This window comes from Pelodiscus sinensis, chromosome 28, assembly GCF_052426305.1.
Source record: "Pelodiscus sinensis isolate ZL-2025 chromosome 28, ASM5242630v1, whole genome shotgun sequence".
NCBI lineage: Eukaryota > Metazoa > Chordata > Testudines > Trionychidae > Pelodiscus > Pelodiscus sinensis.
The window spans coordinates 13,388,830-13,510,397 of NC_143079.1; the positions used below are offsets into that span (position 1 = coordinate 13,388,830).

The window sequence follows — 121,568 nt, forward strand, 5'->3', positions numbered from 1 at the left end:
AAAACACCCCTATACCTCCAACACCCCCTGCCCTCCCACAGACACCCCCTACAACACCCCCACGCCACAGATACCCCCTATTCTCCTACAGACACCCCTACAACACCCCCACAGAGAGCCCCTGACACTCCTATAACATCCCTTGCAGACACCACTCAACACTCCCTATAGCCCAAGCCAGTCAAAGCTGCTCCTGGAAGCAGGCAGTTTGCTCCCTCCAGGGCAGTACCGCACCCTCTGAACAGTGGGTCTGGCTGCTTTGCACTCCTGTCCGTGCAAGGCCAGGTGTGTGTGACAGCGTGTTGGGGGTCCCCCGTCTCCTGCACCCCGAAATGGCACAAACAGACTGCACCAGCCAGTGGAATTGAGGGTGGTTTATTGCTCCTCCAGGATACAGCACAGCACAGATGTAATCTGGTTACAGGAACTGGGGGCTAAGAGGCCTCAGTGCTCCCCTTGAGATGGGGGAATCCCAGCCCCCTCCCCAGTTCCTTCTCCCCTGCTTTCCAGCCAGGCACTAACTCCCTTCTTCCAGCCCTGCCCCCCAGCCAGGGCCGCATTCCCCCTTCCTTTGTTCCTCTCCATGGGGGGTGGCTGGCCATACTCGTTTGCATAGTGACTCATCCTGTTTTGCTGGGTCGTGGTACCCACGGCAGCCAGTGGGGGTTACCCCAGAGCCAGCAGCATAGAAACCAGCCAGGTACCCCCACTACGTCACAGTGTGCTCCCTGGAACTGGCCCCCCCTTCCTGGGAGGGGGAAAGGCGTGTGCAAAAAACTTCCTTGGGAATGAGGAGAAAATGAAGTGACCGCTGCTTCGGCAGCCCAATTGTATAGGGACAGCCCTAGTGTTTGGAGCTCGCTCTCTCTCTTACCCACCCCACCGCCCCCTAGAATCATAGAATCATAGGACTGGAAGGGACCTCGAGAGGTCATCGAGTCCAGCCCCCCGCCCTCAAGGCAGGACCAAGCTCCGTCTACACCATCCCTGACAGATGTCTATCTAACCTGCTCTTAAATATCTCCAGAGAGGGAGATTCCACCACCTCCCTTGGCAATTTATTCCAATATTTGACCACCCTGACAGTTAGGAATTTTTTCCTAATGTCCAATCTAAACCTCCCCTGATTTTTCACACTTGCTATTTGGTCACTGGGGGAAAGGACCATGCTGCAGTCACCCCGGTCCCTCTTCCTGGCGTGAAGAACCCCAAAAGCTGCAGAGGTGAGGCTGAGAGAGACTCGTAACTGATGTGGATGGCGAGGGATGAGTTGGCAGGTTGGGGGAGAAGCTGGAAGCTCTTTGCTGTCTGTACTGAATGTTTGGGAGAGTTGGCAAAATTCCTTGTCTCCCATGCCAGGGAAGAGTTAAAAATCAAAAGACCAAAAAAGAATCCCCCCCCCGCCTTTCGGGGTTTGACTCCTGTCCTGGGGCTGGCAGTTCTGCTCCGTGGAGCCCACACGGTCCCCGAGATAATTTGGATTCCCCATCATAGAGTATGTCACACAGCTCCTCAGTGCACATTTTCCTGCCGTGTAGGCAGGGACTCTGGGTGCTTGGTTGGGGGGGAGAGGGAAGCAAACTTAGCTCCTCTGCAGCTCTCTGGCTCCCACATGCCATCGGGCTGGCCTTGCAGCACTTCCCCTGACTGCGCTGTAGGCGTTAATGGCTTTTCCGGATGGGAGATGAGAGCAGTGAACAAGGAACCTCGGACCTACAAAGCAGGGCATTGACACCAGCCCAGGCTAGGTAACAACGTCCCAGCCCAACCGTGGCTGCTGGACTCATTACAGTCTTTGCTTGGTTTCTTTTAGTATCACCTGAACTGCCTGGCCCACAGGAGGGCAGCAGGCACGGGGCTATACACTTGCATCTCTAGTCTGCATGGGGGCTAATGAAAAAGAACCCAGCCAACTTCTCTGAATCTCACGCAGGGAGGAGCAGCTGCCAGACGGGGGTGGCAGGAGCACCCACACCTTCTCCAGGTAAGGGGTGCAGTCCTAGCACCAGTCTCCTCTCAGGCAACGCCTCTGTGACCCACCGCACACCCGCTTAGCTTCCTTTCAGGCTCCCCCACCCACCAGGCTAACACCAGACAGCCCCAGTTCCCTGCCACCTCAGCACACGACTCCAGCTGTCTTCAGACCCACGTGCTGCCCTAGGGACACTGGGGTGTTGTCCCAGACAGTCCTGGGCAGCTCCGAACCCTGGCGAATCTGGTTTTCGTCATTTTTGTTATGTAGACTTCTGAAATCAGTATTTAGAACAAGGTGTGGGGTCAGTGTTGGCTGCGGGTGGCCTCCGGGGGTATGTCTACCCGGGTCTGCAGGCTCCGTGTTTCCAGGCTCACGCTTGAGTGTCCACGCTGCATTGTAAACCTGGGCCCAGGTCTCACGGCGATGTTAACGCTCTCATAGTGCACAATGCTGGGGCGATGCTGGGGGCACCAGGGGCCATGTGCGCCTCCAAACGCCATTGGCAGGAGGGGCTAGAGCCTTTGGGTGGCCTGGGGCGGGGGACTAGCAGAGTGAGGGGTCAGGCCCACCCACTCTCACTGGCAGCGGTGGGAGGAAGCGGAGTGACATGGCGGGAGGAGCGGAGTGGGCTGGGGTTGTGTTGCTCCGTTTCCCCATGCTGCTGCAGATGGGGGTGGGGGCGGGGGCGGCAGCCCAACCCCTGCTAGTCTGCTGCCTTGCTTGGGGGGAAAAGGCAGGGCGGGGACAGAGCAAGGGCAGGAAAGGAGCAGAGACATTGGTGGGGGTACGCGGCAAGGGGAAGCAATGCCTCCCTGGGTCTTAGTGCTCAACCGCTCCCCTCATCTTGGACTCCAGAGCAGGATTAAAGCTCTGACCTGTCCACTAGCAGCATCTCAGGGGGGTCCTGAGGGCTTGCTGACCTGGGTCAGACTGATTTGTGTGTGGATGGAAGGAGGACTTGGACTTCAGCCAGACTCAGAGTTTGGCGTAGCCTGCAGTGTAGACGTACCCCGGGAATCTTATTGGAGCACTGGAAGACCTGCAGTGGGCAGGAGAAATAAGCTGGGAGGAGCTAGACAGAGCTCTGTGATGATGTGGGGGGGCACCGTGCTGGCAGAAAATGAAGACGCTTTCTTGTCCAACATTTCCCTTCCCCCAGCCTGTTTTCTCTCTATCGATGTATTCTGTTCTGGCAATTCCCCTTTGGCCTCTTCATAGATTTTGGCTCTAAGCATTAGTCCCAAGGGACTGTCTCTTTGTTCTGGGTTTGTAACCACCCAGCACAAGGGGGTTTAAATAATCATTTTATTATATTTGAATTTACGTTATTGGTTTTACATTCCTGTTGCCGCCGCAGTGTTCTGTAGGGGTAGCATCCCTGAACTGAGACTTGGGAATGGTTCCTGGCCCTGCTACTGGGTAACTTTGGACAAGGCACTTTGTGCCCCATAAAATGGGGATAATGATACTGACCTCCCAGAGTACTTTGACGTGTGTACGCAACGCACTGTATAATGGCTATGTATTAATTAGGATTCGATGTTGTGATGTTGAGAATAGCCACTAGGTGGCAACACTATCACAGTCATGTCAGGGGGAATTGGGAAAATGAATTAAGCCTGACATGGCGAAGGGTCTATCAATTATTCTAACAGTCTGTGTGTGAGTCTCTTTACAGACCTGTGGAGAGCTGGCAGCAGCCCCTATATTTAAGCAAATACTTTTTGTTATCCAAGATTCCCTTTTTTAAAAAGGTTGCACAGTTCTGCTGGTGGCAGCAGGCCTCTGCCCTTCAGCGGGGATAGCCTAGGGGCCAGAGGATACATTTTGCTGGCTTCATGAAACTTCCTTCAAAGTTCCCAACTACTGAAAAAGGCGAGCACAGTGTAGCTGGCACCAGCCCCCTTCTAGGGATGTGAAAGGTTGAGGGGAGGGCAGGGTTTTTGGAAGTATCATCCTGCACCTGCCCCCAAACTTCCCATTCCTCCCTGACCAGTCCACACCTCCTTGCTCAGCAAAGAGCCCCCTGTGGGTGCCTGGGATGGGGCGAGTGGTGCCAAAGCAGGCTAAGTAGCCCCCTCTCTATAGGGGAGAGACTAGTAACAACGCTAAGGCCTCTAAACTAGGGCAGGGCAGTTTGGGGAACCTTCTGGGCCAGACAAGGCAGCCCTGACAGCTGCAGAGAAAGACCAGTTCTTTCTGCTGGCAACGTAGGAAATGGGGCAGAGGTTCACAACGCACCATCTCCTCCTCCCACGGGGGCAGGGTGGCTTTGGAACAATCTGAGACCATGGCTGCAGGGTGGGGTTTATTCAGACATTAACAACAAGGAGCCGGAACAGCTGTTTTTAGGGGGCATTGAAGTGGCAGGGTACCATCTGGGGTATGTCCCCTACTCCATGTGGCCAGCCTTCTCAGCTCTGCTGCGGGGCCAGAGGAGGAGTCCTGCCTGGCAGAAAATCCCACCTTGCTGGTGTCCTCTTGTGGGGAGATGGGGACGCCCCACTGGGAGAAGCCCTACAGCTGGGAGAACCCCTACAGCTGCATTCAGACGGCCTGGAGCCTGAGCTCTTGGACCAGGAGCTGGGTCTGGACTGGGCAGCTTGGGATACATTATGCAAGTCCGTGGCCTGTGCAGATCCCACCTGCCCGCAAGGCACAGGGTTCCCCATTGGCCCAGAAGGGGAGCCACCGAGCCATGTAGGAAGCTCCCTCAGGTCTCCCACTTGACCCCGAGAGGGAGGCGCAAGAGCTTTTGTACCTCCACTTGCTGGGCCTCAGCTTATCCTTAGCGGCTGTGTCCATTGAGGGAGGCTTCCCGGAGTCAGAGTGCCTCCTTCAAGGGGCAGGCGATGGAGGAAGGGGATTTCCTTGCATACTCTCCCCTGCATCTTTCTCCTCTCCAGAGCAGGTTCTTCCTTGCCTGGAGGTACCTGCTTGTGTTTGAAGGGGCTCGAAAAGTGTCACTGGTGCTGTCTGGAGGCTCATAGCGATTTCTCCCCCACAGCTGCCCCCGACTTGGACTGAGACACCATTTGCCTGGGAGGATTTGCACTGATGTATGTCGCTACCCCAATCCGGACCCCGAATATAGATGCGCTAGACTGGGATAAAACAGGACCTGCGGTAGGGTGCTCTGCCCTAGTGTAAAGCCAGGAAGAACTGCTTCGGAGTGGCTGCGTATGGGGCTGAGTCCCAGTAGCTGCACGTTCCAGGCTGAGTCACCGGCATCTACTCATAGCTCCCCTCTGTGCTTCAGTTCCCAAATCTGTCTGAGGGCACTAAAGATGCTGACCCCCTCCGCACAGTGCCGTGAGAGCTGCAGATACAAGCATGGCATTGCGTTTGCCATTACAACAGCGCAGCAGCGGATCTGCCTTAGGGATTTGCACTCGTTGGTTCAGCAATCCCAGTCCAGACAAAGCTTTCTCCCCTTCCTAGTTATTCACCTGACTAGATGGGGAGCGACACCAGCATTTGGCTTTCCACACTCTCCGCCCCAGAAGTTTTGTGGACACTGCTTGGGCAGTGCTCCGGGGGCAGGGTGCCCGGGAATGCATTTGCAATAGCTGAGGAGGCTAGGGATATGGTAGGCAAAGCATGCGCATGGCTGCAGGGCCATGAACCCCCTGTCACAATGAATGTGCTAATGAACCATTTACATATGGTAATTTCTGCTGCACACTGTAAACTGACCCTTGCCCAATATGCCCAAGAAGAGGCACAAGGAGGCAGTGGACTGGCTGATTCCAGCAGGGTTTGTGCTGTGTCCCTTCCTACCTCCGTCCAAGCAGACTGAGCAATGCTGCCTCCTCCTCGCTCTCCCCTTCCACACCCTGCTTATTACTCCCCCAGGATCCCCTTCGACCGAAACCCTCCCCCAGTTGTCACAGGCCATCTACCCCCCTTCGCCCCAAATCTGCCTCTGACTCGTGTCCTAATCCAGGCGACTTGTGGATGTGTCAGAGGGTGGGCATTTGTGTGTGTACCTCGGTCGATGCGTGTGTGTCTGTGTGTGCATGCAGGTGTTTGTGCCTTTGTGTGTGTACCTCGGTCAATGCGTGTGTGTCTGTGTGTGCATGCAGGTGTTTGTGCCTTTGTGTGTGTACCTAGGTCAATGCGTGTGTGTCTGTGTGTGCATGCAGGTGTTTGTGCCTTTGTGTGTGTACCTCGGTCAATGCGTGTGTGTCTGTGTGTGCATGCAGGTGTTTGTGCCTTTGTGTGTGTACCTAGGTCAATGCGTGTGTGTCTGTGTGTGCATGCAGGTGTTTGTGCATTTGTGTGTGTACGTAGGTCGATGCGTGTGTGTCTGTGTGTGCATGCAGGTGTTTGTGCCTTTGTGTGTGTACCTCGGTCGATGCGTGTGTGTCTGTGTGTGCATGCAGGTGTTTGTGCCTTTGTGTGTGTACCTCGGTCGATGCGTGTGTGTCTGTGTGTGCATGCAGGTGTTTGTGCCTTTGTGTGTGTACCTAGGTCGATGCGTGTGTGTCTGTGTGTGCATGCAGGTGTTTGTGCCTTTGTGTGTGTACCTCGGTCGATGCGTGTGTGTCTGTGTGTGCATGCAGGTGTTTGTGCCTTTGTGTGTGTACCTAGGTCGGTGCGTGTGTGTCTGTGTGTGCATGCAGGTGTTTGTGCCTTTGTGTGTGTACCTAGGTCGATGCGTGTGTGTCTGTGTGTGCATGCAGGTGTTTGAGCCTTTGTGTGTGTACCTAGGTCGATGCGTGTGTGTCTGTGTGTGCATGCAGGTGTTTGTGCCTTTGTGTGTGTACCTAGGTCGATGCGTGTGTGTCTGTGTGTGCATGCAGGTGTTTGTGCCTTTGTGTGTGTACCTAGGTCGATGCGTGTGTGTCTGTGTGTGCATGCAGGTGTTTGTGCCTTTGTGTGTGTACCTCGGTCAATGCGTGTGTGTCTGTGTGTGCATGCAGGTGTTTGTGCCTTTGTGTGTGTACCTAGGTCAATGCGTGTGTGTCTGTGTGTGCATGCAGGTGTTTGTGCATTTGTGTGTGTACGTAGGTCGATGCGTGTGTGTCTGTGTGTGCATGCAGGTGTTTGTGCCTTTGTGTGTGTACCTCGGTCGATGCGTGTGTGTCTGTGTGTGCATGCAGGTGTTTGTGCCTTTGTGTGTGTACCTCGGTCGGTGCGTGTGTGTCTGTGTGTGCATGCAGGTGTTTGTGCCTTTGTGTGTGTACCTCGGTCGATGCGTGTGTGTCTGTGTGTGCATGCAGGTGTTTGTGCCTTTGTGTGTGTACCTCGGTCGATGCGTGTGTGTCTGTGTGTGCATGCAGGTGTTTGTGCCTTTGTGTGTGTACCTCGGTCGATGCGTGTGTGTCTGTGTGTGCATGCAGGTGTTTGTGCCTTTGTGTGTGTACCTAGGTCGGTGCGTGTGTGTCTGTGTGTGCATGCAGGTGTTTGTGCCTTTGTGTGTGTACCTAGGTCGATGCGTGTGTGTCTGTGTGTGCATGCAGGTGTTTGAGCCTTTGTGTGTGTACCTAGGTCGATGCGTGTGTGTCTGTGTGTGCATGCAGGTGTTTGTGCCTTTGTGTGTGTACCTCGGTCGATGCGTGTGTGTCTGTGTGTGCATGCAGGTGTTTGTGCCTTTGTGTGTGTACCTAGGTCGGTGCGTGTGTGTCTGTGTGTGCATGCAGGTGTTTGTGCCTTTGTGTGTGTACCTAGGTCGGTGTGTGTGTGTCTGTGTGTGCATGCAGGTGTTTGTGCCTTTGTGTGTGTACCTAGGTCGATGCGTGTGTGTCTGTGTGTGCATGCAGGTGTTTGAGCCTTTGTGTGTGTACCTAGGTCGATGCGTGTGTGTCTGTGTGTGCATGCAGGTGTTTGTGCCTTTGTGTGTGTACCTAGGTCGATGCGTGTGTGTCTGTGTGTGCATGCAGGTGTTTGTGCCTTTGTGTGTGTACCTAGGTCGATGCGTGTGTGTCTGTGTGTGCATGCAGGTGTTTGTGCCTTTGTGTGTGTACCTCGGTCGATGCGTGTGTGTCTGTGTGTGCATGCAGGTGTTTGTGCCTTTGTGTGTGTACCTATGTCGGTGCGTGTGTGTCTGTGTGTGCATGCAGGTGTTTGTGCCTTTGTGTGTGTACCTAGGTCGGTGCGTGTGTGTCTGTGTGTGCATGCAGGTGTTTGTGCCTTTGTGTGTGTACCTAGGTCGATGCGTGTGTGTCTGTGTGTGCATGCAGGTGTTTGTGCCTTTGTGTGTGTACCTATGTCGGTGCGTGTGTGTCTGTGTGTGCATGCAGGTGTTTGAGCCTTTGTGTGTGTACCTAGGTCGATGCGTGTGTGTCTGTGTGTGCATGCAGGTGTTTGTGCCTTTGTGTGTGTACCTAGGTCGATGCGTGTGTGTCTGTGTGTGCATGCAGGTGTTTGAGCCTTTGTGTGTGTACCTAGGTCGATGCGTGTGTGTCTGTGTGTGCATGCAGGTGTTTGAGCCTTTGTGTGTGTACCTAGGTCGATGCGTGTGTGTCTGTGTGTGCATGCAGGTGTTTGAGCCTTTGTGTGTGTACCTAGGTCGGTGCGTGTGTGTCTGTGTGTGCATGCAGGTGTTTGTGCCTTTGTGTGTGTACCTAGGTCAATGCGTGTGTGCATGCAGGTGTTTGTGCCTTTGTGTGTGCGCTACTTTGCATTGCAGGTGTGTGCACGGGTGCGGTGGAGGTTCTCAGGCTGCCCGTGTGCACACCTTGTCTGCCTGCACTTCCGGTGGCTGCCCTTCCTTCTGGAAATGTGCAACTGGCTCCTCTATGCCACAGCCTCTTCTCTGCTTAGCCCCATCTTTAGGCATGTGCCTGGATCTTTCCTCCTGTTGTTTGGCTCCTGCCCCACCATTACTCCCTCTCCTGCCAGCCCCCACAGCAGGCACTGGGCTGGATGGGGACTCGATCCCTCTCTCAGGCACGGCATGGGCTGAACAAAACAAGTTTTTCACTTTGTGCAGCGACCGTTTCTACCAGGACTGCCCAAGTGAGCCAGGGAAAAGGACAGGAACTGGGGATGGGAGCGGAGAGGTGGCAGGCGGGAAGGCCTTCATGAATAATCCCGCTCTCAGATGCCTGGGGGGTCCTCCAGCGCCCACTGACCCTGTGCCAAGGTTTGTCATTAGCAGGAAAAGCATCTGTGCCTCCGAAAGGCATTAACGCTGCAGAAAACCCGGCACAGTCACCGCATCAGCAGAGGAGCCAGCCTGTGTAACGGGGTCTAAACTCAAGCTGATCAGTCTTGTGTTGAGGCCTCCTGGGAGAGGGGCTGAGGTCGAGTTTAATGAGCTCCATGGGGACCCCCCGTGTGTCAATCAAAAGCAGCTCCTGACACCAGCACTAGCGCCAAATGCTTTCTCCATGGCTTCTGCCTTCAGGTTTGGATGCAGCTGAGACAAACAGCTGAATATATGATCCCCCCCACCCTGGGAAAAAACCAGACAAGGCCAGGAGAGGGATGAAGCCAGGCCTGTCAAGGGACGAGTCACCGTCATGAGCTGGGGATTGGCTTGGCCAAGGCGTGAATTCCCCTGACTGCTCTCCTGGGCCATTGTGGGCGAAGGAGAGCAGGGCACTGCGGAGGAAACGTAACTCCCCGGGCATCGTGCTCATTGCCTTGCAGGGCGTAGTCAGGGCTTGGGGCATCTCCGGCTGCAGCATCCCCCTTTCCCCAGAATCAGGCTCCCCCAGAGGCCCACCAGCACCTGCACATGTGGAGGCAGAAGGGCAAGAGTGGGCAGTGGCCTGGGCTAAATGACAGTGAAAAGGGTGGGGATGCTGGTGCGTGGGCTGTAGGCTAAGGCATGGGGTTGGAATGTAGGAGGGGGTACAAGCTCTGGGAGGGAATTTGGGTGTGTGCTCTAGGGTGGGGGAGGGAGTTGGGATGCAGGAGGGGGAGTGAGCTCTGGGCTGGGGGAAGGGGTTGGGGTGCAGGAGGGGGAGTAGGCTCTGGGCTGGGGGAAGGGGTTGGGGTGGAGGATGGGGTGTGGGTTCTGGGAGAGAATTTGGATGTAGTTGGGGTGCAGGCTCTAGGCTGGGGCAGAAGATTGGGATGCAGCAGGGCACCTGGGGCACAGCCTTACCTTAGGTGACTCCCAGATGTGACTGGCACATCTGTCTGGCGGCGGCTCCTGGGTGGGGAGGGCAGGGCATTTCCACCTGCTACAACTGGCACATGCTGCTCCCATCTCCATGGCTCCACTGGCCAGAGTTCCCGACCAGTAGGCGCTGCAGAGTTGCTGTTCAGGGTAGTGAGTGAAGAGCCTCCCTTCCGGGGCTGCAGGCAGATGCTGGCCACTCTGGGAGTGGTATGGAGCAAGGACAGGCAGAAAGCCTCTCTTAGAGCAACGTGAGCTGCCAGCCGTGGTTGTGGGTCCCCGGGTCTATTAAATTGCCTGGGCCCCATGCCAATTGCCCCGTTTGCTACCCCTCCCCCCATCAATAGGCCTGCACCTAGGACTTGGAGTCCCTTTGACTTTCCCATGGTAGCGCAGGATGGACGTCTAGGCCTCTCAGTGACAAAACTGCTAGCCCCAAAAGCTCAAAAATCAGACACCTCCCCTCAAAACAAATTACAAAACTTGCCCGAAAAATCAAGGAATCAGAAAAACACGTCTTTTTTTTTTTTTCCTGATTTCCTCCAAACTCATTCCAATCTAGATCGTTTCTGGGAAAGCAGATCTTGGGAAACACACCTTAGTGCACAAGACTACACGTTGGGATGGTGCTGCCTGCCGGCATTACTAGTGCCGTGGAATGGGCCCCGGCTTTCCACCCCCAGCTGGTCGGAGGCCAGCGTTCCTGTTCCCCGGAAAACTCTGACGTTGTCGATTTTGGTTTGACACAAATAGATGCAAAACTCAGATCTTTCTAGCTGGCGGCTGGAATGCTGGTTGGGCAGCAGGGAACGAGGCAGACCAGCTGCTCAGGGAGTTGCGCACCCCCCTTGCCCATGCCCCAAGTGAGTGGCCAGACAGCTTGCGAGGCAGCCAGGTGCGGCCGTGGGCAGTCTGCCTGCCTGTTGCCATCAGACGTTTGAGCAGAACTGGCATGACCCTGCAGCATGTTTAGAGTCCCTGGAATCAGCATTTTCCAATGGGACATTGTTTCAACTGGCTCTATTGTTAGCACCAGTGTCATCTGTAGCCACCAAGGCTGCATTCTCCTGGCACAGGCTCTCTCTAGCAGCTTCCCATGGACGGGGTCAAGGTCTTGAATGACTCTCCAAGGCCTTCAGTGCAATCAGCCCGAGATATTGACGGAGCCTCCGTCTTTCCACAGTTGAGCCAAGTTCCTCGAAACCACGGAACTGCCTCTTTGGAGGGAGATTGATACCCGACCGGCTGGACACCCCTCCCCCAGGAGGGGCAAGGGGGACAACGAAACTCAGTGTCAGAACAAAATGTAAAATTATTGCTTAGCTTCCACAGCCACAATTGAGGCAGCAGCCACAGAGCAGAAATGTGACGCTACAGAGACCACTGCTGAGTACGGTGACCAAACTTGCCTCGTTGTTTCCTTGGGACTCCCCCATCTGTCTCCGTCCCTCTGTGGTGTCTTTCCTCTTACGTGGGCGTTGCCAGCTCTTCGGGAGAGGGCCTGTGTAGCCCAGAGAGGCCTGGTGTATTCCCGGCAGCAGGGGCCACGAACTGTGGGAAGAGGAGTGACCCAGCCCCAGCCTGCTCTGCTCCCCAGAGCAATGTGGCTGGGAGCCAGGCCTGGGGGAGCACAGCAGGGTCACTGCACCACAGTGAGTGTGGGGGTGAGTGTGGGGGGCCAAGCTCTGCTGCGGGTGCCATGTCCCCCGGTAATCCCCCGGGTCACGTTGCTTTGGGGAAGGGGTGCAATGGGAGCATGGGGGTGGAGGAGGAGCGGGACTTAGGGTGTGCAGGGAGGTGGGGTGAGAAGAGGCGGGGGGGGGGCTGGGCCGGAGAGTGGGGATTGTCCCAGGCCCCACATCCTCCGAGGGACGGCCCTGATCTGTTTCCTCTGTTTACACACCTTCTGCATGGGCTCCTGACATGCGACTGGGGCTCACAACCATGCCCCCTCCCCCTGCCCCCTACTTTTAACAAAAAAGAAATTGTGCAGATCTGTGGAATGATACGTTCTGTTGTGGAGGTGCTGCACTTACGTGTTTCACCCACCAGGGGCTGCTGTGGTGCTAGAAGAGAGGGCCACCAACTCACGGCTGGAGCAGCCAGGTCAGGCATGGGATGGGGGTCACTTTGGCATGCCCCCCCCCCATGGTTCTGGCACCCTTGGCTCCAGGAGAATGGGGCCGCTGGTTTATTCTGATTATGACAAGAACCAGTTGCAATTATTTCCCTTGGGTTTCACTGAGGTGTCAGTGATGTTTTGTGGGAAAAAATTCATTTCCATCCTTTTATATTTTGACAAGATTTTCAGTCAAAAAGAATCTGAAACTCTTTTGCTTCATGATTGCGAGAGAAAACCCCCGTTTTCTTTCACGCTGCTTTTTCTTTTTTCCACAGGCGAGGGGAGAAAAACCAAACTCCGAAACCAGAATTAAAGTTACTGAAAAATTTAGTGTCACTTTTTTTCTCAAGAAGCAAACCATTAAAAAAAACCCTTTCAATGTATTTACCTTTTACTGACCAATTTGAGTTCTGGCCTCTGTGTAAAGCACTCAGACGGCAGAGTGTGTGAAATAAATCTAATTAATAATAATGCCTTGGTCTTACATAGACAGACAACACGGGTCGCGTAATATCTTATATTGGACCAACTTCTGATGGTAAAAGTATTCTCACCTTGTCTCCCTGTATGCTAGGGCTGCCGTGGCTACCCCACCACATCATGCATTTCACTGGTGGCTCTTTAAGCACTTTACAATTTGTTGGGTGTTCATCCTCACCCTGCAACAGGGAGGAGTTATTACCCCTTCCTTACAGAGGGGGGAGCTAAAGCAGAGAGCTGGCCGCAATTTGTGTAGGCCAGTGGGACTATGGAATACCCATGCAGAAAGCATGATTAACTTCAGTGGCATTACGCTGGAGCAGTGGCGGGGGGAGGCGGCGCACGCCTCCCAGCCTTTCATCCTGCGGCATGTGACATCAGTTACTGTAATGGAACCAATACATGCGGAACACCTGGGTTTTGTTGTCATTGGACTGCAACAGACTTGTAATTATAAAACCCGTTGTAAATTGTATCTTCTCACCGTGGCTATTAGAAACCCTCCTCCTTAAAAAAACTGGGAAAACAACTTCTGTCCTAACCAGCTATGAGATCTCCCTTGCAGGGGTCACCTCAGGCTTTGAGCTGAGTTTCCAATCCCAGGTACAGGGCCCTAATGCTTCATTCATGAGTAATTGTCATGTGTAGCCACTAGAGGTTTACCAGATGAATATCAAATTGCTAGACTGCAATATACCATTAGAGATCAGGATTCCAAGAATTGGGTTTTCAGGCAGCAATGGGATCCCTGCAGGCTGAGGGCCACATGCAGCCCATTGGGTTCTGTGCGCCGCCTGTGAGATATTGTTTACTGTTGTCCATGCACAGGGTCGCCAGTTCTGCTGTCCGTGTAGGTTTCTTTCCTACGGGTATTGCTAGCGACACGCACGTAGAGCAAGGGCCCGTGAAGGGAGGTGCGTGCAGATCGCACACAACACTGACTGTGAGAGCCAGGCACTCCCTCTGCAGCCAATCACAGCGCTGCTACTGGTCAATTGGCATCCCCCACACATTCCAGGTACACAAGCGCAGTGAGCAAACCAGTATCTGATAAACCCATTACAATTATAATTAAAAATAGAATAAAAGATTTGGCAGATTGTGATCTGACAGGCTCTACCAGCATGGTTTCTGCAAATCTTAATTGTCAGCCCTTGGGAGCAGGGACTGCTTTTTTGTTCTTTGCTTGTCCAGCACCTGGCAATGCAGTCCTTGACTGAGGTGTCTAGTTGCTGAGGGGATAGAAATAATAATCTCTTAGAAGTCACGTAAAGGCAAACCATGGACACTATTTATTTAAGAAGCCGTTTTGACAGAGTACTTCCATCATGGGGCAAGAAGGAAACTTGTGCCATGGATCAAAAGTCAAGAGAGGATACAGAGTAGGAACAAATGGCCAATTTTCATCATGGCAAAAGGTTAATGGTGGGGAACACGAGTTACCGTACAGGTTGAATCTCTAGTCCAGCAACATCCGTAGTCGGGCATGATTGTGGTTAGCCCGATGTCCACTTATCATGGGGTGGGCCAAGTTTTCCCACAGTTCTGTAAAGTTTGCTTACAGCTACCACTCCTGGTTCCCAGTGTTCTGTGCTGGTGTTTAGCTTTAATTTACCCCACAATGTCTTCTAACAGCCCAGTAAGCAGAGGCAGCGTTGGTAATGCTGCTAAACAACATTGACCTCCCAGGATTCGGCAAATTCTCTGCTTCGGCACCAGTCAGGTCCTGAGGGTGCCAGATTAGAGAGGTTCAAATCTGCATTAGGTCCAGTTTTGTTTAATACATTTATTATTTAGCACAACATGGGGTGCTATGTAACCAAATCAGGTTTAAAGCGGATACATTTTGGCACCATGCTATTACAGACCTGGATTCTAACCCTAACTTTGCCTGAAGTTATCTTCTGCGACCTCTTTCCTATTTCAGAGTTGAACTACCTTTCTAGTTAGAGATTTTCCTCCTATCTAACCTAAACTTTCCTTGCTACTGATTAAGCCCATTACTTTTTTCCTACCATGGCCATATGGTTCAATTGGCCTCCGTCCTCTTTGTAACTGCCCTTAGCATACTTGAAGACTGTTATCGGTCTTCTTCCCTCAAGACTAAACATGCCCAGTGTTTTTAACCTTTCCTCATAGGTCAGATTTTTTAAACATTAGATCATTTTTTGTTGCTCTCCTCTGGACTCTTTCCAATGTGTCCATATTTTTACGAAGAGGGGTGCCCAGAATTGGACACTGTATATTAGTTAAGCCCTCCCCAGAGCTAAGAAGAACAGGTCAGTTACCTCCTGTGTCTTAGGGTACATTTACACTGCACATGAATTTCACAATAAGCTATTCTGGAATAGTTATTCCAAAATAGCTTGTTTCAAATACCACGTCTACACTGCAAGGAAGCCTCAAAATTAGTTCAAGGCAGGCTTCCCTAATGTGGACACACTATCTTGATTTAGAGCCCTAGGAGGCACTGAGGAGGAGAACTTAGAATAGCCCGGAGGAGGGGCTATTCCGAAACAGCAGCAGTGGAGTGTCTACACACACCTTATTTTGAAATAGCAATTTTGGAATAGGCGTTATTCCTCATAGAATGAGGTTTACAGATTTCAGAATAAGCCGCCCGTTATTTCGAAATTATTTCAGAATAACGGAATGGCTGTGTAGATGCTCACATTGTTATTTTGGAATAACGGCCGTTAGTCCGAAATAACTTTGCTGTATACACACAGGGCTCGTCTACATTGGCCCCTTTTCTGGAAGGGGCATGCTAATTTTTCAGATCGTAATAGGGAAATCCGTGGGGGATTTAAATATCCCCCGCGGCATTTAAATAAAAATGTCCACCGCTTTTTTCCGGCTTTTAGAAAAGCCGGAAAAGAGCGTCTACACTGGCCCCGATCCGGCCCGATCCTCCGGAAAAAAGCCCTTTTCCGGAGGATCTCTTTTTTCCGGAGGATCAAAGTAGGATATTTAAATCCCCCGCGGATTTCCCTATTACGATCTGAAAAATTAGCATGCCCCTTCCGGAAAAGGGGCCAATGTAGACGTAGCCACACACTACATGCAACACTCCTGGTAATATACCCTAGAATGATTTGAGTTTTGCATCTGTTGACTCATATTCCATTTGTGGTCCACTATAACCCCAGATCTTTCCAGCGGTGCTACCCCCTAGCTAGTTGTTCCCCATTTTGCAGAGGTGCATCTGATTTTTTTTCTTCCTTCATTAAGTACTTTTCACTGGTCTTTGTTGAATTTCATCTTGTTGAATCCAGACCAGTTCTCCAATTCATCAAGGTCCTTTTGAGTTCTATCCCTGTCCTCCAAAGTGCTTGCAGCCCCTCCTAGCTTGGTGTCATCTGCATATTTCACAAGCACACTCTGCAAATAGTAAGTAGCACTGGGCCAGGACTGATCCCTGTGGAACCCTGCTAGACATGCCCTCCCCCCCACTTTGACAACAAACCATTGATTTGGGAATGACCATTGAGTATGGTCTTTCAACCAGTTGTGCACCCACCTTACAGTAATTTCATCTAGACCAGGGGTTCTTAAACTTCTCTTTCTTGCAGACCAAAATGGCCGAGGGTCTGAGCGGACCACGAAGTCGTTTGTACTGTAGCTAGCGATTGTAAAGCACTTTGGATAAAAGCACGCTGTGTAAAACCACCGTATTGTTCTACAGATAAAAGCACACAACTCGTATTTTAATATCTGTCGGAGGTCTCACCCTTGCCACACAACTGAGGCGGGGAAGGAGGGCTGTCTCTTCCCAGCAGCCTCAGCCCTGGAAAGTTGCCTATTTCTCTGGCTGCCACAGCCCCACATGTCCTAAATTCCCCGACCTCCTCTTCTCCCCCTACTGCCACCCCACCCATCCCCTACTTCTCCCACCTCGCTCCTCTCACCTACCTCCTGCTCCCCACCTCACCTCATGTGCATCTTTGCCAGGGTCCAGGCACTTAATTAGTGGAGCCATGCCTGCCTCATTCTCTTGCATGCAGCAACCCAGGGGCACATTTTAGAAGGAGCCATCTACAGACCACCTGCGTGGAGCTTGTGGACCAGTGGTGGTGCATGCACTACAGCCTGAGAAGCACTGATCTAGATCATATTCCCCTGCCTTGCTTATGAGAGCCTCATGGGACTGGGTGAAAAGCTATTGCACATCTACAGGCAGTCCCTGAGTTACGCGGATCCGACTTATGTCGGATCCGCAGTTACGAACGGGGCCCATCTCCCTGGTCTCCAGCAGACCAGGGAGAGGAAGCAAAGCGGCGGAGCACCCACGTGCTCCTTGGCTTTGCTCTGCTGTCCACTGCCCGCGTGCTCCTTGGCTTTGCTCTGCTTTGCTCCCCGTCTCCCTGGTCTGCAGACCAGGGGAACGGGGAGCAAAGCAGCGGAACACGCGGGCAGCGGACAGCCCAGACGCGTCTTTGCTCCCCGTCCCCCTGGTCTGCAGACCAGGGAGAGGGGGAGCAAAGCAGAGCAAAGCCGCGGAGCCCGAGGGCAGCAGGACAGCTGCGGCTTTGCTCCGGACGCCTGTGGTACAGCACCTGGGGCGCTGCCGGTTGGTCCCGTAGCATCGCTCTGGGCGCTACTGGACCAACCTGGCAGCACCCCAGCTGCTCTGCCCCAGGCGTCCTGATTCAGCCACTGCTGGTCAGTTTCAGCAGCGGCTGAATCAGGACGCCTGGGGCAGAGCAGCTTGGGTGCTGCTGGGTTGGTCCAGTAGCGCCGAGGAGCGGCCGCGCTACTGGACCAACCCAGCAGCACCCCAGCTGCTCTGCCCCAGGCGTCCCCAAGTCAGCCGCTGCTGAAACTGACCAGTGGCTGACTACAGGAAGCCCCTGCCCCGGGCTTCCTGGAATCAGCCGCTGATCAGTTTCAGCAGCAGCTGACTTGGGGATGCCTGGGGTTCTTAAGTTGAATCTGTATGTAAGTCAGAACTGGCATCAGTTTCAGTAGCGGCTGAATCTGGACACCAGTTCCGACTTACATACAGATTCAACTTAAGAACAAACCTACAGTCCCTATCTTGTACGTAACCCGGGGACTGCCTGTACTGCTTTCCCCAGTGTGAAGAGGAACCCTAAACACCGGTCAGCAGCCGAGAGTTTAGAATCCCCAGATCCCTGGGTTCCAGCTCAGTGCACATTCCTGTAGACTCCAGGGTGTATAGTGGTGCTTGCTTTGTCTGTCTGTCTGGAGCACAGCCTGCCTTCGTGCCAGAGACAGCCTGATCCATCCAAAATGTGGTACCTGCTGCAAAATCCAGTACACTTGAGAGGAGTGCCTGCAGGCACGTACAGCAAGGATGTTAAATTGCGGTTATCTAACTGGTTGTGTACGACTGGTTGATAAGGGGTAGCTCCAGGAGCTGGCTCGAGCCAGGACTGGGCAGTCCCAGCTCGTGCCGGCTCCGGGAGCCATCTCCGCTGCAGCTCTGCATTTTAAATGTACTAAGAGCCATCGGGCTCTTACTACATTTAAAAATGCAGAGGCAGAGCGGCCTGGACCAGCGCGAGTTGGGACTGCTTGGTTTCGGCTCACGCTGAGTCCAGCTGTTCGTTGTGGCCAGAGCTGGCTGAGGCCAGGGGCTGCTCCGGCAGCAGCTCCTGTGCCCGGCCCTCCCAGGCCGCCACGAACAGGGACTGCATGGCGGCAGCAGCCCCTGTCTGCAGGGGGGTGCACAGCTCCCCGCTGGGCCCCCCCATAAACAGGGGCTGCTACCAGAGCAGCCTCTGCCCAAGGCGATCCTCAGCCTGCCGCGGGCAGAGACTGCTTTGCCCCTGCTGCCTCTGATAGAGGGGGCAGGTGGCACCACGGACATGGTGTTGGGGGGAACCAGCTTTTAAGCTGGCTCCCCCCAGCACTGACTCCTCTCCCCCCCTTACTGCCGGTCAGAGGCGGGGGAGGGGGACGTAGCGAGTAGTCGATACTCCAGTCAAATACCCAATAAGTCTTTGCTTATGGGGAAGTCGACTAGTCGCTTACATCTCTAGGGCACAGGGGGGCACAGAGCTGGAAAAGGGGCACAAGCAGGAGGTAGTAGTGTGGTGTGTGGAAGGACACTTGCAGGAGCTGGTGGGGGGGGCGGAAGAGATAGAAGTGCTGGCAAGAAGGTAGCACTGGCCGGGGTTAGGTAAAGGGGTGGATGGGCAGCTAGCAATGCTTCATGATTGTGGGGAGGGCGAGGGAAGGGGCTATGAGCAACTGGGGGTCCAGGCAGGGGGTCTTGGCAGGGGGAGGGGGGAGGCTGTGAGCTGCCAGCGATCCTGGCTGGAGCAGGGCAGGGGGTCCCACCTGAGGGCTGTGAGCAGCTGGGGGTCCTGGCGAGGAAGTGGGGGGGGGGACTGTGAGCAGCCAGGGGTCCCAGCGGGGGGAGGAGGCCTCTGAGCAGCTGGGGGTCCCGGCTGGGGTGGGGGGAGGCTGTGAGCAGCTGGGGGCCCCGGCTGGGGTGGGGGGGGAGGCTGTGAGCAGCTGGGGGTCCCAGGGGGGCAGGACAGGGGTCCTGGCGGGGGGGGGGGGAGGCTCTGAGCAGCTGGGGGTCCCGGCAGGGCAGGACAGGGGTCCCAGCGGGGGGGGGGGATGTGAGTAGCCGGGGGTCCCGGCGTGGGGAGGAGGCCTCTGAGCAGCTGGGGGTCCCGGCGGGGGGTAGGGGGAGAGGCTGTGAGCAGCTGGGGGTCCCAGGGGGGCAGGACAGTGGTCCTAGCGGGGGGGGGGAGGAGGCTCTGAGCAGCATGGGGGTCCCAGGCAGGGCAGGGGGGGGGGGACAGGGGGGGTCCCAGCGGGGGGTGGGGGGGGGGGATGTGAGTAGCCGGGGGTCCCGGCGTGGGGAGGAGGCCTCTGAGCAGCTGGGGGTCCCGGCGGGGGGCAGGTCAGTGGTCCCAGCGGAGGGGGGAGGCTGTGAGCAGCTGGTGGTCCCGGGGGGGGCAGGACAGTGGTCCTAGCGGGGGGGGGGGGAGGCTGTGAGCAGCTGGGGGTCCTGGCGGGGGGGGAGGCTGTGAGCAGCTGGGGGTCCCAGGGGGGGGGCAGGACAGTGGTCCCAGCGGGGGGGGGGAGGCTCTGAGCAGCTGGGGGTCCCAGCTGGAGGTCCCGGGGGGGACGGGGGGCGGGGGGCTCTGAGCAGCTGGAGGTCCGGGGGGGGGGGCAGCAGAGGAGTGGGGGGGAGGCTCCAGCAGCGGGGGGGGGGGGCTCTGAGCAGCTGGAGGGAGGTCCGGGGGGGGGGGGGAGCAGGCTCTGAGCAGCTGGGGGTCCCAGCTGGGGGGGGGCAGGACAGTGGTCCCAGCGGGGGGGGGGGAGGCCGGGGGGGGGGCTCTGAGCAGCTGGAGGTCCCGGGGGGGGGCGGGGGGCTCTGAGCAGCTGGGGGTCCCAGCTGGGGGGGGGGGGGGGGCCCAGCGGGGGGGAGCAGCTGGTCCGGGGGGGGGGGGCAGCTGAGGGGGGGGGAGGGGGGGCTCTGAGCAGCTGGGGGGGGGGGGCTCTGAGCAGGGGGGGGGGGGGGCTCTGAGCAGCTGGGGGTCCCAGCTGGAGGTCCCGGGGGGGGCAGGACAGTGGTCCCAGCGGGGGGGGAGGCTCTGAGCAGCTGGAGGTCCGGGGGGGGGCTCTGAGCAGCTGGGGGTCCCAGCTGGAGGTCCCGGGGGGGGCAGGACAGAGGTCCTAGCGGGGGGGAGGCTCTGTGCAGCTGGGGGTCCCGGCGGAGGCGGTGGTCCCGGCCTGCCCGCGCCGGCCGGTGTCATTTTGCAGCGGGAGCTCCACCCTCCCGGCCGCCCTCCAGCCCGACCCTCCCCGGGCGGCGAGCGAGGGGCCGGCCCCGCCGGCGCAGGGAGCAGCAGCGCCGCGCCCGCCCGCCCGCAGCCCGCACTCGGCCGGCGCCGCGCCTCGAAGTTGGCCGGGCCGGCCGCACCATGCCCCAGCTGCCGCCCGCGGGCGGCGACGACCTGGGCGCCCCGGACGAGCTGATCCCCTTCCAGGACGAGGGCGAGGAGCAGGACAAGGGCGCGGGGCGCGGCTCGGCCCACGGGGACCTGGACGAGCTCAAGTCCTCGCTGGTGCACGAGTCCGAGAACCGCCGCGCCAGCGCCTCGGGCTCCGACTCGGAGGTGAGGGGCCGGGCCGGGCCGGGGCCGGGGCCGGCCGGGCTGGGGGCAGCGCTCACCCCTCTCCCCTTTGTGTCTCCCCGCAGGCGGAGCGCCCGCCGCCGCCGCAGCCCCGAGAAAGTTTCCAGAAGCCGCGGGACTATCTCGCCGAAGGTACCGGCCCCGTCCCCGTCCCCAGCGCGCCCCGAGCGCCCCCGGCCCCATCCCCAGCGCGCCCCGAGCGCCCCCGGCCCCGTCCCCAGCGCGCCCCGAGCGCCCCCGGCCCCGTCCCCAGCGCGCCCCGAGCGCCCCCGTCTCTGTCTCCAGCGCGCCCCGAGCGCCCCCGTCTCCGTCCCCAGCGCGCCCCGAGCGCCCCCGTCCCCAGCGCGCTCCGAGCGCCCCCGGCCCTAGCCCTGTGCTCTACAGTCTGCCCCCTCTGCTCCCCCGGCACCTCCTCGGGCTCCTTTCTGCCCCACTGCTCCCTGTGCCTCCCACCCACTCCCCTGCGCGCTTGTCCCCCTCGCCTCCCGGTGCGCCTTGGCTCACCCCAGCCTGCCCCTGAGCCCCTCTGGCCCCGGCCTCCTGCCCCTGTGCCCTTCGCCTCCCGGTGCGCCTTCGCTCACCCCAGCCCCTCGCCCTCCGGCCCGCCTCCCTTTCCCCGTGTCCCCCTCACCCCCGTGCCACATCGGTGGGGAGTCGCCCCCGGGCCAGGAGCAAGCCTTGGACTGGAAGGGCCCCCTGGGCTCTGCCTAGTCCCCGGCCCACATCGGCCGCGGCTGAGGGAGCCAGGCCCTGGAGGACCCTGCGCCCCCCCGCAGCTCGCCCGCCCTCCCTCTTCGCTGTTTACATCGTTCGGGTACTTGCAGACGCGTCGCCAGACTCGTAACTTCTTTGTTTTCTTTCTCCCTGCCCGGCCCCCCTCTCCTCCCCGCTTGCCCGGCCCAGCGAGGCGGGCTCCGGGCAAGGATCCCCAGTGTCGCTCACTCCACTTCACTTTGGGGCCCCCTTTTCTCCAGCTTTAAAAACTCCAGCGGTTCTGCCATCTTCCCACTGGCGGGCCGCTCGCACCCCTCCGCCCATGCCCCAGCTGAGCCTGTTCTTTTCTCTCCAGTAGTGAGAAGACAGCAAGATGGAGGCTTCTTTAAGGGGCCCCCCTACCCAGGTTACCCCTTCCTGATGATCCCCGAGCTGGGCAGCCCCTATCTGCCCAACGGAGCCCTGTCCCCTGGCGGTGCTCGTACAGTAAGTGCTGCTCACTTTGGTTTGGCCCCTGTGCTGTCACAAGAACTCCCTTCTCCCCACAGCCCAGTGGGGGAGAGACTTGCCCCTCCCTACCTGAGGGGGAGAGCTCTGATGGCCAGGGCCAAATGGGGTCTGGGGTGGCTTTGGCTGTCTCTGACTCTTTGTTTGGGGCAGGTTTTCATCCTGCTGAGAATGGTGGGGAGACTGCCCCCCTGGAGAAGTGAGTTTTGATTTTCATTCCGAAGCCGAGGAGAGGAGGGAGGCGGTTTTTCTACCCTCGTTCCTTTCCTTGGGGTGCACGTGTTCCCCTTGGTACAGCGAGACCTCCACCGCATGGGCCCTCCACCGCATGGGCCGGGATGGGGAAAGCGTCACTTTGCTCTCGGATTCATTCGCCCCTGCCTGGGTTGATCATTCAAGCGGATGCGGACAGACTAAATGGCTGTGCAGAACCCCGCTGAAGCTAGGGTCCCAAACTTGTGCCCCTTGCTCTTTGGGAAGTTACACACTGTCAGCTTAACCATCAGGCCTGCCAGACACACACCCTCGCCCTGGCTTATTGCATGGACCTCGCCTTAGACTGTGGCAGTAGAACTCTGGTGTAGCAAGTCTCAGTGTCATTCTTTGCTGCTGCTGCGTGTTCACTTTTCGTCTTTCTCCTAACTTGGGAGGTGAAACAGGCTCCTTCTGCTTGCTGGCAGGCAGTCGCTAGTCAGTTTTGCTCACAGTTTCATTGAGGGTGAGGCCGTTTTTTCCCTCTGCCGTCCCAGTGCCGCACTTGGCTGGACAAGGGACCTGTCCAGAGACCCAGTGATTTCAGAGGTGGCACAGGGGGGCCCTGTTATGAGGGTTGGGGGCCTCAGCGTGAAGGAGCCCCACTCCTTCTCGGGCCCTTTGGGGGCTATTGTAATGCGAATGGCCAGGTGCCTGTGCTGTGCTCTGTTGCTTGGGTTGCAAACATTGCTCAGGATGGTTTGCTTTAAAGGTGAAGGCTCCCAATGCTGCAATTTGTCACTCTCATGCGGACTTCTGTGCTTGCACAGACCCCCATTAATGGGGATGGCCCATGTGGACACAGCAGTCTGCCTGTGTGTGACAAATTGCAGGGTCAGGGCCGTGGTGCCTGTGTTGTAATTTCATGGCGTTGTCTCTCTTGGATCTGAGTTTTGTAAACACTTTTTTTTAAAACCACAGAGGCACAAAAAATAAGGGGCAGACTTGACTTGATCCTGCCTCTTTAATGAGTGTTTGTGGGAAATATCCAAGATTCTCACTTGGTGGTGTATTTGTTTTACTTAACTAGCTCTTATCTGCTGGGGGAGGAGCTGTCGATTCTGCAATAACTTAAGTTCCATGCAAAAGAAACATGCCTGCTGTTTGATTTCTAACGCCTGCCATTTAAAGCTCAAATGTAAATTCTGGATGGAAAGCTAATAAAGAATCCAGTGGGGAGTCCTGTTACATGTGTAAAACCTGAGAAACCTGACCATGGGTTTCTTCTGTTTGCATTGCTTTTCTCATTTAAAGGGATCTCTTAGACTTTTGAAAGCTGTTAATGGGCTGACATTGTCTGTCTCTCCATCAGCGTTTAGAGAAGTGATTAAGCAAATTGACCAAGCCTTAGACAGAGTGCAAAGGAGAGCAAATTGAATTCCCCAGAACACCCAGCAATGCCCCATCCCCAAATCCTTGCTCTGCAAATGCCACAACCTCAGGGGCTCATTGTCTTCCGGTGGCCTTGAGAGGTTCCCTGCCTGCCTGCTTATCCCCAACTGGAACCTATTGTCATCCTTTCCTTGGGGAGGTGCACACCTTATCAGTGATCGGGGCCCTTCCCGTGGCTGCTGATTTAATTCTGGAACTTTTGTCTCTTGAGGTGAAAGGCCTGAACAAGATAAATGCCATGCTTGAGTGACTCTTAATAATGATTAAGGGAAGCCTGAGAAACTTGCCCAGCAGAACCGGTTAATTCTGCTGTCATCAGAAGCTGCTCTATTCACTTGTGGCATTTAAAACAGGCCGCAATACCTGGGGCATGGATGGCTTGTTTCCTTGTATGCCTGAAAGCAACTGGCACGAGGACTTGTACAAATAATGCTCTAAAGGAATCGGGTTAGTTGGCATTGAATGCTTTTCAATTCTTAATGTTTTATTGTTGGAAACAAAACCCTTTAAGTGATGTCCATCGTTTGGCCAGGTTTTAATGAACCCATTATTCACACTTGCCTTTGCTAAATTATTGATAGGAGGGTTTTACATGCATTCCTATGAAGAGATTTAGACTTTCCTTTAAGTTGTGACTTACATTCATGCTCACTTCTTTACACCTATCTCTGAAAATATGGTATCTAAAACCATCTGGCTCCAACAGTCGTTGAGTGTTAAATGATGTTTGAATTATTAGCCATTTGGTCGTTGGTTCATTAACACGGGTCAATACCGCATTCAGCCATATGACATAACTGTGTTTTAATTATCCATTTACTGATAATTAGGAATTAGAACTTTTGGCTTTTCATTTAGATCTGAACAGCTAGACTGTACTTGCCTTGAGGGCATGATTATACAAATATGCCGGTGTGGCTGAGTAAAGGTTATAGTTGCCGTTTGTCACTGTTATTTGTATTAATAAATTTCACACACGAGACTCGATTGGGAGGAATGACAAATACCAGCAAGGACTAAGAAATAAAAAAAGAGGCAAAGTAAGATTAGAAGCATAGGCAGAAGATAAGTAATATGTTTCATTTAATAAATCTTGGAATGGTGGGGAAATTCAAGAGAACTAGAAGTGAGCTAATGTACCCATACTTTAAAAGAGTAAATAGGATAGCCCAGGTAATTATAGGCCTGTTAGCCGGACATTGATCTAAGAGATGGTTATGTAACGAAACCTGGTAAACAGGGCTACTAGGAAAAGAAGTAGTCTTCAGCTAACTTCAATCAGTTTTTAGTGGGACCACAAGTGGCTGACAAAGGTATGATGGATGGTAAAAGTGTTGATGTTGTACGCTTGGACTTCATTGGAGTACCTGACTTTTTGCTCAATGTTTTGGCGAAAAAACAAGCGTTGTTCAAAAACAGTGCAGCGCATATGTTTAAACACTTTGGATGGGGTCCTGTGAGGACTTCTTTTATAGGGTTGGGTTGAGGTATTTTTATCAAATAGCTGAAAGAAAGTATAAAATCATTTCATTTAAAGTTTGCAAATGTCACACGAGTTGGTGGGGTAGTAAAGGATGAGGCGAGCAGGTCACTAATACAGAATGTTCTAGATGTGTTTTTATAAGCTTGATACAATCAGATACAATTCAGCCAAATGCAGATCATACATCTAGGGACAGAGAAAGTAGCTCGTGCTTGCAGAATGGGAGCTGCACGGTAGGGAGCAGGGATTCTGAAGTGGATTGGGGTGATGGGGAGCCACCAAATGAAGTTGAGCTTTGATGGGATGCTCTAGCTGAGAGGGCTAGTGCTGCCTCAGAATGCATCAGTAGTGGAGCAGTGAAGTGGTGTATCTGTGTATACACCAGACCGTTACAGGTTGGACCAACCTGGTTGGTCCTGAACAAGGAAGTTTGTCGGACATGGGGTGGTCCCCTGCCATCCGCCTCCCAGCCTGTCACTGCTCCCTGCTGCTGGCTCTTTCTGGCCCAGAACCCGGCCTCACTGCTGCCACCGGGCTCCAGCTCTGGCCCCCATGCCACTGGCGGGGCCAGACCTCCCCAGCTTCACCACGGGGCTCCTGGCTGCACTGTCAGTCCTCCCTGCCCCATGGCTCTTTAGAGAGGTGCAACCTACATTGGAATATCGTGCCCAGTTCTGGTAACCACACTTCAAGACGGTGCTGAAAATTTGGAGCGTGTTCAGGGAACAGTTACAAGAGGGTCTAAGGACTGGACAGCCTGCTGCCTTATGTGGAGAGATGTAAGAACTTCCATTGATTTTTTTTTCCTATCAAAAAGAAATTTAAGAAATGCATGAGCTATTTTCAAAAGCATGAAAAAATCCAATGGCAGGAATTAGAAGTTAGACAAATTCAAAGAGGACGTAAGGAGCACATTTTTAGCAGTGATCTTTGCTTAGCTTTCCTAGGGTACTAGTGGACTGTGTATCTTTTGACATCTTTAAACCAAGTTTGGATGTCTTTCTAAAGGATATGTCACAGCTCAGTCAGAACTTGTGAAGCTGGTGCTAGGGTTGCCAGGTGTCCGGTTTTGAACCGGACAGTCCAGTATTTGAGTTTTCTGTTCAGGAAACAAATTGAGAAAATAGAAATGTCCAGTATTCTCTAAATACGATGGAATGTAGATTGTGATGTCATGTCAATGTGCCCGGTATTTTTGTTGAAACTGTCTGGCAACCCTAGCTGGCATAGGAACTACATGGTGAAATTTGGTGGCCATTGTCATGGAAGAAGTCAGACTAGATGATTTTAATGGTCCTTTCTGGCTTTAAAATCTAGAAACTGTTCCGGTACTGCCCAGAGGCCCTAGCCAATGGGCTGGGCAGTAGACAATCACTGTCCGCATCCTCCAAAGTTTAGCTTACAAGATTCAGCAGGTGAACTGAGCAAATGGGGAGGGGTGAGTTGAGGAGAGGGTAATAGGAACAGTAGCCTCGTTTGGCATAAAGTGGGTTTTAGTAACTGAGACAGATAAAGGACAGGCCTAGTCTCAACTGGCCATCAGCTGTCGGTGTTTTGGGGGATCATGGTAGAAATTAGTCTTAAAATGAGACTTGAGGAAGGGCAGGGCTTGATGGGTTTTAGTTTTGAGAGCGCGAGGATGTTCTAGGCTTATGGGACTCCGAAGCGATAGTGGGAGAAATCGGAAGAGAGGTTAGCTGGTAGTGCTGGGTGAAGGACTGATGAAGCAGGAAGGTGGCAATGGAAAGGCAGGGCAGGGCAAAGCTGGGAAGGACCTAAAAGATCAGTACAAGCCGTGTGTACTGGATGCGGTGGAGAAAGGGGTTGTCAGTGGATGGGATTGGAAGGGCTGACGTGATCAGGCCACGTAAGGTTTTAGCAGCTGTGTTTTGAATGGACCCGGGGGGGGGGACCAATTGAAATTAAACTTGGAAATATGTCAGTCCTCTCGCCGAGCTCGGGCGTGGGCGTGGGAGTTTGGAAACAGACACTCGGTGGGAGGGAGGTGCTTGGAAAAAACGGTTCTCAGTGTGATGATGGGCAGCAGCTTGAAAATGAGTTCTCAGAGCCCAGTGCAATTTGGACTGCAGCTGCAGGGGTGTTCTCTCGCCATAGGGAACTTGTTGCTCCGGTATGTGAGTGGCCTGCACCGTTCAGGCACCATGGTCTGGGAAACACATGGACAAATTGTTGGGGTCCAAAGAAGAGCATTCGGGATGATCAGGGTTGGTCTGTCTTGTGTTTTGCATATGGTGTCTATAAAGATGGTATCTAGGTGCTGGAGGGGTTGACCATGGCGAGGTGACAAGAGCCTGAAACATACAGGCTGGCTCTGAGACCATTAAGAAGGAGCGTAAGAGCCAATGAATATTTCCTCTCCAACCTGCTGAAGTAAGGGAATTTAGGACAATACATGGAGAGCGGAACTTGAGACAAAGGCATGAAATGACGGAAAGGAATATTGTCTTGGGGTGACTATTGTGATGCACTTGAAAACTCTGAAAATGACAAGCTGTCATGTTATGTGGGAGGCATTTCCTGGGTCGGGGCTCTGCAGGGAAGCATGAGATCTGGGGTTTGTGTAATCAGTCTGTAAAGAGTCAGCCTTGTGCGAATTGGAGTGAATTGTGGCTGTCTACTTGAGGGAGCAGCAGCCGGCTTTCTCTCTGTTTTGGCTCTCGTGTGTTAAGGTTCTGGATTCCAACAGAGTCTTGTGACACTGCAGTATTCCCGAAATAGCATTATTGGTTTGTACCTAAATTCTCTTTGTATATGCCCTGAATATAACAAATATCAGGATGGCTTTTCTGATAAGAAGTTTTGCACCGAAGAGTCATCTCCTCAGGTAGAGGCTAGAAGACCTATCACTTCTCGCATTTCAAACAAGACTCCCTAAATTCTGTGCCAGCAGGGCCCCATGTCTGGTTGGCCCTGAAGCCCTACAGTAATAAACAGGACTAGTAATACTGTAGGTAAAAGTTGTGGGGTCTTGTGAGGCAGACTGCTTGACTGAGCTCGCTTTCATCTCTGCTGCCTGTAGTATTTACGGAGGGTTGGATGCCTCTTTTGGGCCCTGCACTATGGGACAAACAGGACAGCTGATGATTGCAGCTGTATTTGGAATGCCGATTTCCATGCCTGTTAGCATTTTAGTTCCATTGGGTTCTTTCCCTCCCCACACGGAACCCCCTATTTAAGATGACTTCTCACTTCCAAAATGGGGGTTGACTCCACCTGCTTTTTTTTGGCTGCTTTATTATGTAAAAAGCCTGAAAGATTTTTTTTTCTATTTTAAAGTATCCGAGAGGTCACATCTGTTTTATCTTATTGATAAATCCTGCACATTACAGTGATGTAATAAATAAGACAAAGGAAAGCTGGGTCTGTAGCCTATTCTATTTAACTCCAGGAAACTTGGAGTCAGGGTTCATCCACCACTTTCTCTCTGATGGATTGATGTCTGTTATGTGTTTATTTGTCAGAAGCCCCCCATACTGTTAATTACCTAGCTCCTCTACACTTCCAGTGGCATCTGAACCCTTACCTTGCCTACGTACATAGCATGAGAGTCATCTGAGAGAGTTCAGCATCTTGGGCAGGACTGTCTTGCAGGTACTACTGGAAAATATTTCATGTGCAGTGTGGGCCGTAATTATGTTGGTGCTGCTTCTAGTATTGCTTTCACACCCCTAAGGTAGTTTGGGATTCAGCTTGTATGAAGGACAGATGGCATTTGAGTCTGTTGTGTTGGTGCTCTGCCTTGTGCTTACCAATACAGGCCTCGTTTCTTGGATGAATGTGACGACGGGAGTCGTCTTCTGATACGGGGAGGGCCAATGCGGTGTGGCTCGGAGGATGGATGGTCCCTCTAGTTACCTAGTTTGATATAATTACTCGATGCTAGTGTGAAAAGAAGGGTCACGCATGCAACTTCCCAAGTGCCTAGAGTCATGTCACCAGCAGAGCTGCACAGGGTCAATGCAGGAGTTCCCAGAAACTCCTAGAATGGGCATAAATGTTCGGACCCTGGAAAAGGGCAAGCTTGAGGTTTTCTACTTGCTTTTGCCATGGAAACTATGTAGCTGGTCACTTCCACGGTGATTTATCTCCTTCAGTGCGGCAGAGCTGATTGATTTTAAATGGAGGTGATTGAAATTGTCAGTGGTAATCAGACTTTTCCATTGTACTTTAATTATTTTCCAAGAAAGCGTATTCTCATTGGTTGACATCCCTATTAAGGGACTTCGATTTCCAACTTAATAGGGTCTTCACACTAGATTTGGGACATCTTTTTGCTATCTATGAGCAGGGCTCGACAAACCAGTGAATCTACTTGCCCGTGGTGAGTAGATTTCAGCCGGTCACCCCGTTTACTGGCGGCGCGCGCATGCGCAATGCGGGTCTTGCACATGCGCAGTGCAGGGCTGGCGAGTTGATTTCGCCGCGGTTTGTCAAGCCCTGACTATGAGTGTATACTATAATTATATATTTATTTAAGCGAATATATAACTGTTTCTGGATTATTAATTCAATATTTTTAGTGTGCTAAAAGATGCTGAATGATCTATTGCTTATTTACTCAATAATTAACTTTTTGCTCATGGTTTGTGTCATGCTGGAATTTAATGAAACACACAAAACAGCATATACAATTTAATTGTATTAACCAGAACAATCCCTTAATACAGTGGATGACCTGTTGTGCCATATTTATAAAGCTTGACCTCAAAGGTTAGATATTTTTCCCAATTCTTTCTTTATATAGAGAAGCAGCCTTTAACTCAAAGTTCTTGTCAGAGCTCATGGGTTCTGCAGTTTTTAGTGGGACGCTTTAAGAGATGATGATAACTTTTTAGTCCTTAACACATTTTGTTCTACATTCAGATTTGATTTGTAACAGATTTATTTTTTCAAAGATAGACAGGATTTAAATATAATTAGAAAAGTCCAAACTAAATAAAAAAGTGATTTTTTTAAATTGACCCTGCAGAGTGCATTGTAATTGCTGATCCAGGTTATTGTCACCCTGAGGAAACCTATTGATGGTTAAAGACAGTCATTCATTTTGGTTTCAATGCTTTACACCCGTTTTTGCTCAAACTCAATAGCTTATGTGCTCCGAGGTGGCCTCACTCTGCATTATAAGTGGAGCTGGCAGGGGCGTTGAGAGTTAAAGTTGCCTCATGGTTTTCCATTGTAAAAGCCTGTTTATTAATTATAAAGCCTGTTTATAATAAAAAGCCGAGTACTAATTATTCAGGCTGAAATTTTCCATGCCTCAGGCTGACTTTTTTTTTCTTAATTTCAGTGAAAATGTTTCAGGTGCTTCTGAGACTGTCGTCTGGGAACATCTGTTGTGCAGGGAGTGCTAGAGAAGTTTCTTTCAGAGTTTTCATTGAGAAGCCCTGGTGTGTCTGCTTTGGAGAAGAGCTGAATTTGACAGGCTTGTTCTGGGGTCACAGAAGTGAAGTCCGTCAAAACCTGGAGTTCTCTGCATTGGGCAGGAACTTTTCCTGTGCACTGAGCATGCTCCGTCTCGGGGCAGCAGGAGCTGAGCGGGGCATGCCCTGCAGTGGCTTCTCCTGCCTGCGGAGGGACACTCCCTCCTGCCTTCTCCCCTTTCCCCCGCTGGAACCCCCATGGTGTGGAAGAGGAGGGATGCAGGGGAGTGAGGAGCAAAGAAGGATCAGAACTAGGGATGTAAAATCTCATTTAATTAGTTAACCGGTTAAACATTATGTGTAACCGGTAAATCGATTAAATGGGGGTGGTTGGAGGGCTGCTCCAACCCAGCTGGGCTGGAGTCCTCCCCCCCACCCCACCCCCCAGGCAGGCATTGGTCCTGGTGCGCTTGGGCCAGGCCCACTGCACGAGCAAATGGGGCCTGCTTCAGTTGTGCTGCTGTGCCTCTGCCCAGAGCACACCGCACCAGGTGGGCCAGGCCTGTCATGGGTGGGGGCTGCTCCAAGGTGGTGGGGGGTTGCTTCAGCCCCCGCCAGTTAACCATAATCGATTAAACATTCAGGGTATGTCTACACTGCCACCCTAGTTCAAACTACGGTGGCAGTGTAGACATACCCTCACATGCTTAATCAGAAGCAAAATGCAGGACAATGTAGCACTTTAAAGACTAACAAGATGGTTTATTAGGTGATGAGCTTTCGTGGGCCAGACCCACTTCCTCACATCAAATAGTGGAAGAAAATAGTCACAACCATATATACCAAAGGATACAATTAAAAAAAATGAACACATATGAAAAGGACAAATCACATTTCAGAACAGGAGGGGGATGCGGGGGGGGGGGGGAGGAAGGAAGGTAAGTGTCTGTGAATTGATGATATTAGAGGTGGGGAGAGTGGGATGTCTGTGAGCTAATGGTATTAGAGGTGATAATTGGGGAAGCTATCTTGGTAATGGGTAAGATAGTTTGAGTGTTTGTTCATTCCTTCTCGGAGAGTGTCGAATTTTAACATGAATGACAGTTCAGAGGATTCCCTTTCAAGTGCAGATGTAAAAGGTCTTTGTAGCAGAATGCAGGTGGTTAAGTCATTGAGAGAGTGTCCTTTCTGGTTAAAATGGCAAGAAATCAGAACAGCGGCAGATTGATGGGGGAATAGCGGCAGAGGGGGAGGGGCAGGGGCCGAGGGGTCTGTAATCCCTAGAGAACCCACTGCTCCAGAACCTGGAATAGAAGTAGGGACTCCTGAGGGCCAGCATTCCTCAGCGGTCAGCAAAGAGCTAGGAAGCACATTGGCAAAAGGTGGCTCATCCTGGCTGGTGGCTCATCCGGCATAGAGGGTAACAGCCTACTACTGTTACTGGTTAGCTGTTTAGCTCTAGTGAAGCCAAGCCGTCTGGATTGTGGATCTGAAGTTTGCAGGGCTGCTCATGACTCATCAGTATGGTTCCTCATAACAGGATTTCTTTTTTTTCTCTTTAGTTTAGTTAAAAAAAACAAACAGACCTAGGAAATTACATACAAAAACTACAAGAATATTAAGGTAGCAAAAGTCGGCACTGCAAATGTGGGACATTCCAGATTTAAGGTTGCCTTTGCAAGCTTAATTCAGTTCCCTTGCATGTACGTTTTGTGGTGGTGTCTGAAATTTTAAGTTATGTACTTTCAAAAAAACCTCACGTTTAGGCTAAGTGACTTAGGAACACTAGTCCAATTGACTTCAGTGAGTCTTGGGTCCTAAATCATTTAGGCTTCTAAATTTCATCATTGGGTGCCTAAATCTAGACTTGCAAGCCTAAGTTTTAGCACCCGTCACACCTAGTTTTGAATATTTGGACCAGTCTTCAAATACTATAGCCCATACTGTTTTCCCATAGAATCTTGTCTCATTCAGTGAGCACAGATCTATTTGCTCCCCATGTTGTGGATGAACCTCAAAAGGGACAAGAAGGACCTCCCTTCAGTGCATAAGATGGACCTTTTCTGGGGCTGAGACAAGGCTGTGCAGCGAAGGAGAGTTTTTTCTGTAGGACTCCTGCCTCATTTCATAGAATCGTAGAAGATTAGGGTTGGAAGAGGCCTCACTGAGACCTACCCCCTGCTCCACCCCAACTAAATTGTCCCAGCCAGGGTTTTGTTGCAGAAGCTGGAAGATAGTTGATGAATGAGGCAGGAGATGGCAGGAAGAGAGCGGATGGTTTCATGGTTAAGGCAATTGAACGTTGCCCTGGAGAAATGGATTGTACCTCTGTCTCTGTCCATTTCTGTGTGATTCTGGGCAAGTCCCTGAAACCAAACTTCACACAATTAGTGTCCACTTGTGTGATCCTCGTTTTCTGGGTGCTCATCTTAGACACCTCTGGGTCTGATTGCACAAATTCTGAATGCTCATAACTGCATCCGAATCCATGGGAGTATGTACAACGCGGTGCGTTTTTGGAGTAAATTTAAAAAAAACTCTCAAATTGGGCACCGAGCATTAGCTGAAACTTTTTAAAATTTTGGTCTTTTATCTCCTTGAGCCTCAGGTTCCCATCTATGAAATGAGTGAAAATACCAGGTGTTCTCCCACGAGCATAGTGAACATGGACTGATCAATGCTTGTGGAGCACTGAGATACAGTGTGCCCTTGCAGAGCCCACGAGGAAATGATTTCTCTGTGCAGTGCCAGTTTTGGATGGTGTGCAGTAAATATGGCCTAAGGCCACAAGTTTAACGACGAGGATATAAAGAATATTGAGTAACTACCATTCAGCACTCAGCGAGGCAGGAGTTGTGTGGAAAAAATAACATATGATCATGCAAATAAAGACGGTATCATAATGCATATGTACAAGAAATCTGAATTAGGGATGTAAAAATTCAAAACAAAACGAGCCATGTAACCGATTGAAATTCACACGGTTATATGGTGAAACGCTCCGCAGGCTCCTGGTGGCAGCGGTAGCCGGGAGTTTAACCAACTGGTAAGGTTAACCGATAAGCTAGTGCTTATCGGTTAACCGGTTAAACTCTTACATCCCTAATCTGAATTAACATTGAACAGGCAACCATAAGAGTGCTTGACTTTACAAGCTTAACGCTTGTAATGTAAAGTCATTCCACGAGGAGTAACGGTAGTTCGGAATAGGAAGCCTAGTTCGAACTACCTACTTCGTGCCCCGTGTAGCCGCGCTGCACGGGGTTCGAACCAGCGGGGTTTTAAAAATGGCGGCTCCCCACTTATGCAAATGAAGCCCGGGAAATTCAAATCCCGGGCTTCATTTGCAAGTGCGGTATGCCTACATTACCCCGCTATTTCGAACTAGGAGGGTAGTGTAGACATACCCCCTCTTTTTGGACTTCTTGATTCAGTGGCCAAACTGCAAAATCAACAGTTTGTTCAGTGTAGTCCTGAGTTGTGGTGCCTTTTCCATCCTGATGCTTTTTCTTTCACCTTCTATTGGGGAGGTGTAATTGTTACCGTTAAAATACAGGCAAGGAGTTCCCAGAAGACTCTGCATAGGGTTGCTCTGAGGCAGACTTGGGATGAATAGCAATTAAAAAGAGAAGATAGGGAAAAGTTCATTCCAAGGGTAAGTTGCTTTGCAGAAGTCAAAAAGATTGCCACAAGCAATTCTGCCTAGCTGATCTCAGCTGAGGGACTGACTAGTCCCTGTTTAGGCTCCCTGGGATGTTTGGAGGAGCTGGGTTTGCATGCTTCAACTTTTTTTTGCAACTTCTTTGGAAGTTGTGTGGATGTTGACAAGACCTGAACCTGCCCCTTTGTCTCCAGGGTATCGTCTTCTTTTTTTTTAACTTTGCTTGAAAGTCTGTTTTGTATTTTTGGATTGCTCTTTGGTGAGGTTCTCGTATTTACTGTAGCTGCTTCAGATGAATCCTGAGACATTCTGACTTCAGAACAGCAGTGCAGCTGGGCTGGGTGGGATGAGATGCAGCTGCTTCCCTACCTAATACAGGCACTGAACTCAGATGATAGTTTGAGGCGTGAGTGAACCCTAGGTTGGCTTTTTTCAGTCTTACTAAAGCCTGTAAGAATGTGATTTGGGTGCACGGATGCCTGTGCATGGACAAGGAATGATTGACGTTGTTGGGCTGGAGGTGAAGAAAGCCGCTAGTCTTAAATCAGTGACTCCGTAAAGCAGCCAGTGCCATTGTGGGGGTGTGCTGCTGCTTTCCGGTTGGGTGCATTCCTGCAGCGTAAGGAAAGCACGCCTGGAAGACAGCAGCGGGCTGATGGACGATTGGAAGTGCTGTGGTGGCTGTCGTTGCTGTAGAGACTGTGCACCTTGCAGTCACGCTGGATTTTATCCTCTCAGACACACCTGTGAAGGAGGGACATACCACCCCTATGGTGCTGATGAGAGACTTGCCCCAAGCGAGTCTGTGACTGAGCCAGGAACTGAAGCCAAGTGTCTTACACCAAGTCCAATGTCCCATCCTCTAGCTCGTAAGAACATGAGCGCGGTCAGACTGGGTCAGACTAAAGGTCCATCTAGCTCAGGGGTGGGCAGTAATGTTTGAAGTGGCCCTGGGCTGCCCCAGAAGGGGCAGTGTCTGGATGCTTCTGGGCTAACCCATCCACAGGCCATAATTGGCCTGGGAGCCGGGGAGCGGCAGAGCCTCTGTGGGCCTGATCAACCACTTGGCGGGCTGGATCCAGCCCACGGAAGCCTTTTTCCCCAACCCTGATTTAGCCCAGTGTCCCATCTTCCAACAGTGGTCGATGTCACGCGAGGTGCACCAGAGAAAATGGACAGAACAGGGAATCATCTAGTGATCCACCTTCTGTCGTCCATTCCCAGCTTCAGACAGGCAAAGGATGCCATTCCTGCCCATCTCGGCTAATAGCCATTGATGGACCTTTTCTCCATGAATGTATCCAGCTCTTTTTGAACCTGTTAGAGCCCTGATCCTCACAACCTCCTCTGGCAAGGAGTTCCACAAGTTGACTGTGCTCTGCATGAAGAAATACCTCCTTTGGTTTGTTTTAAACCTGCTACCTATTCATTTCATGTGGTGACTCTTATGTTATGGGAACAAGTAAATAACTCTTCCTTATTAACTTCTCCATACCAGTCATGATTTGATAGACCTCTATCGTATCCCCTTCCCCCAGTCTCCTATTTTCTAAGATGAAAAGTTCCAATCTTATTAATCTTGCCTCATATGGCAACTATTCCATCCCCCTAATCATTTTTGTTGCCCTTTTCTGAACTTTTTCCAATGCCAAGCTATCTTTTTTGAGATAAGGCGACCACATCTGCACACAGCATTCTAGATGTGGGCGTACCATGGTTTTATATAGAAGCAATAAGATATTCTCTGTCTTATTCTCTATCCCAGGGATTCTCAAACTTGTGATACCGCGACCCCCCTCTCAGTTGCTCGTGACCCCCCTGGGGCCCACAGTTTGAGAAACGCTGCTCTATCCTCTTCTCAGTTATTCCTCTCAGACGAGTAGCCGAGTAAGTCTGTAATTAAAAAAAATTAAAACACAACAACGGTCCTGTAGCACCTTGGAGACTAACAAAAATATATAAATAGTATCATGAGTTTTTGTGGGCACAACCCTCTTCTTCCTAGTATCATGAGATTTCGGCTGCTGCACATGGAGTGGCTGTTTTCAGCGAACTATCCACAATGACTCCAAGATCTCTCTCTTGAGTGGTAACAGCTATTTTAGCCCTCATCAGATCGTATGAGTAGTTGGGAGTACGTTTTCCAGTGTGCATTACTTTGCATTTATCAACATTCAAATTCATTTGCCATTTTGTTGCTCAGTTGCCTAGTTTGGTGAGATCCTTTGGGAAGCTCTTCCCAGACTGCTGTGGACTTAACTCTCTCGAGCAGTTTTGTATCCTCTGCGAATTATGCCACCTCCCTGTTTACCCCTTTCTGCGGCTCACAGATGAATCTGTTGAACAGGGTTGGTCCCAGTGCAGCTCCCTGTTCACCAGCCCACTCCTGGGCTCCAAAGGAAGTGCCGGAGGTTTGGGTGCTGTGCTAGCGCTTCCCAGCCCAGGGGGATGAATTTACGTAACCCTGGAGGTCAGGAACGGTGTGTGCGCGTGGACAGGTGGCTTTCTGGGGAGAGCACACGGCTGGGTTCGGTTGCTCGACGGCCTTCCCCTCAATTCTGCTGGTCCCTGTTAGGATGAGGGTGAGCGGCAGGGCCTGGCCTGCTGTCCCCAGCAAACGTTGCTACTTGTATAACTCGTTACAATAGAAAAATTCCCACCGAAACGCAGTAGCCTGATGCAGTCAACACTCCTCCCCATCTCCATCTCCCCTGCCAGGCTCCCTTTCCATTCGGGCCCTCGCTCCTCCCCAAACAGTCCACCTCTGGCCTCCCCCAGCTTCCCCACAGGGTCCTCTTAGTCACTCGGTGGCTGCCTCCCTGAGCTGGGGTCCAGTGTTGGGAGCGGCCCTCTGTGTGTCAGGGTGGGCTGCTTCCCCCAACCCTCCTGATAAATCAGCCACACCCTCCCGGCAGGCAAATCAGTTAAAGTTGGCTGCCCCCTCCGCCCACGGCCCTGAAATAAACCAACTCATGCCATTGCCCCCAGTCAATCAGGGCAGGGCAGACTCCCCCCAGGGAATCGGTCCTTGCTGTTCCTTTTCCCCACCGATTCCTCTGCTGGGACGGCTGGTCCCTCCGGCAGCACCCACTGCTGGGGAAATCAGGCCACGAAAGCTCCTCCTCAGCCTGTCCTCAAGGGCAGCCAGTTACTCAGCATGGCAGCTTGCCCTTGTGGCATCTCAGCCCCTTCATCCTCTGCCCCCCATCCCTTAGCAAGGGGGGGTGGTCCCTGCAGGCTTGCCGGCCATCTCTGTGCTCCAGCCATGACTGGGAGGTTTCTGCACAGCCAGGCAGGCTGGAAACGGAATTTTTTCTTTAAATGTAAGCTGAGATTTTGCAGAAACTGCCGGCCTTGCCTGGGAAGGATTCCTGCTCGCTGCGGGTGAGCTGGGAAGTGGATTTTTCCAGCATGATTGAACCATGATGTTTCCTTGCCGAGAGAGGAAAAATCTGGCCTGATTCTATTGGAGCCTTTTTGGAAGAAGAAGAGCTGTATTGCAGCTTCCTCCCCCTCCCTGCTGGACTCTGCTGGGGAGGCCAGTCCATTTTCCCTGCCAGAGCCCTCCGGCTGGCTGGGTGTGGGAGGAATGGCCAAGAGGGGCTTCCTCCCCATGCAGTCCTAACGGTAACGGGATGGAAAGGATTGGAGAATGCAGAACAGGAGTTCACCCCCCTCCCCCCAAATTTCCATGCAGCTGTAAGCAAATGTGAAGCCAGCTCTGGAAAGTGCCTTCCAAGAAGGCAGTAATCAGACTCCGAAGCGGTGGGAGTGTCAAACGGGTTAACTAGAAGTTCCTGCTGGTGGCTGGAACAGCCGTTTATCCCTGGGCCCTTTTTTGACACCTCGAGAGGCTGCGGTGACAAGAGGAGCCGTGCGAAGGGGCCACTTGTCGGTCGTGGTTCTAAGGCTGGTTTACTTTCCAAGCCGTGGACACTGGAAATGTCCCGCAAAGAGATCCAGGTCGCAGATGCATTTACTGTTTGTTTAGCTTTCAGCGTAAGCTGCTTTTTCATTATGTTGCCAGGATCCTCTAAGCAGGCTGTGGAATTTAGCAAGGGCCAATTACAAGGTGTCTATTTAGTCGTTATTAGATTGGAATGCTCGCTTCTGCCAATCAAGATGTTTTAGGCAAGACACTCCCTCTATTTTGGCAAGAGATCCACGGAGCAGCCCACTCGAAGGAACAACTGTCAAAGAGCAACCCTTCCAAGCCGGCCGAGTGTTTTCTTGCTCCCCGCTCCGTTCAGTGCAGCAGGCCTTCTCTCAACAGGAACTGCGTGTGAAGCGGTCCCTGAGATCAGCCTGCAGAGGAGGTGCAAGCCAGGAGGCGGAGAAGGATCCAGACCCCTGGCCTTTCAAAGAAACCCCCTGGGCCTGAGAGTACTGGAATTGTAGTGCGTGTTTACGCAACCCCAACAGGCAGAACCGAACCTGAGCCTCTGCAGCATGAGCTCCCAGCTAAGGCTGTAGAGCAGACTCATTATTCTCTTGGTAAGTGGTCTCAGTCCCACTAGGTGGGACAGCACGTCTCACCCAGGAAGTGTGTGGGTGACACTTAGCCTTGGGTAGCCCCCGTTAGACTCGAAGGTCCTGCTGTCCTGTGAACGGGTGTTGTGTCCCCAGCTGTGGTTCCTGGAGCAGACACCTCTGTGGGGCATATGCCCATTGCTCAGCTTGCATAGGGAACGGCATGGTAGGAGCTCGGCGTTACAGACAGACTCCTCGACCGCACCCCTCATTTGGAGCCAGACATGTGGAATCCGGCAAGAGTAGGAACAGCCCCCCAAAAGCAAACAGTTCTGTGTGAACTGTAAACTGCCAACCCAAAGGAAAGTTTAAAAATAAAGATGCGGCAGGATAGGGATCCCGTTTCTGTGCTTCTTTCATTTACATTAAGATGGATAAAAGCAACGTTTTTCTTCCGCATCATCAGGTGTCAAACCTGTGTTCAGCCAGTGTTCCGCTGTAGACTTTTGAAAGAGAAGCCAGAACGTCACTTCGAGATATGAACGGCTTCTGCTCCCGTGGTGCTCGGGACTCGAGGCTCTACGCTATTCTGACCCTGGATGGAGGATGTGGGTGTTTTCCCTGGAGATGGCAAAGGCACTTCTGTGTCCTCCCCCCCCCCCCCCCCCGTTTGCTTGTGGGTGGAATGCAATGCCTGGCCACATGGCCCTTGTGGCCCCTCCTACTGGCCACGCACAGCCTCTGCAGCACCTCCGAGATGGAGTCGTAATTTCCGCGGTTCTGGAGAAGGCCTGAGCTGATGGGGGTTCCCCGCTCTCGGTGGGAGTTCAATGTAGACAGCAAGTGTGGAGGGTCTCGTGTCAACAGGAGGGACCGCTGTCCATGTTAATTCCCAGGTGGCTTCTTACACTCAGGGTATGTCTGAGTGGAATGAGGAGTAACGGTAGTTCGAACTAGGAAGCCAAGTTCGAACTACCTAGTTCGTGCCCCGTGTAGCCGCGCTGCACGGAGTTCGAATGAGCGGTGTTTTAAAAATGGCGGCGCCCGGCTTATGCAAATGAAGCCCGGGAAATTCAAATCCCGGGCTTCATTTGCAAGTGCGGTATGCATACATTACCCTCCTAGTTCGAACTAGGAGGGTAGTGTAGACATACCCTCTATGTGATCACCACACACTTGCAGGCCCTAGCCAGGCCTAGAGAGAGCCTGGTGCCTGCCCCAGGGAACTTCCATTGTGTGCAGACCTGGCTCATAACTGGTAGTTCTTGTTCTAGACTCCACTTTTGCCGCTGCGTTGCTTCTTGGGGGTTACCCACAGAATCAGCAGTGGGCTAACGCAGAATCCCACAGTGCCATTTTCTTGGGAGCATTAGAAAAGTGGCAGGCCAGCTGATTTTGTGTCAGGTTGCGTGTTGAAAACAACCGATGGGAATGGCTAGGGATGAGAACGACTAGTCAACTCTCCAACACTAGTCGACTAATCGTTCCACCCCCCCCCCCCCCGCTGCTTTGATCAGAAAAAGGTGGGAGTGTGGAGGGGGTGCTTCAACAGGCAGCACCGTGTGGAATCCGGGGCCAGGCCCTGGGCTCCATGTGGCACTGCTGCTTTGAAACGCTCATGCAGCCCAGGGTGGAGCCTGGCGTCTGCCGCTTTGAAATGCCATGTGCAGCCTGGGTCCCCAGCTGGCCCTGGGCTGCATGCAGCATTTCACAGCAGCAGCACTGTGTGGAGCCCAGGGTCAGCTGGGGACTCCCCTGCTGACCCTGGGCTCCATGTGGTGCTGCCACTTTGAAACGCCGTGGGGAGCACGGGGCCAGTGGGGGACCCCATGCTCCCTGCAGCGTTTTTGCCTTTGAAGTGTAGCAACAGCCCCTCAAAGCTGAGGCTCCTTATCGCTTAATCGAATAGTCGATACAAATTGCATTGACTATTCGATTAGCCCATTAATCTAAATTTAACATCCCTAGGATTGACCCTGTTAACTATAGGCTGATACTGATCCCAGGCAGAATGCTAGAGATGCTCATATGGGATGCAGTTACTAAAGCGTCAAGTGTTGGAAGCACAGTTAATGTCAGCCTGTGTGTTTTTATGGGACCCAGGTCTTCTCGAACTGGATGTCGTCATTTTATGGGATTACGGGTTTGGTTGATACAAAATATCCGTTAAATTATATTTGGTAAAGCATTTGACTTGAGTCCGCATGATATTCTAAGTACAAAACAACCCACCCACCCCCGCATTATACAGAATTAGTGCAGGCAGTTTTAAATAGATTACAATCTGGCTAATCGATACACCTCCAATCAAATGTGAAAAGAGAATTGTCAGCGTAAGGGGTGGCACGAGGGTCTCTTCTCGGCCCAGTGCTGTTGAGAGTCTTTCTCGGGAGGATGGAGAAATGATTTCTGGCGATGGCTGCAGAGGGCGCGCGTTCGTAGGGTGGTTAAAGGAAAAGGTCCGTTCTGCGGAACGATCTGGATTTCTTGGGGTAGGATGGGCTCATTTGAGCAGATTCAGTGCAGGATTGTGGACAGGGCGTATCATTCATGCTTGTAGGAAGGGGGTTGTATTTCGGAAAGGGGCGACTCTGCAGTGGACTTGAGGGTGCTGCTGGAAGAGGGGATGTAGTGGGCCAGAGGGGCTGTAGGAGCTTTAGATGGTGACGGGGATGCTGAGTAGGATCAGGGCTGTGGTATTATCTTTGTAGAACATCTGTGTGAAGACGGGACAGGAAGTTGGAGAGGACTGAGAGAAGAGAGGTGTGCGAAACCCACTTTACAGTGCAAGTCGAAAGCTTGATCTCTAGCTCAGGGGTGGGGGCCGCACATGAGTGAGAAGCCAAAAAACACCAAACCCCTCACTGACAGTGGCGTCAGCTGAGATGCAGAAATTCCCCACTGAGCCTAGTGGGGCCCAGGCTGGTAGATTTTGTGTGCTCCAGCCCTGCAGTGGGCAGCGGGGGGCTGGAGCGCCAGCGTGGGCTCCCCAGTGCTGGGAGGACCCCTAAGCCTCAGGGGCCAGATCCAGGCAAGCCAGGGGCCGTGTGCAGCCCCAGGAGCTGAGGTTCCCTGCCCCTGCTTTAGCTTGTCAGAGGTTAGGCTTTGTAGGAGCAATCGTGGTGACACGTTACTTGGGGGGTGATGATGGGGGTTACCTTATTTTTGCAGGGTGAATTCAAGTCAGAGCCTTCCTCTGAGGACACGCTACCAGGACGAACCAATCTAGGTTGGGCATCTGTAGCGTTTAGCTGCCAGGTGGTGAGTTTTGTAAGTTACATGAGGCCCAAACCACGGGGGTTTTGCAGATCAAAGCCAGAGCTCGCATTGCACCTGGACACATCCTGGTGCATGGCACCAAGCTATACCCCATGCTGCAAGCGAGAATCACCCCTGGGTAACGGGGTGGGTGGTGCCTGTGCCGGGCTGCAACTCCTGAAAAGCTGCATCTGTAGCGAGGCTCCAAGTCAGGGTGTTGGGCGCTCGGGGGAAGGGGACAAACTCCAGGATGGACACAGCACAGAAGCCCTCTGGGTTGCTCACTTTTGGGACTGTGGGTGCAAGACACCCGAGCGAGGAGCTTGACTAATGCAGGGTGGATGGAGCCGGAGCCCCGCAGGGCCCCCAACATCCCTGTCTTTCTTCCATGTTCATTTGCATCCTCTCACTGACTTCAGAAAATTTCCATAACAAAACCCTGAGGCTCACAGGACTCCGCGTTGCCAGAATTTTGACCTAATGCATCTCGGCCTCTGGTCCAGAGGGGCAGCTGCACTGGTGTCCTGTGCAAGGGACTGCGTGGACACAGAAGCAGTTGCAAAGCCTACTATAAACGTCCTCTCCGAGAGCGAAGAAGGGAGACTCTCCTGAGCCAGTCTAGCTCTGATATGGCCCACAGGTGAAAGCGCAGGGTCAAGCCCAGATGATGGAGCTAACGGGACTGATTCTTGAGGTTGTCCATGACCAAAAGGAAACCAGCCTCTGTCGGGGAGGAGGTGGAGGAGTCGGGTTACCACCAGCTCCTCCGTAGTCTTCACTGGAGAGTAAATAAAGGATACTGGAGAGAGAGCAGTAATGGTGAGATCAGCAACCCGAAGAGGGGAAGCAGTGCATCATGGGGCCATAGCACCGCAGGCCTGGGGAGGAGAGATGCGGGAGGGGGAGTCCCTCTTTAGAGAACAATGGCAGAGCGCGTGACTCACCTTCCTCTCTTCTCAGAGTCTGGCTGGGGCTAGAGCTGCACACTGAACCCCCCCCCCCCGTCACTGCCCTTGCCATGCTCCGCGGAAGTATCAGCTGGAAGTATCCGCTCTCCGCCAGCCCCACTCGTGCACTAGTGCACAAGGCAAAACACGGGGGAGTTGAGATTCTCCGTGAATATTCATTCTGATGACCGCACGTCACTTTTGCATCCTTGTGTTCTGTCAGTCTGACGTTCTTCCTCTGCTGTTTTCTTCCCTGGGGAATAATGTAGCAAGCTTTTCTTGGTGGGTGCTGTGAAGAGTGCCACTGTCGCGGTGGGGGGGGGGGTTGAGGAAGGGGGTCTGTGGGGCTGAATGCCGAAGATCTTAGCAATACAATCCTCTAGCATTTGCTGGTAAGGAAAGATGGTGTCACTTGCAGGGAGCCCAGGTGCTTTGGGAAGCTCTTGTGTTACAGACACCTTCAGGTTACACCCGCGCCAGACCCTGTTCCATTGTTCACGTGGTTTCTCTCCGTGTTGCTGAACAGCTCTAGATTAGCCCGTTGGTTTTGCCATGGCAACGTCAGTAGAAAAGTCTCCCCAAATAAGGCCGGGGATGCCCCAGGTGACGGGTGGGACGGACGTCACCGGCTGCTTTATTCAGAGCAAAGTAGCCTGTTTTGCAGGAGGCAAGTGGCAATTGGGGAGCTAGTCCCAGTGCTCGTTTTCCGGGTGGAACGCGCCTTCGTTTCCTTGCTCCTCTGCTACACCTCCCGGGTTGCGTTCAGACCTTGCCTTGCTGCCCTCTTATCCGGTAGTTCAGGGGTGCTGGGCACCAGGTAGGAAATTCTTAATGCATTTCGCTGCTGCGGACCGAGAGGCGCACGTGCTGCTCTTTATATATGCTCTTAATAGAGGTTCTTTCACAAAGGCAGTCAGAGGGCTAGAGCGCTCTGCTAGAATGCAGGGTCTAGGAGAGTGAGATGTACCTCTGCTTCATCCCATCACCCAGCTCTCTGGATCAGGGATATCATCGTGTAACCGATTAACCGATAAGCTGAAGCTCATGGGTTAATGCTATAGACGTATGCGCATTTCCCCCTCCCCCACAGTACATTTTTTAGAAGCCTGGATCAGTCCTGGCTTGCAGCGGGTCTGGGACCTACCCCCTCTGCGGTTCTGCATTTAAAGTGTGTTAGAAGTCGGGCGGGCGGGCGGGCAGCCCGTCTCAGTCCTGGTGCACGCCGGGTCCAGGGCCTACCCACCCTGTGACTCTGCATTTAAAGTGTATTAGGAGCCAGGTGGGCAGGCAGCCCGGCTCAGTTCTGGTTCACACTGGGTCCAGGAGCTCAAACCCCCCCAGACAGGGGCTGCTGCCACCTTGCACTGCTGCTTCTTTATCAGAGGCAGCATCATGGGACAACAGGAAGCCGGTCTGGTTTTTAAACAGTATGGGGAACTTTTAAACTGGCTCCTCTCGTGGACTAGCTCCGGCCTGGCACCCTTCACTGCTAGCTGTTTATCAGAGGCAGCAGCGCAAAGTGTCGGGGGCTCCTCTGGAGTGAGGCCGGAGCACATTGGCCACCGGCCCTGCCCCCCAGGGACTATAGAATAGTCGACTAGCTGATAAGAATTCACGAGGTTACTCGAGTATTCAGCTAACCGATATTTAACATCCCTAGTCTGGATTGCTTTCACCTCTGCAGTCTCACTTGCTCAATGTTTTGGGAGGCCACCTGCAGTGCTCATAACCAAGGCTCTTTAACAGAAACAGAAATTTCCCTAAAGTGCTGACTTGTCTACACTAGGATGGTTTGCTGTTAGAGCTATCTCTGTAAAAGCCTCTTATGTAGGTGCAGTAAGATCAGTGACAAAGGCCTTCTACTCGTGTAGGTAGTTCAGGGATAAGCACAATTGTACTGGGGTAGCTGCGTCTACACCAAGGATTTTGCTAGGGTAACTGTTGATTTAAAAAACAAATTAAAAATAATAGTCACACCCTCCATCCAGCATAGCTATGCCAGTCCAGCTTTTAAGGCTATACTCAGCTGAATGATCTGTACATTCGCTCTTTCTCTGACTAGTTAACTCTTCAGATGAGGGCTTCGGGGAGAATGTATATGAACTTCATGGCAAACATTCGTGTTATCTGCTGGGAGTCTCTCTCACTATTCCCAGATAAAAGCCATGTTTAAATGGAGCTACAGTAGAACCTTACAGTTACAAACACCAGAGTTATGAACTGATCAGGTACCTTACCTGAAATACGCAATCACATGTCACACACACACTACATTATTGTGTTAAATGTAAACTACTAAAACAAAGTGGGGGTGGGGGAGGAGCAGCATTTTTCTTGTTCATAATAAAAAAGCTGCAAGAAGTTGATGTTCCGTTGTAAACTTTTGAAAGAACCATAACGTTTTGGTCAGTTATGAACATTTCCATGTTGTGAACAATCTCCGTTCGCAAGGTGTTAGTAACTCTGAATTTCTGTTGTAAGTTTAAGAATGAATATTAGATATGTGGGTGGGGTGGGGGAAACAAGATTTTTTTTTTAATTAATCCCCCAAGTAAGCAGTATTATCTCAGGAATTTCAGAGTTAAGGTGAATCTTAAAACAAGTCAAAGCATATTCAGAGATGGGAATGCAGCTAAGGCACTCAGATAGCTTTACCTCTTCATGTAGCAGCCATGCAGTTACAATTAATGGATGTTTGTGTTTGCTATCCCAGATGAAATGACATTAGATTTTCATATTTTGCCCTAGTGATGACTCTCTCTGAGTTTGAGGTATTGCTACTGTGCAGAGATGTATCTGTCTGCAAAAGAAAATATACCCTCTTAAGCATGCATTCAGGGTTGCCAAGAAAGTGTTTGAAAGCCTTGGCGAGAAGATGGATTGGAGCAGGACACCGCTACTTATCTGTACTGCAGGAATTAGTACCTGAGTCCAACAGACAGGGGCGGTTTGTGACTATAGCCCGACTTGGCCATCGCCTAGGTGTCGCCTTTAACGGGGCACCTGATGATGACGTCACGGGGCGCCCGATGATGATGTCACTCCATTGACGGCCGTGCAGGCGGGGACCGCCTCGTACCACTCCTGTCAACAGACATACGCTTCAGTATGGGGAACTTGGTATCAGAGGGCATAGAGGGATGGACACAACACTTAGCAGCAGGCCTCTCCCGATACCAAGTTTCATCCAAACCAAGTGGGTTAAAACAACATTTGTCTGCTCAACGTCCCGGACAAGTGCAACTCTTCCAGCCACTGGCAGAAATCTGAGTTCAGAGCAGTGATGCTGTTTCCAGTTTCTTCCACCTTAATTTAGCAGATAGGGAGGCAACTTTTAAACAAAACCTAGATTTGGGGGATAAATCTGGGTCTTCGCCCCTGCTAGAAGAGAAGGGAAGAACTCCAGATTAAGGTCCCTCAAGCACAATTCAGCCTTTTCCTGTTCTCAGCGAAACCTATGAACTTTGTGTTTGGGCTCAGCCATGTTGCCTAGGTAATGAAAGTTTCCATAGCTTCTCGTCCTTGGGTGGCTCCAGGCGTCATTAATTAGATGAAGCCAGATTTCCAGTGAAACTTTGACAACAATCTCTGCAGCCTGTAATCTGTCAAATTCTCACAAAACTTTCTTCTGTTGCTTTTGCTAATTTCTAGCCTGTTGCTGTAGGGAAGTTTAAACCAAATTAACCAGAGATCTGAATTAAAGTGCACTAGGGCTTGGGTACACAGGAATATTAATTTGGATTAAAATAAGATGTGACTTTACAGCAGAACAGCTACTCCAGATTAATTATTCCTGATTTACTCCCTGTGAGGGACGCTTTTATCTTGGAAATAAGAGTGGTTTATTCTGAATTGGCTTGCTCAAGGCACTTCTCATTCCAGGATAAGGGTCCACACTGGGAGTGAATCAGGAATAGCTATTCCGAAATATCTCCCTGCACAGACTTGATCCACTGTGTGACAACTCAGCCTGTGAAATGAGGCACTTTACAATCACATTTCTTAATTTGGCTTAACTGTTCCTGAGTGGTGCCATGTAGACGTGCGTTTGGTGGTGGTGGTGGGGGGGTCATTTGAAAGAGGCCTGTTCCTTTGCTTGTCACGTGAAGCAAATGGTGGTGGTTGGAAGTATTTTTGAGTTTCTGCCACGTGTATTTACACCAGGGGGAATCAGTTACGACAAAGATCACGTCTGTAATTTTTTAAAATTTTTTGGTCAAGGTCCATCTGTCTTGATCAAGGTCTAGACTCCAGAGAAAATAACAGAAACCAACAACAATAATCAAACCAAAAGATTGCAGTGTGTGTTCAAAAGTGTCTGCGTTTGGCCCTGGGTCCGCTGGTTTAGACCAGCAGTGCCCAACCCGTGGCTGCCTTCGTGGGGGGTCGGGCGGAGTGACAGGAGAGTGGCCGTGGCTGGCAATTAAAGGGGCCGCTTCCTTTTTTTTTTCTTTGCCAAATTCGGCAACCCCCGTGGGGGGTCACGAATGAGAACAGGTTGCGCACCCCTGGTTTAGACTGTTAATTGTTACTACTTTGTGAGCAAGACTTTAAATAAGGCATTGACACGCCTCCATCTGAAGCTTAGGGTAATTAGAGCAGGATTCCTCTGGTCTTTGCCACTATCTCAGACAGCAGAATGAAATGGGAGAGACCTCCTCCTTATGCTTTTCCTGAATGGCATCTTCTGCAGCTTGGGACAGTCTTGTTGCAGATGGAGATTCCACAGCATTACAAAGGAATGCGGTTTTGTCCTGTGTGGATGCTTGTAGCCTTTGGCGGGTCATTTCTCATGGCTGGCAAGTTCTTGCATTGTCGTCAGTATGTCATTCCTTTCATTCTTCCTCCCGTATGACATTTGCAGTATCTAATTGTGGACCTGCAGGTTGAAATCTGTCTGGGAGGAGTCTTATCAAGCTCTAAATTGCCTTCAGTGTAGCACGAGGTGAGCAATGTTAGCATCCAAAGGGTGCAACTTGTTTTATCAAATTCAGGACTTTGCCTTTCCGCTGGTTTTAATACCATAATCGGAACAATCCTTGCTACTCTTGGATTAAAGGAGTGGACGCTGAAGAGTTGCTGAGAGGCCTGGAACAGGAATTTAAATGGTCATTCATTGCAGCTACTTGTTTGACCGCATCAAAAACGTCTCTCTCTCCAGACCCTCAAGTTCCATCTGTGTTCTGCGCTTCCATTTCAGTGGGCTGGGTTCATTGTTCATTCTTACATGGATCTTCTGCCCTTTTTAACACGAGCATGAGATTTTCTGTCTTGCTCTGTGACAGCTGGCAGCGTTGTCTGCATTCTGCTTTGGAAGAATTCTCCATTTTTCTTTATTTCGGTCTGCTCAGTTGCTTCTTGCCACTTCCTGAAGGCCTATTGAGTGTGGTGCACTCGCAACTGGTGTTTGACAAGCTCTGACCACTGGTCACGCATGCGCAGCGTTCGCGTTTAGCAGTTAGAATGAAACATAACTGGGAATAGGCATCCTTAGGCAAGTCACAGCCTCTGTGCCTCAGTTTCCCCATCTGCGATATGTGTGCTGATCTTTGTAAAAGGCTCAGAGATCCATAGATGAAAAGTGCTAGATACAAAATTAAATGACCTAACTGTTAATGCCACAAAGATTGAAAAATTAGCTGAGCTCACTGGCTTTGAATGGACCTGCAGGCACAGCTGCTCTGTTCACCATCCAGAAGTTTCAAATCCGGGGTGAGCCTGCTTGCTTCCCCTTCCCCTGCGGGCTCCAATGCCTGTTGGTGTTTCCCACTGTCTGTGCTCCTCTCTCCAATGACCCCGACCCTTGCTGGTCCCTCCTGGCTTCTGCAGTTTGCATTGTTTCCTAATCTTCATTAGAGGGACCTTGCTTCCCTTGTCACTTTTGAGAAGACTTAGGTGCCCAGTCATTGAGTGCCAGCCTAATGTTTCTGGTACCCAAACCTTCCTGACGTCTGCTGGGTTCCTGTAAAGATTTTAGGAGGGTGAAAACTCACAGACCTCAGAGAATGAGTCAGAAATTGGGGTTTGTGTCGCTGAAACTCAAGGCTGTGGAGGGGGTGCAAGCAGAGGAGAGAATATTCTTGCTAGTCTCAAGCAGCCCGAGGGGATTTGTGGCAGGGTGGGGCTTACATTGATCTGACCCCTCCTGGCTCTGAAGAGCTGCAGTCTTCAGGCAGGATCCAGGACTGAGTGAGAGAGCTTTGCTTTCTCACACACAGGTTCTTCCTGCACACGTGGGGGGAGGGGTGTTCCTTCACCCCATCTTTTGTATATTTAATCCACAGGCCCGTGAGTGTCCAGAAAGCTGCACAAGCACTGGGCTGGATCTGTGACACCCCCTCCTGGATGTGGCCAGGTGCTTTCTGAGTTCTCTCCCCGGGCATTGCTCCTGGAGAGGAGTGTGGGGAAGGAGCTGGGGGTCGGCTGGGCAGGCCAGGGCAGAACCTTCGATCCCTGCAAAGAATGGTGAAATGTGTCGCGCACAGAGGTGCTCCTTGCTGTTGGGGCATTGAACACAATGGCCCCTTTATGTCTGGCCCTTAATTATGCTATTCGGCTAATTGCCCCGGGTTTTTGGCTAAACGAGACCTACAGGAGGTTGCCCCCACCCCATTTTTCCAACAGGATTCACAAATTAAAGCAATGAAATAAGTGCTCCGGGCAACCTTTGTAAGACCTGGTTTTGTTAAGGGGCCTTAACACGCATTCATCATCCTTCTGGTATTCTGAGCAGCTGCTGTTGATTAGGTCACTAAACTATTGTTTCTCCACTGGAGTCACTGGTGGGAGCAGGGAAGGAGAATGGGGAACATCATGGACCCCGGGGAATGCCGGGAATGCTGCCTGCTCCGCTGGGGGGTTGGAGCCACTGCACTTGCCTGGGGGGGCGGCCGGCCCGCTGCGCCCTGGGGCAGTCAGACACGCAGGTGGAGGGTGGTTGGATTCTCGGGAGGGCCAGTCTGAGCGCCGAGGGGTGCAAGGTGGCACCTAGTCCCCAAGGGATCTCTGGTTGTTGCTGAACCCCGCGCACGGCGGAAGGGGGCTTTGCATTCCCGGGGGAGGGGGCAGGCTGGGGTGTTTTGGATCATCTGGTTCAGGACTGGGAAAGCTGCTGACAAGTGTCTCCTGGGGCAGGTAGGCAGCTGTGGATTCAGGGCACGCAGGCACAGGAAGGAAGGTGGAGGTGGGGCACTGTACCTCGGGCTCGCTGTGAAGGCCTAAGGAGTGTGGGGGCTTGGAGGGGGTTGTGAAGCTGCTGCAGGATCCAGGGTTCAGGGAAGAGGCTTCGTTCCTGTCCGACCTCCGCACTGCAGGGGAAGGCACGGGAGGTGTGACTAGGCTGTTTTATTCTCCGGCCTCGTCCCAGTAATCACGCCGGGGAGCCCCCGCCTTAAGCACCTCCCAGGACACGAGCCTGGCTCCGAAACGCGGACGGACGTTGCCCGAGTCAGACTGCCCGTTTTGTTGACATTCGGTCTAGAGCCGGGGTGGGGAACCACTGACTCACAGAACAAGTGAGAAGCAACAAAAAACACCCCAAACCTCACTGACCTGGGTCCCAACTGAGAAGCAAAAAAAGCCGGAAGAGACACACGCCTCGCACCCAGCTCAGGGGTGCCAGAGCTTGCGGGGTGGAGGGAGCCCCAAGCCTTGCCACAGACCACAGTAAAGTAAGCCGGGGGCTGGGCAGTCTGTAGGTTCCCCACCCCTGGTCTAGAGCATCGGGCCTCCTGACCGCAGGACAGTGAGTGGGGACTGAGGTTAGCAGGTGGCTTAGTAGCTTGCAAGTCGAAGGAATATCTTCCACCCCCCACCCAAATCGCTGACGTCCCGAGATCCGCTGTTTTGGGTTTCCTCTCTCGAGGCCTCCGTGGCCGCAAGATGGAAGGTTGCACTTCTCAAAGAAGGTGCTGGCTTCCTGCAAACTCTCTCCAGTGGCAGATGTGACTCGATGTCTCAGCACAGAGAACGCGCGCAGTGCTCCAGCAGAGAGAGTGCAGGAAGTTTGATTTTTTTCCATACACCACTGCAAACGCCGGGGGTGGTATCCTGTCTCTGGATCTCAGGGGAGGCACGCTGTTGCTTTTGCTCTGGCTAGAGATAAAGACTTGGAAATCTGGAGAGCATGGGCGGATGATACCATGGTTCAGTTTGCATATTTTATATGAATATGTATAAAACATTTACATACATACCACCCAGATAGCCATGTAATATGCAGCTACTGCATTGTCCCAAAAGTTACCCCATCCCCTGCCAGTTGTGTTCAGCACTTGACTAAGCCATTCAGCCTGCAGCATGGCGACCCATGTGGCTGTGGCCCATTGGGTGTGGTGTGTGGGGCTTGGGCTGCCGTCCGTCAGGGCGATATTCAGGCCCGAGGCTCCCTCAGAGGGCCTCCAGCAGCTGTGTGGGGCTCAGTCTGAGCTTGGAGAGGGCATGGCTTGGGGAGACTGGAACACCTGGCTGCATTTGGGATAAAATAACCTGGAACTGTGCTTCAGTTTGTGCGTGGAAAGCCATCAAACACACGTGCACGTTGGCCGGTCTAATTGTACTTGTGGGCCAAGTTCTTGGAGCCCCACGCGTAAGTCTCAACTAAGGGGCAGTGTCTATGTAACCCACACACCTAGGCTATGTCTACACTGGCGGCTTCTTGCACAGGAACACTGCCATGTGCGAGCTGTCAGGGGAGTGTGGATGCTCTTGCACAAGAAAGCTCTGATGGCCATTTTAGCCATAGAGCTTTCTTGCACAAGAAATCCCTGTCCAGCATCCACACTTATGCCCCTCCCCCCAGGAGCAGTGAAGTTTTGTGGAGGTGTGCTCTCCTGCCAACGGACTGAAGCTGGTAAGCAGCGTTCACACACGCAAAATGCACCATGTCTGCTTTGACTAGTCTGTCCCTACTTATTCCAGTCCCCTCTAGCCCATGGCTGCCAGTTCCAGTCCAGGCACTACGGCTTCTACCTGTGTCACAACTAGTCTGGGCCAGTTCACTTGACACCAGTTCATCCCTGCCAGTTGTAACACACGTCAGAGACTTTGGTGTGTCTTGTGCTACCCAGTTTGTGCTTGCCGCCTACTAGCTCGGGGTGACTCGCTTTCCTTTTGCAATAAGCTGTCGAGACACACGTGACCTTTCCGATGTGTGCAGCTGTACCCCCTGCTTAATGCTGTTGGAAGGAGAGAACCTGAAGGAACGCCTAACCAGACTGCTTTGAGCACTTGTGAAACTACACTGCAGCATATGCAAATTAGACGTGGCAGCAGGTCAGAACACGCCCTCAGTTTTCCCTTTGCGTCTTTAGAGGGCGCTCCGGAGCTGCTGTTCCCAGCAAGCTGCTTAGCTGACCGCTTCTCCATAATACAAGCAAGCTTCTGGGGGCCACACCCCCCACCCCGGGGAACCCTAGCTTGGCCCCTTGCAGACTTTAACAACAGGGGCATCGTGAGCATAAGTTCAAGGGCTTTGGTGCCAGTCTGGCTTTTCTCGGAGATGATGCCCCTGTAGCATCTTCTAAGGATATGGACACAACAGGACTCCATGCGCTCTGGTGCTCCACTTCCTCCCTCGGTTGCTGTTTGAAATTCAGGGTGCCGGTCGCTAGGCTAACCCCATGATAATCGGCACCGGTTCCCTAAAAGCTGCTGTTTCATCCCCAGATCACTGTACAGGCACCGCTTATCTGGCACCGACTGTGCCAAGAGGGGGAGGGGCCGTTCCTACACCTCTTAAGCTTGCTCCCGCCACATGCGGACTTGAGTTTGTCTTTGATCCTGGATTGGGAGTTGCATGGTGCGTCTCCTTGCTCACACTTTCAGCTCATCCACGTTCTGGACTCGTGGGGTACGTCCGCACAGCAGACAGACAGGCAGACAGCGAGGCTCAAAGCCCAGATCACCTGACTCAGCTATGGGGCAGAGGTACTGGCTCCATGAGTGCTCTGAGCACCCACTGGCAGCCCCCCAGCAGCTCCTGCCTGCCGTGATCAGAGTTCAGGCGTTTCTGAGGGGAGGAGGGAGGACCTGGTGTGCTGGGGGCGGAACTGAGCAGGAAGAGGTGGGGTGAGGGTGGCACCTGAGGAGAGGGGGTGGGGGCGGGGCTTTGGGCAGAGTCAGAGGTTGAGTGTCGTCCTCCCCTTGCCCGGACTTTTGCTTGGGCTAGAGTCTGCTCTGGGAGTCCCTGGCTCAGCCTGAGCCCGAGTGTCCACACAGCTCTCTTGAGCTCCATAGCATGAGCCCCCTCAGCTTGGGTCGGTTCACTGGGCTCTGGGAATCGCTGGGTGTTTGCTGTTTAGCCACTTGCCTGACAAAGTGGTTTCGTGGCTCGTTTTAAGAACCATGGGGCGCCAGTGACAGCCCTAGAAAAGTACCCGGGGCGCATGGCAGGAGGGGTTAGAAAAGCACGCTCCCTGCACGTCATCGCTAGTGGCTCCATGGCCTCTGTGCCCATCGTCCACGCAGCATTCCGACAGGCTCCCGACGCGGATGCATTTCTACCTTCCCTGCTGCAGCAGCAAAAGGAAACCAGACCCACGACCTCTCGTCCAGCTTGCAGCGTTGGGTGCTTTTAGTAGCCACGCCGTTTGGCGAGGCTGCTGGTGTGCAGAGCCCTTTGCCTACTCCCCTTTCTGTCTGCATCCATCTGTTGTCTCTTGTCTTAGATTGTAAGCATCTCGGGGCAGGGACTGCCTGCCTCTTCTGTGTTTGTACAGCTCCTAGCACAATGGGACCCCTGTCTGCCGCTGAGGCCCGTAGGTCCTAGCGTAGTGCAGATCACCGTAATCGTTCTCACATTTTAATGTGTACTCCCATATGTTTGGATCTGGGAACTACCTTTAGCCAAACGTGTGATGTTTGGCACTGGCAGAAGAGCGATGTGCCTGCTTTGTTTCTCCAGCCAGGTCAAGTCCTGCCCTAGGTAGGCCTGCCTTAGACCCCCCCAGCCGTCCGTGCACTGGCTTTGTTCTGCAATACGCGCTCGCTCCTTTTGCACTTCATTCTCAAATCCTCATTACACGGTTTGTAAAGTGACTGTGCCTCCAAATGGCCATTCCATGTCCCGTCCCTCCGGGTCTGGCTAACCAGAGGCTGGAGGGCTTCGGGGGGAGGGGAGGAGGAGAAGGGGAACAATCAAGGGCTTCTGAAGGCAAGCTGAGCTGGTGGGATTTTCGTTTGCAGGGGGAGAGCCCTCTCGACTGATTGTATCCAGTTGGCTTGGATATTGACTGTGGATGAATGGGTCTGAATGGAGCCATTCAGGGTGACGGACAGGAGCTGAAAGCTGCAGACAAAAGCCACTGGGCAGTCAGTAAAACTTTCAGCGCGGGGCCTTGCCCAGAGCCGAGGAGAGGCTGACAGATGACAAAGAGCAGTAGAGTGTTGAGTGGATGCAGTGGGAATGACAGGTAGTTGATGATGATGTGGGGTGGGAATGGGGCAGGGGGGTTCCGCATTTCTTAGCGTGTAAGGCTGACACCAGCAGTAGCCTTTCATGGCTGTGGTGGTCAGAGATGGCTTGACATGTCACCAAGAAAACCAACTGGAAAGGCACCGCGTGGAGTGTCTGCGAGCGTCCAGGGACCCGCCTCAGCTCTTGTCACTTGCTGAGTCATTTGCTCCGGAGTGCTCCATGCCTCCCTAGAGCGGGGTGTTTGCTGTCTAGTATTTGCTATGTGGCCTTCGGGGTGCGGGGGGGTGTAACTTGCTGCCTGGTGTTCAGTGTATTTGCCGACGGTTGTGTAGGGTAACTCACCACCTGGTAATTAATCCTAAATAACAGTAAGCGCGCCCTGTAGATGAATCTCCATGCAAACTCCCTGTTTTCACAGCTTTGAACTCTCTGAAACATTTACATGAGTGCTTTCAAGATGGGCCTCTTTCCCAGGGAGACATTTTTGTGTGTTAGCATTTGAGAAAACCCAGTCAGCTGGTTTTAAGTTGCAGTGGGAAAACCAAAACCAAAACCTTTCCTCTCTGTAAGTGTCTGAGGGTTTGGAGCTTGGCTGGGCTGTAGATCTGGGGTTGTTGTCACACCTCTGGCTATCCTGAAAAACCGTTGCCTTGTAGGCAAGGCTTAAATCAGAATGGAAGCATTTGACTTCACATTTGTGCAGGTGTAAATAATGAGACACCGAGCAGGACAATGGAGTGTCTGAATATACGTGGAATAATTGTCCTTCCAATTTTACTAGTGACAGGCTACAGAGGAGGAGGAAGTGCAGAGGGAGGAGAAAACTTGGGCTTTAGTGGGCCTCAGTTTTCTTTGGTTTTTTGGTTTTTTATTCTGCTCTGCTAAAATCCAGTATTTGATTTTTAGATTAAACAAACCCTTCTGGCATTGGATCCTTTTTGAACAAACTAATATCCCATGACTTCTTTTTAAAATATAGTCCCTCTCATACCTAAAAATGATCCCCCCCCCCCCACACTGAATGAAAAAACCACCTCTCTGTACGTTTACATCTGGAGGAAAGAGGCCAAATGTTTGATTGTTCCAAAAATTAATTCAGCATCCCAAAAACCTAATTATTGGATGTGTCCCAGGCTCTTACCCACGGGCTGGATCCGTTCCGCCAGAACTAGCTTCTGGTCGGCCCCCACCGCTATATTTACCTGCACAGCTACAGGTACCAGTGATCACAGCTCCCATTGGCCGCGGATGACCAATAGGAGCTGCGGGAAACAGTGTTGCAGTCCATGATGCATCCTGCCACTCCCATTGACCAGGAATGGCAATCCACAGCCAATGGGAGCTGCGATGGCTGGTACCTGCGGCAGTGCAGGTAAATATAGTGACGGCCTGCCAGGGGCTGCCACCAGGATATTGCCCACCCCTGCTCTTACCAATGATCTTGTTACATGGTCATAGTCGTGAGAAATCTAGAGATAGTTTTTCCTGGGCTGGACTGAGCTGTCTGTGCACTGCCGTCCATATTGAACTGTTCACCCCACTGACCTTGGATGGGCGATCCGCTCGCTAATCTCCCATTAGTGGGAATGTGCACCGACCTTGGGAGAAGAACTTGACTTCCCAGTAATCGCTTGTTCAGAGTCGCTTCTGTTGACGCTCCTCCCCCGCCTCTCCGTCGGCCTCAGGGCCCGTTTCGTTCTGGACTAGGAACTGAGGTTGGCAGAGCAAGCTCACCCGTACTGAGAGGTGGTGACACCCTTGCACAGAAGCGCTCTTGCACCTCCAGGTGACACTGGTTTTTATGCTTTGCTCTGGGGGAGAATACTGAGTGTTCTCTGCTTGAGATGGTTGGGGAGAATTGCTGATGCCCCTGACTGTGAATTACACCTGGGCCACTAGAGAGAGATGGGGCCTTTCTTGGAGTTGAATGGCAGTGGACACCAACATCCCGTCCAAAAAACGACCATCAGGGCCTTGGCCAAGACACTGTACCCTGTGATGCTGACACGCTTTCCAGTCTTTGCCCCGACTCCTCGTTAGCGAAATCATGGAGAAGGCTGTGGCAGAACAGCGTTGGCAGTACAGTGAAAGCGGCTTGATCCAGCAAGTCACTCACTGGAAAGCTCCATAAACTGACATTTCTGATCTTCTTGGGAAGTCCGGTTTATAGCCTGGTTGGCGTGGGGCCGGTAGGCTCCCTGCATGGCTCCCCCAGAAGCAGTGGCGGAGGTACAGCCATGGGGCTGCCCGTATCCTGCTCTGAGTGCTGACTCCGCAGCTCCCATTGGCTGGGAACTGCAGCCAATGGGAGCTGTGGGGGCAGTGCCTGCGGGTGGAGGCTGCACACAGCATTGCCTAGCCTTGCCTCTCCCTAGGACCTGTCCTCATTTGCAGGCAGCCACCCAAGATGAGCGCCTCCCCGGTCTGGCACCCCTAAATCCCTCATCTCTGCCCCCACCCTGAAGCCCACACCGCCAGCTGGTGCTCTCACCCTCTCCCACACTTATTCCATGTAACTCTTAGCCAGAATATTTGAGTAACTGGCAGCTTCCATTCTCCCACCATGCTGGATAACAAAGCTTTTACTATACTTGGAATCCTGCCCTCTGCCCCCGTCAGAGTGGTTTTAGGCCAGGGCCTGGCTGGTGTTGGCCGATCTTTTCCTGGTGATGTATGGAGGTTGGGGGTTCACGCCGACTACATGAACTCAGTCTGCTCTTTGCTTTTTCCTCTCCCACACACAGTGATACAGTCCTGGCCCCTCCAAGGTATGTAGGCACCCGGCTCCCAGTTATGTGTCTAAAGACCTGTGGAGAGCAGGACATTGGTGCTGTAAGCCTGTTTGGGCAAGGCCTGCCTGGCTAACACACAACCCAGCGAGCTTTTTGGTGGAGGAAGCAACTGGAGGAAATGCCTGGGTGTATCAGTGTCACAAAAGGGAGCCTGCCTGTGGTGTGGAAGAGTTGCAGCCTGGGAGTTTTGCTGGAGATGCCAGTGGTGTGGGATTGTCAGGGCTGCAGCTGTTGCCAAGAGTATTTTTATGAGCTGGGCTTCTCCTGGATGTGGAAGCCCTCCTCTGCTGTTTCCCGAGGTTTTGCCACCTCGAGGTCGCTGGGTGCAATGCACATTCTGAACCGTAAACATTCAGGAGCTGCGGCTCGGGTGGAGTTGCTTCACGCAGAGCAGACGCTAAGCTCTGCCATCTCGTCCAGCAGCCGAGGGCCACGGTGTTTTGTTTCGACCTCTAACTTCCTAATGGTTTGGTTCCCACGGCTCTTTTTTCAGATCACTGCTGTTCATGCTCCCGCATTAAGAGAGTGGCACCTTCTTGCATGTAAAGCCACCCTGGGCTCACCTACTCACAGCTGGTCTGGCAGGTCCTTCTTCCAGAGACGTCCCCCTCCGAGCAGGCAGGGTCCAGCTCTGCATGTCTGCTTGGGTGTGTGGGATCAGAGGTCAGGGTGGGAGAGGGGGCCTGCTGATATCCAGCTGTTACAAGCATCAAGCAGGTATTTTTGGTGTTGGTTTCAGTCTCTTGTGTCGCTCGCTGCCAGGAGTTAATGGCCGGAGGATCCAATGGCTCAGATTGGGTTTAAACAGTATTGAAGGCCCTGACCTTAGCTTAGACAGTAACATTGATTTATAGGAAGCTTCTCTACAACTGGGTCAGTATCTTTGAAAGGACTGGACTAGGGAGGGGAGAGAAGAGGGGACGGATGGCACCAGCTCAGGACACTGGGGCCAATTTTCCATCCCAGGTGTGCTGCCGCTTTTCTTTGCGGAGTGTATTGAGGACTTGTTGCCCCCCCCCCCCCCCCCCGGTCTGTGCCCCAAAGCAGGCTCTATTGCCCAAGCAGTGAATCTGGACAAGCTCCCTAAAGGAAGGCCTAAGGCTTTTTTTTTTTTTTCAAAGTGTGAGGGGGGACACAAAAGAGGGGGGAGGATTTCTGGGCCATGCTTCCAAATCTGTTTCTGCAAGAGGCGCCTGTAACGCTATACAGGTTGCTGTGTGGGCGCAGATTAAGGGTTTTAAAAAGCTCTGCCTCACCCTCGCGCACCTTAAACACATGGTTTAGTAAACACTGGAGCTGGGTGTGCATCTGGATTTTCCTTTCTCCTGAGGAGGGTCCTATCTAAATAGAAGTTTTCTGCTTTCTCACTAGCCTCACCTCCCATTCTCCAGTTCTTTCAGTGACATCCATTATCCCAAGCTGAATGGGGCGGGAAAAGATTTTGCAGTCTGGAAGGTAACTCAGACACTTTGCTGATGGATTGTATTTTCCAATGGACAAACCTAAATTCTGACTTGCTAAGGGACAATTTCCGTTCATCAATGTATTTACTTTGCACAACCTACACTCTGTTACACTTTCCATGAGTGATGTACCTGAATGTTTGCTTCAAATATCTAAACTGTATTGTTAAATTTACACAGCTAAATTGGGGTTATTGCTAATTGTGTATTGTATGCCTCATATGACGTTTGAGCAAAACTTTTATCTGCATTTAGTCTGTGTGACTCCCAGATGTACAGAATCTCCTTTTGTATAATAAAATCATTTCAGCGTGAGACCTTCAGCGTTCTACAGGAAGTGGGGCTGATGGTTTCTGGGAGTCTGCCTGAATCACTGCGATACCTCAGGACATATGGGGGAAGGGGCTGCTTTGCTGCCCGAGTGGACGTCCTACCAAGCCAAGGTCACGATGACTTGTGATCATTTTTAAGATTCCATGGTGCTTTACACAAAGAGAGTAAGGTGTGCTCATGACACGGTAATTAATTGTAACATCACAGTCTAGTGCTTCTGACATCCCTGGAAAGATCCGAGTGGGAAGAGAAGGCTGTCTTACAAGGCAGATGCTTCTGTTTACCCCCAAATAACTTGATAATCAAGTTAAATTCAGGCTGGAAAAGAGGCGCACATTTTATAACTGTGAACGTCATGAAGGATTGGAACAACCAGCATTTGACCTCTTGAAATCAGGGTTGAATGTCTTTTTCTAGAAGAGATGCTCCAGCGTAAGCAGGAGTTACGGGTTTCATACCAGAATCAATGGGGGAGGGTCTTTGGGCCATGATCTGCTTGGCTGTGTCTACATTGGCATGATTTTGCGCAAAAGCAGCCGCTTTTGCACAAGAACATGCTGCCTGTCTACACTGGTGGGGAGTTCTTGCGCAAAAACACTGATGTTCTAATGTGCGAAATCAGTGCTTCTTGCGCAAGAACTATGATGCTCCCGCTCAGGAATAAGCCCTTTTGTGCAACTGTTCTTGTGCAAGAGGCCAGTGTAGACAGGCAACATGAATTTCTTGCGCAAGAAAGCCCGATGGCTAAAATGGCCATTGGAGCTCTCTTGCGCAAGAACTCTTGCGTTAAAGAGTATTTGCGCAAGATCATGCCAATGTAGATGTAGCCCTTGAGTTTAGCCTACGGGTCCTTTCTGGTCTTAAATCTGTGAATCTAGGAAACAGCAATGATGGGCAAAGAAATCTAAGCCTGCGTGTAAGTTTAAAACAAATAATTGACGAAAAATCCATTAAAGCTGGCTGGAATGTGCCAGCTGGTTTTCAAAGTTGAGTTGACCCGACTCTGGAATTAAAATGCAGCTGCTGTACAATGGTCAAACGGCTGCTGTGAATGGCTTAAGGTAGTCAGGGCTTCTGGGATTTTGGCCTCTACCAATAAATGAGGCCGAAGAGCTCTCATCCTTAGGTATCAGAGTAGAGGAATGTTTGGCGAGACCAGAATAAATGACTGTTCTCTTCAAACAGCAGCAAGGTGCATCCCTGCAGGAGTATTCGACGCGACCCGCGGAAGTAAATCAAGCCCGTTTTGGATCCTGCTGGGAAATCCTTGATCACAGCCACATGTTGTAGTTGATCGTTGGAGGCTGGAAAGGCCTCTTCTGCCAGTATGAAGTCCTGTTGCTTCAGCCCTTGACATTTTGCAGAGAAAACCGTAGTCCTGTTGGATAACAATGTACCACACATTTCGGCAGTTGCTGCTGAACATCTGGATGAGATTACTTGGTTGGAAAGAGGGGGGACGGGAGCAGTGATTTATAGATTGTTTCTTGGGCTGTAAATCCCAGCTGTAATTGGGACTTCTCCGTCCCTAATTGTTTGCAGAAAAGAGGGAAACTCAATGGCTCTTAATTCATGGCTAAGGCCTAAGCTCGGCCTGGGGGGAGAGGTGGAGGGGCTAGTTGCTAGGACACCACGGCCTTTGTTTTGGTCCCAACTCCATAGTGTATGTAAGGCCCTGTATACATTTCTATGCATTGTTAATGTAATTTGTTCAGGCAGTAAACGGCCAAGTCCAGCTGAAGGAATCTGATACTCATAACAGAAACACCAGAGGCCAGGTTTTTGTGGTCAAATTAGGGTTCTGAGGCCTAGCTAGAGAATGAAATGTTTGAAGTGGACAATTTCTATTTTGTGCTCATTCCCAGCTGGCAGCTTTGGGGCAAGAGTTCCACACATCGTCCTGTGCCGGGAGGTGGATCCCTCTGAAACACAGGGCTTGCAAGACATGAATGGAGAGTTAAACAAAGGGAGAGTCCTCCCCCCCCCCCCCCAAAAAAAAATATCGACATAGGTGACGTTTAGGTCTCTTGGTGCTGCGTTGATCCATGTTAAAAAGCTTGCTAAGGGGAGGGTTACTGGTCCATCTGCTTGCAGGTATGAAGAAATGTTTTAAAATATGAATAGATCTGTTCTTTCCCCATGTTCATCAGAGTATTGAGTTTTGTAGAGAACATACAAATGAGAGCACAGTGCATTCAGAAGCATAGTGAGGCATCAGATTACCCCATGCCTTTTAATCCATGTTTCCACCCCGAAAAAGAAAACAAATCGCCGTATTTTGCAAGCTGGGGGAAGGCTGGTGTTACTCCATGACTTTTGTACAGGCAGTCCCCGGGTTACGTACAAGATAGGGACTGTAGGTTTGTTCTTAAGTTGAATTTGTATGTAAGTCGGAACTGGTACATATTGCAGGGGAAACTCTAGCCAAACATTTCTCCAGAGCTCAGTTTTATTCTCCCACCCCTCACTTCCCTCAGTCCTTTATTCTCAAGCTGAGGTGTCTGCTGAGAAAAGCCGCTCCGCGTCTCCCTGGTCTGCTGGGGGAGTAGTGGGGGGCTAGCTTCGCGTCTCCCTGGTCTGCTGGGGGGAGTGCTAGCTTCGCGTCTCCCTGGTCTGCTGGGGGGAGTGCTAGCTTCGCGTCTCCCTGGTCTGCTGGGGGGAAGCAGCTAGTGCCGGGTTGGGTTGCCTCACCCCGTTTGTAAGTAGGGATCCGATGTAAGTCGGATCCATGTAACCCGGGGACTGCCTGTATATTGATTTGGGTTTTATGGAAAACCCTCATATTTCAAAGCTTATTGCTCAAACTGTACAAACAGACGGGGTCACCACTTGTTGAAGTGTGAACGCGAGGTTTATGCGAGGATTTGGGGCAGCCAAGTTGAGCATGTATGTTGTGAGTGCTCCTAAGGTGTGAAGTAAGGATGGCAGACAAGAACATTGGTGTTTCGGGTGTGAATGTGCCATAAGCATGTATCCACCACGAAGGGGCGCAGAAATCACCATGTATGATAGTTGTGGGCTAGGGAATCAAAGATGGAAACATCTCATTGTGAACCAACTCCAAAGAAGGGAGATTTGAACTCCCATTCCCATGGCCAGGGAAGGGAGTTATACCAGCAGAACAATCTCTTGACTCATCTGTTGTGTTATAGATCTGACGGGAGGACAATAACTCTGTTTTGCGACAACTTCAGGTTTCATTCTTTCACTGGAAAAGCGAAGCCTTTTGAACGTGCAAGCCTTAATGAAAGATGCTCTACCTACTTATAGTGCTGCCCTTACTCTGTAAAACTCAGTCGCTTACCTGGCTGACTCTGGGAGGATCACCTGTTAAGAGCCGCTGAGCTGCACAAGTGTTAGCAATTCTGCAAAGTCCAGAAACTATGCCATGTATTCTCGAGTGGTGTCTATTGGTATTTACATTTAATACACATCCTGTCATGGCAACTGAGTAATTTCAGTTCTATATGGGCTCTTCTACCACCACCACCACTGGAGTATCTGAGCATCTTCCAGTCATGCATTAAGCAATAGGACTAACATCTGTTGCCTCGCTTGTTCGTTCTTTCATCCTCTCGCGGTGGAAGAATCGTGTGAGTGGAGGAAGCGTTTTGTTCTGACGGGTTCCGTTGTGTTAATTTTGGTTGCTGTACGTGTCCACGTTGTTGTGTATTGGTGTCAGAGAAGTGTGCCGGGCACTTGGAGCGGGAGGCTTGGGGTGGTCCTTCCTTCCGGTGGGGGGTTGGTTTCACAGTTTGGGACGAGCTGCAGAGGACACGGTCTCCTGCTCAGACAAGCTTTATTCTTGTGCGCCTGCCAAGCAGAGTTGTCAGGGTCTGTCCTTGTGCCAGAGCTTTCGTGTCTATGCAGCGCTCAGGGTGAAGCGCTTTTGGCTTGGTGACCTCTGAGAAGCGAGTGTAGAAAGTGCAGGGACGTTCCTTATTAGCTAGAGTTTCTCAAGGACTGATGGCTTATCAGTACAGCGCACCACTGAACTCAAGGCAGGAGGGGACAAAGGCTATCTAGGTCAGGTCCTGTTAGCCGGGACGGGACTGGCGATAGGTCTATGCTACAATAAAAAGCCTGTGGTGCTGAGTCTCAGAGCCAGGTTAGCTGACTCAGGCTGAAGCCGAGGCTTTGCGATGCACCTCTCTTGCGGTGCCTCTGAGCCGGGCCCGCCACAACTGTGCTGTGGGCCTTGTGTTGCAGTGTAGTGTACTCGTATTAGAAAGCGTTACTCACCCTGCTGCTATGTGAGAGCGTAACTACGGTGTAATGGTAGAGTCTGTGAAATTACTAAGTCACTTCTGCTCTTCCTTATTGTTTGGTGTTTTCAGTCCCTTCTCCTGCCATTTGCCCTCTGAAGATTTGTGTGCAGCTGACTGTTTGGCATCTCCTGTCACAGTCACTGCCAATCTCTACTGTGTCCCCTGCCCCGCTGTGGGCAGGGGTCTCACTGGGGTTGTCCCTCAAGGCTGGGTCTTCCTTGGTTGTTCTTAGGAAAATCTGGTTGCCGCAATAGAGCTTTCCTGGTATTTCTACCATGTAGGCCGGGGTGCTCTTCTGCACGCCTGCTTTTGTCCTCCAGCTCTTGGCTCTGTCACTAAATGCCTGGTGCATTTCAGTATTGCTAACTGCAGATGTTCAAAAAACATGAGTTGGGCCCCCAGCAGTTGTAAAATGTTGGCGTTTTATTATTTGCCTTCCAGCGTTTTGAACCTTTAGGTTACTGATTTCCAAGCTTTTTTGTAATGATGAGCATTAGAAACTCTTTTTTAAACATGCAAGCTGAAATTCTCCCAAAATAACCTACTACAGGAGCTGGGACTTTAACATGTGTATATATACAGTATTGTGAGAGTTGGCAGCTCTGTGAGATTGTCTGGATTCAGGGAGGACTTTGCTCATGGTATTTGGTTTGCTCTCACCACTGTTTAATTTGTTCTGTCACCTTTTCCACTACTGTGGGCTTCAGAGGTCTTTTGCTGAAGGCAGGAGAGTGTCTATATGTCGTAGGAGAAGAAACCCTGCAGTGGACTGTTGCATTTGTTTGCAAATTTTCTGCAAAATGATTTATTTGTAATAAGCTCATGTGCCGGGGCAGATGACCGTTTTGCGGGGCCCCGGGCAGCATAACTCCGCTGGGCCCCCCCTTTGCCACGGCGCATGCGCAGGGCTTTTTTAAGCGCGGGGCCCGGGGCGGCCGCCCCGTTCGCCCTGCCCTATATCCGCCCCTGCTCATGTGATACCCTATATGGACAGTTTCCTGTCCCATTTCTCCCTCAATACATGTATTGCTTTCCTCTCTCTACGGACCATTGCTGTTTCAGTCCACGTTTCTCTTAGTTTGTGGTGCAAATTTTCCATTGCTTGTAGTGCCTTCAGGTTTGTAGCTGTTTCTTTACTTGCAGAATGCGGTGGTGGGTATAAAAAACATATTCCTGTTTCACCTTTGTCACAGCATATGTCACAGCATACGTATCTGTGGTGCCTAAGACTACGCCAGAATTGCATGAAGAGGCTAACTGGGACATCCTCTTGTGTGTTGATCAGCTGTATCAAAATACACCTCTCATAGATTGCATTGCATTTAGGTACAAAGCATTTTCCTTAAACCATCTAACATTTTAGTTGCATCTCTTCCTTCGTCTGTTAGCTGACTGACCTTGCTCAGTGCTGTATTCAATGTGCCCGTTCTTCCATGCTTCCATTTTTTGCAGCCACTCATGGGTTGATCCGTGATAGAGTGACCAGATGTCCCGATTTGATAGGGAAAGTCCTGATATTTGGGGCTGTGTTGTATATGTGCCTATTGTGCTGCATGGATTAGGCCTCGGCTGGGGTATTGTGTCAACTTCTGGGCACCACATTTCAAAAAAGATGTGGAGAAATTGGAGACAGTTCAGAGGAGAGCAACATGATTGATTAAAGGTCTAGAAAACATCACCTATGAGGGAAGATTGAAAGAATTGGGTTCTTCTCTCTTCCAGATTAGAAGCAGGGTTGCCAGGTGTCCGGTTTTGAACCGGACAGTCCAGTATTTGAGCTTTCTGCTTGGGAAACAAATTGAGAAAATAGAAATGTCCGGTGTTTTCTAAATAAGATGTCATGTAGATTGTGATGTAATGTCAAGCGTGTCCGGTATTTTTGTTGAAACCATCTGGCAACCCTAGAGAGAAGACTGAGAGGGGACATAACAGCTTTCAAGTACCTAAAAAGGTGTTACAAGGAGGAGGGAGAAAAATTGTTCTCCTTAACTGCTGATGATAGGACAAGAAGCAATGGCCTTAAATTGCAGCAAGGGAGGTTTAGGTTGGACATTAGGAAAAACTTCCTAACTGCCAGGGTGGTTAAACACTGGGATAAATTGCCTGGGGAGGTTGTGGAATCTCCATCACTGGAGATTTTTAAGAGCAGCTGAGACAAACGCCTGTCAGGGGTGATCTAGATGGTGCTTGGTCCTGCCTTGAGTGCAGGGGACTGGACTCGATGACCTCTCGAAGTCTCTTCCAGTTCTACCCTCCCATGCTCATCCCAGTTTTTCACACTTGCCATCTGGTCACTCTGATCCATAAGGCCTTGAAGACTCTCCAGTTTTCACAAGGATACTTGTGCATTTGCAGCTCATAAATATTCTTGCATGTTCGCCTAACAACAGAGAGTAGGGGGTGCTCACAACAATGGCCGACGTGACTCACTGGCTCAAGTCAGCCTCAGCAAAAAAGTAAAGCAGTAAAAACTCGTCCACGTCTGGCAACGTGTTAAGAACTGATGTGAAAGAGCTTCACAAAGGGAGCCTTACTGCACAATGCACACCAAGAGGTTGTTTGTTCATCCTGCAGCACCCAAGACGTGTGCTACATATTCTTGTGCACCATCTATCGGCACCGTATCTATCTATTTACATGTGTACAGACATCTCCTGTAACCAGCTCTGCCCTCTTTGAGCCTTGTCCTAAGAAGCCCCTCAGGGATATCCCTGTGCCCCTGTTAGTCTCCCATTAAGATTTCCCCAGATCCACGGTGCCGAATTGGCACAACCTATTGGAGCGTGTGACTAGCAGAGCTGAGCTGGCGCTGTGCTGAGCATAGAGACATTTGTTCAGGGAGAGAAGGTGCTGTTATGTCCCAGTTCCTATTGCCCTCCTCCCGGGGGCCAGAGTTAAGGGTGTTTGGCTGTGCTGGGAACTCTTTGATCACGTCACTCCAGATTCGCACCACTTACTACCATGGTTCATCTACAGACCACTGTCAGCCATTTGGGCTCTGCACGTGCATTTTAAGAGCATTTTTTGAAAGGAAAAATGACAGAATAAAGATTTATCTCATGGAACAAGAGTCTTTCCTAGCGGTACCTCCTTCCCTGAGCACCTTCCCAGATCATATTCCATGAGCTCTTGTCTATTACAATAACATTTCATACCACTTCCTTATGCACATGTGCCCAGCTAATGAAATCCTGAGGCATTGTCTAGTGTGAGTGGTGATTTTTCTCCCTGTTTCTATGCACAGGCATGGGTAATGCTGATAGAATACAGGGAGATGGTTAGTTTTGTTGTATATAATAATCCAGTGCATATGCTCATAGTTACATTTTTAAATCCTTGTATAGATCTACCAAACCCCCTTCTGATTTCCTCCAGGCATTGGTGGCCCTGGTCCAGCAAATCATGTACATTTATCTTAATTATTTGTACTGTAATTGTTCCCGGGGGTCCTATTCTTGCTAGGTGCTGTACAAGCAGAACAAAAAGATGGTCCCTGCACCAAAAAGCTAGCCTTCAACTTAGCTCGATATTGGTGGGACTAAAGTTAAATAGATGCTTACCCACTTTGCTGGATCCTGGCTTGTCTCATTGGCAAATGTCAGTGTTTCAACCCCTCCCTTTGAGACGCTAAAACGATTTTTATTTTTAATTAAAAAAACCAAACAAACCCTTTCCCCTACTTCTTCCATTCTTGAATCTGTTCTCGAAATTTCCAGGAAGAGCTCACACACACTCTGGCTGAGAGCTGCCATGCCACATTCAGCAGAAAAGGCAACACATGGAGAAAGTTATACGCAGCTAACTCAGTTGATGCTTTGGAATGGAAAGTCTTAGGCAGTCTTAATGCCTGGTGTCATTCTGTGTGTCATATCAAATAAACGTGTTGCTTTGGCATCAAATTTGTGTTGCTTCAGGGCTACCCTGCTGATTCCGCCAAACCTGCTCTTTGCCTCTGGAGTCACAAATGAAATTCAGCTGTGGGGAAACTGGACTTGTTCTAATGCAAACCGGGGGCGGGGGGCATTCTCCCTGGCCGCTGTGTGAAACCACCCGAAGGAAGGGGCATGTCAGCCCTTCAGGGATCTCCCTAGGGTGCAGGCTGCAGGGCTCGGAATTTCCCAGGAATTCATCCTCTTGGGGGCAGGGGAACTAACAGAGGGTATGTCTACACTACCCTCCTAGTTCGAAATAGGAGGGTAATGTAGGCATACCGCAATTGCAAATGAAGCCCGGGATTTGAATTTCCCGGGCTTCATTTGCATAAGCCGGGCGCCGCCATTTTTAAATCCCGGCTGCTTCGAACCCCGTGCCGCGCGGCTACACGTAGCACGAACTAGGTAGTTCGAACTAGGCTTTGTGGAATGAGGAGTAACGGTAGTTCGAACTAGGAAGCCTAGTTCAAACTACCTAGTTCGTGCCGCGTGGCACGGGGTTCGAACCAGCCGGGATTTAAAAATGGCGGCGCCCGGCTTATGCAAATGAAGCCTGGGAAATTCAAATCCCGGGCTTCATTTGCAATTGCGGTATGCATACATTACCCCGCTAGTTCGAACTAGGAGGGTAATGTAGGCATACCGCAATTGCAAATGAAGCCCGGGATTTGAATTTCGAACTAGCGGGGTAGTGTAGACATACCCAGAGGGAGCTGAAACTCCAGCAAAGTAGGTGAGGGGAAATGAACGGTGGAGGGGGTTGCCAGAGTGTGGGGGTGGGGCACATGGGTCATAGTCTCTGCAATCTCTGCGGATGTGAGTTTCGAGGACTAGTGGCCTGGAGCAAAGGATCTGGGGGTGACGTAGGCTCTGGAAGGAAGGAGTGGGTGGTATGGGCTGGGGGTGCTCTCGGAGTGGTGGGGAAGGAAGGTTTATGAATGAATAGTCGAGGGTCCCCCTCGGGGAGGCGGGGGCAAGGGTTCCCGGGTCAGATGAACCCTGCTGCCGAATGCCAAGGTGAGGCGAGTCTGACCCCTGGCCCCGTCCAGGGCTGATTCTGTTCCCAGACAGCGATTTTAATCCATTCCACTAAACTCTCCCCGGGCTAGTGCCTTGTGCTGGAGAGGCAGCCCTGCCGTGCTTTGAGTAACAGCTCAATTGTGTGTAAGTGGCTGTGAAGAGCCCTCTGTGCACTGTATGAATAGGCTGCATAGCCATGGAAACCAGAGCAGGCCAGCCGGCCTTTGACCCACTTGTCGCCACCACCCTGCCCAAGCCTGGTGCGCTCGGCTGTGCAGCCCCCTGTTCGGCTCCTTCCCTTTTCCCGGGGGGGCGAGAGGCCCGGCTGCCTTTCAGGCGCTTCCCGAGGCTCTGCTGTGTCTGCCCTGGCTGGCCCAGTGGGTCGCGTGGCGGTGCGGCTGTGCTCGGAGGTTGCATGGTGGGTCAGTCCGATCAGCAGTGGTGGGCGGCGTCTGCCCCTGGGGTCGGTTGGGTGTGAGACTAACGCACCACCAGAGCTCATAAAAGGTGAAGTTGAAGAGGAAAACCCTGCGCTTGCCTCAAGCCACGGGAAAATGTCGGTTCCTTGCTGCTCTGAGTACCGCTAGGAGGGGGAGAACGAATACGGGCCAAGAACCTGTTTCCCCCCCCAACCCCCATAAGGACGCTTTGGGGGCGGGGGGCGCACCTCAGTTCCTGGAGGACTTGGAGAGAGGAGCACGTCTCTTAAATACACCCACTCCTGCAGCCCCAGGCATTCTTGGAGCAGGGTTTGCAGGTGCGATGGGAGCGTGCTAGCTACAGCACTGGATCTCCCTATAGGCCCAGGCCTCGTGTGCGTGGGAGAGCGGGACTAGTGAAGCTAGGGTTGAACCAGACAGTCCAATATTTGGAGGTTCTGTCCGGGAAACAAATGGAAAAAATACCTAATTAGAAAATACCAGATATTTGATATGTCCGGTACGTTTGAATTATTATTAGGAGTATCAGTGCGTAAGTGCGTACTGCCGGCTGGTCCACACGCTCACGCTGCACGAGTGTGTACGCAATTAAAGGGGAGTGGGGGCGGACGGGATGGAACCCCCAGGGCCAGACTTGCTCGTGCTTCGCTGGGACGGGCAGCGCCTAGGATCTGTGTGCGCCCGGATCAGTCCTACTGTCCACCAGCCGATTCTCTACCCCCCCGGCCACCCCTGCTGCCCCCGGCCAACCCTGCTTCCCACCAGCCGGTCCCCCCGCCCACACACACACACCTCCTCCCAGCCAGCCCCGCTCCCCTCCCGTCTGGTCCTCCGCCCCCCACCGCCTCTCTGAAATCAAGTGTGTCCAGTATTTTTTTTGAAGCCACCTGGTAACGCTAAGGGAAGCGGCTACCCGTATGCTGGCCTAGCCACCCATGTGGACACTCCGTAATGCCTGTGTAAGTGGCTTTAGGGGATTTAGCCTAATCCCCTTCCCAAGTGACATAAACGAAGCCCAAACAAAAGGCATTGGAAGGGCGTGAGCCATAGCAGCGTCACCGGCCGCTGTCGCTACCCAGCTCTAATTGGTTCTCAGCTGGGGGTCTGCGAGCCATTTTGTGGTGGTTGTGGAGCCCTACCATTGAAACACGGTGCCCTGGGCGCCGGCGGCCCCCTTGCCCTCCCGCTCGGGGCTGAAACGCCGAGCTGCCCCCCACTCGCAGCCAGCGCGGAGCTGACCTGCCACGCTAGGAGCGATGATGCTGAAACCCCGACGCAGGCTGGAACCGTGAGCCCCTGGGCAGCGTTGAGGAGGCAGGATGGGGTTGCCCGTACCCAGAGTGGGGCAGACCTGGGGGAAGCTTCACCCCATCTCTCCTCTTCTCCCCCTGACGGTCCTGGGCAGGAAGCAAAGCCAGGCAGCTCCTTGGAGTGGGCAGCTGTGGCATCCCCCCATCTGCTGCTGGTCAGCGCTGGGCCCAGCAGAGTCCCCACAGAGCAGCCACCATGGTGCACACGGCCCCAGAAAGGTGGGTGACCCATTGTTGGGGGGAGATGGTGCTCCCTCCCTGGACACAGCTATGCAGAGCTGGCCCCCTCCCCAAACAAGTCAGACTATGCCTGTGGCCCAGGATCCCACCCTGGCCCTGAGGCGCCCCGCTGGGCCCTGGGGGGGCTCAGAGCGTGGTTGAGAACCCCTGCTCTGTCCCACAATGTAGATGCAGGCCCCGGTGGCGGCAGGGGGTTTCCTGTCACGGCAGGAATTGCACCTCCTCCAGAGATGCTAGGTAAGCAGAAGCGTTGCTCTGTCCGCACAGCCGCGTCTCTGCTGCGGGTCAGGTGGCATGCCGATAGTGCCCAGGGATGTGGACTGTCACCCCTCGTGTGTGAGTTACACTGGCATAACCACAGAGGTTTATGGTCACAGCTTGGCTTATCCCAGTATAACTCTCCCATGTGGACAAGCCCTCAGCTCGTCCAGTCTCTAGTGTATGCTCAAGACAGTATCTCCTTTAGACTTTTTAGGTGTATGTATAAGCCCAGGTTAGCAAAAACATGCTAAGAACTGTCCTTAAATAACAATGCTCCGTAAATCTTAGCCCAGCCCCGTTGCCAGAGAAACTGCCTCTGAGAGGCAGGCAGGCTGTCCAGTCTTCGCTTTTGCCCTGGAATCTCCCCTTCCTACAGAGATTGTTCCATTGGAAGAAGATTTTCCTATTTTGGTTTGTCTTAAAAAAAAAAAAAAAAAAGAAGTCTGATTCTTGGTCTGTGGCGCAGGGACGGGGTGTGTGTGTGTGTCTTGGAATTTCTGGCTGGAGCCGTAGCTGGTGTAAAACACCCGTTAGCTTGTGTATGCAAAAGGAAAACCGAACAAGGGGGCCGATCTGTGTTGTGTCCGTGTTACGTCCTGACTAACCTGCAGTGAGTGACTGAGTTCTCCCGGGAATATGGGACTGGTTAGAGGCCTCCAACTGGATCTGGTGCGGCACTCTGGCTGGGAGTATTTGGGATGGGGGAGGGGAAATGGGGTGACCTGTCAGTTAATTTCACAGCTGTGTAAACAGACAAAGGAGAGGCAGGCCTCTGGTGGCTGTGGGGGTGGGAGAGCCCCATGCATAATGGGTGTGGGGGCTGGGGACAGGTTTTCCCAGCCAGTTCCGACTTGTCAGAGTGGGGTTTGTAATCTCTAGGAATCTGGCAGGACGTGGGAAGGCAGCTGGTGTACGAAGCAAGTGCTGGTTATACACCTTCTCCTTTGGACACATGCTGCCCGGCGGCTAGCACTTGTTTCCTGAAAAAGTTTTGTGTCCAAACTCCCCCACCCCTGCCTGGAGGGACAGTTGGTGCTGGTTGCACTTTTTCTTCTCCCTCCCTCTGTTCCTTCTGCCTCCCTCATTCCATAGACAGCCAAAGCTGTGCTCATAGAGCAAACCAACCCTGAGCATCCCCCACTGCACGGCCGTGTCCGTCGCTGTGCGAACAGGGGTTGAGAGAGAACCCCTTTGAAAGTGGGGTTCTCTCTCAAGGCTTCTCAGGTCCGTAAACTGCAATTCCACTGACAGGCAGTGCTGATCTAGCCTCGGGACTTGCTCTCACCTACCCCGCTGATTGTTGTAGACCAGTGAAGGGCAGCCGAGGCTAGTGAGCAGGCTGCATGTGTGGCTGGCCTCCAGCCCGGCGTAACCCAGACGGTCTCCAGGACAGGGCAGGTTTGCTCACTGCGCTCATGTTGGTGGGTGCCGATTGAGCTGTAGCAGCGCTGGGACTGGCTGCAGGGGGAGCGCCCGGCTCTCCCGGTCATTGTGTGCAATCAGCACCTCCTTCCACAGGCCTTTTCTCTTTTGTGGGCCACACAGAGGCCCCCAATTGCCACGTGTGGCCGCAGGTTCCCACCACGGTTGCAGATTCACAGAAACGGGACCTTGAAAGGTCACCTAACCAGCCCCCTTCACTGAGGTAAACCTAGATCATCCCTGGCAGGAATTTTGTCTAACTTGTTCTTAAAAACCTCTATTGACCACAGCTTCCCTGGATAACCAATTCCAGTGCTTAATTATCCTCAGAAGAAACATTTTCTGACGGCCTAATCTAAATCTCCCTTGCTGTAGATCAGGCCCATCACTCCTTGTTCTGTCTTCAGTGGCCACAGAGAACAACTGATCTGTCCTCTCTGACATCCCTTTACATATTTAAAGACTATTGTCAGTCCCCTCCTTCCCCCCCCCCCAGTCTTGTGTCAGGACTCAGCGTACCCTTCGGTTTTGTACCTGTCCCTTATCGGTCACATTTTCTAAAACTCCTACATTCTTGTGCTCTTCTCTGCACTCTGTCCAGTTTGTCTGCATCCAAGCCTTCTTCCCCCGCTCTCTGTAAGGCTCCCGGGACTCTGTCGTGTAACTCCCATAGGAGAGGGGCTGTGGCCGTCCCTGAGTCCACGTGGGGAACCTCTTAGGTAGCCCAGGTGTGCAGCCTCCAGCATCACCCTGCTCACACTCAGGTTTGCTTGCACCAGACACACCCGCAGTGGGGGTGCTTTCCTTCAGCTAGAGCCAAGGCAGATGTGGGGGCGCCCTTGGGGCGTATTCACAAACCAGGAATTGCTTTAATTCCCGGCGAAGAAAGTCTAGTAGAGACAAGCCCCCCGTTGGTAGCTCTGCTCCCACCAGCCGAGCCTACAGCGCTCAGCATGGTCTCCTCCTGTCAAACAGCACTGATCTTATCCTCCGCTCTCTTGGAGCAGCCCTGTAAGAGGCCCTCTGCCTTCCCCAGTAGAGCCAACTATTGATCAGCTAGGCACTGCCCTTCCCCCCCCCCCGGTTTAACCCAGACCAGCTAACACCACTCTCTTGGGGTAAACATGTCAAAAGTGCCATAAGTGACTGGGCACCGTTGTAACTCTAGGAAGGTGGGGATGCTGGTGTAATCCTTTGCCGTGGGTGCAGTTATAATAGCAGAAAGCTGCACTGAGCCTGGCCTAGACTAAAAAATTAGGTCGACCCAGCTACATTGCTCAGGGGTGTGAAAAATCCACACCCTCAACTGTAGTTATGTCAGATTAAGTCCTGTGTGGACAGTGCTAGGATAATGGGACTAAGTGATACAGGCACAAACAAAGGTGAAAGCAAACCAGGGCGCTGCACCCATAAGAAAGGAGCCTGCTGGAGGCAGGGCTCTGATCCAGCTCCCTTATCTCTCCCCGCCTTCCCCCTGCCCCAGGAGCTGAGGCAGGGAGCAAAGCCCCAGGCGTGTGGGTCCAGCAGCCAGTACCCCAGCTGGAAGGAGAGCCCCAGGTGCTGGAGCGTCACAGAGAAAACGGTTCAGTTCTAGTGTCTGTGTTGATCGTAGCAGCTGTGGCATGGCCAGGAGTAAGCAGAGAGCTTGAGCTCATTCTGTTAAGAGCTTTGCGAATTATCTGCAGCACCTTGAAGTCTCTGCAAGCGTCTGAAGAGTCAGGGCAGAGGTCCTTGTCCCAGTCTCTGCAGGGCGCATTGCACGGAGGCGTGGAACCGCTTGTGTGAGTCTTGGCGGCTCCCTGGTAGACCATGTTGCAGGCGTCTCCTCTAGAAGGAACGAAGGCTGAAACATTTGGGTCTGATCTGTGTCAGGGCGCAGGGGAAGCAGGCATCTTTAGCTACTTGAGCAATTTTGGTGTCATGTAGGAACAGTGACAAAGCCAAGAAGCTCCTCACAGCTCTGTGCTTTTGTGGGGTGGCTCTTGGCTTGCAGTTTCTTACAGGCACTTTCTCAGCTCCTAGTTGTTTGTCTCTGATTTAATTCAGACCACACGGCCCGGGAGACCTTGTGAGTAGCCAGCGTGGTGAGCAGGGCCAGGAACATAAGATATACTAGCAGTCAATCCACAGCCATGTCTCTCAGCTCCTAGCCAAAGCCTCCTGTATCTAAACAAATCGCCTCAGCCTAACCACATGCCACAGAAATCTCCTCCAGCAACCAAAGGAATGGTGTGGACCAAAGTATGCAACGAAAACCCAAAGGCGCACCAAAAACCCTCAGCATAGAAAACCGGACTGAGATGTCCCTAAACAAGCAGTTCAGCCAAACCACACATGACATCAGCCTCCCCTCTAGAGATCAACACAGCCCCTAACCACGTGTCCCAGGCGGGAGAACTGAAGCCCGGAGAACGTGGAGGCAAGGCACGTGGGGGGAGGAGACGATCCAAGAGAGGGGGACAGTACGGAAGCTCTCCCAGACTGAACTACGGCACCTTGCTCCACAGGAACCTGGAGGAGCATGGGATGCTGAGAACGACAACCCAGGGCTTCCGCAGAAGGAAAGGACGAGGTTTAAGGCCAAAGGGGACCACCAGTGCCACCCAGCACCCACGGTTTAAACCCAAAAAACAGCCAATGGGCTGGTAGCACTTCGTAGACTAACAACACATGTAGATGGGATCATGAGCTTTCGTGGGCACAGCCCACTTCAGGCATCGCAGCCCTCAGGAGCTAAACTGTTCTGTGGCACAGACGGGGAAGGAGAAGCGGGTTCCTCCAGCCAGCCTGGGAAGTGGCAGGGACCGTCGGTGAGTTTGCGCCGTGGTCGGCTCAGTGGCACAGCCCAAGTCCGTGTGTGTTAGCCCAGAGCCCTGCCAAGTCGTAGTGAGCGCCGTTGTTCTCTGTCTGACGTTCCTCCGACCCTGCGGGTGAGATCGCGCTACGTCCCGCAGCCACCTCCCGTCCCCACCGCATGCCCTTCCATTTCTCTGGTCTCACCCTGGGGCTTTGCTCCGCTTCCCTCCTGAGAGGAGGGGAAATCCATGAGTTGTTGGACCTTATGTTGCCTCTCTGGCGCCCTTTGTTATGTGTTGGTTTCAGTCCCTTTAGCGACCCTTCATTCCACCGGGTCGGAGCAGACACCTAGTCTGACCTGAGAGCAAACGTAATCCCCTCCTCCCCCCACTCCTTACTGGATAATAAATGCACTGTTTAGGGCAGGGGTGGATCCAGTCCCTAAGGCTCAGGGCCCCCTCCCCCAGCATTAGGGAGCCCATGCTGGCGCTCCAGGCCCCCGCCATCCTTTGCAGGGCTGGAGCATACAAAATCTACTAGCCTGCCCCCCCCCAAGGTTCTGGTGTGTGTGGGGAGGGTCTTTCTCCTTGTGAGTGGGGCACCATGTCAGTGAGAGCTTGTTTGTGGGGTTTTTTTTGCTTTTCACTTGTGTGCAGCCCTCTCCTGATTTTTTTCTGTGGGTCAATGGCCCCTGACCCAAAAGGATTTAGAGGAAACTGAAGCACTCGTAAGATTCTTAAAAATATTTCAAAAATCCCACTTCCTCACACTAGAGGTATCACTGTATGCTCCCCCTCGCTCCAGCTTTGTCTGGAGCACACCTTGCGAACTATGGCCGGACTTTCAAGGACAGTCCAGTCCAGAAAGCTATTTTGCATCCAGGCTTTATTTATGCCTAGCTACAAGAAGACAAACTTCTGTCTGGCAGTGGAAATGGGGCAGCCTGGGAATTCATCTGACACCAGTTTTCAGGGTGCTTTGTGGGGAGAAGGGGACAAGAGGTGGAATAAAAACTGCCTCCCTGCCAGGCGGAGAGCCTCGCAAATCACATCCTTAGCAGGACCGACTTTCCTCTTTACCCGTGTTGAAAATAAATCGCAGCTCTGGGCCTTTGCAGGAAGCTACTTTTGGTGTGCAGCGGGAGTCCAGAGAGGAGGCTGGATAGGCACTTGGAACACCCCAATGGAATTTTACCAAATTTCTTTCAGAAACCTCCTTTTGTGCTGACCTTTCAGTCCCCAGCTGTGATCCATCCCCCCTCTCCCAACGCCCGTATGCCTGGGCCCCGGTGTGAAAATGCAGCACGGTAATTTAATCCGTTGTCTAAAATTCCTTGGATTTTGAATCCTCGCTCACCCCTGTCTGTACTCTTGCCTCTCGTGGGATTTCGCTCGGCCTTGCCAGCACCTCTGTGCCCTCGAGGGCACAGATCTCTTGTTCGTGGGGAAAAGTAACTCAATCTGCCCATTCTCTTCTGCAGTGGACAGACACCGCAAAGCAGGCGATTGAGGGGGAGGCATATGGCGGGAAGGCTGCTTGTACTGAACAGAAGCCGGGTGTGCAATAGAATTGCCCGGTGATGTGAGTCCCTTGGAGGGAGGGTCCAGGGGACGGACCAAGGAGAAGGATCTCTGCGCAGGGCAAGCAGTGAGGATGGAGGCTGGAATTTGACAGGCGAAGGGAAGTGGGTGGAAGGAGGGGTTTGCGCAGTGTAGAGCGAGGCCTGCTGGTGGCCTGCAGACAGGTGGCAGGTCACGTGGCACGGGTGTGTATGTGAGCGCTAATAGCATTAAAAAGCGTTAAAAATACAGGAAATGCTTCCCGGTGTTACTTTTCACGTGGGCGGTTGCCCCAGAGACATTATCTGCTGGCGAAGGAGAGTAAGACATCTCCAAGGTGGTCTCTCTGGTGAAAAGTTGTTCACACAGTGCATAGGTGACTCATGGGAGCACTTTGAGGGGTAACCTCCCCTCCCCCTGCATCCGCTCCCCTCGCCTGCACCAGTCACGACTGCCGCCGTGGACAAACCAAAGAAACGCCCGGTTTTGGGGCAGTGGTGAGCTTGGCTAACGTCTGTCCAGCATCTTGTTTGGGATAAAGACTTCACACTGTTCCTGTGTGCAGAGGGGGCAGGAAATCCGGCCGATAAAGTTCCTAATTGGGCATTAGCAATCCTGTAGCATGTCCATCCACCCCAAGTGCGCAATGAGCGCTTCCTGCCTGCAAGGGCTTGGCTTGCCGTGGCAGAGGGATTTTCACCGCGCGGGGCGGGCCGAGGCCTGTTCTCTGCACCCCATTGTTCCAGAGCAGGGTTGCATGGCCGCAGGACTGTTGCTTGAATTGGTGAGTGTTAATCCCCAGCCAAGGGGAAGCTGTCTGGCGAATGGCAGGCTAATGTGCAGACAGCAGGGTGCTTTGTGCTGTGTGCCCGGCACCAGCATGTGGGAAGAGAAATGGTTAAAATCCTATTCATCGCCCTCCCCTCGGGGAGGGGAGCCTTGGGGGTGGTAACGAGCAAGCAGGGCCTGTTCTAATCTCTCTGGAATGTAACTAGCTTGAAACTTTTATAGCTTCAATCTGCCATTAACTCATTTTTGCACATGGCTGTACAGTGAGTGTCTGTGTGAGAGGCACTGTCCCTCGCTCGGAGGGGGGGGGGGCTCAGTTTTCCACATTGCCACTGAACCGTTAGCTAGATCCCCCTCTTTGTATATTTTGAGAGGGTCCCCCTCCCGCCTTCTCCCCCACTCTGCCTGCTAAATTGTTTGAAATGAGAAGCAGCCTTTATACGTCTCTCCTGGAGGCACCATTCCCGGTCCCCAGCCACTTCTCCACTTACTGAAGAGATGAGAAAGCCCCCTTTGTGATCCCAGGGTTCTGGGGAAGAGGAAGGGAGGGGGGGAGGCTCGATAAATAAACCAGCTGGAAAACGGCGGACTGGGGAGAGCTTTCTGCACGTCTGCTCTGGGCACGTGGGTTGGCGGCCAGTTCGGCGGTAGCCACTGCCAGCAGAAAGCTGACTCACCAGCGGGTTGTGTAACCGCCCGGGGGAGCTGATGGGTGTTGTGCGTCTCCCTTTAAAATGACGGTGCAGGAAAGGAACTCGCTCACCACGCGGTGTTTTGAACAGATTGGACGTGTACAGCCGCCAGATCCAGGGACTTCCCCACTCCAGCCCGGCTGCTTTGATCTCCGGGTTTGGAGAGAACATCAAAGCAGCAGTTTAGGAAACTACTTTGACTGTAGTGTGAGTCTAGAGTGTACTGCAGGTCACTGCTGGAGCTAGTGCAGGGTCACCCGGCCAGCTGCATACCACGCATACTCCTCTACAGATGACGACCCTGGCTCCCTGCCTCCTCCACAATTGGCCTTTTTAGGAGCCTTGCAGGGTGAGATTTGGTTACAAATTCCCAGGCCTGGTTCTACATGAAGGACAGGGATTCACCGCTTAGCACAGGCACCTCCCGGCCTCCTTGCTCTGCGCAGCTGTATTGTCCTGCCCCACAGGCCCCACAGTGGGGGTGAGAATCCTTCCCCGACAAGGCCCTTGCGGACAGTGGCTGGCACAGGGGCCATGCTCTTTCCTCTGTTATCTACAGGTGGCAAGCGGCCCTCTCTACGGTGCCTCTGGGTAGGACTGGGAGCAGCACTGCCAGGGCCCCCCCATGTCCTCGCAGTTCTGAGCTTGTCGGGGTGCTGCTCCAGGCGAGCATCGGGGTCTGTGCTGGGGGGAGGTGCTGCCCCCGCTAACCGAGCGAAGGCCCCTCGACGCCAATCTCTGCTTTTGCACAAGATGGAAAAAGGTTCCTTGCTCCCTCCTCCTGCGTGAGGGTCTGAGAGGACCCAGACAGCGCATGCTAGGAGCAAAGGCTGGGTGCATTCCCTTAACTAAAGGCTGCGTCGTCCGCCCTCCCCACCTGGCCTCTGCCTTCTCTAGAGGGAGCGTTGGCCCATTTAGCTCGCTCGCGTCTCCGCCCCGGGCCCTGCCAGACTTCGGGTTCCTTTGCACGGAGTGGGTCCCGTGAGAGAAATACGGAGCTGGAGTCTCACACGGACTCAGGGGCTCTCAGTGGAGCATTGGGGGGGCATTTGCTGCTCTTCTCCAGGCCCTGGGCCGGGGCGTGTTTGCTGGACGCGGCTGCTCTGCTTTCTCATGGAGGACCGTGTCTGTCCTGGGTTTTCACGGCCAGTGACCATTTTCCAGCAGGGGAGGCGAGGGCCGCTGGCTGGTGTGACTGGCCCGATGGGCGGACACTTGGCGAGGCCTTCGGGCCAGGTTCATTCTTGCACTAGACAGGACGAGGCAATTTGGCTTCCCGTGGTCAGAGCAAGGATGTCAAATAAACGACTAACTGATGAGCCAAGGCATATCGGTTTATCCTGTCGCCTACACCCACCTCCCCCTGCCGCTGCCTCTGTGTCAGAAGCAGCAGGGGAGGGGGAGGAGTGGTGGTGAGGAGATTAAGCAAGCTCCTCCCCAGCACCAGGTCCAACTCTGCCCTGATAGAGAGGCAGCAGCACGGAGGGTGCGGGCGCAGGCAGGAGCCAGCTTTCAAGCCAGCTCCCCGCACGTATTGGCTCCCGTGGACACCCCTCCCTTCTGCTGCCTTCTACAGAGGCAGTGAGGAGGGAGAAGAGGCGGGAGCCGGTGCCGGGGGGAGCTAGCTTAAAAAACAGTTCCCCCAGCACCCTGGACTTTTCCCTGGTGCTACCTGACTCTCCACCCTCCCCCCGCACTGCTGCCTCTATCAGCATAGGAACCAGGGATCTGCAGTCAGGCCAGTTTGAGAAGGGGCGTGTGTGAAATACCATCCCGGTTTCCTTACCCCATAGCTCCTGAGGGCAGGGCAGGGGCCAGGCACCTGCAAGAGACTGGGCTTGGAGACCACGTGTCCCTGGGGCTCTGCAGAGATACTAGGGAGGAATGCGGGTGACTGGGGGTGTTTCTCACTATAGGGGGAGCATGTGAGGGGTGCGTGCGGAACGGGGGAGGCTCTGTCTTGTTGCTGCCTTGCACGTTGCACACTGGGGTGTGCTGGGGGTTCTGGGAGCCTTTTCCGTTCACACTTTGACCATGGGGAGGATTGTGCCACAGCAGGGATGGTGGAGGGAGGCTGAGGCAGGGGAGGAGGGGCGCTGCGTGTGGCATGAGCTGGGAGCGCTGCAGACACACAGGTTTGGGGGATGAGGGTGGTGAGGGGCAGGGTGCTGTGACAGCAGCCGTGGCATTCCCAAGCCCAGCCAGGTCCTCTCGCTTGGGAACTTAATGGCACCTCCTCGCCCCTGTCCAGGCACCTGCCCCAGGGACGGCTCCCTCTGCCGGGGAGAGAGAGGTTTTCCTGCCTGTCCGTTCCTGTCTGCTCTGGGCTTGTTCGTTTTGGCTGGGCTCTGCTCCGAGCGCCGCGCTTGCTGCTCCCGGCCTGGCCTGTGTGCGTGGCTCCGAGGAGCGCGATAAGCGTTCTTCCTGTTCCCCACCGAACATACACAGCCCTGCTTCCTTTCTCCGGGGCTGCTGAATGCATGGGACGCTGTCCAACTCCTCCTCCTCCCTAAGCAGAACCTCCCAGATTCCAGAGCTTTCCTCTTGGCAGCGCGCTCCGTGCAAGTTTGGAAATGTTTGCTGAGCACAGCCTGGGGGGCTGCAAACTGCTCCGTGCAGGGAGGGGTGCAGAGCTGCCGAGGTAGCGCCCCTGCTTCACCGGGGCCGATACGGAGCTCCCCTTTGTCCCTCTGCCGTTTGTAAAGAGCCCGCGCCTCCTTTCCATGTGGCCGTTGTCAGACAATGGGAGAGTCCAGCCTGCGCACAGGCCTCCAGCTTCCTCTCAGGGCCGGGCAATTATTTTTAGCTGGCTGGAAAACACCGTCTGGAATTGGGCCTCTCTTCTCTTCCACGTGCAAGTGGCTCCTCTTCTTTGGAGGAAGGGTTCCTCTTCCTGGGGAAACGGGCCTGACGTCTCTTCCCCTTCCCGCTTCCCCCTCGGAAATGACTTGTGGGTTTGTGGCAGCGGGATTTGCCCCACAGGCATTTTGGTGCTCTCTTGAGGAGAACCGGGCCGGAGTCGTGGAGACGCTTGGGAACGTTTTCCCCTCTGTGTCTCATTTCGGCCTCTTGTCAATGAGAATAATTGACCCGCGCTGCTTCCCAGGCGCAGAGCGAAGATGCGCTCGGTAATGTTTGCCAGGCTCCCCGGAGAGGGGATGAGGGCCATCAAAAAGCCAATGAGGGAATTAAAAAAAATCCAAGTAGGGATGTTAGATATCGGTTAATTGAATAGTCGAGTAACCTCAAGAATTCTTATCGAGTAGCCGACTGTTCTGTAGCCCCGGAGCCGGCAGGCAGTACCCTCCAGCCTCACACCCGAGGAGCCCCCGCCACTCCGCGGGACTGCCTCTGGATCCGAGCAGCAGTGCAGGGTGACAGGCCGGAGCTGGTCCGCAAGGGGAGCCTCTGTTAAAGAGGCAGCAGCGCGGGGTGGCAGCAGCTCCTGGACCCGGCGTGAGCTGGAACTGAGCCAGGCTGCCTGCCCACACTTTAAATGCAGAGCCGCAGCAGAGGTGGATCCCAGACCCGTTTCAGGCCGGGTGCCGGCCAGCCTAAAAAATGTACTGGCAAGTGGGGGAGGAATGTGTGTCGGCTGTGGCATTAATCTACGAGCTTAATCGACTACACTGTTCCTTCTATATTGGCTTTAGGGATGTGTGGAGATAAGCCAGCCTCTTTCTCTGGGCACCACCCATGCTGCAGGCTCGCAGGGTCAGCGCTCCCGTGGGAACGTGGGGGGGAATTTTTGTGATGTCACAGATCTTTCCCACGAGGGGGCTGAAAGAAGGTAGCATCAGCTTTGGCATTTCCTAACTTTTGAGTGCTCGGCTTTGCAGCCTTAGCAGTGTTCTTCTGAGACTGCGTTTTGCATGGAGTGATGTGCCCCCGGGACCCAAAGCGCTGGGATAAGGGATAAGGAGAACGGTTCAATCGCAACTATCAAAATGCCATTAATCAGTGACGCGCTGGAACGCTGTGTTCAGGCGTGCTCACCTAGCTCAGGGAAAGAGCAAAAGGAGCAGGAGGTTTATGGACAAGTGATGAACATTATTAGCTCTGTTGGGTTCTGGCACCGGTGCTTGGACCGCAGTACCTGAGCACCGTCCGGTGCCGTGGGGTTTGTTCTGCCTCCTGTCCCCTCACGGTGCCGTACCAGAGCCCGGCCTGTTGGATTGCGTGACTAGGGGAGCTGAGCTGAGCACCCGGACCGCGGCAGGGTGAGCTGGAGAGGAGAGGTGCTGGCATATTCCCTGCTCCTGTTGCCATCTTGCTGGGGGCAGAGTTAAGGGGGTATGAAGAGTCACCTTAGCTCGGCCTTCTGTGGCCTGGCAGTGCTTGTGGTGCGGGAATTAAACTCTCCCAGCTTGGGGGCAGTGAGGGGTTGGGGCTGGTGGAGATAGGGGGGCTGTGGGGAAGCTTCCTAGGCTGCCCTCCCAGGGGGAGCCACCGTCAAGATCCAGTGGGAAGGAAGGCAAGGGCCTCGGGGGCAGCAGACCTGGGAGCAAGGGGAGACGCCATTGGAGACCTCCCCAGGGGAATGCCTGTGCCCCAAGGAAGGTCATGGCTTCTCCTTCTTAGCGCCTGCGGTCTTTGTGCCCGTGGGGTGGACCCAGGTTTGCTGTTCTTAGCAATGGCAGGGCTCCCCTTGTGCCTCCTGCACAGGAGTTCGCAGTTGGGCTGTGGGCCTGCGACCCGCCACCACCATCCCCTCCGGTCTCCTCTCGACACCCCTCCTGGGCCGGAGTTGGCTGAGCATGCCCGGCCCCACACCAGCAAAACGCAGCCTGGCTTGCCTCCTGCTCGCCCTTGGGCATGGAGGCTGGTCAGGCCCTCGACGAGCCGATGGGGACGCTGACGCAGCCTGGGCAAAGTCACACACAGAGTCAGAGCCCAGCCCAGCCCTGGGAGGTCCCACCCTGGGTCTCCATCCTGCTCGGTCTCCCAGGGCCGGGGAGGGGTTCTCTGCAGAGACCTCCAAAGGGTGGCCACTTCCTGTGAGATTTGCTCTGCTGTGTGCAGTAGAGGCTGGGACAGAAGCCCGGTCTCCTGGCGGCGCCGTTCAGCACAGCCTCTTTTCCTTCTAGAGCCTCTGTCTCTTGCCCTGCAGGCGGGGGCTGGGCTGCTCTGCCGTCACATCTGCCCTGCGTGGGGTACAGGCGTCGTGCGTTCTGCAAGGGGGGGCCTGGCTCCGGATCCTAGTGCAGCCTGATTCAGCCACGTGCACGTTGGCTTAACGAGCCCGTAACGAGAGCAGCAGCATGCATGGAAACGGGCAAACGAGCCTGCAGAGGAGAGTTGAACTCATCAGAACGGCCAGACCAGGTCAAACCAAAGGCCCGTCTAGTCCAGTGTCCTGTCTGCCCACAGTGGCCAGTGCCAGGTGCTCCACAGGGAGGGAACAGAGCAGGGAATCCCCAGTTGATCTCTCCCCTGTCGCTCATTCCCAGCTTCTGACAAACAGAGGCTAGGAACACCATCCCGGTCCATCCTGGCTAATAGCCATAGATGGACCTATCCTCCATGAATTTATCTAGCTTTTTAGAACCCTGTTAACATCCTGATCTTCACAATATCCTCCAGCAAGGAGTTCCACAGGTTGACTGTGCCCTGAGTGAAGAAAAACGCCCTTTGGTTTGTTTTAAATCTGCTGCCTATTAAAAATGATTCCACATCTCTGCCTAAACCAACCAAACCCATGTGTTAGCTCCTTGGAAGGCCATCCAACTAATTCCTATTAAAGCCAATGTCTGGGCCCTGACCCCTGGCCCCCTCTCAGCCAAAGTGAGAACCATAGACCGACGAGCCAGACAGCTCCTGGTCTTTGGGCTTATAGCCTGGTGTTCTTTCTAGCAAGCAAGATAGCCTGGCATCTGTGGGTATCTTGGGCCCTCTTTTACTCAGGTGGTTTATGCTCAGCCTGTTTTCAACAGGCACCAGTTTAAGCGTGCCCTGTGCAGCACTGGGGCAGCCTGGGGCTGAAAAATGCTTGCTCTGCAAAGCCAAATAAAGAGCTAATAATTGTGTTGCTGATTCATGGCCTGTGCCTGGGGGCGTGCCCCCGCCCCGTGCCAGGACTCCCTGGGCAGAGGGGATATGGGTGGACCTGCTCCTCCACGTGCTTTGAGTCTCTGTGCCAAACAGCGTGAAAAGACCCGGACGCTTTTACAGTCCTTCATATCCCCGCCTGCCCTGGGCGCGCTGGCAGGCTTGGCGCAGGGCGCTCCCTTTCCCGCTCCCCCCCCCCCACGGACCAGTGGGTATGGCCCGTTGGAAGAGGCTGGCTGCGCAGACTCCCCAGGCCGAGCCCAGGGGGCGCGCACGTGGGCCAGCGTGCTAAAAATAGCAGCGTGCCCGCAGTGGCTTCTGCCAGCCCAAGTCCGGCTATTTTTAGCACACTCGTTTGATTGGCGCTAGAGCGCTCCTGGGCCCGGGCTCGGGACCCTCCAGCCATGGGACTCTGTTCCCAAAGCTCTTTACCTTTCCCCTAGATCTTAGAGCCAGGGCTGAACCGCCTGTGACCTCCCTCCGCAGCACATGATCTCTCAGCCTTGTGGACGCTCCTTTCTCCTGGAAGGCTGGTGATGCACACGGTACTGCCTGGGGTGTACACGCATGCCAGAAGGGAAGTAGTCGCAAGTGAGAACTCCCCTAAAACGTGGTAATTTTCCGATCTCTCTCCTGGCTGCTCGTTCCCCAGTGCCCCCTGCTGGGTGGTCTCCCCATGGTCCACGTGGGGACCCCGTGTACTGGGCATGGCACAGCCGCAGAGTGAGGGAGAAACAGGCATCATTCAAGTAACTGAAAATAGAAATAAGTCTTCCTCTCCTTTCCCAGCCTGATGGGGAAAGTCAAATTTGCTCATGGAGGTTTTGTGTGTCTGGATAAAGAATTTACTGAAGGGAAATTAAGTCGAAGAAGGCGCTCTGCGGTGAGTTCTGGAGGCTGAGACGTGTCTTGTGGCAAGGAGTTCCACAGTCCCAGTCAGTCTCCAGGGACTGTTCTGACTCCTGTTTGCTCAAGGCTCTTGCTGCAGTGAGGTAGCTAGTCTGGCAGGTCATGTCTGTGGAGGGGGAGGCATCTTCCGGGTAGGTCAGGGGGTCCCAGAGAAGGGCTCTGAATAGGGAGTCAGTGCATGGACTTATGTGCTTCTGGGGTTTTGTTAAGCAGACAGGCTGCTGTAGTTCACCCTTAGCTCTGCCCATGGAGCTGGACGCCAAAGGCCCCCGAACGCAGGTATTCTCGTGGCCGGGGCTGTGCCCTGTCCCATCAGACACAATCTCCTGGCCAGTCCCAGCCACTGGCTGTTGGAGACCTGGATCTGAAGGGGCGTCCAAAAGGAGTGCGAGGTCAGAGTCGGAGCTAACAACCCAAAGGCAGGTGCCTTCAGCAGCAGGGGGCATACGAGAGGAAGCAAGTTCTCCGAAGTGTTCCCCCTACCCGACAGTGTCAGCCCCGTCTGGCCTGGGCTCGGCCTGGCCAGCCGCTCTTTAGCCAGGGGCTGGTTTCGGGAGGGCACCGAGAGACCTGGCAGATGGGGCTGTTCCCATTTGGCGAGGCGTGTCCCCGACCTGCTGGGGTGGCGCTTCGAAGCAGTCCTGGGCCCACGCTGTCTCGGCAGGCCCCCCCAGGTTTCCTGCAGGCGGGGGAGAGGTGAGAGATGGGTGGGGCTCTACAGATGGAGAGTGGTGGGGCGGGGGAGGAAGTTAGGCTGATGGGAGAGAGGAAGGGACCCAGAGCCATTTCAGGGCTTTCCTCCTCACTCTCCGAGGCAGGGCACACGCCTGGGGCGGGGGTTGAGCTGGAGAAGGCTCACGTGATGTTGGCGTTTTTACCTTTTCGTGTTTGTCCCTCCTCCCCGGGGCAAAAGCTGCCATTTTATCATTCAAAAAATAAATGGGGGGGGGTCTTTGACTAATTGCCCCATTGTACAAGGCTGGCCCTTTCTACCTCCTACCCCTCTAGACCTAGGGGGAGTGTTCCTGGTGCAGTTCCACAGGCAGCACGTTACTCTTGGTCCTTGTCTGATGGGACTAGGTGGTGAGATGCCGGCGGCCCGTTTCCGAAGGCAGGGCTGTACTCGGGTCTCGCTGGCGCTGTGGGTTTGCAGTTGCTGAGGGGGCTGGGAGATTGGGTCCATTGCGGCATTTTCTGTATGGAACCTGTTCCTGGTTCAGCACTTCTGCCCTCCTGCAGCACTGCCCCTCGGAGGAAGGAACCGGAGGGTTAATCTTCCATGGAGCTTATTGGTTGCCCTGCCTCTGAGCAGAGCATGCTGGGATTTCCTCCCAGCTGTTTTACATCATGAAGATTTGTATGTTTGGAAAATTCCAGCGCACAGCTGCAACTCATCTACTCCGCATTCCCAAGTCCCGGCCTTTCCCGGGACATGCGCCATCCAACTGTTTGGTGTGAAACGAACGTCTCCGCCCACTGCAAAGTACAACCCAGCGTGCTGCTATCTGTCTCCAGCTCTAGCCAAGTGGGCAAGAGAGGAGAGAAACCGAGGGCTGCTGAGCCATTGGGGAGGGAGGGCAGCTCCGTATTAAAGGTTGCAGCACGATTTACGCGAACGGGCTTTCATTCCTGCTTGCTCTTTCGCGTCTCAGTTGCTCAGTATAGACACTCCCTCTCCAAGAGCCAATCAAATGCTCAGGCCCCCATTAGCTAATTCCCTGGATATCGTGGTTTTTGGATTTGTCCAGCCCAGCTCGGACACAGCTCGGTAAACTCACAGCTCGGCAGGGCAGGCTTGTTTGAAACGTTCAGGTTTAATAAGAAACGGGCGCTTTCCCTTTCTTCATGGTAAGCCACCGATTCTCAGCAAGGGAGAGCAGCTGTACTTGTGTGGCTGCTTCAGTATCTTACTGGCTAGGATATGTTACAGGCTCTCCTCGGTGCCTGACTCACAGAAGGTGTCATTCTCTTTTGGCCTGGTTAGGGAAGTTGGCTCTTCTGTTCTGGCTCCGGAGGTTCCTGGTTCAATCCCTACTGTGTTGGCCAAAATGGTGGCTGTTGCATCTGTTCCCTGCTGCAGTCCCCAGCCCTGCTCAGCACAGAGACCCTGGGGGGCCGGGAGGGACAGTGGTCTCTGGCAAGGAGTGAATCAGGCTGCTTTTCCTATTTCATTAACCATCTGTGTGTAGCTGATAAAATGGTCGTACCTGGTCAGTCGTTTTGCTGTGGGAATAACACCCCAACAGGCGCGTGTGCGTAAGTGTGTACACCCTCCCACTCATTACTTCCCTTCCTGCACTGAGGCCTCCGATTACCCAGCTCATCACATTTACCCTTAGAAAATACTGGCCCTGCATTAACTTCCCCTGCATACCAGGACTTCTCAAAAGTCTCATTAATGGTCCAGCAGCTCCTTTGAACTCTTGGATGTAAGTGATCTCAAGCTACTGATCTGAAAATGTGTAACTTTCGTAGCTGCTGTTAGCGCCCCGTTGCACCGCCCGCCCGCTGCTTTATCAAAATTGTCTTATGAATAAGAATTTGCATGACTCAAAGATGCTTTAGACAAAATACCTCCTGTTAATACCTCTCTGATATGGAGATGGGGAAACTGAGGCACAGTTCAGCGAAACCAGAGAGCAGAAGAATCAGGAACCAGTCCTAGTACCTGCTCTCTTGCTCTAACCATTAGACTGCTCTGCCCTGGGGGGACCAGTATTCACACGCAACAGGCGTTAACATTAATCTGCTCAGGGACTCCTCAATTCTTTTGCAGCCACTAGCGCCTCTGGGGAGTAACAGAGGTGTAAAGGGGGGGTGGGTGCTGAGAAGACATGCCTGGGGACATCTCTAAGTACCGCAGATGTTCAGGGGAAAATCTCTGTGGCATTAGTGCCACTTTATCCTGGGGGGTTGCTAGCGCCAGAGCCCAGCCGAGCTGGCGAGCTCCCAGGGCGCTGGGGGAGGAGGCCGCGCGCTATAACAGAGCCCCCCTCCTCCCCTCCAGCAGCGAGTGGTTTCCCTTCTACCTGACTTCTAGAGCCATAGGAACTGGGCTGGCTGGAGTAAGTCAAGTCAGTCCTGCCCCTCCTGCTGGAATCACCCAGCCAAGAGAGCCTCCCCCCCCCCTCGCCCCCGCCCCGGAGGTGACATGTCAATGTTTTCAATGTGCTAACGAGGGCCATTAGCACACAGAGACTCCCCACTCAAAGCAAGGACCTGTGAATGGCTGCAGTTGTCCTGTCAGCCCAGACTGTGCTGGGTCCCAGAAAGGCGTGTGACCATGCCTCCCCTACCAGGTATTTTGCCATGGGGATGTGGGTGCCCAGCAAAGGGTTCCCGCCCTACTTAAAGCAATGGGAAGCCCTCAGTCCTTTGTCTCCTGCTGGTCTTGAAACTGCCTGGCCCACCCTGAGAGCAGATCTGACAAGCGGTAGACCCAGGCCAGAGTAAAGATCTTACCTGAGATCAGAACAGCTGGGAAGGGTAAGAATCCGCAGGGGACAAGTTTCTTAGGGTATGTGGACACTGCAAAGTTAATTCAAAATAACAGCCGGTCTTTCGAATTAACTTTAATAGCGTCTATACATGCAAACCGCTGTTTTGAATTTAATTCGAAATAACGGAGCCCTTCATTCGAATTTGGTAAACCTCATTCTACGAGGAGTAACGCCAAATTCGAAATAGCTATTTCGAATTAAGTGCTGTGTAGAGACACAACTCGAAATAGGGGGCCTCCAGCCCTTCCCAGGGAGCCCTGGTGGCCACTCTGGGCACAACCAGGAAAACTTACTCTCCTGTCCCCCAGCCCCGGAGCCATTAAAGGGGTAGACCCTGGCCACAGTGCCTGTGCCAGCTCCAAGCCTGCCAGCCCAGAGCCAGCAAGCCACTGGCAGCCAGCCCTCCACCGCTCCACAGGTGCAGTCTGCCAGCTCACAGGAGCCACACAGGGGCTGGAGAAGGCGGGCGCCTTCCTGGTCCAGGGTGGAGATCATGGACCTTATTCAGGTTTGGAGGGGATGCCCCCAACGTCCATGATCTCCGCACTAGGCACAGGAATGCGTCCGTCTATGGCAGGATAGCTGCCAGCCTGGCCACCAAGGGTCACATGCGAACCCAGGAGCAGGTTTGCATGAAAGTCAAGTTGGTCCGGCGAGACCCCCAACCCTGGGCCCTGAGCTTCCGCTCCCCCTTCTTCCCCTTGCGTCCCCCTTCCAGCTCCCTCCTCCCAGGTTTCCCCCTCCCCTCTTCCACCCTCTCTCTTCCCCTCTCCCACCTCCTTTTCCCAGTCTCCCCAGAGGCTCATCTCCCCCCCCCCAAGTTTTGTTCAATAAACCCAGTTTCTATTTTTGAACATACGTGTCTTTTGTTTGACATCAGGAAGGGGGGCTAAGTGGATGGACGTGAGGGAGGAATGGGGCACGAGCCCCCGGTGGGGAGGACCAGGGAGGCTCTGAGGGCTCCTCGGGGTGGACGCTCTCCCACAGGGCCTCCTGTATCCTGACAGCCCTCCAATGGACCCCCCCCTCCGGATGGCAGCCTGCAGCAAGTGCAGCCGGGCTGATGGCAATGACCCCACGAGACGCACCGGCATGCCCACGGGCAGCTCTGGCTCCATGTGACCAAGTGCTGTAGTGTCCCGAGTTCAGGCACTCAGGGCACGCCAAGACAGGACTGCTTTGCTGTCCCTCATCGAGGTAGACAAGCAAGCGGGGAACCCTGAGAACTGTCTGTCCGGGGTCAGAGAAGGGTCCCTTTAAGCACAGCCCTTGGCTAGCCTGAGGCAGCAGCTCCACACACTAAGTCCTAACCTGATGCCCTGCCGGCACTGGTTCCGCCCAGCCTTAACTTCGGTTCAGGGTCCACTCAGTGTGGACGCACTATTTCGAAATAGCAAAACGCTATTTCAAAATAGTTTTTGTGTATAGATGCGTTATTTCGAATTAGCTTAATTCGAATTAACTATTTCAAATTCAGTTAATTTGAAATAGCGCTGTAGTGTAGACATACCCTTAGTGAATTGGAACTAGTTACAGGGTTTTTGTTCATTTTAGCTTAGTAACACTAGGTACGTCTAGACTACAGGCCTCTTTCGAAAGAGAGCGTCTAGACGACAGCCAGTAGTTTCGAAAAAGTGAGTCACTTTTTCAAAAGAGAACACCCAGGCAGTCTGGATTCTCTCTTTCGCAAAAGCACAGTTTGCATGACATAGCGCCTTTTTTTGAAAGAGCGCTTTCGAGAAAAGGCGTTCTTCCTCGTAAAATGTTTTCCGCAGTTGAAAAAACTGCCGCGTTCTTTCGATTTACTTTCGAAAGAACAGGGCAGCAGTCTAGATGCAGGGGACGTTTTTTCGAGAAAACCCTGTAGACTAGACACACCCTTACTTGGATCAGACAGTTTTCACTTGCAACCACTGTAGTTCTGCTTTCTATACTTAATACCAACACTTTTGTTTATGATCAGGCCTAGTGTAAATAATTGTTACCTGAGGGGGGAGCAACCACTGTGCATCTCTCTCGTTGGTAAAGGGGACCAAGCTGACCTTCCGAGCTTCCTTTGTGTAGAACTTTTACACTGAGTGAGAGGGATTTCATTGGGGTTTCGGTCCCTTGGGAGGCTGGTTTCCTGGGCGCTGAGCCAGAGCGGAGCTGTGGGCGCAGGGTGGGCGGCAGGTAACCCCAACATTGTGGTCTGGCTGGGGGAGACCCGAGGATCTGGCCCAGCAGGACAGGGTGGTGGAGAGCCCCAGGTGGGCGTCAGTAGCATGATGAACCCCAGGAGACTTCTGTGATTCAACGCACCATGCGCCCTCCTTGGCTGCTGTTTGAATAGAAAGTATGTCACCATGTGATAGAAATCCACGGTCTGGTTTTTCCCCACGTACAGAACAGAAATATTAGTGAATACCGTTGCCCTTTCTACATTCTTCTTCCTCTTCGCGATTCTCTCCCATTGCTGTCCTGAGGGTTCTTTTCACTTCTGACGTATTATTTCAAAACTCCGTATTGTCCTTGATTCGGTTAACTATCCATTTCTCTGTTTCCTTCCTTACCCGTTTTCTACAATTCCGAGTGTCCCGTTTCCACCCTGGCTATCCGTTTCTCTTACACGTGCTTCATTTTATGTTACTGCTTTCGCTGCCCTCTTACGCCAGGCGGTTAAAAACAAACCCCACACAAGCAGCTGGGGCGTTATTGATTTGTGGGATTGTGGTTTGGGGACGTCTCGTCAAATGTTCATAGGCAGTTCCCAGTTATCGCTGACGTTTTTCTCTTGACATTTTTTTCTCCCCTCTGATTTGGCTCATAATTGTGAAATGGGCCCTTCCGAAGCCCCGTGTGCATGCACTTGGCCTGCTCACCTCGCCGGGGCCGGAGGGGAGGGTGGGAGGCCAGAGTCCTAGCCCCCAGGCAGCTGAGCCTGCCCTGGGGCCTCAGCAGCTCCCTAGGGCCGCGGGGTTATGAGGGCAGGAATGCTGTTTGAGTGTGACAGCTCTGTGCAGGGGCACGGGTCCCTGTCCGCCAGCCCTAGCCCCCTCGCAGGACACCCGGTCGAACGATCCTGCCGATGTGGAGATCGGCTTTGTGGGGGCTCCTGGGGGAGAACCTCACCGAGGACGAGGGTGTCCCACCAGACTACAACTCCCATGTTTTCCTTCTGTCCCCGCCCCCCCACTGCTCCCCGATTGCCTCACGTACTCGTCAGAACCCCCCGCCGGGGTGACACCCAGCCTGGAGCACTGTCCTGCCCCCGGCGGCCTGCTGGCCTGTAAATACCCCCCCCCCCCACTTCCCTCCGCCTTGGGCTGCGATGGAGCATTTTGTAGGAGGTGAGTGTGGTGAGGAATGGGGCGACGGGGGGGGGGGGGTGTTCAGGAGCAGCGCGGCTCGGGGGGCCCACAAGGGTTGGCATGTGCACTGCCCCTAGGCTCTGCCCCCATTCCCAGCCCAGACTATTGACACGATTCGCCCCACACGCTGCGCTGCCACCTCGGCTTCCCAGCCTGGCAATGCCCCCCCTCACGCTCCCCCCGGGCGTGCTGCCGTCACCCTCCGCATGCCTCCCTCAAATCGCTCCTGCTCGGCTGGGGAGCGAGGGAATTCCCAAGGCATGACCCTGCCAAGCTCTCCCGCCCCGTCCCGCCAGCAGGCGCAGCCCCCGTGGGCAGACCGGCAAAGCGCAGCCCCCGCAAGTGCCGATGCAGGTGATGGTTGTGGGGGGATGGGGGGGTCCGGGAAGGTGAAAGCAAGGTGTTGTGTGCAGGGGCTGGGGCTGCGTCTGTCTGCTCTCCAGTGTCTCTCTCCTCCTGTCACCGTATTGGAACCCCTCAGCCTTTAATGGATCTGTCCTAACCGCACCTCCGAGAGGACCGGTGGGAAACTGAGTCACAGACTAAGGGCTTGTCTACACCTCAGCGGTTGGCTGATCTAAGCTACACAGTTTGAGTTACAGCAGTAATGTAACTTGCATTGACCTAGCTTAGCTACTTACTGCAGGGTCCATACCTTGCTGGGTTGACAGTAGACCCTCCACCATCAACTCGGAGGCATTGTGGGAAAGAAGCTATTTGCATATATTTGCATGTCTATGCAAGCACACTTAGGTTGGGGCCCTCGCATGTGCTGAGAGTATCATTGTGCCCGGGGGCTTCCACAGTTGAGTAGGCCTGATCCAGGGTTTCTGATCCCTGGGCAAGCTGTGCTCTGTCATCTAAACCAAGTGAGTGGAGAACGCCAGAGCCCGTGGCAGAGTGTGAGCCCTGGGGTTCGGAGAGATCAGCCGAGCCCTTCTGGGCTCCCAGGGCTGCCTGTGCAGAGAGCCTGTGTCCTAGGCTCACGGGTCCCAGGGACGGGGGTTGCTTTGTCAGGGGAGAGCCAGAGCGGCCTTGGAGGGGTTCCGATGACCCCCACAGCATCCCCCGTCGTCAACTCTGGGGAATTGGCTCCGCTGACGGCGATGCTATTCGATTCAGGCCACTGTCCTCCGACAGTGCCCACACAGCCTGGGCTTCACCCCTTCCGGGGATTGCGTTCTTTCTCAGTTATTCCAAGAGGGGGTGCAGGGTAGGGGGGCAAGAGGGGGGCCCGGGCCCACCCTCACTTCCGGGCCCCAGCCCAGGGCCCTAAAGGACACGGACCGACTTCGGTCCGGGCCCGGTTGACAGAGATGTCTTCCCGAAACCTGTCCAAGTGAGGGGCTTTTACATGGCCGTCCCCTGGGCTACTTCCTCTCCGTGCTGTCCCCCCTCTCCTGCTGTTGGCTTACTCGGCCCTCCGTGGGCCAGCCGCTCGTCGCTCAGGACGACCTTCCGGACCCCGTTGCTCCACGGTGGTCCGCGAAGTCCTGCTTTCCGCAGCCAAGGGGACTTACCCGTGCTCGTCCTCCTCGGGGCGAAGGCTCCAATTCCCCCGCCGTTTGCCTTCCTCCACACTCTTCCCCCTGTCCCTCTGCCCGGGGCGGCGTTTAAAACTCCCGCCGTGCCCGGCGCCGGAGGGTGACGTCCTCCTGACGTCACCGGCTGGCTCCACCCCTCCCACAGCGACTGGGCCGCTGCTACCGCTACCACCCGAGGCGGTCAGCTGGTCCGCGGCGCGCGTACACCTGGCACGATGCCAGTGCGCGCTCCCCCGCCGCCCAAGTAGGGCTTTTGCCGTGGGGGTTTTAGTGCAGGGTTGCGGGCCCCGTCACAGGCCTGACTGGCGAGGGTCAGCCCGCAGCATCCCACCCGGCCATTGTGCTCGGGGCTTGGAAGCAAGCCCACAAGTAGGTTTGGCTTGTGAGCCCTGTCGCCAAGGGGCAGCTCTTGGAGCCAGGTGATCACTTGCAGCTGGAATCGTGACTCTTCCCGGGGCACCAGTGACCAGCTCGCAGGCCCGAGTCCCCTCCTAAAACCTCCCTCCTGCTAACCCTTGCCTGCTGCTCTGTGTGTGTGCAGCGCCGTGCGCTGGACCCGGCCGTGGTGCTGTTCTTACGACGATTGGTGTCTGGCTTAAAGCTTCAACTCCTGGAGCCACGTGACTACACCATGAAGAATCTCCATGTTGGGGTAGTTGGGGGGGTTGGTTTTTTTTAACGAGAGTTAAGTTTCTTAGCTCTCCTGGTTGGTGAGAAAAGCCTGACAATGTGAGCCAAGTGTGCCTTACGACCCCCAAATGCCGCCACTCGGAAGGTGAACAAAGCAGCGGAGGCTCTGTTTAACCTTAATATGTCCTGATTTTAAAGTCAGCCTCCTGATTTGGGGATGAGAGGCTGATCCATGATTTTATACCAGTTGGGTTTGGCTGTGCTGGAGCGGGTGGGGCCTGGGACTCAGGAGATTGGGGTTTTATTCCCTGTGCTTTTGGCTGGCCCTGGGCAATAGGGACGTAACAGTGTAGTTGATTAACCGATAAGCCTGGCTCAGTCCTGCTTGCGATGGGTCCGGGATCTACCCCCGCTGCGGCTCCGCATTTCAAGTGTGGGCAGGCAGCCTGGCTCAGTTCTGGCTCATGCCGGGTCTAGGAGCTCAGACCCGCCCTGGACAGGGGCTGCTGCCACCCTGCGCTGCTGTCTCTTTATCAGAGGCAGCAGTGCTGGGAGACTGGCAGCCGGTCCACAAGGGGACTCCTCGGGGGTGAAGCTGGAGCGCGCTATAGAACAGTCGACTAACCGATAAGAATTCTTGAGGTTACTCGACTGTTCAATTAACTGATACTTAACATCCCTACTGAGCAACTCATTACCCCCCTCCATGCCTCAGTTTCTCCATATGTACCACTGGGATAAGGATATGGACTTCCTTTGTTAAGTGCTTTCTGGAGGGAGCCTTCTGGGGGCTCTTAGCACCACCCACCTCCGCAGCACCCCCGCCTGCCCCACGAAGGAAGAGGAGGGGCAGGAGTGAAGCAAGGGCTGCAAAGGCAGCCACGTGGGACATCTCTCACTCAGATTCTCCCTGTTTTCCGGCTGACAGCGATGGGCCTCCCTCTGCGCAACACGCAAAGCCAGGCCTTGGCCCGCAGAGGCCTTGGCTGAAAGATAAACTCCCCCTTCAGCATGGCCCATGAGCTGCCTGCCGCCTGAGCCCTGCCGGGACGGGGGCCTGCCAGACCCCCTGGCACATTAGCAGGAGCAGGCAAAACATCCTTTGTCGCAGGGGGGTTGGGTGCACGACACAGCCAGGCAGGCGTGATTGGCAGGAACCCCCGAAACCTCCCGCCTGTTTGTCAGACGTAGAATCTCAGCGCTGCAGAGCCAGTTTTCCTCCCTTTAAAAAAGGGATTTCCTACGGACGTTGAGGTGAGGGATTGGGAGAGGTTTGGGGTCTGTAACAGGAGTGGAAGTGGGGTTTGTACATGCTTTAAGGAAATTTGTGTTTTATTCTTTGAGTGGTTAGTGTGTGTGTGTGTCTGTCTGTCTGTCTGTCCCCCACTGAGTAGCTTTGCTTGAGGAGGGTGATTAGTAGCGTGGGGGAGTCTGTCTCTCTTGTGGGCTCTGAGGTTTTTGCGGGTGGAAGCAGGATGAAATTGCAAGGAACAGGCGGGAGCGGATGTGAGTGGGTGTTGCGGGGGCGAGGGTAGGACTGGGTTTGTCTGACTCGACTAGTCTCCACGGGGGTCCGTGCCAGCCCCTTTGAGGAATGAGCACAGCAAGCCCTCCGGGAGCCCCATCTCCCTGTCCATTTGCTGGGCCCTGAGCCCGCCCGTAGCGCTCAGCCCCGTGTGCCTCCAGCGCCTGCTGAGAAGAGCATCCCCTCCCCGGTGCGCTCGTGTGCCGACTTTCCAGGCCGCCCTTCCAGGCGTCCGTCTTCAATGGAGTTGGGCCAGCCGTGGGAAGCGGTGCCTGCGTTGTATTCCGCTCCATGCTGCGGGGAGACCTGGGACTCCAGCCTGGTCCAGGAGAACGTAACCGGGGGGATTCTGCCTCCCGGGAGGCGGGTTAGCTAACCACAGCCTGTTCCTAAGAGCCGAGGGCTGGGGCTGCTGGTAGATTGTGATCAGGGAGCAAGCGGTGTCACTGGCGGAGGGGAGGTGGGGGTGCAGCGTAGCGCTATGTCCATGCACATGCTCCATTTCAACAGGGTGTCTGAGTCAGTGATTGGGGGACCCCTGTTTGGTGGGGGTGAGCCTCAGGCAGAACGCTTCCGCCCCCCGTGGCTCTGTGCTGAGCTGGCCGTGGGGCACTCCCGCCCGGTTCCTCAGGGTCTGCAGTGCCGTGGTCAGAGCTGGCTGTGGTTTGGCATTGACCTTGCAAGGCCATGGCCAGAGCCCAGCCGCAGGTGCTGCAAGATCAGAATGGTTTGAAATTCCACCTTCTGACCCGCCCCCCAGCGCCTCCTGTGAAAGCAGCAGGGCCGGGCGGTCCCCTTTTCTCCGAGCTGCTGTTCCACCGTTCACTCTGGGTTTCTTCCAGTACCTTCAGATGAAGTGGCCGCTTCTGGACGTTCCGGCTGGCGCTACGCTGAAAGACAGCAGATCTCCATCACCGGCACACTTGGTAAGTCTTGTCTGCGTGATTGGCCTCTCCCTGTCCTGGGCAGCTTTGGCACGAGGTGTCCCTGCAGCTGCGCCGTGGCCAGCGAGCCAGGCCCAAATCACAGGCAGAATCTCCCCCCAGTGTACCCTCCCATTTGGGTCTCTCTCGAATCTCCCCCAGGCCATCCACGCCTTCTTGAAATCCAGGGCAAAGTTTGAAGTGAGGGTAATTAGCCAGTGGAGCAGCTCGGTTGGGGATGTGGCATCTCTTGCTAAAACACATGCTCTAGTTCAGCCAGGAGCCCGGGATCATGGGGTGATGCTCTGTGACCTGTGCTGTGCAGGAAGTCAGATCAGACAGCTCTAAAGGTCCCCTCTAGTCTTGGGAGCTGCGAACATGCCAGACAGGAAGTGAGTATGTGAGCATCCTTGTGCGTGACGAGGGAGGCAGGGTCTCCTCTCTCTTCCACTCTGTGGAGCCTGAGAGTTTGTCTCTTTGACCAACAGAAGTTGGCCCAGTAAAAGCTACGTCCCCACCCCCTTCTCTCTCTCCTATCCTGGGATCAACATGGCTACACGGCCGCAAAGCCCGCCCAGGGCAAGAGAACAGGGTTCTGTGACTGCCTACACCTGGAGTGCTACCCAGTGACAAGGAAAGGCTGATAAAGGGTTGGAGTGGCACATTGAGGCTGATAGGTGGGGAGGTTGTATGTGCTCCAAGCCCTTGGGAATCCTAGAACCCCTGGGCGGGCAGAGACCTCAGGAGTCATCACGTCCAGCCCCCTGCCCAAAACAGGACCAACCCCAAATCAATCATCCCAGCCAGGGCTTGGTCAAACCGGTACTTCAGACCTCTAGGGATGGAGATTCCACACACCCCAGTTTTGTGCTGGTGCTGAAGTTCTGCGCGAGTTTCAAGGTGTCTTTTCATCAGGCGTCTGAGTTCTGAGGATTTTGACCTCCTGTCCCTAGACCCTTGGGGATAGTGGGTGGATGGGCTGTTCCCATACACGGGGGAGGAGGGGCATAAACCGCATTCCCGATCAGTCTCCTGCAGCGTCTCCGAGCACTTAGCAAGGGCCCCGTTCTGCAGGCCTGTCCCTCCAGGCTAGCTACCCGTTAGTGGCGGCAAAGCAATCCTGTCGTGGATGGTCCTGGGCCGTATTGTGCCACTTCACGCTGCAGGAAGAGGCCCGGGACTGTTTGGTGTTTCTGCGTCGTAGCAGGTTTGGGGTTTTCTGGTTTTGCTGGAGAATTGATGGTGAGGCTTCAGCCCTCGGAGGGCTCACTGGTTTGCCGAAAGCCGGCGGTTCTGAAATTAACAAAGAACGTTTCCCTCCTAAGTGCTCATTAAGCATTGGAACAAAGCAGAGGCTAAAAACCCAAAGAAAACTCAAGGAGTTTTAATCAGCGTCACGAAAAAGGCAGCGGCGGGGCCGGGGCCGGACTGTGTTGCAGGAAGTGCTTGATTCTCTGCAGGCGAATGAGATGGGCATTTCCTAATGCCTCGCATTGGTCCGCTCTCTGCTGCCTTCCTCCGCCCTCCTGCAGCCTCGCTGATTCTCCAGTTGCCTTCGTGTCTTCCTGGGCAGGCCAGACTCGCCTGTACAATGGCCAAAGCAACATTCCAGGTGTCCTGGGGCCATCGCAGCCGAGTTCGAAAGGACCCAGGCCCGGTTCATTTTTTCCTTTGACGGAGTGTTCGCAATCACTTTCGGAGGGAAGGAGCTGAGAGGGAATGAGGAAACCCCCATGTCCATGTCTTCTGGAGAACCCAGCCTTTTCTCCAAGACGGGGGGAGGGGCTTTTGTGGGCTGAGGGCCACTGGTACGCAGACAAGTCAGATGGGGGCCCCACACAAGTGAGAAGCCCCCCTCCAAACCCTCCCCCCAAAAACTCCCTCACTGTGGCCTCTGACTGAGAAGAAAGACCCTCCCTCCTTTCCCCTCACACACCAAGGCACTGGGGGGCCCAGGCTAGTACGTTTTGTGTGCTCCATCCCCATGGATATCCAGTGCTGGGGGCTGTCCCACATCTCAAGAGCCAGATCCAGACAAGCCAGGGGCCGTGCTCTAAGGGATCTTTGTTCCAGTCCTGCAGCTGGGCAGACTCACCGAGTGCCTGTGGCTGTTTGGTTCGCTCCATCTCGTGCGAGTTCATGATTCAAAACCTGTCACTGGAAACCTCAGCGCACACGAGAGGCTCGGTGCTCTGGTATCTTGGTCGTCTTCCCTCATCCCACGCAGCTCGGTGCTCTGCTCCCTTTCTCCTCCCCTTCCCCTGCAGCTTTTATTTCTTCCATCCTCTGTCGTTCGGGCTGCAAAACTGCTGCCGTGATAACCCCGGTTCCCGCTCGCCGTGAGCGTGGCAAAGCGTTTGCGTCTGGTCTGACGTTTCCCAGGCTTGGCCGCTACCCAAAGTGAATTTTTCATTCCGTACGTTGGAGCAAACTCCCTTGAGGAGTGTTGGGTCTTGGCGCTCGACTCGCGTCCCCCTTCTCTGCAGGCTCCAGGGGAAGGGTCACGCTAGGAACCGGAGACCATGGCCTGGACGTAGCTCTCCTGTGAGAGAGAGCAAGGCTAGGCTGAAAAGAATCGCCCCCTGGAACCTGCCGACGGTGCGTGCGCAGCCAGTGCCAGGCTGGCGCCATGTGCCATCTCCTGGCATGTCTGCAAATGAAGCTGCTCCTTTGTGAGCTTCTCCAGCCTGCAGTGAATGGCCTGGAGTGCAGGGCAGACGGCTGTTTGCCTTGTGGCCAGGGGCCACAGCTGCACCCGGAGCCTGGGGGGCAAAGCCGAGGAGCAGAGCGAGGGAGCCGCCTATGGCGGAGGCGGGGAAAGTCGTGGTGGAGTAGATGGAGAGGCCGGTGATTCCTCAGGCTCGGCAGGGTCGCTCCTGGGGAGGGGAGCCCAGCGGGGAGAGGCGGACAGGCCGAGGGATTGGACCAGGAATGCAGACGGGGGGGGTTGTGGCGATGGCGAGACCCCTTCAGGGACTGGGCTGCTGCTGGTGTGAAGACGGCACCAGGCGCCTGGCCTGCGGCACTCTCGGGCTGCGGGTGTCGCTGGACATGGGGGGGCCCACTAGGCCAGAGAAGGGAGGCGACTCCAGAGCCCCCTCCTGTACCTGCTTACAGAAGCCGGGGAGCCCTGCCCAGTCTGCGAGGGCAGGCAGCGTGCTGCGGGCGGGAGCGGGGTCGTGTAGAAATGACGCCCCGTCCGAGTGTGCGAGGGATTCCGGCGCAGTCCTGGGCTGCGTCAGCCCTGCAGCCGCTCTGAGGTCACCAAAGGCAAATCTTGAAAGGCACCTAAGCCCCATGTTCCACAGCGGCTTTGCTTCTTAGGAGCCTAAATCTCATGGGACCTGAACGTCTGATTCAGCTGCCTCTGATCATTTTACCCTGTTGGTCTTGGACTCCGGAGCCACTTGGGTCCTTTTGAGCTTTGTACCCGGGTCCCTTTCTGCCCTGCCCGTTGGGTCCTTCCCCAGGCGATTCTGCCTGGTTTTCCCGCCCCGGTAACGGCTTTCTCCCTTCTCCCGTGCAGTCGAACAAAGTGCCGGTGGTGCAGCATGCGCATCACATGCACCCGCTGACCCCCCTCATCACCTACAGCAACGACCACTTCTCGCCGGGCTCGCCGCCTTCCCACCTCTCGCCAGAGATCGATCCAAAGACGGGTGAGCTCTTGGGGTCTGCAGGGGAGTTCCCAGAGGGCTGGTCAGACCGAGGGACAGAGTCGTAGGGCCATAGAAATCTTTAGGCAGCTCCCTCGCCAGATTTTGCTGGTACCAGCTGTCGCTCCACAGGGACCAGCTTTGAAACCCACGAGCTACCCAAAGATCTGGGGTCCTGGCCATGCTGATGCAACTGTGAGGCTGGGGAGACGCCAGGCCCCGCTTGCGTGAGCAGGCCACAGAGAAGCCAGACCTGCTTGGTGGGGGATGTACCTGTTGGCTAGGTTGGCCGTGGAGTTTGCCAAGCCAGGCTGGCACAAGGCAGCGCTTGTTTCTGGGCCAAGCGTCTTCCATTCAGAGAGACCCCAGACTAGCTGTGTTGTTCCTGGAAGGCTGCCCAGGCCTCCTTGGGCACGGCATGGGCAGCCCTCAAGGGCCGCTCTGCAAGGGACGGTGTTTGAGCTGCCGCCCGGGGGACCTGCTGGGGACGATTCCAGGGCTACGTTGCGTGGCCGGACGCAGGCTGTCTGCGGGGCGTGGCTCGCAGGCCAGGCCCCTCGCCGGCCGAAACACACAGCTGGCGTTCCTGGTGACAGCGCCCGGGGACAGGCCATTCAGCTCACAGCACTGCCCGCTGGGCCAGCGGTGGCCATGGTCTCTGCCAGAAGAGCGGCAGGACATTTCAGACGTGGGAGCCCACAGCCAGGGCAGCCGGGTTTTCCCTGCAGCCGCTCACCAGCCTAGCAGGCTTGCTCGCTCGCAGTGGGGTACTGCACCCTCCCGGCTTCCCGCACTCCTGGGAGGAGCTTGATGTGGGGGGCGACGTGCACCCCAATGCCGTGGGCAGGGCCTGGGGCGGAGGGGGATTGTCCTGGCCCTTCCTGGGCTGTATGTGGGGATCACGTGGCTAGTGGCCCCCCCGGATCGCCTCTGCTGATGCTGCCCCTTGTCGATGGCCTGTAAAGCCAGGCTGTGCCAGGGGTTTTGGTCTGTGTAGAAATCAGCGAGTCCTGTGCCCACGGCTTTGTCTGGCCCCTGGCCGGTGACTTCAGGTCCAGGGCAGCTTTGGCAGGGGTGGTTAGGCAGCATTAAAGGCTCTGTGTGTGGGGGGAGGGGGATGTCTTTCCTCCTTCCAGCCTGATCTCCTTCCTGGGTGGCCCCTTGGGAAGAACATCTCCCGCTCCGATGTTCAGGACCAGCCGCAGAGACGTATTGGGGGCACGCTTGCACCCGCTTGCAGAGCACTGCGTGCAGGGACGGTGCCCTGCGGGGGAGGCCAGCAGCCTCGCCTGACAGCTGGGACCCTGGCTTGCCATGACGGTGGTTTAATGCCTGGTTTTTTTTCTCTCCCTCACCATAGGAATTCCACGACCACCGCACCCTTCAGAACTGTCTCCGTATTATCCGCTGTCTACCAGTGCTGTCGGCCAACTCCCCCATGCATTGGGCTGGCTGGTACCACAGTAAGGATCACAATTCACCCCTGAACCTTTCCCTTCCCCGCGCCTTCGGCTTCCCCCAAAGTGGAAGATTCCCATCTGCATGTGCCCTCCGCGCCGAGTGAGGCATTGGAATTGGTGCTGCCGCTGCACCCGGCCCAGCTCCATGTGCCTGCTGTAGATTGGACAGGGCACCACGCACTTTGGGGATCCATTGAGATACTACCAACAAAAACGATATTAACCTATAGTTCTGGTGGAGGGTATATGAGAGTCTTTCAAGATCAGATATATTACAAGCCTCTTGTGCGTAGCCCCCAAACCAGCATGAGAACCCCAAGAAATTCCAAGTTTAACTCCACCTTGAAAGAAATCCAAGCATGATAAGATCTGGAAATGCAGATAGAGATCCAAACCCCCTTAACTCTGCCCTGAAGTGATACCATGCAATGGGAACAAAACTATGCTTTATGCTCCATCTAGTCCCACACCTTGTTAAAGGACAGGTTAAACCTTACTATGTTTGTATAATTTTATTATCCTAACTCTTGTTTCTTTTATTATTCATTTATATGTCCAGTCCCATTTTCTGTCTTGCTAAATACTTAGCTTCCGAGACTTCCTGTGGCAGTGAGTTCCACAGTCTAAGCACACGTGGAAAATGTATTTCATTTTATCCGTTACAAATGGAACCCTCCCCTTGGTCTTAATATTACAGAGTGGGGAGATCAGTTGCTGCCAGTCTCCCTCCTAGATCAGTCATGATTTGAGATTCTTTTGTCCTGTCCCCTCTGACTCATCTCCTGAAAAAAGCTTGGGTAATTTCAGGCCCCTGATCGTTCTCATCACCCATCGCTCAACCCCTCTCATTCCACAACTTCCTTTATCCGACAGGGCGCCCAGTGCTGCACCCAGGATCCAGACAAGGCTGCCCCAGTAGTTTCTGTGATGGCTTTTATAGTATTCGATTATCCTCCATCCCGTTCCATAGGCAGCCTCCCGGCCTGGGTACCCGAGGGACTGTGGTTGCATGAGAGAGCAGAACTCTGTAGTTACACGCATGAGCCCCAGGCCCTTTTCCGAGTTGCTACCGAACTCCGCGCTCAATGAGTGCGACTTGGTGTCTGTCAACGTTCAGTCTAACCTGCCAGCCAGCAGTCCTCTTAGTCCTGCCTCGTTTAACCAAACCGAATAACCTTGTGTCATAGAATCATAGAATCATAGAATAATAGGACTGGAAGGGACCTCGAGAGGTCATCGAGTCCAGCCCCCCGCCCTCAAGGCAGGATCAAGCTCCGTCTACACCATCCCTGACAGATGTCTATCTAACCTGTTCTTAAATATCTCCAGAGAGGGAGATTCCACCACCTCCCTTGGCAATTTATTCCAATATTTGACCACCCTGACAGTTAGGAATTTTTTCCTAATGTCCAATCTAAACCTCCCCTGCTGCACTTTAAGCCCATTACTCCTTGTCCTGTCCTCAGAAACCAAGAGGAACAAATTTTCTCCTTCCTCCTTGTGACACCCTTTTAGATATTTGAAAACCGCTATCATGTCCCCCCTTAATCTTCTTTTTTCCAAACTAAACAAGCCCAGTTCATGAAGCCTGGCTTCATAGGTCATGTTCTCTAAACCTTTAATCATTCTTGTCGCTCTTCTCTGTACCCTTTCCAATTTCTCCACATCTTTCTTGAAATGTGGCGCCCAGAACTGGACACAGTACTCCAGCTGAGGCCTAACTAGTGCAGAGTAGAGTGGCAGAATGACTTCACGAGTTTTGCTTACAACACACCTGTTGATACAACCTAGAATCATATTTGCTTTTTTTGCAACAGCATCACACTGTTGGCTCATATTCAACTTGTGGTCCACTATGACCCCTAGATCTCTTTCCGCCATGCTCCTTCCTAGACAGTCGCTTCCCATCTTGTATGTATGGAACTGATTGTTCCTTCCTAAGTGGAGCACTTTGCATTTCTCTTTATTAAACCTCATCCTGTTTACCTCTGACCATTTCTCTAACTTGCTAAGGTCATTTTGAATTATGTCCCTATCCTCCAAAGAAGTTGCAACCCCACCCAGTTTGGTATCATCTGCAAACTTAATAAGCGTACTCTCTATCCCAATATCTACATCATTGATGAAGATATTGAACAGTACGGGTCCCAAAACAGACCCTTGAGGAACTCCACTTGTTATCCCTTTCCAGCAGGATTTAGAACCATTAACAACAACTCTCTGACTACGGTTATCCAGCCAATTATGCACCCACCTTATCGTGGCCCTATCTAAGTTATATTTGCCTAGTTTATCAATAAGAATATCATGCGAGACCGTATCAAATGCCTTACTAAAGTCTAGGTATATGACATCCACCGCTTCTCCCTTATCCACAAGGCTCGTTATCTTATCAAAGAAAGCTATCAGATTAGTTTGGCATGACTTGTTCTTCACAAACCCATGCTGGCTATTCCCTATCCCTTTATTACCTTCCAAGTGTTTGCATATGATTTCCTTAATTACCTGCTCCATTATCTTCCCTGGGACAGACGTTAAACTGACCGGTCTGTAGTTTCCTGGGTTGTTCTTATTCCCCTTTTTATAGATGGGCACAATATTTGCCCTTTTCCAGTCTTCTGGAATCTCCCCTGTCTGCCATGATTTTTCAAAGATCGTAGCTAAAGGCTCAGATACCTCCTCTATCAGCTCCTTGAGTATCCTGGGATGCATTTCATCAGGACCTGGTGACTTGCTGACATCTAACTTTCCTACGTGATTTTTAACTTGTTCTTTGTGTATCCTATCTTCTAAACTTACCCTCTCTCTGCTTGTATTCACTACGTTAGGCACACCTCCAGACTTCTCGGTGAAGACCGAAACAAAGAAGTCAGGGTATGTCTACACTAGAAAGTTAGTTCGAACTAACGGACGTTAGTTCGAACTAACTTTCCTATGCGCTACACTAGCGCTCCGCTAGTTCGAATTTGAATCGAACTAGCGGAGCGCTTAGTTCGAACTAGGTAAACCTCATTTTACGAGGACTAACACCTAGTTCGAACTAGCTAGTTCGAACTAAGGGCTGTGTAGCCCTTTAGTTCGAACTAGTGGGAGGCTAGCCCTCCCCAGGTTTCCCTGGTGGCCACTCTGGCCAACACCAGGGAAACTCTATGCCCCCCTCCCGGCCCCGGACCCCTTAAAGGGGCACGGGCTGGCTACGGTGCCCGTGCCAGGTGCAAGCCTGCCAGCACCCAGCTAGCAGACCCTGCACCTGGCACGGCACAGAGCCACCCACCCGATGCCCCCCAGCCCACCCCCTCTTGCCGGGACCAGGCTGGCGGCTCCCGGGAGCTTGCCCTGGACCGCAAGAGGCGGGCACCTTCCTGGGCTAGTGCGGACATCGTGGACCTCGTCCACGATCTCCGCACTAGGCACAGGAAAGTGGCCGTCTAGGGCAGGAGAGCTGCCAGCCTGGCCACCCAGGACCAGGTGTGCATGAAAATCAAGGGGGTCCACTGAGACCCCCGACACTGAGCCCTGAGCTTACAATGGCCGTACTGGGTCAGACCAAAGGTCCATCTAGCCCAGTAGCCTGTCTGCCAACAGCGGCCAACCCTAGGGACCCTGGAGGGGATGGACCGAAGACAATGACCAAGCCATTTGTCTCGTGCCATCCCTCTCCAGCCTTCCACAAACTTTGGGCAGGGATACCACTCCTACCCTCTGGCTAATAGGACTCCATGGACCCAACCTCCATCACTTTATCTCACTTCCCTTTCAACTCTGTTCTAGTTCTAGCCTTCACAGCCTCCTGCAGCAAGGAGTTCCACAGGTTAACTATTTGCTTTGTCAAGAACAACAACTTTCTCTTACTAGTTTCAAGCCTGCTACCCATTCCTTTCCTTTGGTGTCCTCTAGTCCTTCTTTATGGGAACTCAGGAAGAACTTTTCTGAATGCACCCTCTCCACCCAACCCCTGCTTTTAGAGACCTCTATCCTGTCCCCCCTCCGTCTCCTCTTTTCTAAGCTGAACAGTCCCAGTCTCTGTAGCCTCTCTTCATCTGGGACCTGTTCCCAACCCCTGATCATGTTAGTTGCCCTCCCCTCTCCCAGCCTTTCTCTTCCCCTCTCCCACCTCCTTTTCCCAGTCTCCCCCAGTTTTGTTCAATAAAGACAGAGTCAATGTTGGAAGAAACGTTATCTTTATTTTGTACATCAATAAGAAGGGGGGCTAGGGAAGGGCAAGTGGAAGGAGGTGAGGGAGGAATGGGGTACGAGCCCCCGATGGGGAGGACTGGGCTGGCTCTGCGGGCTTCTGGGGGTGGAAGCTCTCCTGCAGCCCCCCAATTACTCCCTCTCCCCAGATGGCAGCCTGCGGCAAGTGCAGCCGGGCTGATGGCCGAGTGGTGTGATGTGCCCAGTGTGGGCACTCAGGGCACTCCAAGCCAGAACTTCTTTGCAAGCGGGGCACCCCTTAGAACTGTGTGTCCGGGGTGGGGGTCGGGACCCTTTAAGCGCAGCCCTCGGCTAGCCTGAGACAGCATCTCCATGCTCTAAGTCCTCCTTTTATGCCCTGCCGGCACTGCTTCCGGCCATCCTTAAGCCCTGTTCAGAGTCCACTCAATGTGGACTTACTAGTTCGAACTAGCAAAACGCTAGTTCGAACTAGTTTTTAGTTCTAGATGCGTTAGTTCGAACTAGCTTAGTTCGAATTAACTAATTCGAACTAAGTTAGTTCGAACTAGCGCTGTAGTGTAGACGTACCCTCATTGAGCATCTCCGCCATTTCCAAGTTCCCTGTTACTGCTTCTCCCTCCTCACTAAGCAGTGGGCCTACCCTGTCCTTGGTCTTCCTCTTGCTTTTAATGTATTTATAAAAGGTCTTCTTGTTTCCCTTTATGCCTGTAGCTAGTTTGATCTCATTTTGTGCCTTTGCCTTTCTAATCTTGCCCCTGCATTCCCGTGTTGCTTGCCTATATTCCTCCTTTGTTAGTTGTCCTAGTTTCCATTTTTTATATGACTCCTTTTTTATTTTGAGATCGTGCAAGATCTCCTTGTTAAGCCAAGCTGGTCTTTTGCCATATTTTCTATCTTTCCTACACAGCGGAATTGTTTGCTTTTGGGCCCTTAACAACGTCCCTTTGAAATACTTCCAACTCTCCTCAGTTGTTTTTCCCTTCAGTCTTGCTTCCCATGGGACATTACCTACAAGTTCTCTGAGCTTATCAAAATCTGCCTTCCTGAAATCCATAACCTCAATTGTGCTGGTCTCCCTTCTACCTTTCCTTAAGATCATGAACTCTATTATTTCGTGATCACTGTCCCCTATACTGTCTTCCACTTTCAAGTTCTCAACTAGTTCCTCCCTATTTGTTAAAACCAAATCCAGAACAGCTTCTCCTCTGGTAGCTTTTTCAACCTTCTGAAACAGAAAGTTGTCTCCAATGCAGTCCAGAAACTTATTGGATAGCCTGTGCCTCGCTGTGTTAGTTTCCCAACATATGTCTGGATAGTTGAAGTCCCCCATCACCACCAAATCTTGGGCTTTGGATAGTTTTGTTAATTGTTTAAAAAAGGCCTCATCCACCTCTTCCACCTGGCTAGGTGGCCTGTAGTAGACTCCTAGCATGATATCACCCTCGTTTTTTACCCCTTTTAGCTTAATCCAGAGACTCTCTACACAGCTATCTCCTACATTCATCTCCACTTCAGTCCAAGTGTGTACATTTTTAATATACAAGGCAACCCCTCCTCCCTTTTTTCCCTGTCTGTCCTTCCTGAGCAAGCCGTACCCTTCCATACCAACATTCCAATCATGCGTCCCATCCCACCAGGTTTCTGTAATACCAATGATATCATAGTTGTATTTATTGGTTAGCAATTCCAGTTCTTCCTGCTTATTACCCATACTTCTCGCATTTGTATATAGGCATCTAAGATACTGATTTGATCTTGCCTCCCTGTTGTGCCCTGACCCTCCTTTCTCCTTCCCATTATAGGCCGTAGTCCCCCCCATTTCCAACCCATCTCCCAGTCCCGCACATGCAGCACTTACCTGTGGGCTTTGTTCACCTGCCCCCAACAAACCTAGTTTAAAGCCCTCCTCACAAGGTTAGCCAGTCTGTGTCCAAACAAGGCCTTCCCGCTCCTGGAAAGGTGAACTCCATCTCCGCCAAGCAGTCCTTCCTGGAAGAGCACCCCGTGATCAAGGAAGCCGAATCCCTCCTGGCGACACCATCGTCGCAGCCAGGCATTCACCTCCAGGATGCACCTCTCTCTGCCCGGGCCCCTACCTTTGACAGGAAGGATAGAAGAGAATACCACCTGCGCTCCAAACTCCTTCACCCGTACTCCCAAAGCCTTGTAGTCACACTTGATCCGCTCAGTGTCACACCTGGCAGTATCATTTGTGCCCACGTGGATGAGTAGCATGGGGTAGTAGTCATCCACAGGTTTTACCCCCTCCGTGCCCCTCCCCACGCCCCAGTCCTGGCCATTAATAAATGGATTAAACAAACTGGCCCTCAGACAGGCTTTTAACTTTTTTGCTGCCGCTTATTCCCACAATTTCTCCTGCCAGCTTTCGATACAGGACACTGTCGTGCCTCTCACCCCTGGCAACGTCGCTTCTGTCGGAGCCTCGAGAGACACCGTAAAAAGCCCTTTTCGACGTGTAAACAAATTGTGTCACCTGCTCCTTTATCCCCTGCTTGGCATAGGTAGAGAATTCTGACAAAGGGAGGCACGAGCTTAGTACAGGGACTGTCTCCGGCTCTGCCACGTTCTATCATTCCAGCTTTTAATGATTATTACCGCAAATGTACCGGGTACAGCCCTGTGGCAGACAGGTCTGTGATTCCGCAGGCCACCGGTAGCACAGATACGACATTTACAGCCCGTCCGTCCTCCAGGACAGTTGCTGCTTCTAATCCGAGCTCGATGGCACCTTATAGACTAACTGAAGTGTAGGAGCATAAGCTTTCGTGGGCAAGGACCCACTTGCATCTGACGAAGTGGGTCCTTGCCCACGAAAGCTTATGCTCCTACACTTCAGTTAGTCTATAAGGTGCCACAGGACTCCTCGTCGCTTTTGCAGATTCAGACTAACACGGCTACCCCTCTGATACTAATCCGAGCTCGCGTCTTTGCTAAGCAGCTCACCTACTTCGCAGCTGTCCTCCTTCCAAACTCCCGCATGGACCATGTGGGGACTTAACCTATCAGTCCATTCCCACCCTCAGTCACTAATAGCGCATCATCCTTATTGCTTGGAAAGGGCAGGACTGGGGTCGGTATCTCTCCAGTGTGGATACTGACGTCATTTCGCTTCTCAGCAGTGCCCTTTTCTTCCTTAGTCGTGCGTTTTAAACCCTCGTGATGCAGCCGATCCACCCACCTTCTTCTAGGCTCCCTGCTTCTGGGATACTTATAGAATTTCTACCGCTTGATCTGTATACCTTGAGCACGCTGCTTTTTGAAAGCTATTTTAACCCGTCTAATACTCCTTCTGTATTCCCTCCTTTAGCCGATGTTTTTGTAATAACTATATCGGAGATGATCTTTTCAGTATGTCTGAATCCATGTTGAATTAAATTGATATTTAAAGACACACAATACTTTCTCCTTCCTCATTGTGTCATGCAGGGCAGAACAGAGTTGTTTGGGAGCACTCTACATTTCTGTACTGTAAAATGTTTGGTTTTCTTTTCAATTTAGTCCTGTGGCACCTTAGAGAGTAACAGAAATACAGAGAATCATGAGCTTTTGTGGGTAAAACCCACTTCTTCAAGTGAGTCGGAGTGGAAATAATTTGGGACAGGTCAATCTAAGCAACCCAATTTGAGATACATTAGTAGCATAACTCAAATTGATCTACCTACTGTAGGGTCCACACCATGGTGGGTTAACACAGAAAACTCTCCTGTTGACTCCCTTTATTTTTCTTGGTTTCGTGACATACCAGAGTTGACAGGAGAGTGATTGGCAGTCGATTTATCGTGTCTGTAATAGATATGATAAATCGACCCTCACCGGATCGATCTCTGATCTGTTCTGTAATGAAGATCAGCCCTCGGTCCCATTGAGAACAGTAAGAGATGGGATAGCAGTTTGCAAAAGAAAAGTTCTTTGTGGAATGAAGCAGAACTTTATTCTTCAACCTCTGCTGAAGAAGAAACTTTCCATTGTGGAGTGTAATGGCAAAAAATTACCATAAATCCTAGAAATATTCTTTAGCTGTAGCCTAGGAACAAAATTTCAGTGAGTTTTGAAGGAGGTTTGAAGAGTCTTGGATTATTTTATTATGACACTTCAAGAGATGCTCCAAAAGACCCATTTTAACCTTAATGTGAACTAAAAAAGAATGGCTTTCCTTGTAATTTCTCAAACCATATCCAGTGTTCAAAGAGGAAGTGCTTTCATTTTGGGTGGGACGCGCTGAATTTGTCACACCGCCTGTGACAAGCAGCTTCCCAACTCAATCAGAGGGACACGTGTTCGCGTGGCTTCCCCGGGTGATCATTTTTTCTTCCTTTTGTCGTCTAGTTAAGGACCTTTTGTTTTTCTTTGCTTGTCCGTTTCAGGCAAGGACAGCCGGTGTACTCCATTCCTCCCGGGGGATTCAGACACCCGTACCCTGCCCTAGCTATGAATGCTTCGATGTCCAGGTGAGTACACACTGGAGCGGGATGGGCAGCGTTCAGTCAGGATTTCAACTAGGACGTGCAAAGACGTAACAAGACCCCCAGGGCCAAGGGGACAAAACCCCTTTCTTGTAGAGGCAGAGGGGGTGGTTATGGGGGTCTCCTGAAAGAGCGTTTGTGCAGAGACAATGGAGGGTCTGGGACAGAGTGCAGAACAAAGGAGAAGCGGGGAAACAGGCAAAGTTTGGCCCAACGACTAACAGCTTGAATCCCTGTGGGCCTGCAAGCCGAATGCTGAAGGCCTCTGGCCAGTGGCTCCTCCAACAGACCCTGGAGATGGGTCCTGTGAATTTGTGTCCTTGTGCCTCTGAGTGTGTGCTCCCATGGGCACCTCAGAGCCACGGAAATCTGGAATTGTGGGAGGTCGCGTCTCTGCTCTGAGGCAAGAAGACCCTCTTCTCTCCACCCGCCGAGGGGCGTCGCGGGAGGTGCTGAGGACGAAACGTCACAATATTTCTCCTTAGCAGTTTCCGTGGGGGTTTTCGGATGTCACTGAAAAAAAAAAATGGTGACGACGTCTCTTCCGGACTTGCCGTGGTTCCGAGCTTTGTGGCTGACGTCTGCGGCTAGTGGGGGTTGAGATGTGCCTCTGTGCACACAAGACCAGCCCGGTTTAGACCTGCGTGGCTCACTGAGGGGGAACACTGCCTTCCTTTTTGCCACCATTGGACACGAGAGGACTGGACAGATGCCTTACGTTTTCCTTCCCTCCCCATCCTAGAGCACCAGGAGGGGTGTGCCCAGTGCTGACCCCTGTCGCACCACAACAAGGCCGAGAAATTACCCACCGGAAGATGCTTGCCATGTCGGTGCCCTTGCTTTGTACCCCGATTGGCTCGCTTCTCTCACAGAACCTCATTTAGGAACTTGGACACAAATTGGTCCCCCAACACCCTTCTCTGCGTCTGGCTCCCAGCCCGGCGCTGTGTTCGGCCTCACTAGCTGAGACCATTATCCTCCTTGGAGGTGACGCTGTGTTCTGGCCAGCCCGTTCTCTCTGCCGGGGGAGTGTCGGGTTCCCTGTGAAAACCCCCATTCTTAAGCACTTTTAGGAACCAGAAGGGAGGCCTGCGTCCCCCAGCGGGCTCAGCTGGATCTTATCCTTTTCCGCAGCCCCAGAGAGGTTGGTGGGTTGGTTCTTCATCCTCTGTTCAAGCTACACCCAAGACACTTTGGGCCAGACAGGGCCTTGTGCTCATGTGGCCATCTGTAGCTCCTCGAAACGAGCATCCATCTCCACAAAGAAGGGGGCTGATTCTCTCTCCCCTCTTATCTGATTTTCCCCAACTTTTGGTCGTGAGTCAAACCAACAGCCTGCGGCGCAGGGTGAGTGTTCGTAGGGTTCTGGCCACGTCTCCGGGGTGGAGCTGGAACCGGGGTCGGGGATGGCGACAGATGCTTGCTCAGAGTGTCGGGGGCTTGTTTGTTGCTGGCTGAGAAGCTGGACAGCCCCATGATGCTCTGTCCATTCTGTGAGCTATTCGACACACTTGCGGTTCCGAGACACAGGCAGAGGCTCTTTCGGGGAGATCCACCTCCCAGCTTTTGGGCACCACTCGCGTCACCCCAAGCGATCGCTGATCAACACTAGCAGTTCTGACGAGGACTGGAGCAGGAATCCTTTGCTTGCTGGGTCGTGGATGCACAAATCTCATGTTGGTCACGTGTAATTGTGGAAAGGTAGGACTGGAAAAGTGCTCAAGAGATCAGAGTTCTTTTCTCCCCTCATCCCCCTTGTTAAGGCAGGACCACGTACAGTCAGCCCGTCCCTGACCGATGTCTGTCCAAGCTATTTGTAAAAACCGCCAGTGCTGGGGATTCCACAGCCGCCCTTGTTTCAGAGCTTAACTACGCTTGTGGTTCGAAGCCTTTTCCCAGTATGTCCCCTGACACTCCCTTGCTGCTACCTACGCCGGTGCCGCCTTGTCCTTCCCTCGGCAGGCACGAAGAACAATCGATCGCCATTCTCTGGATGACAGCCGACCGCATACGAGAAGTCGATTCTCATCATGTCCTGCCTCCACATGCCCAGTTCTTTCAAGCTTCCCCCCTCGAGCAGGTTTTCCAACTTGCTCACCGGTTTTGTTGTTCTGTGACCTCTCCGATTTGCCAGTTCTCCAAGTGAGGTTAAGGAGAGCGGACAGTGACCTGCTTCGACAGGGACGTTCGCCCTGTCACAAGACCGTCACGTGACCGGGAGTGCGCAGTTGCTCTGGGCATGAGAGCAGCCCCAGAGCCTGTACAGAAGGGAGCAGTTCCACAGCCCCCAGACAGTGGATCTGGGTGACTAATCGCCCTCAATGCACCAAGCCGGCAGACCTGCCGGGCCGTAACCCAGGGCCGAGCGTTGGCCAAGAGGCTCTTGCTGCGTGTCCGATAGTCCAGCTTGCATTGGGTCAAGTTGGAAAACCATCAAAGACACTTTCCTGGGCTCCGTCCCTCCCACTGGATCCTTGCCTCGCCTCACCAGCCCTTCCTGATGCTTTCCCTCTTCCCCCCCAGCATAAACTCTGTGGACCAGGTGTAACATACGCCCCTGCTAGCGGGCAGGAAGTGGGCTCGGATGCTGAGGAGTCCCCAGGGGTGGGAGGTGAGGAGCTGGCCATGGGGAGAGAGTCGCACTGTGTGGCTGCGGCTGTTGCATTCATGTGTAACGCCCGTGTCCCGCTGTTTTGTCTCCCATGCTGCAGTCTGATGTCCAGTCGGTTTTCCCCCCACATGGTCCCGCCTCCCGCCCATGGCCTGCACCCCTCGGGAATCCCACACCCCACCATCGTCTCCCCCGTCATCAAACAGGAGCCTACGCCGGCCAGCATGAGCCCCGGAGGGAATTCGTAAGTAACGGGGCAGCTGGCGAACGGGACGGGGTGTGCGCAGCCGAGCCCCGGGCGTTCCAAGCTAGCGAGGGTGCCCTGGTCCGGTCCCACTCGCGGGGTGGGGGTTGCATGTCGGCGACCCGTGGCCGGGAGAAAGACGCAGGGATCACGCTGGGCTCACCGGCTACCCAACGGGGAGGCTGTTTCCAAAAGTTCTCATTGCCAAGGAAGCGTCCTGCAGTACTTGCTCAGGCCTGGCTCTGGGCCAGTCTCTGGCCCTCTGCTATCGGGTGCCCCAAGAGTTAACCCACGGCCGGCTTGCAGCCTTGTTCTTTCCCTGGTTACTACTGTGTGAGTGGCTGGTTACCACCTTAGACCCCACTTCCCCCAAGGATTGCTGACAGGCGCCTTGGTCACGCTGTAGCTGCCTGCCTGTTGCCCCCGTCTGTTGAATTGCTGCCTGTGGCTGTTCGCTGCTGCCCTCACCACCTTCTCACACCCTCCTTTCCTCCTCCTCCCCCTCCTTCGTCTCCCCTGGGTGTTCCCACTGCAGCCGCCTCTGGCAGCATGTCCCTGCGGCCCCGCCTCCCCCCCACCCAGCTGAACCCCCCTGCCCCAAGTTGCCAGCCCCATTTCCTGCCGCCTGTGACTGCCTACTCTGCCCTCCCTGTTCCCTTGCCTGCACCTCTTACAGTCCCTCTTCCCTCGGGCTGCCTCTGCCGGCCTCAGGTCCTAGCCAGGGTCCCTTGGGCTGTCGCTCGCCCAGGTGCCCCGCTCCTCCCCCTCGCCCCTGCGGCCTGACTCACCCGCTGTAAAACCGGGTGACTGGCTCTGAATTAGCCTGACGTCATCCAGATGGGCGGGGGGCGGGAACCTGCATTCGCCTTCTCCGCTGACAAGTGTCCCCGTAGATCTGAGCAGCCGGTGGCCATTTCAAAGGACACGGCTGCACGCCGGGCACAAGGGGAGGCTCTTCGGGGGCATTTAATGGCCCATGTGAGGGTTATGGGGTGTTAGATTTCAGTTAATTGAATTCTTATTGGTTACTCGACTAATCTATGGTCCCTGGGGGCGGGGCCGGCAGCCAGTGCGCTCCAGCCCCGCTCCTGAGGAGCCCCCGGCCGCCCCACGCTGCTGTCTCTGTATCAGAGGTAGCAGCATGGGGTGGCAGGCTGGAGCTAGTCCACAAGAGGAGCCAGTTTAAAAGCCAGCTCCCCTCGCGGACCGGCTGCCAGTCACCCTGCGCTGCTGCCTCTGAAAAAGAGGCAGCAGCCCATCTAGGGCAGCAGCCCCTGTCTAGGGAACCCTGCCGGCCCGGCTCTAATACACTTTAAATGCCGAGCTGCAGCAGGGGTAGGTCCCAGACCTGTTTCAAGCCAGGACTGAGCTGCGCTGCTGGCCAGCCGGCTAAAAGAATCTACTGGCAAGGGGGGGGGGGTAGGGGGGCGGGGGGAGGAATATGTGTGTGCTGTCTATAGCATTAGCCTATACGCTTCTGCTAATCGGCTCACCCACTGCACGATGTCATGCCTGTGACGGCTGCAGGAAATCCCCCGTCACTGTGAAGAAGGAGGAGGAGAAAAAGCCCCACATAAAGAAGCCGCTCAACGCGTTCATGTTGTACATGAAGGAGATGAGGGCCAAGGTGGTGGCGGAGTGTACGCTGAAGGAGAGTGCGGCCATCAACCAGATCCTGGGACGAAGGGTAAAGGCCCCGTCTCCCCGTCCCGCGGCGGGTTGTAGCCGGAGAACGCTGCCACTGCGGCAGGGCCTTGGGCTCAGCCTGCACCCGCTTCCCCAGGGGCTTCGTGTGCGCTGTGCAACGGGGAGCATGACGGGAGTGGGGCCCACGGACGGGGGCACTGCTGGCTCCCTGCAGTCTTCCACCTGGCCTGCGCCCCCGCGGGGTCGGAGCGTCCCCTGCCGTGCCCCCGTGGGGAGCAGAGGGGCCGTGTCCCCTACCCCGGGGGATTCTGGCCCCGCGTCTGTGCTGGGCGCCCTGGCCCCTGCCTAGAGGGACGGAGCAGCCGGTCTCCACTCACCCGCTGGGGAGCAGCATCGAAACGGTGCCTGGGCCTGCTGCCCTGCCGGGACCTGGCCAGAGCCCCAGCTCTTCTGGGCTGTGGGGAGCTGGCAGCCATCGGAGTAACCCGCAGGCTGCTCCGAGTTACGCACCTGGCCCGGTGTGGGCTGCAGCGCCATTGCCACTGAGCGGGGTGGGGAGGGGAGTGACCACGTCTGGGGAGGGGGGGGGGGAGTGACCACGTCCTGGGCAGGGTGGGGGAGGGGAGTGACCGCATGCTTAGCGGGGCGGGGGAGGGGAATGACCACGTCCGGGGAGGGGAGGGGGGGAGTGACCACATCCTGGGTGGGGTGGGGGAGGGGAGTGACCACGTCCTGGGCGGAGTGGGGGAGGGGAGTGACCACGTCCTGGGAGGGGAGGGGTGTGACCGCGTGCTTGGCGAGGCGGGGGAGGGGAGTGACCGCATGCTTAGCGGGGCGGGGGAGGGGAATGACCACGTCCGGGGAGGGGAGGGGGGGAGTGACCACATCGGGGCGGGGGAGGGGAATGACCACGTCGGGGGGGGGGGGAGGGGAGTGACCACGTCCTGGGCGGAGTGGGGGAGGGGTGTGACCACATCCTGGGAGGGGAGGGGTGTGACCGCGTGCTTGGCGAGGCGGGGGAGGGGAAGTGACCGAGTCCCCGTCAGCCCCTCGCCCGCGTCTCGGCTCAGCCCCTCTTCTCCCCCCAGTGGCACTCGCTGTCGCGGGAGGAGCAGGCCAAGTACTACGAGCTGGCCCGGAAGGAGCGGCAGCTGCACTCTCAGCTCTACCCCACGTGGTCTGCGCGGGACAACTACGTGAGTCTCTGCGGGGGGGACGCGGCCCCGGTCGGCCGGGCTGGGGGCCGTGCGCCTGCGCAGTGCGGGACGCCGGGACGCACGGTCGTCACGGGCCCTGCCGGCCGTACCCGCCTGGGCAGGAATCTGTAATCGGGAAGGGCCTCCGGAGGCTACGGGGGGGAGGGGGGGGGCCTGACACAGAAAAATCAGCCGGGGGCCGCGCACCAGCGAGAAGCAGAAAGATGCTCCCCACATTGGGGGGGCGGGGGAGGGGACAGGGACGGGCTAAGAGCTTTTCTGCGCTCCAGCCTGGCAGTGGAGGGGGGGGGTGGAGAGGGGCAGGAGCGCCAGTGCAGGCTCCCCCATGCTGGGGGGCAGCCCTGAGCCTCAAGGGCCTGATCCAGGCAAACCGGGGGCCACATTCGTGCCCTCCACAGTCCAGAGAAGGGGCCGTGGCGGTGAGAGCTGGGGCAGAGCTCCTGAAGCCAGTCTGGAGGTGTGTGTGTGGGGGGGGGGGTCCCCCGCTCGACACCCTCCGCTCACAGCCCCCCGCTCGAGGATGCCCAAGTTCCTGCAAAGGCAGCACAGGGGCCACTGGGAGAGGTCGCGGGGTCCTAGGCCCCTGGGGCCCAGTCCCGGGAGAGCTCTCCAGACCCGCCTGGGCACCTGGGAATCGGCGCAGGGGTAGAGTGGGCAAGGCCCTCCCGGCACCGCAGAGGGGGCGCTCAGGGCGAGATGGGGGAGCAGGGCGCCGGGCGCAGGGCTGCCCAGATGGGGCGTCAGGGAGGCTGAAACGAAACCCGACCTCCGAGCCCACAAGTGCGCGAGGCCCCAGCCGCCCCGGCGCCAGACTCCCCGGCATTGCAAAGTCCCCAGCGACCTCGGGCGCCCCACGGCGCTTTCCCCTTCGACGTGTGGCTGAGCCCCCCGGCCCGAGACGCCCGCGGGCCGAGTGAGGAAGGAGCGGGGGTAGAACCGGGGAACTGCCCGCTCTCTCGCTGGCCCCCAGCCTCCCCTGCTGCTGCCTGGCCCGGGTGTCTCGCCCTGGGCGTTTGCTGCTGCTCCTCAACCGAAGCTGCATGCGGGACGCTCTTTTCCAGGGCAAAAAGAAGAAGCGAAAGCGAGAGAAGCAGCCGCAGCAGCCGCCCCCGGACACGGAGAGTAAGTGACAGGGCGCAGCCGGCCCCGACACACTGACCTGCCCCACCGCCTGGGCAGCCGGGGCCCAGCAAAGCCGCTTGGCTGCCCGAGGCGCCGGAGTGGCCGGGAAAGCCAGGGGGAGCCCGGAGCCTCGGTCGGTTAGACGCTGCGGCAGAACGGCCCCTGGAGCCCTGAGTGGAAGCGCCGCCGGGCGCCAGCGCCAGTTCCCTTCCCCTGGCTCCGCTGCTCCCTGCGCCGTCCTGCCGGCGAGTGTTGGCGGCTCCCTGCCCTCCGCCCCGGCCCCGCCCTGCACGGCTGCGTTGGTGCAACTGGACAGCACAGCACTCGGCGCCCGACCCCCTGCAAGCTGCAAGGAGCTTCTGGGCCGGCCTCCGGCTTCCCCAGCCCTGTCCCCACGCACAGGCCTCGCTTCCAGCCGGGGACGTGAATGGTTAACCAGCCAGCTGCTGGCGGGGGACGCCGGGGGTTGCTCTAGCTCCCAGGCTGCCCCCTTTTCCTGGTTAACTAGTTAAACTTAACATTCAAGCGATTAACTAGCCAGGGTTTCCCTCCCTGCCTCCAGCCCGGCGGTGGGCTTACGCATTAGTGAGGCTTCCCCGCGGGTGGTAACCCCCCGACTTGGTAGTGAGGACGCAGGCGAAGTCCCTGGGGCTGGCAGCGCCCAGAGGAGCGGTGCTGGGTGCTGCCGGGTGACGCGACAGCTGGGCCGAGCAGGCTGCTGATTCGGTGTCGCGCATGCACCGTACCCGTCGGTTACTACCTGTGGCTCTGTGGGTTTCCACGCCTGGGCAAACCCGCCCGGCCACGGGCGCGGGGGAGGCTGCCAGCCTCTCCAGAGCGCGGCTCACCAGCCTCTCTTCTACCCTTCCAGGCTCTCTGGCCGCCAAGAGTAAAAAGCCATGTGTGCAGTACCTGCCCCTGGAGAAACCCTGCGACAGTCCGGCCTCCTCCCACGGCAGCATGCTGGATTCGCCCGCCACCCCGTCAGCAGCGCTGGCCTCGCCCGCGGCCCCCGCGCCCACCCACTCGGAACAGGCTCAGCCCCTCTCCCTCACCACCAAGCCGGAAGCCAGGGCCCAGCTGTCTCTGCACTCCGCGGCTTTCCTGTCGAGCAAGGCTGCCGCCTCCTCCGCCGGCCTCAGCAGCCCCTCGCCTCTCCTCTCCAGACCCATCCCCTTCGCCTCCATGACCCACACGGCTCTCCTGGCCTCGCCGCCTGCCTTCCCGGCTGCTCTCCCTTCCCCGCAGGCAGCCCTGGCCGTGCTGCAGGCGCAGCCGCTCGCCCTGGTCACCAAGCCAGCCGACTAGGGGGGAGCGGCCCTCCCCGGCTCCCCGCTGTACATTGCTGAAGCCGCAATCGGGATCCAAACGCAGCCAAACCGTTATTGGTCAATATTTGACCCGTGCTGAACTCTTTTGTACGTGGACTCCGGAGGGAGGGGCCGGGTGCTCAGAGCCGTTCCCAGCTGCCTCTGCCTTGGCCGTGCGGACTTGTGAGGACGGAGCCGCTCTCTGCGGCACGGGCTACCTCTGAGCAGGGCTGCCCCACCAGCCGGCGGGTCTCAGTGCCAGAAACGCCGGCCCCCTGCCCCAGAGAAGGGCCAGCTTCCCCTCCCCGGAGAGCACCAAGATCCCTGCCCCCATCTGGAGGGAGTGCCTCTTGCCGGGACGGTGCCAGCACACTCTGCCCCATGTCCTCCTGTGGGTATCTGGGGGAGGGGAGGGGTTACATCGATGGGGACGTTTTCCCCTCTAATCATGTTTTTACAAAAGGAAATAAAACTGCAGCTGCAACGTGCCGTGTCCGCGTGTTCAGTGGGGCGCCCCCTCCCAGTCGCCATTTCTCCCCCGGGGGCCTTGCCCCCTCCGGCCAGGGCTGAGGGTTTGTTCCGGCCGGTGCCCTTGGGACGAGCATGGCCAGCAGCTCAAGGGACGGGCTTATTCCCCTTCATGCGGCTCTGGTGTCCAGTTCTGGGTGGGCCCCCATCGCAGAAAGGATGGGGTGCATTGGAGAGTCCAGCGGAGGGCGACCAAAATGATTCGGGGGCTGGAGCACATGACCTGTGGGGAGAGGCGGAGGGATTTGGGCTTGTTTAGTCTGCAGAAGAGAAGAGCGAGGGGGGATTTGAGAGCAGCCTCCAGTTCCCTGCAGGACCCCAAGGAGGCTGGAGAGAGGCTGTTGTCAGTGGGGGCAGATGGCAGAATGAGGAGCAATGGGCTCCAGGTGCAGGGGGGAGGTCTAGGAAAAGTGATTTCCCGAGGCAGGTGGAGGGAGAGCTCCCTAGGGGGCAGGTGGAGTCTCTAAAGTTAGTTTAACTTCTGTGCCAGGGAAGATAATGGAGCAAGTAATTAAGGAAATCATCTGCAAACACTTGGAAGGTGGCAAGGGGATAGGGAACAGCCAGCATGGATTTGTAAAGAACAAATCATGTCAAACCAATCTGATAGCTTTCTTTGATAGGATAACAAGTCTTGCAAAAAAGGGAGAAGCGGTGGATGTCATATACCTAGACTTTAGTAAGGCATTTGACACGGTCTTGCATGATATTCTTATCAATAAACTAGGCAAATATAAGTTAGATGGGGCTACTATAAGGTGGGTGCATAACTGGCGGGATAACCGTACTCAAGAGAGTCGTTATTAATGGTTCACAATCCTGCTGGAAAGGTATAACAAGTGGGGTTCCGCAGGGGTCTGTTTTGGGACCGGCTCTGTTCAATATCTTCATCAACGATTTAGATATTGGCATAGAAAGTACGCTTATTAAGTTTGCAGATGATACCAAGCTGGGAGGGGTTGCAACTGCTATGGAGGATAGGGTCGTAATTCAAACTGATCTGGACAAATTGGAGAAATGGTCTGAGGGAAACAGGATGAAGTTTAATAAGGACAAATGCAAAGTGCTCCACTTAGGAAGGAACAATCCGTCTCTCACACACAGAATGGGAAGCGAATGTCTAGGAAGGAGTACGGCAGAAAGGGATCTGGGGGTTATAGTGAACCAAAAGCTAAATATGGGTACGTCTACACTAGCTCGTTAGTTCGAGCTAGGTAGGGTAATTAGGGCAACCGGAGTTGCAAATGAAGCCCGGGATTTAAATATCCCGGGCTTCATTTGCATGTTCCTGGGCGCCACCATTTTAAAATCCCCCTTAGTCCGAACTCCGTGCCCACGGCTACATGAGGAGTAACGGTAGTTCCAATTAGGATCTTTAATTCGAACTACCTACTCCGTGCTGCGTGTAGCCGCGGGCACGGAGTTCGGACTAAGGGGGATTTAAAAATGGCGGCACCTGGGAACATGCAAATGAAGCCCGGGATATTTAAATCCCAGGCTTCATTTGCAACTCCGGTTGCCCTAATTACCCTACCTAGCTCGAACTAACGAGCTAGTGTAGACGTACCCTATGAGTCAGCAGTCTGATGCTGTTGCAAAAAAAGCAAACCTGATCTGGGCTGCATTAACAGGTGTGTTGTGAGCAAGACACGAGAAGTCATTCTTCCGCTCTACTCTGCGCTGGTTAGGCCTCAGTTGCAGTATTGTGTCCAGTTCTGGGCACCGTTCAAGAAAGATGTGGGAAAATTTGGAGAGGGTCCAGAGAAGAGTAATGAGAATGATGAAAGGTCTAGAAAACATGAGCTATGAGGGAAGGCTGAAGGAATTGGGCTTGTTTAGTTTAGAAAAGAGAAGATTGAGGGGGGACATGAGAGCCGTTTTCAGGTGTCTAAAAGGGTGTCACAAGGAGGAGGGAGAAAACTTGTTCATCTTGGCCTCTGAGGATAGAACAAGAAGCAATGGGGCTTAAAGTGCAGCAAGGGAGGTTTAGGTTGGACATTAGGAAAAAGTTGCTAGCTGTCAGGGTGATCAAACACTGGGATAAATTGCCCAGGGGGGTTGTGGAGATATTCAAGAGCAGGTTAGATAAATGTCTATCAGGGATGGTCTAGAGACATTTGAGGGCAGGGGACTGGACTCGCTGACCTCGAGTTCCCTTCCAGTCCTAGGATTCTCTGATTCTATGGCAGAGGTGCGTAAGGCCCGGCTTGGGATGACTGAGTTGGGCTGGTCCTGCGGGGGGTCGGACTCTTCCAACTCGAACGGTCTCCGGTTCCGTGCAGTAACACAGAGCAGCACCTGACTTGGACAAGGGGCTTCTCTGAATCCCACTCATTCCGACAGACTTGATCTTCCACCCCCAGGAGCTCTTTGCCAGCCTGTAGTGGCTTTGCAACCCGGCAGAGGGGCTCCCAGCGTTTCCAAGCAGGGTGAGTGTGTGTGTGTTGGAGGGACGGGAGTTGCATGCCAGTCTCCAGCTGCCTTAGACCGGGCTCCTCCACACAAGAGCCCTGCTACGCCTGCATCGCACCAGGGCCCGGCGGCGACGGAGGAAGAATCCAGCTGCAAACCCCTCAAAGCACTGACGGGCAAGGAGGCATCTGGAGCCAGCGATGCTCCGGACAGGCGGGAGTTTGGGGAGGCGGCTGCGGGTGCCCTCCCCGGATCTCAGCCCTGGGCAGTGCCACCAGCCGCAGGAGTGCAGCGGGCCGGGCAGGCTGGCCTGAGCAGGGAGCTGGGAACTTTGCTGCATGCAGGCGGACAAATCGTCAAATGCAGAAACCTGCCTGACTCCCCCACGCCACAAGGTGAGCAGGAGGGCAGGAGGGTCCTTTACATTCCTGGGGCAGAGGGACCGGGCCTTCTCGCAGCCAGGCCTCTGCGGCTGCTGCTCTTTTCCAAGACGTGTGGGGGAAGGAAGGCAGGAAATGCTCCTGCCCGCAAGACGACACAAGCAAAGCAGCGTCTAAATGAACCACAGAATGGAATCCAGTGTCCCTCTGTCCTCCCAGGTGTTGAATCTGCCCTTGGCAGGCTCCAGAAAACCAACTTTTCTTCCAAGATGAAGCCAAAAAACCAACCCATGAGGGGACGTGTGCAAGAGGCACAGAGCTGA

At 54.0% G+C, this 121,568-nt stretch overlaps 1 protein-coding gene across 2 annotated transcripts; it reads left to right on the forward strand.

Moving 5' to 3' along the window:
- Nucleotides 1–20,484: 20,484 nt before the first annotated feature.
- Nucleotides 20,485–118,409, forward strand: TCF7L1 (transcription factor 7 like 1). 2 transcript variants are annotated; one of them, XM_075910880.2, is made up of 12 exons: nt 20,485–20,753; nt 20,837–20,903; nt 21,841–21,971; nt 95,918–96,001; nt 99,525–99,657; nt 101,015–101,117; nt 109,676–109,759; nt 112,486–112,629; nt 114,157–114,316; nt 115,365–115,472; nt 116,555–116,615; nt 117,487–118,409. In XM_075910880.2, the coding sequence occupies exons 1-12, from the start codon at nt 20,559–20,561 to the stop codon at nt 117,921–117,923; spliced, it is 1,707 nt and encodes a 568-aa protein (XP_075766995.2). In that variant the 5' UTR covers nt 20,485–20,558; the 3' UTR covers nt 117,924–118,409. The 2 variants fall into 2 exon arrangements, with proteins under 2 accessions (XP_075766995.2, XP_075766997.2); XM_075910882.2 differs by lacking the exons at nt 20,485–20,753; nt 20,837–20,903; nt 21,841–21,971 and adding an exon at nt 41,641–41,892.
- Nucleotides 118,410–121,568: the final 3,159 nt, after the last annotated feature.

Bases quoted from the DNA above. Each gene is read 5' to 3' on its own strand.
- TCF7L1 (XM_075910880.2), top strand. From the start codon at position 20,559: ATGCCCCAGCTGCCGCCCGCGGGCGGCGACGACCTGGGCGCCCCGGAC. The intron at 101,118-109,675 runs GTAAGGATCACA...TGTCCGTTTCAG, and splicing joins TTGGGCTGGCTGGTACCACA to GCAAGGACAGCCGGTGTACT. The intron at 116,616-117,486 runs GTAAGTGACAGG...CTACCCTTCCAG, and splicing joins GCCGCCCCCGGACACGGAGA to GCTCTCTGGCCGCCAAGAGT.